General features: G+C 43.1%; 1 protein-coding gene across 1 annotated transcript; it reads right to left on the bottom strand.

Annotated features, from left to right (window-relative positions):
* Positions 1-19,949: 19,949 nt before the first annotated feature.
* On the bottom strand, positions 19,950-131,035 carry SIDT2 (SID1 transmembrane family member 2). The gene is made up of 28 exons (XM_077456983.1): positions 130,913-131,035; positions 121,880-122,171; positions 101,419-101,540; positions 96,927-97,097; positions 96,797-96,836; positions 81,253-81,354; positions 71,111-71,194; positions 69,938-70,037; positions 66,301-66,366; positions 66,129-66,222; positions 62,731-62,789; positions 55,702-55,713; positions 54,541-54,591; positions 45,814-45,894; positions 43,680-43,798; positions 39,414-39,487; positions 36,929-36,995; positions 36,754-36,827; positions 33,685-33,808; positions 32,083-32,200; positions 31,834-31,970; positions 29,978-30,086; positions 29,792-29,868; positions 28,420-28,466; positions 27,339-27,444; positions 25,668-25,778; positions 22,410-22,523; positions 19,950-21,456 (listed from the first exon to the last, which is right to left on the bottom strand). The coding sequence occupies exons 2-28, from the start codon at positions 122,051-122,053 to the stop codon at positions 21,394-21,396; spliced, it is 2,496 nt and encodes an 831-aa protein (XP_077313109.1). The 5' UTR covers positions 122,054-122,171; positions 130,913-131,035; the 3' UTR covers positions 19,950-21,393.
* Positions 131,036-141,640: the final 10,605 nt, after the last annotated feature.

Below are 141,640 nucleotides of genomic sequence, written 5' to 3'. Positions count from 1 at the left end.
AGTGCAAAACAAACTGCACTCCTGTGACCCAGAGGAGAAGCCCAGCCAAACAAGCTCAGGATGGACTTCTCCTTTAAGTGCTTTTAAGTGCTCCCACTCTACAAGACTCTGGTCCTGCCACACCTAGAGTATGCTGTCCAGTTCTGGGCACCGGTCCTCAGGAAGGATGTATTGGAAATGGAGCGAGTACAAAGAAGAGCAACTGAGCTAATAAAGGATCTGGAGGATATTAGTTATGAGGAAAGGTTGCAAGCACTGAACTTATTCTCTCTGGAGAAGAGGCGCTTCAGAGGGGATATGATTTCAATATACAAATACCGTACTGGTGACCCCACAATAGGGATAAAACTTTTTCACAGAAGGGAGTGTAACAAGACTCGTGGCCACTCATTAAAATTAGAAGAAAAGAGGTTTAACCTTAAACTATGTAGAGAGTTCTTTACTGTAAGAGCGGCCAGGATGTGGAATTCCCTTCCACAGGCAATGGTCTCAGCGGGGGGCATTGATAGTTTCAAGAAACTATTAGATAAGCACCTGAACAACCGCAACATACAGGCATATAAAATGTAAAACTGACATATAATTACACATAGGTTTGACTTGTCTTTTTTCAACCTCACCTACTATGTAAAATATTACTCTTAGGCCCCTTTCACAGGGACGCCTCCACTTGCTCATCGGGGGATCGCTCCACTGATCCACACTGAGAAGGCAGATGCTCACTGTGCAGAGTGGAGACAGGCACAGTCCTGCTCTCCCCTATGGGAAAATCAGGTGAAAAACTGACCGCCTGTGCGTTTTCATCTGATCTGCCAGACGGATGGAAAATAGGATCACCATTCTTCTGGATTTGGTGGACAGGATCGGATCAGATAGCAGTGGGTGTCAGTGGACATGTGTCTCAGATTTTTTTCCGACAGATTTTGGCCCAAATTTGTCATGCATACACACGGTCTCAAAAAGTTGTCAGAAAATCCGATCGTTCAGAATAAGGTGATGTACAACGCATACGACGGGATTATAAAGAGGCTAGTAGCCAATAGCTTTTGTCTCCTAATTTAATCTGAGCATGCGTGGCACTTTGTCAGATTTTGTTGTCGGAAAATTTTAGATCCAGCTCTCAAACTTTGTGTGTTGGAAATTCTGACGGAAAAAGTCAGATGGAGCCCCACCCACGATCGGATTTTCTGCCAACATGATCCGATCGCACATTTTCCGTCAGAAAGTCCAACCGTGTGTACGGGGCATAATGTCCCGTACACACGAGCAGATTTTCCGTCGGTTTTTCTGACGGAATTCCGCTCAAGCTTTGCTTGCATACACACAGTCACACAATTTCTCTGAACTTTCGACCCTCAAGAACGCGGTGGCGTACAACACTATGACGGCCCGAGGAAATGAAGTTCAATGCTTCCAAGCATGCGTCATATTGTTTCCGAGCATGCATAGGAATTTTGCGTGTCGGAATTTGTACAGACGATCGGAATTTCCAACCAGAACTTTTTCTGACCGAAAAATAGAGAACCTGCTCTAAATCTTTTGCTGGCTGGAATTCTGCCAGCAAAAGTCCGATGGAGCTTACATATGGTCGGAATTTCTGACCAAAAGCTCACATCCCACTTTAGCTGGCAGAATTTCTGATCGTGTGTATGGAGCTTAAGGCTTTTTTTTTTTTTTGCACAGGCTTTAACCCATTCTGCAAATCCCAGCAGCCTGAATCCCCCGATTCCATTGGCTGAGATTGATGGCTGCACGCAAGTTGCTATTGCCCGCGGTGTGCAAATCCAGTTGCAAACCCCACAGGTATTCATTGGCTGCGTAAACAGTATCGAATACACAGCTATCTGCATGCAGCTGCCAATCCCAACTGCAGAAATCGCTAGACTCCTGCCGTTGAGGTTGGCAGCCTGGCTAATTTATAACTCACAGGAAATGGGGCTAGTTTGTCCTGCCACAAGTTTCAAAGACATTGATTGATTGGCCAATAGTGCAGCAATTGGCACCATTTTGGAAGCACAAGTATATTTGTTTTGAAAGAAGGCTTCCCATAATCCCTATACCTACAGCTCCAGGACACGGCTTGCTCCCCCCCAGCAGCCAAGTGTAAAGCCTCTACCATTTCATGGTTGGAGAGTAGTGTGCGTTAGGTAGGCAGATGTATACACTGCATGCTTGTTATAGAAAGAGAACGCTGTTACATGTACTCTCGTAGCCAGAAGAGGGAAGGAAGCAAGCTACAAACACTATAGTGCTAAACGTACCTCTCATTACTGTTTAGTGTTGAGAACCTGTTTCCTCAGAATACCATTGCTTTTCTAGTAATAGTGTGACGGTATATTTCCACATTTAAAACTCTTCTGAATTGTTTGGGTGACAAAAAATAATTTGCTGTTTAAATTTTAGTAACTTAATTCCGTTGCAAACCTAATCTACTAAAAAATATGTGAAAAAGGGAAAACTGCGGGCCTTTGAAGGTGTCAGAAAAAAGGATAGTATTTTTTAAGTGTAAAAAATATGTTTTATTAACCAGTTGCCAACCGGCGCACGCCGATATATGTTGGCGCAATGGCAGCGGTGGGCAAAAGGGCGTACCTGTACGTTTCCTTTAAGAGCAGGGGATAGCAGGCGCACGCATACAGCGCAACCGTTTCCGCAGGACTGGCGGACTCCATGTCCTCCGGTCTCTCGGCTATCATGTCACGGAGCCTCAGAACGGGGAAGTGCCTATGTAAACAAGGCAATTCCCCATTCTGACTTGTGTCATGACAGAGATCACCGCTCACGATTGCTGTCATGTGACTTGAAGCCCATTCCCCCACAATTAGAATCACTCCCTAGGACACACTTAAACCCTTCACTGCCAGTGTCATTTACAAAGTAATCAATGCATTTTTATAGCACGGATCGCTGTATAAATGACAATGGTCCCAAAATAGTGTAAATATTGTCCTATGTGTATGCCATAATGTCGCAGTCCCGATAAAATTCGCAGATCGCCGTCATTACTAATAAAAAAAAATTTTTTTTAAATGCCATAAAACTATCCCCTATTTTGTAGATGCTATAACTTTTGTGAAACCAATCAATATACGCTTATTGCAATTTTTTTAAATGTAAAATATGTAGAATACATATCGGCCTAAACTGAGGATTTTCTTTATATATTTTTGGGGGATATTTATTATAGCAAAAAGTAAAAAAATAATGCGTTTTTTTCTAAATTTTCACTTTTTTTGTTTATAGCGCAAAAAACAAAAAACGCAGAAGTGATAAAATACCACCAAAAGAAAGCACTATTTGTGGGGAAAAAAGGACATCATTTGTTTGGGTGCAAGGTCGCACAACCACACAATTGTCAGTTAAAGCCACGCAGTGCCGAATCGCAAAAAGTGCCCTGGTCAGGAAGGGGGTAAAATCTTCTGGGGCTGAAACAGTTAATAACAATAAAACATTAGCATTAAAAATCCCTTGTTGCATATCAAGTTAATTTCATATACAGGCACTATTGCTCTACGTTTCGCTTCTTCAGGAGATTGTAGAGTGCTGTATGGAATAATTACTATAAGATATAGTGGAAAAAGACAACAAAATAGGGAATAATTACTTAAAGTTTTTTTGTAAATTACAACTAATTACAAATTTGTTAAAATATAGGTGTACAAACACACTTGTTTTTATAGATTAAATATTATCAAAATTTTTTTTTACAATCAATCAATGTTATTGAAGCATAGATGGAGCTACAGAGTATGAAAAATGCAAATAAGATGCCGAGGCGTTCAGTTTTTGAATATGCCAATCAGATATCTCAATGCAGGGAACATGGTGACCACAAGGGGGCGATGTAAATGCAAACCTTTCTTGTAGAAAAGTACAGTGCATCACATTGCTTGGCTTTTTAGAAAAATTACATTTCTAAGGTTAATGTTTATTCCATTTCTCTAAATGCTTCCCCATATAACTTTTTTGGGATCCTCTTACATGTATTATAAAGAAGTATTTTCAATATGCCGCTCTGTATATTCTTTCACCAGGATTGTTTTATGCAGTTTTGCACTGAAGCATCAAGATGGACCGGTATATTGTTTTTTTATCTTTCCTATAACAATCTACTTATTTTTCTGAAAGTAACCCAGCAGAACAATCTCAATTTTTAGGACGAAACTGTGACCACACGGACGCCCCGGGCACCGGTTGTCCTTTCCCATTTGATCAAGTGTGAATTGGAGACCGGAGCCCGTTGGGTATAAGTCTATTGTTGCCCCTCTTTTAGTTTGAGCTAATCATCAGGCTGGGTTTGCCAGCTTTGTCTCCCTTCACCACAGGCTGCTGCGATTGCTATGCCGTTTGCCTTTTTCCTTCGATAGGCAAGTTGAATATGCTGCCTTATGGCTGTTCAGTCATTTCTCTGAATGATTACATTTTTAGTCCCTTCTTATGCACTATGGATAAACTTTCTAAAATAGCCTCTATCACTTGGATTGTTTTATAGACTAGCCTCTCTACTTATGAGGGATATTCGTACAAGGGAACCAAATTTTGAGGAATCTTAGGTGGAATATCCAAACCGGCTCGGACTCTATTCCATTAAGCCCACATTTGGAAATTTCTAATACCTTTTGCCTGAATGATATTTTCCTTTTTTGAATTTAAATAAGGCAACTCATTACTAACCTACTATTATTCTTTATCTCTTTTCCATAGTGTAAATTGGGTTTAATTATGGAGCAATATAGATATACAATTCTCTATGGGCAATGGGGATTTGTCCTGGTATATCTTTTATATATATATATATATATATATATATATATATATATATATTCTACATTTACAAATATGTCTATAGGATTTATTCAGTTTATATTTACATCGCCCCCCTGTGGTCACCATGTTCCCTGCATTGAGATATCTGCTTGGCATATTCAGAAACTGAACGCCTTGGCATCCTATTTCCTTTTTTCATACTTGGTAGGTCCATCTATGCTTCAATAACATTGTTTGATTGTAAAAATTATTTTTGATATTTAGTATATAAAAACAAGTGTATGTTTGTGCACCTATATTTTGACAAATGTGTAATTAGTTGTAATTTACAAAAAACCTAAAATATAGTCCAGAATCCATTTATAGGTTACAAACTTCGTTCACAATGACCAATGCATTCTAAACCTTTAGAAGTTCCCTTCATCTAGGTTTAACAATTTCTTAGAAATACTCCGGATAGATTAAAATCTTGATTCTGACATTATGCCCTCTACAAAACCTGCTCAGATGGTCATTCTAGAATCCATGACTTTCAGGTTTCATAACGGACATAGTGTGGTGCTACTTAACCTACTGCTCCTTACCATGGTGCTCCAAGGACCCTACCATGAACCCTATACACTCAGAAGGAAGGCACAATCAATTGTGACATCTAGTTCAAACCTGGGGTCCAGTGATCTATTATCCATAAACCTGTCAAAATGTCTTGCAAAAATCTGTTTCTAGTGCCACCATTTGTATAAAAAAAAGTGAGGCCTGTTTTAAACAAGTTTTTGCTATTTTTTGCCAAGGAACTGACAAATTCCTTGTAAAACTAGACACTGGTTTAACACATCTGACCGTCAGCATCATACTAACTGCTAGAAGAGGCTTTTCAGAGCCTTTGCCTTCACTCACTGCCAAGTGTTTTTTCATCTCTTTTTTTTCTGTTTCAATATGTTTATTGAAAATTTGAATAAACAGGAATAAACAAGAGACTACAATCTGCTCCTTGAGCGCCCTCACGGGGGCTACAAAGCATGAATACGAAACCAAAGGGCAAACCATCACATTATACTTATAATAAATACAAGAAAGGGAAGGAAAATGAGTAGGGGATGGTATCGAGACTGGCTCCAGTACTAAGCAACTTGTTCCCTTGTTTCCGGAGGGTGAGCCCTTTTCCCACTACCCCCATCCACGGGGGGGCAGCAGTATTTGTTAGCAATGGGAGAGATTACAAAGAAGAGTGAAGAGAGATAGGGAACAAAAGAAGGAAGGGTAAAGAGAAGAGAGGGAAGAAAGGAGGGGGGAAGCTCGGGCGTGGACACCTCGCCAAGAGAAGTTAGACCAAGCTCAGGCATGCAGCTTGGAGCACGGGGAACTCATAGGAGATCCACGGCTCCCAGATTTTTAGAAATTTAGCATGAGAATCATGGACAATACTGGACATACGTTCCTGAAGTAACATAGCAGTCATGCGGGTTTTAACCCCTTGAAAATCTACCCATTGGGACTTCCAGGCCTGGGCAATGGTCCGCTTGGCCGCTATAAATAGATAGGTAGCCAGCTTCTGTTGAGGGCCTCGCAAGCCAAGTACCGGGCAATGTAAGAGCTAACTTAGCATCCCTTCGGATCGTTAGGTGGAAGAGTGTCTGCAGCAAACCAAAAACCCTAGACCAGAACCCCACCAGCCTTGGGCAAGCCCACCATGTGTGCATAACATCACCTCGCTGTCCACAGTTGCGAAAGCATCTGTCAGTACTCCCAAGAAAAGCCCGAGCTGTGCGGGCAGGTACCCAATACCATCGGAACATTACTTTATATGCGGCTTCCAGAGTATTTGTGTTGAACGAGCATTTGGCGACCGTTTTCCAGGCCCTGTTCCAGTCCTCTGGGTCTACTGGGGCCTGGAGGTCCTTTTTTCCATTGAGTCATATAAGAGAGGGGTGCTGATGGCGGGCAACCATTCAGGGAGGCATAAATGGCCGAAATAAGGCCTGGGGACCCTGGGGCATATTGGCATGTATGTTCAAAAAAAGTTTTTTGGAAGGGGTAGGTGGACATACGGCGCAATGTTGCAATCCAGTGATTTAATTCGATAAAGTGATAATGCTCGTTAGCCGGCGCCCCTTGTGTTTCCCGAATACTCTCCCTGGAGGGGAATAAGCGTGAGGAAAGGAAATTTTGGACTCGTGGGTAGCCATGTGAAGGCCACCAGGAGAATGCATGGGGCTCCTCTAGACCCAGGGGGAAAAGAGGGTTATGAGTGATGGGGAGTAGGGGTAGAAAGGGGGACATCAGATTGCTGGAAAAGCGAACTGAGTCCCACACCTGCAGACCATGTAGCAGCATGGAGCTCAGGGAGGGAGGGCGCAGATTCCTGGGGAGCCAGAGGAGTGCCTGAAGTGCACAAGGGTCAACGCCAGGCACCTCCAGGAGCACCCACAGAGGAACATCCGTGGTTGCATGAAGCATAGTCAACGGGGAGATCTGGGCCGCTGTGTAGTATTTAGAGATATTGGGGACCCCCAAGCCTCCCTGGAGCCTATGGGTATAAAGGGTCGGTCTAGGTACCCTGGGGAGTTTGCGCGCCCATATAAATTGGAGGATCCTATTCTGCAGGAGTCGAAGGAAAAAAGTGGGTACCCGGACAGGCAAAGTACGAAAATAATAAAGGACTTTGGGAAGGATCGTCATCTTCGCCGCCGAGATCCTGCCTACCCATGAGAGAGTGTGGGGAATTGCCAGGCTTGCATAAAGGTGGACACCGTTCGCAACAGGGATAATAATTGGTCGAGAAAAGGGAAGAGTAAGATGGCGTTAATTTTACACCTAAATAGTCAATCAAGTGGGATGCCCAGCCGTAAAGGAAAATGGTCCTGGAGGCGCTGCACCAGTTCCAGAGGTAGGTTAACATTCAGCGCTGTGGTTTTGGAGGGGTTAATTTGAAGACCCGAGAAGGCTGAAAAATCGGTCTAGCACCAGTTGCAGGTTGGGCAGGGAGATGAGCAGGTTTGATAGAGTCAAAAGGGCATCGTCTGCAAAGAGGTTCACTTTGTATTGAGTGCCCGTGTAAGGGATTCCCGAGATATCACTATTGGCCCTGATCGCCCCTGCCAGAGGCTCCAATGCCAGGATAAACAGTGCCGGAGACAGGGGGCATCCCTGTCTAGTCCCCCGGTGTATCGGGAAAGGGTCAGAAAGGAAGCCCGCATATTTTACCGACGCCGACGGTGCAGAATAGAGGGCCTAGATCCATTGCAGAAAATGTGAACCAAATCCCCATTTGGTTAGAACAAAATAAAGGTAGTTAATCTCTTTTTTTAACAGAAGAATTTATTAGACAAATCAGCATTACATTGCGAGGTAAAGTAAGTCCGGTATTATACAGTTAAAGACAGGGTAAAACCACCTTCATCCGGCAGTCATTCTTAAATCTAATGATCCAGCAGTACAGACGTCATAAGTAGCTGTTGCACTCTGTCATAGATGCATGTCATCCTCAGTGAAACCTCACATTCATCATGCAGGTACCTGACATTCACGCAAGCCCACGGGGTGGGGGGGGGGGGGGGGGGCAGAGGAGGGGGGCCAGGGAGGTCAGGGTGGAAATGGACGGGAGAGAGAGGATATGATGGTCACCCAGAGGGGCGATTCCCAACCGTCTTGGTCCAAGTAAAAGTCAGGGGGAGGTGGGACCAAGGTCAGCAGCAGATGCGTCTATCCAGGAGAAACAAATTTTACCATGCTTCCCTGGGCATTGTCTACTTTCATAGGTCAGCTTATACAGCGGGAAGCACCATGTTTACCGATAGCCTCCACGAGGCAAGGGTAGGGGGTCTTCTAGATTCCATCTCAACAAAATCTCGCATCTGGCATAATACCGTGTTTTTTCATATTAAAGGAAAAACAAAAAACACTGCCCTATTCGTGTAGAGTTGGTGAGGAGAGGTTGGGGGGGGGGGAACGACGACTTCACAATGAGGTTGAAGGAGGTCCATTTTAAAACCTGGCCTCCTACCTTTCCATAACCACCTATTCATTTTTAACGAACGTCTGTCCATCTTGGTGCTCACTGTGACTCCTTTCTAGCCCCTGTTCTACTAGTTTACTTTTGGGCCGTTTTTTTAAGAACTGTAGATTGTCATTTTCAGTTTTCTTTGGCCAAATGTTGCGGCCTCTGATATTGTTAAATGCCTTCTTACCTAAAATATAGATACAAAAATAATTCTCCTTGCTGTCATACTACTCCTTTTGGGTTTTTTTGATGTAAAAGTTTACTTCAATTTTTTCTGACTTTTTTGTGAGAAAATTTGGATTTTTTTGTACTCACCGTAATTCACTGACCGACACAGCTCCTCTCTTAGCCATTGGGATGTCCCCAAGCAGTGACAAACAAGGGGTGGGAAAACAGCATAAAAATGTAATCCACCGTGGAAAGTGGGAACTAGTGAAACTTTACCCACAAAAAACAGTGCATGGAGAAATCCACCACAAAACCAGGGTACCCTCAACAGGAGCGACTACCCACAACCGCACAAAAAACTGTGGAATGTAATGCAACAGTGCATTAACTTAACGGTACTGCGTTTTATCGAAAAACTAGAAAAAAAAAAAAAAAAAAGGTAAAATATTGCATATTCAACTGCAAAACTTTGCAGCCAAAAACAGGCATCAGCCGATGCACTGACGTCTACCTTGTAGAACTTGGTAAACGTGTGGACAGACGAACAGGTTGCCGCCCTACACACCTGAGCGACAGATGCATGGTGTTGGAAGGCCTAAGACATTCCGATTGCCCTTGTGGAGTGGGCCATAACCAGAAAGAAGGGCACCTGCCCCTTTAAGGCGTAGGCTTGTACTAAAATCTGTCTGATCCACCTGAAAATGGCGGCTGATGAGACCGCCATGCCTTTATTGGGACCAGCTACCAAGACAAACAGCGACTCTGACTTCCGAAAGGGAGCAGTGGTAGACAAATACGAACCACGCCCAGAGCCTCCTTAGGGTGTTTTGGCCTAGGACAGAGAGATGGTAACACCATGTCCTCATTAATGTGAAAATCTGCGACCACCTTCGGTAGAAAGGACGGTTGCGAACGCAACACCACCTTATCCTATGGATAACCAGATAAGGCGACTTGCCAGACAAGGCCGCCAGTTCCAAAACCCTCGTGGCCGATGTGATGGCCACTAGGAAGACCACTTTCTGGGAAAGAGTCAACAAGGGAATCTCCCTGATATTTTCAAATGGCGGTTTTTGAAGCGCCGACAACCCCAGGTTCAAATCCCAAGGGGGTAACGGTGGAAGCACCGGAGGGACTACGTGTCGTACTCCCTGAACAAAAGGTACTCACTAAGGAGTGCGATGCCAGGGTCATTGAAAAAAAGACAGCTAAGGCTGATATTTGCCCTTTGATGGTGCTTAATGCCAATCTCTGGTCAACTCCTTGCTGGAGAAACAGCAGAATCCTGGCTATGGCAAGGGAGCACGGATGCGATCCTTTCTCCTCACACATGGAGATGTAGGCCTTCCAGGTACGATGGTATATCTTCCGAGAAGAAGATTTCCGTGCCCTCAACATAGTTGGAATCACCGAGTCCGACAGACCCTGGTTCCTCAACACCTGGCTCTCAATAGCTATGCCGTTAAAGCCAGCGATGGTAAAGCAGGATGGAGAATTGGACCTTAAAATAGGAGGTCCTCTCGCAACGGCAGACGCCACGTAGCGTCTGCCACCAGACGCACCAGGTCTGCCTACCAAGGACGCTGAGGCCAATCTGGGGCAACCAGTATTACTGGGATCCCCTCAGCTTCCACTCTGAGAATCAGACGTGGCAACAGTTTCAATGGAGGAAAAGCGTAGATCAGCTGGTACTCATCCCGCGGAGCCACCAGTGTGTCTGCCCATGGATCTCTTGTCCTGGACACGAATCTTGGCACCTTCAGATTGAGACGGGGGGCCAGTAGATCCACATCTGGCACAGTAACCTGAATACCTCATGATGCAATGCCCATTCTCCTGGGTCCAGCATCTTGCGACTCAGATAGTCCGCCTGTCAGTTCTCCACTCCGGGAATGTAAATGGCTGACAAAACCGGTACATGTCGCTCTGCCCACCAAAGTATGTGAGTGGCCTCCCGTGCCGAGGCTTGAGCTTCTTGTCCCCCCTTGGTGATTGACGTATGCCACTGCAGTGGCGTTGTCTGACTGGACCCTGATCGGACGTACTTGCAGTCTTATTGCCCATGTGGAGAGGCACAGCCTGATCACTCTCAGTTCGAGCAGATTGATCGGCAACTCGGATTCTTTCGTCGACCAGAGGCCCTGAGCCGACTGAACCCCCATTATTTCACCCCAGCCGAAAAGGCTGGTGTCCATTGTGATCACTGTCCACTTTAGAGGTAGGAACAACTTTCCAGCCTGAATCACCGGGAACCTCAGCCACCAGATCAGTGATTCTCTGACTGATTGGCTCACCTGAATCTGATGATCCAGGGACAACTGAGATTTGTCCCATTTAGACAAAATCTCCTTCTGCAGGACTCTGGCGTAGAACTGGGCAAATGGTACAGCCTCAAAGGAGGCCACCACGAGCCCCAGGACTCGCACGCAAAAGCGAAGCGACGACCACCTGCGGTTCATCAGCAGTCTTAATGCAGATCTGAGAGTCTGCAGTTTGTCTGAATGGAGAAAACTCTCACTTCCATGAAGTCTAGCAGCAAGCCTAGGTACTCCAAACGCTGAGTCTGAGTCGGTACAATCACTGAGTTCTTTAGGTTCAACAGCCACTCAAATTCTTGCAGAGTCTGCATGGTGATCGCTAAATCCTCCTAACTCTGAGGCAGAAGATGCTCTCAGGAGAAGATCGTCTAGATATCCCACGTTCGCGATCCCACGTTGCCGTAGCAACGTCAAAACCAGAGTCAAAACCTTGGTTAAGTAAAAACAAGGGTGAACAGCGGCGCTAGATATGGTGATAACATAAAATTATATAACAACTGGAATATAGGTATACATAAAATGTGTGTGAATAAGCACACATGATATTAAAACATTTGTTTAAAACATAATGTCCATAAATGATCCGAGATCTTGTATGATTAGCACCTGGAGGCAGCTCCCTTAGAGTGAAGCGATGAGCTCTGTGTAGAAATGGGAACAGAGGGGCGCCAGACTGAGTGCAGTATAAATCATATATTTAATAAAAACAAGTAGTAACTCACAGGTTAAATTAGATGAGTTCAGTATGCAGTGAAAATCGCCAGTCCTGGAGTCTCATAAATGTCTTCCCTTTGCAGCCTGGGGCACTGGTGTGATCTTACAGGGATCCAGAAAATGCTGGGAACCAGGAGGCAGGAAACAAGAAGCAGCTGGTCGTGACTTCACAGGAACAGGAAGTGTGATTATTCACAGTGGCAAGGAATGGTAATGCATTTCGAAGCTACAGCTTCTTCATCAGACCATGATTAGCTGGCAAACCTGGCAGTCTTATATTACAGAGGAAATAGAAACAGAGAGATCTGATGGGCTGGCCAGCCCGTCAATCAAATACACAGATTCAAAGAGGTAGATGGCTGGAGACCGAAGAGAATGTAAATATGAGTAAGAAGCTTGCTGATTAATAGTGGAAGATAAGTTTATAACGTTTGCAGAAATCGATCAATTCACTAATTGATTAAATACATAAATATAAAATGTATAAATATACCTCAAATTTAAAATGAATACATTTTTATAAGTAAATTAACTAAAAAATGAATTAAGAAAATTATTAGCAATTTGGAAATCAATTGATTATTATAAATTATAATGAATTAATAAAATGGTGAGAATGGAGGAAAGAGAGGACTCCATGCTAGGTATAATATTAAGTTTCTAAGTTATATCATGACCAAAACATCATGTACATGTTCACAACATGCAGTTGTAAACATGTACATGTGCAACAAACGCATGTATATACGTGAGTATATACAAACATCTTTCTGTCCCAATACTCTCTAGAGGGAACATACTATTGTATAAAAAAGGGGAAGGGGGAAGAGAAAAAAAAAAAAAAAAAAAAAAAGGGGGGGGGGAGGGGGTGGTAAAAACAAAAACAAAAAGGGGGGTGGTAAAAAAAAAAAAAAAAAAAAGCGGTGCCAAATTTGTGTCTGTTGCCCAAATGAGCTATTTAGTGGATAAAACTGGGTATCCATTCACCAGTAACCGGGCAACCCACTGAGGCATGACCAGGGGAAAATCACACCAGCACCTGATTAAATAACAGTGCTGATTTCGATCTCCTCGTTCATTCCTCTAGGCGACATAGTATCCAAAGTGAAAATCCAATACGTTTCCTGACGACACAGTCTTTTGAAACGTTCTGCTGGGGGAAATTTATCTGGAATTGATTCAAGGACCCAAACTTTTAGATCCTTGGATGATTGTTTATGATATTCTAGAAAGTGGCGGGGGACACTGTGTTTAGGGAGACCAGCATCGACAAATCTGCGATGTTCCCCAAATCTGGCTCTAAGGGCTCTGATTGTACGGCCCACATATAGCATGCCACAAGGGCAGGCTAGACAGTAAACCACAAACATGGAAGAACAGTTATGGAAGGTGTTGAATGTGTATGTCTTACCCTTATGAGCAAAGGATTTTTGACCATGTTCAATATGAGCACAAGTCAGGCACAGGGATTTTTTACACTGAAACATGCCCACCAGAGGAATGAGTGTTAGTTGAATGTTATTGGATATAGATTGGGCATATTTAATTTTGCTAGGAGCGATTTTCCCTTTTATATTTGGAGCCTTCCTATAGGCAAATTGTGGCACTGTAGGAATACTGGTTTTTAAGTGTGGGTCTTGCTGTAGTATAGACCAGTGTTTTTTGAAAACGCTCTCCATTTTCCAGTGTTTGTTGTGATATTGGGTTATGAATCTTGTTCCTACATTTTCTTGTGATCGCTGTTTTGATTTTGGAATGTCATTGGTATTGTAAACCATATGAGCCTGATTGATGAGGTCTGGGGGGTAGCCTTTCTCTATAAATTTCTGTTTGAGGTGAACACTTTGTGCATTATAGTCCTCCAACCTAGTGCAATTGTGCCGTAACCGGCAAAATTGACTTTTGGGGACATTTTTAACCCATCTCGGATGGTGACAACTGGTGAAATGTAAAAAAGAGTTCCCTGATGTGGGCTTGGTGTAACCTTTAGCTATAATTGTGGACTCTTGGTGACTGAGTTCCAGGTCCAAAAAACAAAGAGAAGTGGCATTTATTTCTGAGGTAAAGGAAAGACCAAAATTGTTAGAGTTGCAGTGTGATAGAAATTCCTGTACAGTATGAGGAGGACCATCCCAGATGATAATAATGTCATCGATGTAGCGCCCATAGAAGACCAGGTGCGCTGCGAATGGGTTATGTGCCCATATGTACCTGGTCTCCCATAGGCCCATCGTGAGATTTGCATAACTGGGGGCAAAATTTGCCCCCATAGCAGTCCCAGTATTCTGAAGGTAATAATCATCCTCAAAGTTGAAGTAATTATGTTCCAGGCAGAATCTGGTCGCTTTCAGAATAAACTGTGACTGTCTGGAATTGATGTCACTGTCCTCGGATAAAAAATGCAAAACCGCCTGTAGTCCAACCTCATGCGGGATCGAGGTGTACAATGAACACACATCCAACGATACCCACAGATATGTTGGTTCCCAAGTATATGGTTGTAATAACTCTAGGAGATGGGTACCATCCCGGATATACGAGGGGAGAGCTTGGGCCAGAGGTTGGAGGAATTGATCGATGTAGAGAGAATAACTGGTGGTAATACTCTCCATGGATGCCACAATGGGACGTCCAGGAGGATTCTCAAGGTTCTTGTGTACCTTTGGAAGATGGTAGAAGTACGGTACATTGTAATATTCTCTATGGAAGAAAGAGGCTTCAGCTTTAGAAAGGACACCCTCAGATGAAGCTATGGTAATCAAATTCTTGGATTCCTTGATGAAATCTGGTAAAGGGTCTGTTTTTAGTTTTGTATATGTGCTACGATCAGAAAGTAGGCGGTGTGATTCATCAAGATAGGTGGCTCGGTCTTGAATGACTATACCACCGCCTTTGTCTGCCATTTTGATAATTATTTGTTCGTTCTTACTTAAGTTGTTTATAGCTAGACGTTCTTGAGAGGTGAGATTGGCTTTATTATGTATGGATTTGGATTGTTTACATATTTCCAGAAGTTCTGAATATACCACCTGATAAAATGATTCTATGTAGGGGCCTTTGTTATGTGTGGGGTTAAAGATAGACTTTGGTTTAAAAGAGGTATGTTTAATAGGTGGAGAATGGGCTAGTTGTTGGAATTCAAGAATTTGCTCCATATTATCACAATCCTCCCATAGTTCCATCAAATCGCTCATGGCTGGTATTTCTATGGAGGTATCGAAAATGGTGTCAGGCACTGGGATGGTGTTGACATTGGCTACTATGGTATCTTTGTGTTTGTTGGCCTGTAGACTGAAATGTCTCTTGAGAGTAATATTTCGGATGAATTTGTTCAAATCTTTGAAAATGGTAAATGGATTAAGTGGAATAGTAGGGGCGAAATTTAGACCTCGTTGTAATAATGACAGTTCATCATCAGTAAATGTAATGGAAGACAAATTGAAGATCTTTACAGTCTCCGCATTTTTTCTGGGTGTGGTGTGTTTAGATCTGCCCCCTCTCCTGCCTCGTCGTCGTCGTGTTTTCTTTTGTTGGGGCTGGATCGGGGGGTTAGGCATAAAAAAGATGATTTATTGAGAGCACTAGGAGAACCAGGTGGGTGGCCAATGTTTCCAGCCACATCATGTATAGGATCACTATCTCTGGCTGGTGCCAAGGGCGTAATTGAAAGATCACAAGTAGGGACAGTGTTATCAGTCATACCTAATGCAATTGGTGCATCATGGATAATGGTGACGGGATCAATGGATGATGAAATGGTAGGGGTGGTGTCCTCTGTCACTATAATAGCAGTGGTTAGTGTACCTGAGGCAGATGTAGTATTGGACAAATCTCTATTGGTGGTATCTGTACGACTCAGACTGATGTCTGCCGTGGGATGTACAGATGTTGGCCTGTGGGTCTCAGATTTATTATTGGAGGAAGATACTGTTCTGTGGTTTTGAGAAGATGGAAAGGGACTTGGGGTTTTAGATTTGGAAAATCTAGAAGTAGCAGTCTGGTGGTTGGATTTGGAGGGAATGAGATTCGAATGATTATGGATGTGAGAAGTAGGAGTCAGGGACATGAGTGGTGGCACATTATTCAAACTGTTTTTCTTTTTCCAATTGAAAACTCTGTTCGAGTTATAATCATCTATATCTCTACGGAATTTTCCTAGTTTCGATTTTAGAAGGAAATCCTCTTTCCTTTTTGTATGTTGTTTCAAAATTCTTGACCATTCTCTAGGGGCAGAGGGGGTTAAAGAGGACAAAACCTTGGTAAAGACTCATGGGCTGATGTCAGACCAAAAAGGGAGAAACACAAACTGGTAGTGGGCTTCCCCGACTGTAAATCGCAGAAACTTCTGCTGCCACAGGCATATGGGTATGTGCAAGTACGCATCCTGGATGTCCAAGGGCGCCTGGGAGTACCCTTGATGGAGTGCAGCATCTACATGATAGAGGGCTTTTGGGTCCAAGATTGGATGTACCCCTTCCTTCTTGGAAACTACAAACATATTTGAGTAGAATCCTTGGAAACGTTCCGATTCCAGAACTGGTACAACCACCCTGCGACTCAGCAGATCCCTTACTGCCCCCAAGAGGGTCTCCCGGTGAGCCAGGGAGATGGGTATCCTGGAAGGGAAGAATCTGGCGACCAAGAGAGCAATTCTATCTTGTAGCCTGAGGAAATCAGGTCGCAGGTCCATTGGTCGAAAACCAATGGGGGGACCACCGGGCTGCAAACTCCCGAAGGTGACCCCCCACCCGAGACATGGGTGGGGACAAACCTTCATGCGGTAGCACTTATACTCGCAGGCTTGTGGTTCCAAGGACATTTTTGTCTGTCCGTGGTCGTCCTGTTGGGCTGGGGACGTTATACCGAAGCTCCAGGCGGACGGAAAAGCAGTTAGTGAATGGAAAAAAAAAAAAAAAGGAGGGCCCTGGCCTACAGCGTGGCTCCTTAGCCTTCCTGGCTTGTGGGAGTAATACACTGTTACAACTGGTGGCAGGCTTACTAATGCCATCCAAAGAGCCGTTCACCAAGGAAGAGAAGATCCATCTGGGCTTTTTTTTAGATGCCTGGTCAACAGACCAGCAATTCAGCCATCAGGTGCCTCAGCACCACAGCTGACACTGAAGCCCTAGATACAGAGGGAGGTAACCAGGGGCGCGTCACAAAACGTACTTAAGGCCTTGCACTAGTTGGTCTGCCAGTTTCACGCAGACAGGAAAAGCCTGACGCTCTCACAATTCGCGGTGCAAACGTTTTGCCCACTCAGTCAGTGTCTGCGACACAAGTGCAGATGCCAGTACTGGTCGCACAGAGGACCCCACAACCGTTAACAAGGAACGAGCCACTGCCTCGGCCTTCCTGTCCGATCCTTAACTGCAGGAGTTCCCACTACCGGGATCCTGGATGCATATTTAACCTGGATACTGGAGGTCCACGACCGGAGGAGTCGACCACTTTGTGAGAAGGCTTTCCTCAAAAGGGGTAAGGCACCACCCTGTGTCTGGGGACCAAAAAGGTCTGTTGCGTGCAACCCCATTCCCTGTAAGTGAACTTGTCAAATAAGTCAGATACGGGAACACCATAGGTGAACATGCTGGCTTGCGGGACCCAAAAGGGACAGATACCTCAGCAGGGGGACCTGCTGGCTCCTGAATCTTCAGGGTATCACGCACAGCTGTGATAAGTTCTCCAACAAGCGCTTTTTTGTGCCCGGACAGAGACTCATCCTTACTGTCCGAACGGTCCTGGTCAGCGTCATCTGACAAGACAGAGCAGGGGTCACCAGCCTCATCAGGGCCCGAGTCTGTGCCATAGCTCTCCCCAGAGGAACGGGGGGAACAGGGGCCACCTTATTGCATCCATCTTCCCACGCACCGCCTCCATCTAGCAATGAACGAGTTGAGGACCGCCATCAGGGTGTCCATGGGCACTGCGCAGTCTGCAGGTGACCCAGTTGCCATTGCCTGGACTTTGGGGGAATAAACACTAGTTTGAGTCATGCTGACACTATTCTGTCTGCCACCTGAAGGGGACTTAGGACAGTGACAGTCCCACCCTGCAAGAAATGTAAATACTTGAACTGACCTGGTATCAGCTTCTTGCATGCTCTTGTGCAAGAGGACTAGAGCGTGGGAGACGGAGGCAGAGCAAGGAGCCAATCAGTTATAGTGCTGACAAGAATCATGATAGGAAGAGAAAGCAAGATAGACAAGTTCATCACTGTGTTGCTTTTAATGTGCAATAGGCAACAGACTGGGGTGTTTAACCTCTTCAGGACCAGCCTATACATATATGGCTGATCCACTCCTCTATTGTTCCAGAGGGACATTCTGGTACATCACAGGGAACTGATCTCCTATGCATGTCTACACGTGCAGAGTCCTGTGGTTGTGCAGTTATTGGACACAGCAGCTCACAGACAAAAGCTAAATGGGAGTGGCTCTGTACCACGTGATCCCTGTAACCAATCAAATCACAAAATATAAGAATAGGTTGCAACTAGTAGCATGTGTCCTGGCCAGTGATCAGGAAGCACTCACAAATCAATCAGCATGTGAGAGGAAAGAAAGCCTCCTGACCACCAGCCATTGCCAGTACAATACAGTACCAGCAGTATTTAAAAAATAAATAAACAACCCCCCACCTCTGTCATTCACCCCACTTGTGTATATGTCTGCTAAATTCTGTCTCTGATCCTATGACCTGACTATTAACCTCTCACCCACCTTATCCTGAACATCTAAACATTTAACCCTTTGACCCCTCCAACTGTATGTATTCTCTACAGATTCCCCTATGTTTGACTTGCAAATTTAAAGTACATAGTGCATCATGACAAGTGTCGTGTTTTACCTCCTTCAATACTGGCATGTTTCTTCATTGCAGCAAAAAAAAAAAAAAAAAAAAAAAATCAGGTCACTGTGGGGTGTCTACTTTGCAAAATTTAGTAATTTTATGCGTTTTCCTACTGTCCTGGCATTTTAATTTTCTATGGATTAAAAGGAAAGTAAGGGAATCTTTTTTAAAATTTTGCTTTTCTTTTCGCTCTATAGCAGTGGTCAACCCTGTCCTCAGGGCCCACTAACAGGCCAGGTTTGCAAGATAACAAATACATCACAGGTGATGACCACTGCTCTATATACCCTGTTTCCCCTAAAATAAGACCTAGTGTGATTGTCGGTGATAGCTGCAATAAAAGCCCTACCCTCCAAATAAGCCCTAGTTAAAGTCCTTGTAGGTCTTCTTTTCAGGGTAGGGCTTATTTTTGAGGAAACAGAGTAGGGCTAATTTGGGTGGTAGGGCTTATATTGCAGCCAACACCGACAATCACGCTAGGTCTTATTTTAGGGGAAACAGGGTAGTAAAAATTAAAAAAAAACTGTGGTTATTAAATACCATCAAAAAAAGCTCCATCTGTCCCAAAAAATTATATAAAACTCATTTGGATAGCGTTGGATGACCAAAGAATTGTCAACTAATCACAGTATTAACATTAAAAACAGCTTGGTAATAATGAAAGGGGTGACTTGTGTCGGTTGGTTATAGAAGCAAATCAGGACCATGAAAATGGTTGTGGGTTATCAGAGAATAAACTGAAAATATTTTAATCTTTTTGGTGTGGTTTTTAATGTCCTTCATAGAAAGTCTTTATCAATACTTTACCTCTTGCACACAAGAAATAAGAAAATATTCCTGATGTAAATGTTAGCAGCAAATGCTGTGCTGTTTCAAGTTCAGGGCTAGCAGGCCTTTCATTATTTGACATTTCCCAGGATGACAACGTAATTTAAGCTTTGTCTCCACAATGTAACCAACATCCCCGTCTGTGATGGTATCCATAATATACATTACACTATGCAAGTTCCTCCCTCCATATTAAGAAGAGATCCTCTTTTGTTTATATAAGAACCTAACCTAGGGCATCGTAATGTAAGTGCTTCTTTTTTTTGCAGGAGAGTAAAAAAAAAATACATTGTAAACAAATGTTAAAAAAAATTATTTTTTTTATTTTAAATTTGAGTTCAATAGGTGGTATTATACACAATTCAATCAATATGCCACAATTCTATCCAGCACTGCTATCCATTGACACCAAGCTGTACCTGTTTTATATAGGCAATACTATCCTTGTTGACCTTCCCCTGAACAACATAATTGAGCAGGTTAAGGAGGAGAGGCATGAAAGACACAAGGAGGGAGCAGTGCCCTGCTGAATGTCAGCACACCAGCCAACTGGCATCACTTACTGAACAACTGAAATTTAGGTTGTGGACGGAGATCTCTTTTATAGTTGACATATCTGTACTATATACCCTTGTATGTGTATACATATACAAATATATCACATACAAAACATCTTACTAAACCTTAAAATTTCAACTGTGCATAGGAGTTCACAAGTGATTTGGCTGGCTGTGTGCCCATTTGGAGAGGCATGCCTTCCAGCTAAAGCTGGCCCCACACCATAGATCTGGTCAGTTATGGAAGGGAAATTGGCCAATAACTGTGATGGTCTACCTGACGGAACATAAATGTATTGTTTAGGTAGACCTGCCACCATATAATTATGGTTCAGTATTGCTGATCCGGCAGACCAAATCTAAGGAAAAGGACTGGTGAAACCCTGTACTTAGAAGTAAGTAATGAAGATAACAGTATAGCTGCTTGTGGGTAGCATCAAAACCTGCTTGTGGATACCTTTCTAGTGCTCAAAATCCCCCCAACCTACTAATCCAGCACCTCAAACCAGGTACTTTCAGGTATGGGGCACTACTAGAACATAACCTCCATCTCCCACAATGCAGCTTTTGTGCCTGTTCAGCCAATTTCTTGGGGGTATGTTTAGCAATATACAAATACTGACTTTGAGGAAGTCAGATGTGGGGGTCTAGGAGCAGGCACTATGATCATCTATAAACCGCAGTTACTTTCAATACTTCATTTTAAGTAGAAAGCCACTTTAAGGCAGGCTTGATAATTAGGCAGTCATGATTGCAGCACAGTGCTGTTTTGCTTCCACTTTCATTCTATTGGTTTGCACGCAATTTAAATTGACACTGCTAACACACCATCTGCTTTAGCATTATTCAGACTAGTACCAATGCAGCAAACGACACATCAAATCAAGGAAGCTAGGCCCACAGTAAACTCAATTTGGCAACAGGAGAGTTGCAATGGCACCTTGTGGCCAATGAGGGTCATACAGTGCAGACAGGAATGGCCTGGAAGTCCTCTCATAAATGAAAGCAGCATTGGAGTTGCATTTCTCCTTCAGCCAGAAGCCTTCCTTCAAAAAAAAAAAAAAAAAAAGAAGAAGAAGAGGCGACTGAAGTCTTCTCCTGGTCTGTGGCACCCTGTGTGTTACATGGAGGTGACTGCTGAAAACCAGTGTTTTTCATGACTACTCTTGAAAGTCTTTCTGTGCACATTTCAGAACACATAAATTTTGTCTCTTTCCACATCATCCAGATCATCATCCAGATACAGCAGAACCTGTGAAGAGACATTGTAGTTGTTAAAATAAATAATTTATAAAACAGTTTATTACAAAAATCACAGACAAATACTATTATTACAAAAAACATTTTCACACTGAATACTTTAACTAAAAATGTGGGGTTCCAGTTATGTATATCACATTAAAGTCCACCCGTGCCCAGACAATGGGCATTAAACTATTTTCTTATACTTTAGGCCCCCTGCGCTGAGTGTTTAGCCTGTGTGCACCCAATCCCAGCATTTCAATGCACCCGGGGAGGTACAGGTGCAGAATCCAGCTGAAATATGCTGTGGCTGAACACTGTGTGGCACTTGTTTTTAGCACTGTATAGCTTCAGGGATGTATGCCTGGAATGCAAAAAGCCTTTACAGATAGTGGTGCTGGACACTGCACCTGTGCCGAAAGGGCCCATCAAGCAGTACATAGGCTTTGCAAAAAGCCATGCTGGACTTCCCTTGGTACTTTTAATGTGACGTTATTCATTCTCAAAAATCCTCAAAGATCCCAACAAAGACTCTAGTCAGGTTTCCAACAAAGATAGCCATACATGGATTGAAATTCGGCTGGTTCAGGATGGACTAGCAAATTTCCATGGATGAAATCCATGAAAAATGTATATGATGATGTAGAATTACGTGTCACAACTTTTAGGTTAAGTTTATATATTTTTGGACAATGAAGAAATTGCTACCTAACGCTCAACATTTTTTTGATTCATGATAAAATCGCCTGTGCAAAATCATGTTAAGCCTGAAAAAAAATGACCCGTTGCTGCGCCTTGACTGGAATAGAACAACACTGGGTTAACCCATAACTATCAAACCCCACCCCCACCACTCCTATAGTTCCCTCTATGTTGCCTGGCTTGACCTTATTCAGATATAAATATGTTTACTATGCCAACTACTAACTGCAGTTGACTATTCTGTAAGATAAGAAAACTCACAAGGAAGGAACCGAACATGGCAATGGAGGAGAGGAAATGCCAGATGTCATGGTCATCGAAGAATCCAAGCAATATGCACTCTCGGTTGTGCTCACGAGATTCAGCTGGGGTTTTCTGAACACAGAATAAACAGTTAATAAAAACGAAGCACTGCAGAGAATATATCTAAAGCAGAGATTTGTAGACTACCACTTGGCACATGAAACAAAGACCAAGTGGTCCATCAAGTCTTCACATTTCTCCTATTTATTATAGCTACTTTTAAACCACTCTCAATTTATGGAGTACTTCACATATATATTACGCATTCACATCAGTCCCTGCCCTCAGGGAGCTTGCAATCTAAGCTCCCCAACTCATATTCACACACACAAGGGACAATTAATCAACTAATCTACCAGCATGTCTTTGGAGTATGGGAAGAAACCAGAGTATCCAAAAGAAACCCACGCAGGCACAGAGAGAACATGCAAACTAAAAGGCAGGTAGTGTCGTGGCTGAGGTTCGAACCAGCGACCCTAGTACTGCTAGGCGGCACCACTTAGCCACCGACCACTGTGCTAATAAATGTTATTTATTTATCATACTAGTCTGAGTACAGAGATATTCTTGCCCCAAGTATGCTTACATTCACATACTGTTGACTGAGTTACTACCTCTGCTGGAGGTCTATACCAGTTACTTTTGCTGCAAAATAATACTTTCTAAGATTAGTTTAGATCTTTCCTCCTGCTAGTTTAAGTTCACGTCCCCGTGTTCCTAATCTTAACTTCATATTGAAAATACTGCTGCCCTGAACCTTATGCACACCCTTAAAGTATTTCAGGTTTCAATAATCTCTTCCCTCCAGACTGTACATATTAAGTTCCTGAATACTCTCCAGATATATTTTATCCCCAAGACTTTTCAACATTTTTATTGCTTGTCTTTAAACTTGTTCTATCTTATCAATATCTTTTTGTAAGTGAGGTATCCAGAACTGGACATAGTATTGGAAATAAAGTCTAATAAGAATCTGGACCTTCTTTCTTCTGCTGGTGATCCCTCCAGTAACACACTCCAGAATCTGATTTCCTCACTGCCAAAATGTTTGTTCATTTTAAATATTATAGAAATTGGAAAAAAATCAAATACTTTTTTACACATTTGTTTTTCCTCATTTGCTGCAGGTTACACTGGAAGAAAAACAAAAAGATTGGGGCATGGTTGAAAGCAAGACAGGTCAAGCTTTTTAAAGTATAACGTTACCTTTCGTAACATGTTACATTTCACCCATATTTAGGGTGTAACATGTTACAGATGTAGCTGCCTCTGCACTCTCCACCCGACCCCCTGTTTTGACAATGAGCGGGGATCTTCTTCCCCCGCTCACAATTTTTAAAAACGCTTTGCACCTGTCTGACCGCGTCATTCATTCACAGTGTTCTGGGAATGTGAAAACTACAAGTACCAACAGCCAGTGTGGCTGTCAGCTTGCAGTTCTCAATGAACAACCAGGTGCTGTTGAGTGCTCTAGGTAATTCATTGAGTCTTCCTGTCAGTGTGTAACTGCCTGCCTGTACGAGGTACGAGCAGACAGCTTACACAGACTGTCTGCAAGAGCCCTGCAGGCTCATGGTAAAAAAATAAATAAGTGCCCTTTTATTTTTCCCTGCACAATGATGTGCATTTATCTTTTTTTTTTTTTTGCAAAGGTGAACTTAGCCTTTAAGTTTTGAAAAGCACGTGACAGAGTTTAACCAACTGTCAGGCTTTTATTTCAGTTTTTTTCATCCTGAGAAAATCCTATTTGTCATTTTGACAATTGTTGCTGGAAGTTAAAGGAGATCTAACATTTTACAGCTGTCTCCAAAAAGGTGTATATGGGAAATCTTACAATAAGAACACGGTTGCCGGTAAGCAATTGTTTGAAGCAGCTGGGGAGATTTTCTCACTTCCTGTTGTGTCTCTGGACCAGGAATTCAAGGTAAAATCTCCCCAATAGGACACTGTTTTTAACTATTCCCCAAATATGATCTAACTAAGAGAACAAGATAGTGGATTAAATATGCTCTAGTTCCAGTGTTTAATATCTTCATAGGATTTAGATGCCCATGGAGAACTGCTGTGGACATTGATAGTGTACAGTATATATTGCACGGGTTAAAATTAATTGAGAAAATGCCCCATTAGGGTGCATTTACACTTGCAAATGCACCCTGCCTGCGATCATGAGAGAACCCCCTGCAGGGGGGGGTTCTGCTGTGATTGGCTGGGAGAGACAGCCCCATTGTAAGCAATGCGAAGCGGCCGGCTCCTGCATCTAATCATGCCCACTCACATGTAACCTCTCATGCTGTAATCACATACAAGTGATCAGCTCTGCATCCAGGGCCAATCACTCTCATGTGACCACTGCATAAGGGATTACATGCAAGTCAGTGTGATTAGGTGCAGGGGCAGACAGTCTTCCATTGCTTTCAATGGGTCTGCTTCTTGCAGCTGATTGTTCTCATGTATAATCGCAAGCGGGGTGCACTTGCATGTGTGAATGCACCCTTATGGCCCCTGGATAGAGGTAACAATCGTAGGAAATAAATACTTATCTATCATCAGCTCCACGTAGTGGCCAAGTTCAACTTTTAAAGAAACAGCAGAAATTTTAACATAGCTTCAGCTGCCTACATTACATCTTTGGATCAGCTGTGCATTTTCAAAAATCATGATAGACAGAATATGTATTCAGAAACGATCGGCTTATATTGCTTTACATTTACCATAACATTACATGCTGGGGGAGGGGAGAGGATTGAAAAAAGGTATTTCTATTGCAGTTATATATTAGTAAAATATGCTCTGTGTTTGGTGCCTAATTATCAGGGCAGATTCACACTACCCTCAAAGAAAAGTTCAGTTTTTCTGTGTGGGTAGGGACCGAAGGCTTGCATTTTTACAAAATTACGTTCTGTTCACTTCTATACATGGCAGCTCATAGAAAGGCAGGGTCACACAAAACAGTTGTGAAGCAGGGCGGAAAAATGCAGACATGTTGCAGTTTTCCATAACACTCTACCCTGCAGTGTAAAGTGCAAACGGGGCAGAGAAAACCATTGTTTTTCTTCTACAAAAAGAAACAAACGCAGCCCTATGGGTTGATGATTTTAGTACATATTCCACAGTTTGTTAATCCCTAACTGGAGCCTCCTTTGTATTTCTCACCTCTTTCTTATATGTTTTTTTTTTGAAACACCTTGAGTGCCTGATATATTCTATGCTTACCTGCCAAGTGCTGAGCCCCTGGAAGAAAAAGAACAGAGCGAATCCCCAAACCACAGATGTACACAGGATACAAAGCAGCGGGGCAGGAAGTATACACTCCCCACTGCGTAGCTAATAAAGTTTAGGAAAAAAGAAACAAAAAATAAATAAATTATTATACATAGAGAGATTACTACTCTGTTTTTTTTTTTTAAATATATACCTATAGGTGGTGTTATCAATTGTTATATAGTTATCCTGGTTGAAGAAAGATACAAGTCCACCCAGTTCAACCCAGTTTATTGTAGACTTTTTCATTACTGTTCTGAGATCCTGCAAATAACTATTTTCTAATGCTGGCTGGCTTTTGTGCACAAATGTGCCTCTGCCTGGTAGATGAGGTCATTAGTTCCTTATAATCTTTCAAGATGCTAAACTTATTGTTGTGTCTCCAGAGTCCAAATATAAGTAAGGCTTCATGCACACAGGACGTTTTTATAACCTCTCCTGAACGATTTAGCTTGACAGATAGTAACCCACATTTAAAAACATCAGTTTTTCTGCATTTACATGCTGCCTTTAGCCACATTTTTTTTTTTTTTTTTTTTTTTAAGCGCTTCTAAAAGCAAAAGGAAAACGCCTGTAAATGAATCGCGGCTAAACACGGGTTACCGCGTTTATCGATTGAAATGCCTCTAAACTCTAAACCCATTGTGTTGCATTCCTAAAAAAGCCTCTAAACTCAACTGCCTAGAAATGACTATAAACAACCCTGTGTACATGTACTCATAAGATAACAGAGGAGAGTTCAGCAGCAGTTGAAAAAAATGCCCAACTGCTCCTAAATGTCTTTACCAGCAGCAGCAGTGTACATAAGGCCTAAGAGTTCTGAAAACAAGATGGAATTTACATCGTTAGTTTTTTTTTTTTTTTTACTCTGCAGTGCTGTTAAAGTGGAAGTAAACCCTGATGGGTTTACAGCCTCTTTCATTCCCTGCAAAGGTAAAGCATAATGGACTACTATGCATCGCATAGTAGTCCATTATGTGTCACTTACCTGACACAGGAGCCAGCAAAGTCACCACTGTCCCCTGTAGTCCGGCGCATCCATCTTCTCGGTGGGTCTCGCTGCTCCGCCGCTGTCATTCGGCAAAGCCGCGATGACATCACTCCCACGCATGCGCACGGGAGCCGCCACTCGCGGCACATAGCCGTTGACCGCGGCGCGCTCAGTGCGCCGCTGTCTACGGCGCATGTGCCGTAGACAGCGGTGCCTGTCTTTTGGCAAATATCTCCTAAACCGTGTAGGTTTAGAAGATATTTCTTGGACCTACAGGTAAGCCTCAATCTAGGCTTACCTGTAGGTCAAAGTTGGTTGTACAACCACTTTAATCTTGCAGAAAACCACACATCTCTTTCACAGATTCATAGGTTTGATTAATTTGTCCTACGCAGACATGTAGATGGAATATATACTGGTAGCCAGCTACAGAGGATTTCTTATTGAAATCAAAAGTTGGAATATAAAGTTGCCATACAGACAGCGCCATAGATGCATATTCTGTGATTTATACACTATGAACCTAAGTAGGTAACTTTCCAAAATGTATTATGTACATAAATGTAACGCAATTAGCTCAAGGAACAGAGCACACACCATCATACAAACCATATCAGCATTCCATTTCTTACCTTCATAATAATGTAGAAGGCAAAATATAGTAACAAGTTACAAATTCCAATGGCGAGAAGATATGAGGCAAAATCATTTGGACGTACAATAAGGCCATATGCAGCCCTGCAGACAAAGCAAACACATATATTACCAGAAATAAGTACAGGCAGAGAGTAAAGTGCTGCAAAGACCCACAATACCCATGATGTATTAAAATAATAAAATGTTTAAAGCTGAACTACAGTCAACAGCAAAAACTTGCCATTAGAGTGTCCCCATTTGGTAAACTCTATTGGTCCTGCATTATACATAATGGCATCAAAGAGCGGCTCACATTCTGGGGTTAGAGTGAGTGGAAGGAAAGAAGATCGGCAGCTGCCATAGAAGAAATAAGGCAAGTATTCCTCGGCATTATCTCACCCCCACCTCACCCAATGACTCATTTTTAATGCTAACACAAGACTTACAACGATTTTCGTGGGAAAGATTATTTTAGGGTTGGTGGGTAGGGGCCTTCAATTAGGGCATCACTCTCACTGATGGGGGCACCATTACATAAAATCCCCCTATCAGTAAAATATAGTTTATTGATACAATTGGGTACCTTAGATGCAAGCCACAGGAATGTCACTCTTCGCTGATCTGACCTGGGATTCTTTAGAAAGTTAAGTCTGCACTTTTGCACATGCAGTTGCACTCATTTTCCCCAGAGCTTCATAAATGTGGTAAAGCTCTGATTTCCATCATCCAATCATGTGCAAGCAAAAATGCTGTTTTTATATTACTTTTTCCTTGCACCTGATTGGGTGTTCTTTACAAAGTAAAGCTTTATATTTGCTAAGGAAAATGTACTGGTCAGTGGGCAGGCAAGGGTTTTCTTTTATCTGTTTTACTAGTGTAAAATTGTATTTATATTATTTTACATTTAAAGAATGTGAAAAATAAAAAATTTTAGGCAAATGACTTTTACCACACGGATTGAACGGCAACAAGTACGAGGAACCAGACAAAAAAAAATCTAGTGGAAATGAAGACCGATCAAGCAATTGTAATTGTACTTCTAAACCATGCTAAATATTTACTATTGTGTTTACTTACAAAGACCAGTTTATGATGTTTCCCATGACAAGTAGCACCATGCGGTCCTAAAGAAGTTGGAAAAGTAGATCTTAATTACTCTGAGGGACACAAGTGGAGATAGGAAGCAAGTACAGGAGACATTAAATATTTTTTTCTGCATTGAAGCTGTGTAGAAAGTATCTCATGGCTGCTATGGTCATATGTGATCGTTTTATCACCAGTCATTAGGTTCAGATCCGTAAAGTGATTATAACTTTTTTTTTTGTTTTTTTTTGGAAGTGGGGAGGGGGGGTTTGATTAAAATAAAATAATCATACTTTCATACTTACCTGCTCTGTGCAAATATATCGCACTGAGTACTTCCTTACCTGCTCTTTCAGTTCCTCGCTGGAAATGTCTGCTCCTCTTTCCTGCGGGTGCCTCCTCAACAAGCTAGGTGCTAAGGGGGCACACATGTGGGCGCACATTTTGTCTGTGTCCATAGACAAACACAGCACTGGTAAGCCATGCCCCGTTAGATAGGTTTCTGCTGCTCTCACGGTCTCTTGTGAGACCAGGAAAAGAGGAGAATGGTTTTGCAGCTGGGACTCAATGACTTAGTCAGGTAAGTGTTTAGTGATGGGGGTGGGTGGATTAGGTAGTGGGGAGTTTTTTTTTTTTTTTTACCTTAATGAATATTACTCATTTAGGTAAAAAAAAAAAAAAAAAAAAAAAAAAAAGAACTGTTAAGAACCACTTTAAAGTCAAAATTATTGGTTAATATAAGCCAAACAAGATGATGCAAAAGGACAATGTACTTTAATTTATTTTTGATGTGTTCAGTTATATTCTGCCCTGTACCGATAAAGCACAATTCATTTCTATCCCACTTCTGAAAGCAGCTCAGCAATTTTATTGGACAGGGTAGGTCTTCCTCCTGAAATGATAGAAATTGAGCTCCTTGTAAACAAAGAGAAACTACCAAGCACTTCAGGTGCTTGCCGTGAGGTGCAAGTGCTTATCTATTGCTGCAAAGTTTTCATCCAAAAATTGGTGTCCGGTGACAGGGTTCCATTAAAAAGGTCAAACTATGCAGATGTGCACACTGAAAACAATTAGAACATAACTCAGTAGGGCTAATTTACTAAAACTGGAGCACGCAAAATCTGGTGCAGCTGTGCATGGTAGCCAATCAGTTTCTAAACTGCAGCTTGTTCAATTAAGCTTTGACCAAAAAAAACTGGACGCTGGTTGGTTTCTTTACACAGCGGCACTAGGATTTTACACTCAGCCTTGGTAAATCAACCTGTGTTACTACAGGACAAAACAATAACTATCACCCCAGGAAAAACAGAAATAAAACTGTACAATGGAAATGCATACCCTATCCTAAAATCATAGAAGCACTTACCACATACATTGGAGGGCTACACTGTCTGACACAATCTGTGTAGAGAACCTGAAGGATCCTGCGAACAATTCCAGAATCTGATGGGTTAAAAGGAGAGAGAACATAGAATTGATTAGAAAAGAGAGATAAAGTCACAGGGCGATGCAACTCTTCTTACTCTCATCCATCAAGTAGTCTGTTAATTACCTAGTCTCCAGCGACCCACATAATACAGCTGGGTACTCAGAACCAGAGTAAACACTATATGGATCACAGAAAATACAATCCAGAAAATGGTATTTCCTTTCCCAAATACCTAGTACAACAAGAGAGAGACAACAAAAACGTATAACTTACAAGAGATCACTAGGCAGTATTTGCATTTATATAAATTTAACTGGGAGGCCAAAAAAAGGGTAACTCCGTATATGCTGAAGTTTACAAAATATGCAGAATTTGTGTACAAAAAAGGTGCAGCTAGGTTAAGCTGGCCACAGATGGCTAGAATTGGAAAAACGTAGGAAAAGAATGTTCTAAAAAAACGTGTTCGCTTTTCCAATCATTAATGGGTCAAATCAAGGTTTGTTTTCAACTGCAGTGAGGAGAAAATATGGAGGAACAGGATGGAAATGTTTCCTCTAACAAATTAATTTCTTACATTGTATGTGGTTTTCATTCAGTAAAGTCCATTCATTCCAAAAGCAAATGTTAAAAGCCAACTACATTTTGTAAACTACATGTTCTATGGCCAGCTTTCAATGAGATGCCCAAACCCTGACTGTCAACATTTGTGGAGGTTCCCCAGGCCCCTCTTCTAATTTTAAAGAGACCAATCATTGCACGGTTTAATATATTACGAAGGCTGTGTAATAAACATGATACTCAAACAGCAATATTTTATTTGAAGTTGTGTGAAATCACTTAAGCTGAACTTTGGAAAAAATTTATTACCCTGGCAGTGTGGCTCTCTCCAAAAGTGCAAGGCTTAAATGTTCATTATGTGTGTCTAGGGAGAGCAGAGAAAGCAACTATACTTAGCTTTTTCCTTTCTTCTCCTCTCATCGATGCTCTGGTTTGTGGGCAGGCACTCAGGGTTGCAGGTTCTGCATTGCAAGTGATGGTGCTGGAGTGTCTGCGGCAAACAGAGTAGCTAAAAGAAGTGGCTTCAGAGTGAAGCTGGGAGGTAAGTATAGTTGCTTTTGTGTCCTCCATAGACAAAATGAACATTAAAACACTTATTGTGGGGAGATCCCATTATAAAGGGTAATTTTTATTTTTTGTGAGTTCAGTTTTAAGCAGAATATCAACCAAAGTGGGTGGTAGGCACCCCACAAGAAAGACAAATCCATAACTCTGACAACTGTGCCCTGAATAGATTCTTCCACTTGAAGACATCCCCTATAGTCCAGTTTGGTGACAACGTTAACATTTTGGGATGCCCATCAAATTTTGTCCCAGGAGCAGAGGCAAAAATAAATACCAATTTAGGGAATTCCCATTTGTTACATGTAATGTGCAAAAGGTGGAATGTATAATTATATACACACACACACACACACAAAACATACATACTTATTTTGTTTTCTATTGAATCTAAAAGATGTAACAATTTAGCAGCAAAATTAAGAAAGTAATTAAAATATTGGTATTCACCAAGGGGTTAATTAGGAACAGTTTTGTTCCTTTAACTGACATATGCAAATCAAGAAGTTACCCCTATGCCAGAGTATTTACAGTGTAGCATTACTTGTAGATCTTGTGTGCTGTTCTGCTAGTATCATTTTACATGGCAGCAGACTAATCTGATCCTGTAATAGCAAACAAGCCCTGGCTGTCAAAATGACAGCTGGTATTTGCCGGTAAACCCGGCCACTGAGGATGAGGACAAGGGCATACTGCACACAGCCAAAATTCTATACTAGGTTATACCAGCAAACACGAGGGACTATCTTTAAAATGACAAGAGTCCATTTAAAACAAATAAACATATATGATTGTGATTGATTTCATTTTAATGCTTTAAAACATTGTTTTAGGAAAATTAGACCATTCCATGTACATACCACACCAAGGACGGAGAAGAAAATTACAATGGCTAGGCAAGCATATGCACTATATGCACTGGCATTAATATCAGGATGCCTTTTCTGATACAACTTCAACATGCAGAGACCAGCAATCATATACATGAAGGAAGTATCTACAAAAGGAAGGAAAATTGTAAGAAGAATTAGGCAACAAAATGACCTGAACGGTCTTGGTGGGAAGACAAAAAAGGTCTGTATATTGGAGATGAAGGAATGAAGACAAACCAAATTGGAAGTTGGTATAGTTGGGGCACACGTGATAGCATGCACTGAGCAGTCCTTCCATCATCAGAGCAGTGCCCATGGCATAGAAAAGACCAAAGTGTTTGGGAATCCCACATTCCTGTGCACAAAAAAAAAAAAAAAAAAAAAAAAGACACAATGAGAACTCACTGTAGAAATAGATACAGTTCAGATGAAAATACTAGATCAGATCCTTTAAAGTGGAGCTCCAGGCTCCTTCAGAAAAAAAAAAATAAGTCAGCAGCTACAAATACTGTAGCTGCTGACTTTTAATATTAGGACACTTCCCTACCCAAAAATCTAGCGGTGTCTTCACCCGAGTCGATTTTTCAATAGTCTCAGGTGTCACCGCCGCCATCTCAGCTAAGGGAACCCGGCAGTGAAGCCTTGCAGCTGTGTAAATGGCCCAGCGGGGGGCAGAACTTCCAGCCAAGTTTGTCATGGGAAACTCAGGAGGCAGACAAGCAGAGCCACCCCTGAGGTGGAGCTCTGCTCTGCTTTAAAAGTACAACTTTGAGAACAATTAGAAATATTCAGCATTTCTGCATAAATGTTTCCAAATGTAATCTCTTCTTCTTCTAATGCAGGGATCCTCAAACTACGGCCCTACAGCTGTTGTGAAACTACACATCCCATGAGGCATTGTAAAACTCTGACATTCACAGACATGACTAGGCATGATGGGAATTGTAGTTCCTGAAAAACTGGAGGGCCATAGTTTGAAGACCCATGATCTAATGTATAATGAAGGCTCGTTTTATTATAAAACCGCATATACAACATGTGATGACATACTAATAACGAACAGTTCAAACTAATGATTTCTATCCAAAAGTATGTAAACCTCTGAATGTTCCCCCTAATTCAGACAGGGGCATACCCAAGGACAAACCTAAAACATGGTCGTGATGGGTTACTTAGGACAAAAATGCAGAAAAACACTTAAAAAGTGAAAACTGCCCCACTAACAGCTGTCCAAGGAGGGCTATCCTCTGGATTTGGGAATGTAGCCTCTCACTTTCCTTGGGGAAGAAAGCGAGAAGAAATTGTCTGGGTACAGCCATTAACATACTGTATAAAAAAGTCATTTTCAGTCTAAAGTCCCTTTCACCTTGGCAGACCAATCGGGTCTATATGTCAGTTTTTCAGGCAAACCCCCATCAGACCCTCCATGGTCTTCTATGAAGCAGTGGATGTAAATGGACATGTGTCTGTTTACACCCACCAACATCCAATCTGATAAAAACAGATGGATGGGGGATCTGTTCACCATATGTCTGGAGGATCTAAAGAAAGTCTGATTTAAAGGACAGGGGGTTACATCCGACCGCCCATAGAGGAAAGCAGGCTGTGCCCATGTCCATTCTATAGTGGAGCGGACATGGACCTGTCATGCGCCTGCTCAGGGGGATCAGCGGGCAGATTCCCTGCTGAGCAGGCGGATCTGCTGGAGGAGCCCGCCTGTGTGAAAGAGCCCTAAAACTAGAAAATAATTTTTCCTGACGTTACATTTTAAATGCTTCAAAAGACTGAAAATGTCAAAACTCTGTACTTTATTTCTTTTGCTACTTTAAAATAACTTACCTCCAGATGTCCCCTTGTGTACATGCGGTTGCGGTTATAACTTAACTCCCTCTGCAGCACAATGATTAGGAAAAGCAACCCCAGCATGATGTACCCTAGGTTGCTTAAAATGTTGTTAAACGCACTAAAAATAATAAAAGAATAACAATCAGTATAAGTAAAAACATTCAGGCATGAACTACTGAACGAAAGCTTCACTGATGTTGAATTTGATGGTAAAGCAGTGCAGTTATTTGTACATTTAGTATCTGCATGAAATTGCCCATCTTTTTACAATTATGCCAATTAAGAGACTAATGCTGGATCCTGCCTAGATATTAGAAAACACCACTTAGTACAATGATGTACAGTATATCCATTTAAAGGCAAAATGTAAATTTCAAATACAGTTTGTGGAAGTACCCAGACATGTCTTTATATTGACTTATTGCAAACTTCAGTACAGCAGATCTCAGATTTGGAGAAGTTTGAGCCATCTGATGCTTTATTTTACAGCACTTTCCTATCTAGCACTATAAACATGGTTACAGGACTGGGACAAATATGGATGACCCAAGTGTGCTGCTACTTCCACTGCTACACAGACATGGGCCGTGGCCTTCATTCATTTCTCAACTGCAGTGGAAGTGAAGGCCACTGACATGGCTGTGCTGGCATTTGCAGGAGTGCCAATCAAAAGGCTGACTGGTCAGGACTACAAATCCTGGAAAAGAGACACACGCCCTGATGAATAAGAGCCAGAGCTCTTGTTAAAAAGCAAGTGTACGACTTAGAGACATGATTTAATATGTGTAATGTGTGTGAAAAATGAGAGAATCATATACACAATAATATATAAAATGATATAGATATATAAAAGTATGTATAATTTTTTTTATATATTTTTTATATATATGATTCTCACATATTTTTCACACATATATTACACATTTTAAAATATGGTCTCTAAGTCGTACACTTGCTTTTTAACAATTACAGCATAGCTTTTAAATCATTATCTTCCCAGCTGACACCCCTAATTGCCGTTCAGAGTGGGTTAATTGTACCCCCTATATAAATGTGATGTGACTGTTGGAGGATCAGCTGATGAAGAACGTGTTCTAATTGGCCAGACAGCGTGTGGGCGGCTCCACAGTTTGACAGCCCTGGACTACTCCCACCTGACGTCTCGCGTGCCGGTCGGGACCCCCGTGAGTCCGGTCCTGGGCCCCGCAGACTCGATCGCCGCGGGCATACCCGTGATCATCTCACGGGGCGGCTGAACTGGGAGATGCCGTTGTAAAGAGCATCTCTCCGTTCTGCCTAGCAACAAGTGACGCTGATCTCTGCTCCATGTGATTGGAGCAGAGATCAGTGTTCACTAAAAGAAAGCCCAGCCCCCAACAGTTAGTAACATGCCCCTAGGAACACTTAACCCCTACACTGCCACCCACTGGTTAACCCCTTCACTGCCAGTGTAATTTACACAGGAATCACTGCATTTATATAGCAGTGATTGCTGTATAAATGACAATGGTCCCATAAATGTGTCAAAAATGTCCGATGTGTCCGCCATAATGTCGCAGTCACAATAAAAAAAAAAAAAAAAAATTGCTGATCGCCGCTATTACTAGTAAAAAAAATTTTTTAATAGAAATGCGATGAAACTATCCCCTATTTTGTAAACGCTATAACTTTTGCGCAAACCAATCAATAATCGCTTATTGCAATTTTTTTTACCAAAAATATGTAGAAGAATACGTATCGGCCTAAACTGAGGGGGAAAAAAATGTTTTTTTTATATATTTTTAGGGGATATTTATTATAACAAAAAGGTAAAAAATAATGCGTTTTTTTCAAAATTGTCGCTCTATTTTTGCTTATAGCGCAAAAAATAAAAACCGCAGGGGTGATCAAATACCACCAAAAGAAAGCTCTATTTGTGGGGGAAAAAAGGACATCAATTTTGTTTGGGAGCCAGGTCGCACAACCGCGCAATTGTCAGTTAAAATGATGCAGTGCTGAATCTCAAAAAGTGATCTGGTCTTAAGCCAGCAAAATGGTCCGGTCTGTAAGTTGTTAAAGGAAAACACTTTGGTGTGTAAATGAGGGAAGTATATATATATTTATATTTTTGTAGAGACCCTAGAGAATAAAATGGTGGTTGTTGCAATATTTTACATCACACTGTATTTGCGCAACAGTCGTTCAAATGCAATTTTTGGGGCAAAAAAATACACTTTAATTCATTAAAAGAAAACTAACCAGTAAAGTTAGCCCAATTTTTTTTTGTATAATGTGAAAAATTTGACACCGCGAAAATCGTGATCTTTTTATCCTAAAGAAAAAAATAGTGATTCTGATTTTGGCCAGAATCGTGCAGCTCTACGTCACATATACACATTAGTGTGTGTGTGTGTGTGTGTGTGTGTGTGTGTGTATAATATATATATATTTATTTATTTTTTAACTAGCCCGGAACACAGTTTACTGAAAAATGGAAGTTCTGTCATGTACCCCCCCTCCTCCCATCCTACTTCTGCTGGAATTGCCTAGGTGATCCCAGCAGACGTTCGCCCGCCTCCTTCCCTGTCTGCAGCCACCTGGGACACAGGTCCCAGGAAGTTGCAAAACCATTAAGAGAACATGGTGTGGCTCATGTACCTGCAGTGGGGGGAGCTAGCTGTGAAGCCGCAGGGAGTCACAGCCAGCTTCCCCCAGTCAACATGGTGGTGCCAGGGACCTGAAGAACAGCGAAGAACCAGCTAAGGGGGGGGGGGGGGCTTAGCACCGGATCCCTGGAATTGTAAGTGTCTCTTTAGTAAAAGCCAGCAGATGCAGTATTTGTAGCTGCTGACTTAAAAATTTTTTGCCAAAGTGACGGAGCCTCGTTAAACAATACCAAATCTGACATTGCTGCAAACCTCTAAATATATAAAATTTACACATTCACAAATGTGGATTAAATGGAGCTTCTGAAATGGAACCAGAAATATTTCAGATGGCCTAGTCTCGAGTCTGTTGTGACCTGCTGGCTGATTTTAGTAATGGGCAGATACATGGTTAGATACACCTTCCAGTGATACATACCTAAGAGATCCAAGGGGATGAGCACACCTGAAATTATAATAGCAAATGTCTTGATTCCCAGTTACATTCACCACCTGCAAAAATAATGCAACCCAGTCTTAATGAATGCAACATTTTTTTTTTTTTTTTTAGTATTTTCTAAAATAATCGAAGTGCATTTCTTTAATGCTCTCACCGTTTGGTAAGTTATAACAAGCTGAATGACAGGTAGGGCGTAAAACACCGCTATTGTGGAGATATTCCTGTACAGAAAATAAAAGGTTGAGAAAGCAGGAAAACAAACTAAAGTCATGGAAAACAATACAGGGAGAGAAATTGTTGTACATAGTGCCCCAGGTCTTTTTTAAGACACTTTACTGTATAACTCTGTCAGCACAGGGCCACTTGTATGTACTACATACATGCCAAATGAAGGCTACATACAGTATGCTTACCTTTCGAGCAGATCGCAAAAAGCCGCCACTTCTCTGCTCACCAAGATGCTGAACATCCAGATATGTGAATTGCTGCTCCCCCCGCCAAATGCTCTGGATTTTTTATCCACAAGCTATTACACACTACAGTGCACGGTGGGAGGAACCACAGTTAACGATTGGTGCAGCAGGTATTTGACTAGTTCGGCCAAACACTTGCAGAGGGCTGTGAGCAGCAAAGTGGTGTCTTTTCAAGAAACAAGCTGCCAGAAAAGGTAAGTGTATGCAAGAATACAGGCAAACAACAATCTTCACCAGCACACCCTAGTATTATCATAGTCAACTTGTCCTTTTTAAAGCACAAGGAAACACTGGACTGTGGGGTTCACATGCATGTTAAAATCAGCATTTTCTTGCTAGAACACACAAACATTTTCTAAAAGCAGAGGCCCCGGGGAATAACATGGTGGCTACTGCAATTTTTACTCCACACAATATTTGTAAAGCCGCTTATCAGCACAAATATTCAGGGGGGGGGGGGGCCTCTCCGTAACCTGGATCACTTTTACAGGAAAGCCACTGGATTTCCAAAAACAATACAAGGACTGTGGCTGCAGCTGCCGTGATCCACTGCCAAAGGCCCCCAGAAACTCCTTCACAACATTTACTATTCTGAGAAAGTTCAACACCAATCCACACTTGTATCATGCACTGTATCATTGGAGGCAAGAGGGGGTGTCATATGTTCAAACATACCCAGGAGGTCCCAACAGTAGCATCCACAGGTACATGTTCTGATTCAGCAAAAGCTGTATGAAGTTCACACCAAGCAGGTGTAGAGTTTAAATACAGGTCCACCATACATAAATCTCATTACTCATAAGGTTTTCTCCTTTTGGGGAGTGTCATTGACTTATATTCGTCATGAAAATCTTTGTGAAACACAGAGAGAGGAAGGTAGGCAAATGGAACACATCAAATCGTACAGTAAGTACCATTGTTGGTTAACACATTCCTTCCTACATAAAAGGTTTTAAAGGTCACTTCATATGAAGTAGAAGTATGGCCTCCCATTTAAAAAAATAAAAATAATGTTTTGCAGCACAGTTTATTCTTCGTCTTCCTGAAAAGTTCCACAAATATCTTTTTATCCTGCCAGTGAATTCCACTTAACACAGTTTACTTGATAGGGTGGCAGTGTGCTGCCCGCTACTGACTTTATAGCAGAGTTGCCACTCTCATGTAGGCTGCACCTGTTCGCACTACAGCGGGATAAAAAAAAAAAAAAAAAATGGAGGCTTGACATCAACATTGCCACTGTTGATTCACAAGCCTGTAGCTTGTCAATCAGCACCTGGCCATAACTTGTCATGCACACGATTTCCTCAATAAACACTGTCTCTGTTGCCGAGACCCTCCCACCAGTGGCGGCCCTTCCATTAGGGGCGCACGGGCACCCCCCCATCCATGCATCCGGCCACCTGACCTACATACAGGAAGCCGGATTATGGATTCCAATGGGGGGGGGGGGGAGATATGTTTTTTTGAAGCACGTGATTAGAGTCAGAGGCTTAAATAGGCTTCAAAAAAAGGGTGGGCGCAGTGCCCTGATCCCACCCAGTTGTGTGACAATAGCGAATGAATATTTGCTATTTTCACACTAAATCTTCAATCAGGAAACGGAAGGAGGAGGAGGAGGAGAGGAGACACAGCGGAAGCTGTCGTGCTGGAGATGAGGACACCCGAGTCACTGCCCGCAGCCTGCCACTCAGATCGGGTCCGCCGTGCTGGAGAAGAGGACACCGGACAGGGGGAAGTGCCACCGCCGGGGGGGGGTAGTTGTTTGCTGCCCTCCCCCCAAAAAAAAAAAAAAAACACAACAGCTGCCACTGCCTCCCACTGAAGATGCAGTGTCTGGGAGGGAGGCGTATGTGAGTGACAAATGACGGAGGATTTTGCTCAATAATGAAAGGGAAGTTTTGTTTACTTTAGGAGTCTTGTAAATCCTATAGTAACTGGATTGGAACTTAATCAGACTCTCATAAAGAAGCCTATGGATGCACTTTAAGAAAATGCAGCTGAAGGTAAGGCTTAGCTGGATACTTTTTTGATATATTTAAAGAGAATATATATATATATATATATATATATATATATATATATATATATATATATATATATATATATATATATATATATATATATATATATATATTTTTTTTTTACAGAAATATTGGTATTTCTCACCAGAAATATATTTGGTACTTTTTCCGCATCACGCGTTTGTCTTTTCTTGCCAGGTCAGAAACGCAAAGAAACTTCTAAAACGAATACAACGAAAAATACAATCATATGTTTAGCACATTTAGAATTTTTACACTTTTAAATAAAACAACAAAATTAGGTAATGATGAAACACTGCATATGAATAAATAAGGTTTACATACACTTTAATGTAATAACACATACTGCAGGATGACAATATTGTATAGTATCTTAACAAACTTCTCATATTTAGTCAATTTTGTTCTGTTAAACATACAAATTAAAACACAGTTCTATCCCTTTGAAAAGTGCAAAAACAAATAAAAAAACTGTTGACTTATGTACTAGTGTTATTAAAGTGGTAGTAAACTTGATTTTTGCTTTTATACGGGCCCCTGAAACTCTCATAATGCACTGCATCCTAGTACATTATGTCAGATTTCAAACCTATAACTGGTCTATACAGCAAGAAGCACTGGAAGGGCAACGCACATCAAACAAAACCAGAGAAATTTCCAAGCTCAACTTACCAGCCAGATGATTTGACCTCTTAACAGTATGCATTAAAAACAGGGGTTTAGTCTGCACACATTATGTCAGACTTACCTGTCAAAGGGAGCTCTCCAGCACTGCGCTGTCCGTGTGGGGGCCCTTACATCTTCACCCCTTCACAGTAGTCACATTGCTATGGCACACAACGGGTGCAGCAATGTACTCTGAGCTGCACATGTATGGCTCAGTGTACATTACCGTTGATAAGAAGGTGAAAGCATTTGTGGCAGAAGAGAAGGGTCCCTTCTGCCATAAAAACCCTGTCTGTCAGCATTTGTTTTAAGTTTAAAACTGCTCTAATCCTGCTTTTGCTATCCCCATGAATTACAGAACATCTTCCCTATATTGTGGAGAAGAGGAAGGTGCTCTGTAGTTCTGTCCAAGGATAACAATGCTGCTCCTCCATAGATAAAGTGCAGTGAGGGAGATTAGTAGCCCTAGGACCAAAAGTGTGGTTTTTGCTGGATCACCAGGTGAAAATTAAAGGCAAAGTTTAGGCGAAGTTTAGCCAAAGCTTGTTTTTGCTGTACTTCTCCTATGGATTACAGGAGTGCAGTTAGTTTTGCACTCCTGTGATCTGTTTTCAGCAGAGAGTGGGCTGAAGTCCGCTCTTTGCTGATATCGCTGCTGTCAGTCCAGGCACTGCATCATCACAACCACAGGATCCGCCAGGTGCTTGGACTGACACCCGGCTCAGCAAGCTGCTGAGAGGTGGAGCTGGCCGCCCCCCTCCACAGCCCAGCGCTCCAATGAGCGAGAAGGAAGCAAAGCAGAGAGATGGGACTGACAGTCTGCAGCTCTCTGCTCACGAAGCTCTGAAAACCGAGCGATCATTGGTGTTCGATTGCTCGGTTCTCAGTGCAGAGGTGCCGGGAGACCAATGTTGCATCCACTGAAGTAATTAAGATAAAAAAAAAAAAAAAAAAAAAAAAAAAAAAAAGCACCCTTTACATCTCTTAACCACTTTCAGACCGGACCATTTTGCTGGTAAATGACCAGAGGTCTTTTTACACTTTGGCACTGCGCTGCTTTAACTGGTAATTGCGCGGTCATGCAATGTTGTACCCAAACAAAATTTGCGTCCTTTTCTTCCCACAAATAGAGCTTTCTTTTGATGGTATTTGATTGCCTCTGCGATTTTTATTTTTTGCGATATAAACGTAAAAAGACCGCAAATTTTGAAAAAAAATGATATTTTCTAATTTTTGTTATTAGAAAAATCCAATAAACTCAATTTTAGTCATACATTTAGGCCAAAATGTATTCAGCCACATGTCTTTGGTAAAAAAAAAGTCAATAATTGTATATTTATTGGTTTGCGCAAAAGTTGTCACATCTACAAACTAAGGTACGTTTTCTGGAATTTACGCAGCTTTTAGTTTACGACTGCCTATCTCATTTCTTGAGGTGCTAAAATGGCAGGGCAGTACAAAACCCCCCCAAATGACCCCATTTTGGAAAGTAGACCCCCTAAGGAAATTGATAAGAGGCATGTTGAGCCCATTGAATATTTTATTTTTTTGCCTCAAGCGATTGAATAATGACAAAAAAAAAATATTTTTTTTTTTTTACACAAAGTTGTCACTAAATGATATATTGCTCATGCATGCCATGGGCATATGTGAAATGACACCCCAAAATAAATTCTGCTGCTTCTCCTGAGTACGGGGATACCACATATGTGGGACTTTTTGGGAGCCTAGCCGCGTACGGGGCCCCGAAAACCAAGCACCGCCTTCAGGCTTTCTAAGGGCGTAAATTTTTGAGTTCACTTCTCACTACCTATTACAGTTTTGAAGGCCATAAAATGCCAAGATGGCACAAAACCCCCACAAATGACCCCATTTTAGAAAGTAGACACCCCAAGCTATTTGCTGAGAGGCATGTTGAGTCCATGGAATATTTTATATTTTGCCACAAGTTGCGGGAAAATTACAAACTTTTTTTTTTTTTCACAAAGTTGTCACTAAATGATATATTGCTCACGCATGCCATGGGCATATGTGAAATGACACCCCAAAATAAATTCTGCTGCTTCTCCTGAGTACGGGGATACCACATATGTGGGACTTTTTGGGAGCCTAGCCGCGTACGGGGCCCCGAAAACCAAGCACCGCCTTCAGGCTTTCTAAGGGTGTTACAGTTTTGAAGGCCATAAAATGCCAAGATAGCACAAACCCCCCCCAAATGACCCCATTTTGGAAAGTAGACACCCCTAAATTTAGGGGTACACTAGTGAGACTAGGTAATAAATGGCGGGTGCCCTGAAACTATAAAAAAATAACTAACCAACCAGCGTCACCTGTAACAGTTATATGGTGATCACTGGTGAAAGGGTTAACTAGGGGGCAATCAGGGGGCTTTATGCGGTAGTATATGGGGGTCCCTGGCGCTATAAAAAGCTGCGGCGAACCTAAATACCTACCTGCCTAACTAGCGTCACCTGTGACACTAATACAGCGATCAGAAAAACGATCGCTTATTAGGCTGGGTTCACACTGGAGCGATGCGGGAACGCCACGAATGCGCGGCGGGTTCCCGCATCGCATGCCTCCCGGCGGCAGTTCACACTGCCCTATGCGAACTGCTGGGAGTGTCAGTGAAATGTTACTGACACCCCCAGATCAGTTCGCATATCGCAGTGCGATCTGCAAACTCGGATCGCATGGTGTGAACACCCATGCGATCCGATTCTGCTGCGGGCCAAAAAAAGGGTCCCGTGCGAATTTGCGGCGGGTGCGGCGAATGGCTGAACTCGAATCGCACAGAGATCGGATGTGACTTGCACTGCAGTGCGGTGCGAATCACATTCGTTCTCATAAACCGCTGCAATGTGAACCCAGCCTTAGTGACACTGGCGACGGGGGGTGATCACGGGGTTAAACCTTTATTGGGGGGGGTTAGGGGGGTACATTAGAACTAAAGGGGGCTAACTAACTGCCCTAACAGTTATTACAGTCACAAATGACACCAATGCAAAAAAAAAAAAAAAAAAATGACATTGGTGTCACTGTGACTGGGGGGCAGGGGTAATTGGGGGGGGTGATCGGGGGGTAAAGGGGGGGTGTGAGTGTGCCTGGCATGTTCTACTGTGTGTGTAGAGTGTTGGTGCAACTCACCGATCCGCTCTCCTCCGTGTCGGAACGAAAAATACCGACACGGAGGAGAGAATACATCACTTCCTCTCCTGTGTTTACATTACAGGAGAGGAAGTGATGTCACGGGGGATTCCTATTCGTCGGGAGCGATCGCGAGGGGGTGGCCATGAATGAATGGCCGCCCCCTCATCCCGGATCGCTCTCGAAGGAATGCCGACCGCCGCAGGCACCGGGGGGGGGCCCGATCGGGCCCCCCACCCGCGGGCAGGCAGGGACTTATATATACGCCCATATGCCTGCCCGTGCCATTCTGCCGACGTATATCGTCGTGCGGCGGTCGGCAAGTGGTTAAGGAAATAAGTCTGAATCCTAGGACTAGTAAGCTGCAATCTTAGCAAGTTTTTACGCCATTATTAATATTGCGGAGTGAACCTTCGGGCCAAAATAATATTACAATACAGGAGTTATATAGCGACAACAGTTTGCACAGCGCTTTACAACATGAGGGCAGACAGTACAATTACAATACAATTCAATACAGGAGGAATCTGAGGGCCCTGCTTGATAAAGCTTACACTCCAAGTACTGGTTAGTTCACCTTTGTCCTGATAACATTCTTATCAGATTCTATGTCAGTCAGCGTGTCATAATCATCCTCTTCTACAGAGCTCAGAGACTCCAACCTTGGACGGGACACAAGATTTTCAAGAGATTTTTCTGTAAAAAATAAATAACCATAGAATAAAAAAAAAAATGACTGTGCATTATTATACTGTGATGTCACTATATTCTGGAAATACCTGCATTTATATATGAAATTAAAGGAAAAGACACTTTACCCAATTTAATTGTACTTTGTTTGTATTATTATATATATATATATATATATATATATATATATATATATATATATATATATATATATACACACACATACATCTAATCTCCATCTATATCTAGCTATAGATAGATCTACAGTGCCTTGCGAAAGTATTCGGCCCCCTTGAACTTTTCAACCTTTTGCCACATTTCAGGCTTCAAGCAAAGATATAAAATGGTGATTCTTCACAAAAATTACAAACAAGTGGGACACAATTGTGAAGTGGAACGAAATCTATTGGATAATTTAAACTTTTTTAGCAAATAAAAAAACTGAAAAGTGGTGCGTGCAAAATTATTCGGCCCCTTTACTTTCAGTGCAGCAAACTCACTCCAGAAGTTCAGCGAGGATCTCTGAATGATCCAATGTTGTCCTAAATGACTGATGGTGATAAATAGAATCCACCTGTGTGTAATCAAGTCTCTGTATAAATGCACCTGCTCTGTGATAGTCTCAGGGTTCTGTTGAAAGCGCAGAGAGCATCATGAAGACCAAGGAACACACCAGGCAGGTCCGTAATACTGTTGTGGAGAAGTTTAAAGCCGGATTTGGATACAAAAAGATTTCCCAAGCTTTAAACATCCCAAGGAGCACTGTGCAAGCGATCATTTTGAAATGGGAGTATCAGACTACTGCAAATCTATCAAGACCTGGCCGTCCCTCTAAACTTTCAGCTCAGACAAGGAGAAGACTGATCAGAGATGCAGCCAAGAGGCCCATGATCACTCTGGATGAACTGCAGAGAACTACAGCTGAGGTGGGAGAGTCTGTCCGTAGGACAACAATCAGTTGTACACTGCACAAATCTGGCCTTTATGGAAGAGTGGCAAGAAGAAAGCCATTTCTCAAAGATATCCATAAAAAGTCTCGTCTAAAGTTTGCCACAAGCCACCTGGGAGACACACCAAACATGTGGAAGAAGGTGCTCTGGTCAGATGAAACCAAAACGATATGTTTGGCGTAAAAGCAACACAGCTCATCACCCTCAACACACCATCCCCACTGTCAAACATGGTGGTGGCAGCATCATGGTTTGGGCCTGCTTTTCTTCAGCAGGGACAGGGAAGATGGTTAAAATTGAGGGGAAGATGGATGCAGCCAAATACAGGACCATTCTGGATGAAAACCTGTTGGAGTCTGCAAAAGACCTGAAACAGGGACGGAGATTTATCTTCCAACAAGACAATGATCCCAAACATACAGCAAAATCTACAAAGGAATGGTTCACAAATAAACGTATCCAGGGGTTAGAATGGCCAAGTCAAAGTCCAGACCTGAATCCAATCGAGAATCTGTGGAAAGAGCTGAAAACTGCTGTTCACAAACGCTCTCCATCCAACCTCACTGAGCTCGAGCAGTTTTGCAAGGAAGAATGGGCAAGAATTTCAGTCTCTCGATGTGCAAAACTGATAGAGACATACCCCAAGCGACTTGCAGCTGTAATCGCAGCAAAAGGTGGCTCTACAAAGTATTAACGCAAGGGGGCCGAATAATTTTGTACGCCCCACTTTTCATTTTTTTATCAGTTAAAGTTTCAAAAATCCAATAGATTTCGTTCCACTTCACAATTGTGTCTCACTTGTTGGTGATTCTTCACAAAAAATAAAAATTTGATATCTTTATGTTTGAAGCCTGAAATGTGGCAAAAGGTGGAAAAGTTCAAGGGGGCCGAATACTTTCGCAATGCACTGTATGTATAGCGATAGAGATATAGATATAGATATAGATATACACATATACACACGTATATGTAATCCCCAAAGTAACCAATCAGGTATTAATCTTGGACAAAGCTACCAAAATGACTTTAACCAAGGTGTGAAGAGTTACTGTCAGTTTTCATTGGAGTTACCTGTATAACTGTATGAAGCCTCTGCTGAAGATACCAGACTGTCTGTACAATCTTCTGGACTGCCCACTAAGCTGTTATCTGCTGCAGAAGAAAAAAATATGTTTATACAGAACAGTATAAAAGTTTGGATATCATTTACTGTAGTCCATTTATGGTAGGAATACTGTAGTTGTTCCTAAGAACCCATTTGAAAATGTTCTCAATATGGGAGAAATGTTACTGGCTGCTATGCACAAGATTCTAGTTTTCAGTCCCAGTATTTGTTAATCTGTGTAATTATAGGCACCGTATGGTATACTGCTTTATATTATGTTGTACGTTTTTTTATTCCTTACTTGTAGTCCCTTGGAGCCAACTAGTGTCCTTTTTTGTTACTGTGATTTTTTTTTCTCCCTCTTGCTTGTCTGTCCCTTTCCCCATTGGTTCTAAGTGAATTCACCCCATTGTCTCCATCTACCATTTTTGAACCTGGGGACCGGGACAAATGTTCTTATATGTTTAAGGTTTCCTCAACTTGTGTCGCTCCTTTTTCCTCTCTTTTTTGTTTTCTCTCTTCTTCCGTCTCCTTTTCTCCCTCACTGCCTTTTCTGGTTCCACTTTCTCTACCGAGAGCTGCTGATCGATGAGACGCCTGGATTGACTACCTCCTCCTCTATTCCCTCCCCTACTAAATGTCCTATGGTGACCATTTGCCTGATTAATTTAGCATCTTTTAATTGCAGGAGGTTTAATGTGCTGGAGAAGCGGAGCCAAATTCTTTAACACTTTCATAAAATGCGCTCTAATATTCTATCACTACAGGAAATACATTTTCGCACAGGCTCCATACCTGCCTTGCATAATAGAGATTATCAAAATTGGTTTCACAGTACTAACCCTCATGCCAATTCTAAAGGGGGTTCCATTGCTTTCCATGAATCTTTCAACCCTGAGGTCCTAGGCTCCCTTATTGACATAGCTGGTCGCTTCATCTTTCTCAAACTGAAACTAAATCGTTTTCTTTACAGTGGCCAACATTTACATCCCCAACATGGATCAGGCTCAGTTCCTCTCTTCCGTTCTCACTGGACTATCCTCCTTTGGGGGCCCCAGTTTTATCATCGGTGGAGATCTAAACATCGCCCTTTCCTCGTCTGCAGATACATCCTTGGGTAAGTCCTTTCGCTTCACTGACACTTCAAATCCTTACTGCACTCCTCACATTTAGTTGATGTTTGGCATATTCAGCAATCCACAGAGGGATTACAGCCACTATTCCGCAGCACACAACTCCTATAGCCGACTTGACCACTTTTTGATCTCACAATCCCTGCTAGATACACCCCTGCAAGCTTCCATAGGCCATCTCCTCTGGTCCGATCACACCCCAGTCTATCTGACCCTGGCATACCCCCCCCCCCCCCCCCAATAGCCCGTAGGGGCACACACTGGAGGCTCAATGATAACTTGCAACGGGATTCTGTCTGTGTAGCCAAAATCGCCAAAACTATTCGGAATTTCATGTCCGATCATTCCTCAGACACTACCTCCCACCTTAACCGTTTGCCGACAGCCTCACGTCGATATACGTCGGCAGAAGGGCTCGTACAGGCAGAATCATGTACCTGTACATTTCCCTTTAAGAGGCAGCCAGCGGGCGCGCACAGGGCAAGCTCCGTGAGTCACGTCCCAAAGAATCGATCACCGCGGGGATACCTGCAATCTCCTCACGTGGAGGAAGAATGGGGAGATGCTAATGTAACAAGCATCTCCCCGTTCTGCCTAGTGACAGTGTCACTGATCTCTGCTCCCTGTGATCGGAGCAGAGATCAGTGATGTGTTGTGTCATACACAGCCACGCTCCCCCACAGTTAGAAAGATGCCCCTAGGGCACACTTAACCCCTACACTGCCACCTAGTGGTTAACCCCTTCACTGCCATTTACACAGGAATCAGTGCATTTGTATAGCAAAGATTGCTGTATAATTGACAATGGTCCCAAAAACGTGTCAAAATGCCCAATGTGTCCGCCATAATGTCGCAGTCACAATAAAAATCGCTGATCGCCGCCATTTAAAAAAATTAAATATTAATAAAAATGCCATAAAACTATCCCCTATTTTGTAAACACTATAACTTTTGCGCAAACCAATCAATAATTGCTGATTGCGATTTTTTTTTACCAAAAATATGTAGAAGAATATGTATCGGCCTAAACTGAGGAAAAAAATATTTTTTTTAGATATTTTTGGGGGATATTATAGCAAAAAGTAAAAAATGTGTTTTTTTTTTTCAAAATTGTCGCTCTTTTTGTTTATAGCGCAAAAAATAAAAACCGCAGAAAGCTCTATTTGTGGGAAAAAAAGGATGTCAATTTTTTTTGGGAGCCACATCGCACTGTCATTTGGCACAAGCGACGCAGTGCCGAATCGCAAAAAGTGCTCTGGTCAGGAAGGGGGTAAATTCTTCCGGGGCTGAAGTGGTTAATCAATGGGAAGCTCTAAAATGTGTGGTACAGGGCATGCTCATACAGCACGGTTCCCGCCTTAAAAGGATTGGAGCTAATGATATTTGTCGTCTCCTATCCACTATTGCAGAACTTGAACCAGAACTTGAACCACTCCACAAACGAGATTTAAACCCTGTAATTTTCGTTCATCTAATGCCCATCGAGACCTACTTCAACTCTTATGCCCCGTACACATGATCAAATTTTCCGCCAACAAATGTTGGATGTGAGCTTGTTGGCGGAAAGTCCGACCGTGTGTATGCTCCATTGAACATTTGTTGTCGGACTTTCCGCCAACAAATGTTGGCTAACAGGTTCTCAAATTTTCCGCCAACAAATGTTTGTTGTCGGACTTTTCCGATCATGTGTACACAAGTCCGTCGGGCAAATGTCCACACATGCTCGGAATCGAATACGAGCTAGAGATCCAACTAATGGAGAGATCATATACATCTTGTACGTCACTACGTTCGTAATTTGTGGCTAACATTTGTGTGACCGTGTGTATGCAAGACAAGTTGGAGCCAACATCCTTTTAAAAAAATAAAAATAAAAATAAAAACACGGTTTTCTTGTCGGAAAGTCCGATTAAGTGTAAGGGGCATTAGACTCGCATTCCCTAATTGCATGCAACAGGGCACGCAATCATTATTCCCTAGCTAACAAATGTGGCGCCTCATGGACCCTCCACCCTAGACCTCCTCAATACTCCATTCTGTTTATCACCCAATCCAACCAAGACTAGACATTTAATACAAAAGGCATTTTCCTCCTCCTTTAGACAATATTATTCCCAACTCTACAACCTAACTCCTAAAGCTCCCAACACCTCTACACTCTCCTCTAGCGACAATATGCAAAACTATACTCTGGAAATGGCTTTGCCCACTATCGACTCCTTGGAGATTGACAGGCCCTTGGTGGTGTCAGAATTTCTGGGTGACATCAAGGACCCGAAGATGGGCAAATGCCCTGGACCAGATGGGCACACCCCTCGTTTCTATAAAACGTTTGCCCCCCTGTTGGCACCACTCGTGACTAAAGACTTCAATGCCATAGACAACTTCCACCTGTCTTCTAACTAGGGGCTATTATCTGCGAATGTCTCTATTATACTGAAGCCAGGCAAAGATCCTTTCCAATGTAGCAGCTATTGGCCAATATCTTTGCTCAACATAGACCTTAAACTGTTCGCAAAGGTATTAGCTAAATGCTCATCTCCACTTCGACCAGGGGTGATTCATAAAGATGAGGTGGGATTTGTTCCCAGCCATGAGGCAAGGGACAATACCACCAAAACAATTCACGTTATCTCATTTATCCAGCGCCAAAATCTAAATGAATCTCCTATTCTTTGATACCGAAAAGGCATTCGATGTGGTCAATTGGAGATTTCTACGACTCTCAGTAAAGCAATTAGGCCTAGGCACAACTTTTATCTCCAGGGTGATGACCATGTACTCCCAACCTTCTGCCTTTGTACTAGTATATAGCACTTCCTCAGAATCATTTTACATTTCAAATGGTACATGGCAGGGCTGCCCCCTCTCCCCTCTCTCGTTTGTCATTGAACACCTGGCTTGTGCCATTAGTCAGAACGCCTCTATCCAGGGTATCCAAACCCCCTCCTCCCATCACAAGCTGTCTCTATATGCCGACGATCTCCTGGTCTACCTACAACACCCCCATACCTCCCTACCATCACTTTTCCTGGAATTCCGTCGTTTTAGCTTCTTTGGTAATTTCAAACTCAATATATCCAAAACGGAGGCCCTCAATATCTCCCTCTCTACCTCTACGATGTCCTCACCGTGCACAAACTTCTCTTTCCAATGGCAAAAAAAAGGCATATACTACCTAGGGATCACTATTTCCTCCAATCTCTCCAATTAATTTTCATTGAATTATATTCCCCTACTTTCCCGCATACGGAAAGACTTAGAAGAGTGGGGAGAATCCCCTTTGCCCTGGTTCTGGCAAATGAATGCTCTTATGATGAACACCCTACCCAAACTACTAAATCTTTTTCAAACAATCCCCATCATGGTACCCAAGTTCGTTTGTTTGTTTCTCTACGCTCCCTCACTATCCGGTTGATGTGGAAACGTGGGTTACCTGGGGTGAAGTACAAACTACTCACCCTTCTGAAGCTACATGGTGGGGCGGGTCTCCCGGACTATGAGATTTACTATAAAGCCACCCACATGGCGCCCATTATAGCGTGGTTTCCCCATCCTTTCCTGAAAGCTTCCATCATAGTAGAGCAGGATTTAGCCCCCATAGACCTTCAGGCTCTTCTATGGGGATACAAAAACGACCTTATCCACCTCCTCACAGCTGACACTTCCCACCCTTAGACTCTGCAATAAACAGGGGTTTGTGCTCCATTCTGTCCTCCGACCCCTCCCCACTGACCTCTGTTTGACAACCCCGCTTTCCCCAGGGCACGGAAGCAACGATATTGGGGTCATTCAAACGCGCCGAGTGGCCACAAGCACCAATCTTCACTTATGCACAAAACACTTATATTCTTCCTCTCAAATATACCACTCCTTGGAGCACAGCCTTTTATATTCCTCTCTGAAACACCCAAACATCTTCTTTCATCCCCATTTGGTCTCCTACAAGCCCTTACACATGATGACTTAACATCCTACACCAGAATGTGGTCTGCAGACTTGGGAAAGGACATCTCCAGAGTGAAGTGGTAAACATTTCATTTTACCCACAAGTCAACGATATCCTGCTATTCCCAAGAAAAGAATTACAAGATTTTGTCTTGAAGGTACAGGGACCCATCCACATTACACAAAATTCACAACCTCCTGTTGGCACTGTAACTCCATTACAGGTACTCATCTACATGTCTGGTGGGAATGTGAGAGGATCCGCCCCTCTGGACCCAGGTATTTGAATGTTACAATAACATTTATGAAGAAAATCAATCTCCTACCCCAATGATCGCCCTCCTCTTGATACTCCCTGGGTCTATAACGTCGCAGAAAAGGAATCTCCTCTGTTTTTTTTATGTCTTTTTGGAAAACAACCACCACTCCTTCCTTGTCACGATGGGTCTCGACCATGAATGATACTATGAGAATGGAGGAGATGTTGTATTTAGACAACGATACCTTTGATAAGTACAAGGTGTTGTGGTCCATTTGGCTCCGCTTCAGATATCCTCATGACTGTGCTCTCGACCCCGTCAGGGTCACCCTAATATGCAGCCTAACCACAGGGAGGGTTGAGGTGTCTACCCATTGGTTTCCCACCCACTGTACTCTATCTACCCCTCTCTATACAGGTGTCTCCCCAGCAGCTCTCTCTCTCCTCTATGATCTTTTTTTCCCCTTCTTTACTTCCTTCTCTCACTCTAGCTACGTCCTTACTTGGGTCATTTCCCCCTTTTATCTGATTTGGTTTACCCTTATTATTTTCTAATTATTCCTCCATATAGTGTTATTATGAACAAGGAGGTTCTCCAGCCATAACTACACCTCGCAACAGACGAAAGTTGGCAACTCTTACAATGCATTGTTGGTTAGTGGGAGTCAAGCTATGTTTACTAGCGGTTGTCACTAAGTTGTAACTTTTATTTTGTTCCTTGTGATATTTGTGAAATTGACCACAAACACATTTTCAACCCTAAGGGTCCTTTCACACGGGGCGGATCAGTTCTGATCCGCCCCGTGGATATCCGTTTGCTCAGCGGGGATCACTCCGCCGATCCCCGCTGAGCAGGGAGATGACAGCTCCGTCTCTGCACACTGCGCAGGGACGGACCTGTCACAGCGCCGCTCTCCCCTATGGGAGATCGGATGACGACGGACCGCAGTGCCCGTCGTCACCCGATCCGATCCGCAGACGGATGGAAAAATAGCTTTTTCCTCCGTCACACTTTTTCGGATCGGAGCGGGTCGGATGTCAGCGGACATGTCACCGCTGACATCCGACGCTCCATAGACCTCTATGGAGCACCCGTTCAGGTCCGCCTGAAAAACTGACAGGCGGGCCTGAACGGGACGTTAGTGTGAAAGAGGCCTAAATCAGTGTAAGGCCTCTTGCACACTGCAGCCTGAAAAAGCTCAGCACAACATCTACAATGCAGCCCATTGTTTACAATTTGCCTGTACACATAGGCGAGTAAACAAGCACTGTGTATTCTTCAGTAAAAAATCTGTGTTCCCAAATCTGTATTTTATGCTGGTGCACTCAAATCTGCACATATGAGCATAACTATGAACGGATTTTCCCAAGGAAGGTATTGTACGCACATATACGTGCAAGACAGACACCTGAAATTATGTCCAAAAAAGCAGATCAAAGATCAGTACCGTGTGCAAAGAGGCCTAACTGCACTTAAGGCCGGTGAAAAAAAAATAAAAAAATCAGAGAGGACTCAGCTGCTCCGAAAGCCCAATTTTCTCACTCTGCCGCTGCTCCCTCGATGAGGAGTAAAAATTCTGCAGCATGTCAGACATGGGGAAACAATGTCACAGGAGCCGGTAATTTGTCTCTTCAGCAATATTGTTGTAGGCGAGTTGCCTCCAGTTACATGATTTCAATGTCACATAGGTTTTTTTTAAGGAACAACTTAAAACTTTGTTTAAATTAGATATTACGCAGTTAAATATAGTTACATAGTAGGCAAGGTGGATAAAAGACAAAGTCCATCAAGTCCAACCTATGTGTGTGATTTTATGTCAGCATTACATTGTATATCCCTAGTTTTTTGAAACTATCGATGCTCCCCGCTGAGACCACCGCCTGTGGAAGGGAATTCCACATCCTTACCACTCTTACAGTAAAGAACCCTCTACGCAGTTGAAGGTTAAACCTCTTCTCTTCTAATTTCAGTGAATGCCTGCGTGTCTTTTTAAATTCCCGTTTGCGGAAAAGTTTTACTCCCTATTGTGTGGTCCCCAGTACGGTATTTGTACATTGAAATCATATCCCCTCTCAAGCGTCTCTTCTCCAGAGAGAATAAGTTCAGCGCTCATAAACTTTCATCATAACTAAGGTCCCCCAGTCCCTTTTTTTTTTTTAAAGCTTTGTTGCCCTTCTCTGGACTCTCTCCAGTTCTAGCACATCCTTCCTGAGGACTGGTGCCCAGAACTGGACAGCATACTCCAGAAGCGGCTGGACCCGAGTCTTGTAGAGTGGGAGAATTATTGTTGTATATATCTGGAGTTAATCCCCTTTTTAATACATGCCAATATTCTGTTTACTTTGCTTGCAGCAGCTTGGCATTGCATGCCACTGCCAAGCCTATAATATATTGTACATTCCAGGTCCTATGTATATATACAGTGCATTCCTGGTGCAGCAAAACTAATTGTGTGCAAAGTATTAAAGCAGCGCTAAACCCATCGATTTAACAGGCACGCCAGGATTTCCAAGTGTCCCATTTGCTTCTGCCTTCAACCAAACTGCCAAACAATCAAATGGCTGGTGTCACAACTGATCACACGTGCATCACCATGGCAGTTGCAGATCAAACAGAGGCTAAAATGGCAGCTTCCTTGGCTGAAAATAGGAGGGTTTCGTTTTGCTTTAAGCTGGCCATTCACTGATCGAAATTCAGTGTATCTAATACAGATCAGCCAAATTTTGATCAGTGTGTGGTCTCTCCTGCTCAACAAAAGTCTATTTTATCAGTCAAAAGCAAAGGTTGTAAACATTTCCAACAATCAATGGCTGCCGCCAGTGATCAGTGTGTTCTGCAAAAAGCAGGTGCCGCTGTCACAATACAGCATCAGTGTTTCTGCAGTAGGGATTTGTCCATCTACCATTGCAGAGGTCAAAGATAACCCCTGCTGAGTTAGTCTTTTCAATCAGCATGAAACATGGACTTTGCTGATTGCAGAGATATAGGTCTGATTCAGTAGCAGTCACTGTACAACAGTGCTCAAACTAGGGATGACAGGCATGGACAGTCAAATACAAATCTTCTGGCAGGTAATACACGTCATATATATATATATATATATATATATATATATATATATATATATATATATAGATAGATATAGACACACACACACACACACACACACACACACACACACACTTCACCTGTAAATTGAGCTATTTGCATGAAAATCGGCTGTAAACAGCTTAAATACATATACACAAACAATTAATCATTTGTAATTCTGTTACAGCAATTATTGTTATTGACTACTCAGCACGTAAAGAATCCAAAGAATTCATCATTAATACATCTGGTAAACACTTACCCAGTGAGCCATAACTGCAGCCATCATATTTTTGTGCTATAGCTGATTTTCCTGAAAGAACAGACAATGCAATGAAAGTAAGAAGACACAGACACTTCCTGAGGTATAAAACACTACACACCAGCACAATGTATAACTCATAAAGGTTGTGGTCTGTGAATAACACTACAATTTGTTAGCGCTCATGACACTGAATAGAATTTGTGAGAAAGCACCCACCATGACGGAACATCCATGGTTCACATGACATTTCATGTGGGTACTAGAAAATGCTTTACCATTCCAATATTTATCATTTGTGAAGGTTGGTAATAAAGCTCAGTTTCTTACAGAAGAAGAAAACTCAAAGCTGATAAAAAGTTAGTTATTCTGATACACAGTTCACAACCTCCTTCATGAAATCATCATAAGCAGTACATCACCACATCGACCTGACTGAAATCTTCATCATTATTTTTCCACAAATACTTTTCTGTACATATGCTATATGTCTACTCATAAGCCTTTTTCTTAGTTTTGGATGATGTGAGGGAAGGGTCACAGCCCTTGTCAGGTTTTTATTTGGGCCTCTGTTATAGACACTTCCCTTCACTTCCTGTCCTACCGACATTGGTTTACCAGACAGGAGGTCCGGGTACATGCACGCAGCCATCTATGGCCATACAGTGTCAAATAGTTTTTTTTCTTTGCAGATGTACAGCCACCCCATAGACATGAATGGCTGTAAATGGTTGTATGCAGGTTTATGTGAGTACTTGGGTAAACCCATGCATGTGTACAGGCATAAAACTAAAAGCAGACAGCCTGTATACATGCACGGATTACACAAGTACACCCACATACAGCGTTGTAGAGCCATTTATGCCACTCTATTCCAGACTAGAAAAAAAAAAAAAAGACTGGCTTGAGATATACTTTAAAATGTTTGCATAATCACGTCAAATGACTAGAAATGGATGAAGATGTCAGTACAAGGTCACTTTAAGGATTTGTAAAAAAAAATAAAAATTCCATTTGAGAATGAAATCTTGTTAGTGAATGGTTATGTGACAAGAAAGAAGCCACTCTATAATGCAGGGTTTATAGACCCAAGGGTTTCTCAGTCATACTTGAGGGCATCCAGTGCTCCCCTTCAATATTAGTTCTCCCCACAAATCTTACCGAGCAGTGAGGCTGCAAATGGTGAACATCGAAAGCAGAAAAAAAATAAAGGAATAATGACTGGTTAAATCACAATACATATATGGGAAGATGAACATAATTTACTAAGCAAGTCAAACGAGTGAACAACTGCTGCATGCAATCTACACGTCCGTTACATTTTTTTTCTTGCTTGCATTTCTGATTTTCAAAACAGTGCCATTTACCTAAAGACCCGTTCAACAAGTGAGTAAATAATACTATCCAGTAACACTACAAAGGTTTTAAAGTCAGAAATTTCACTCAGTGTGGGATTTCAAAATAAACAATCATACTCACCTAGGTAGATGCAGCAGTCGTCTCCCGCCACCTCGAAGACTGAGAACTGAGAGATCAAAGATGGCTGATCGCTCAGTTCTCAGCCGTCACTGAGCAGTGAGTGGTGACCATCAGTCACTGGCTCTCCTAGCTCTGCCCCTCCAGCACTCACTGGAGCCCTGGGCTGTGGAGGGGGTGGGAGCAGCTGGCTCAGGCTGAGCGGCTGCTGAAAAACTGAGCCAGTGGCTGCTCAGGCATCTAGGTGGATCCCAACATTCAAGTCGGGATTCCTCTAGAGTCTGAACCAGGAGAGACCTGTTAGCAGATAGCGAACTTAGCCCATTGTCAGCTGGATCTGGATCACAGGAATGCGGTACCAAGTACATTCCTGTGACCCACAGGAGAAGTAGAGTCAAAAGCTTGGGCCCTACTCCTCTTCTAAGGAAGAATTCTGGGCAAACATACCTGGCAGATGCCCCTGGAAGCTGGACAGGGATACTTATGTGATCTCTACTTGCTTCCAGGTTCCATGCTGAGCAACTGGCACAATGCAGGAGGTCAGCCACTTGGCAAGGGCACCATTCAAAGAGTATACTTTGCAACCTCTGAATTAAAATAAAGTGTTCTCTAAATAGACAAGGTGGAGAGAGAGGCGTCACAGAGCTTGCCTCTCCACTTGTACCAATCAGAAAACACTTTGCATGCATTTAGAAAACACCAAGCTTCTCTGGATAGCACCTGTGTTGGGAAGCCGACCTGATGTGTTCACAATGCATCAGTCTGGCCTCTCTGCACGGTACCCTGGAAGTGGAGATCGCTGAGCCTTCTTCATTGCCAATCATAGACCAAATTCAAATTCAGGTTTTATTTAGACTGAGTAAATCCTAAGTTCTGGCATTTTTGGTTAATACATCGAGGACACATAGGAAGGAGGACCCTCACCTTGCCAAATCCAAATTGTAATAGAAAATAAGAGAAGCTACCAAAAGCTTCTCAAACTACAGACTTTGTAGGCACAGCATGAGGCAGTTTGCGTATAAAAAAATTAACAAATTTTATTGGCTATACATTAAATACAATAATCATAAAAAAGGGAAAGTTAAAAAAAGCACCCTCCATCTGAGCAAAGAGTAAAAACAGATACCCAATCCTATGTAATCATGGTGTACAGTAGGTAAAATTAACGTCCACCAATGAAGTAGAGGTTCAATATATTCACAAAGATCTGTCAATATGTTACGCTATACTTAGACATCAAATCATCGGGGACACTGAGCCATTAAAAAAACAACTCCCTCCAAGGCATAACCCCCCCGCCCCCCGTGTTAGGCAAGGCTTTAACCACAAAGGAAAAGGGCAGGATCTGTGTCCTGTGATGTACTCCAATAAAACTGTATGTTTTGTGGTGGACTAACTTTTTCTGCGCTGGACACACAAGACCCAGCATAGCAAACCAGCATTGGTATTGGAAGTGACAGTAACCATTACCAAGGAGGAAGAAATAAATGTTTTATACGACAGAGGACATACGAATGCATATAGCTTTTTTGACTCAGTAATTAAAAGATCCGCATGCTCTGGTAAAATTTTACTCTGTGGTGGCAGCAAACCTGGGTGATTCACAGTCTGGATTGAAGTCTTCACCATACACTTTGTTTCTTCACTATTTTTGATGGACTTGGGACTTTGATGCTTTCATCGGTTGAATTTTTCCACATAATTTAATTCATTTTATTATATATTGAATTTGATTTTGGAAACACTACACCATTTGACTTTTGTTTTATTAGATAATTTTTTTCATCACTTTTTAGCATGGCAAAATTTGGTTTATTTATGATTTACAATTTTTCAAATTGTTTTTTGTCAGCACGATACTTGTTTTCAACTTCAGGTAACACATGATAGCACAAACTACATCCAAAGTACCAAGAGCCTGGTCTCCTGGTGTCTGCAGCTTAGGACAGAAAGACATAATGTCCTGGTTGGGATGGAACCAAGAATCCACCTTAAGTAAAAATGTTGGCTGGGATCATAGAATCACCTTGTCACAGCTGTAGCAACAGCAAAAAGGAAAGAGTAGCCAACTATAAAACTTTGCAAGTAGAAGTGGATGTGGACTTCCCTTCCACAGGCGGTGGTCTCAGTGGGGGGCATCGATAGTTATAAAAAACTATTAGATACGCACCTGAATGACCACAACATACATGGATATACAAGGTAATACTGACTTAATTACACACATAGGTTGGACTTGATGGACTTGTGTCTTGTTCCCAACCTCACCTACTATGTAACTATGAAATAATGGCAACCAGAAAAACGAACCTTCTGAGTCAAAAAGGACAAAAAAAAAATCCTTGATGGGTTCAAGTAATAACAATAACTTGAACGGTGATATTAATGGGGGATTTTAACTACCCAGAAATTGACAGGAGTAATGGCACTGCTGGGACAGTTAAAGGGCAAAAATTTATAAACCTATTACAGAACAATTTTATGGTCCAGTTTATTGAGGCCCCAACTAGGAATGATGCTCTGTTGGACCTGGTAATCGCAAACCATGCAGAGCGTATTACTAATGTTCAGATAAAGGAATACCTGGGTAGCAGTGACCATAACATGATTTCATTTGATGTTAGCGGTAAGCAAAAATCACATACGGGAAAGATAAAAACACTTAATTTCAAGAGAGCAAATTTTCCAAGGATGAGGGCTGCTCTCCAGGACTGGGAGAGAATATTGGCATCAACGGGCACAGAACAGAAATGGGAATTCTTCAAAAAGACTCTTTGTGAGCTCACTGCAAAGTACAATCCCATGGGCAATAAGTTTAAAAGGCTAAAAATAAAACCTATATGGCTCACGGCCAAAGTTAAAAAAAGCTATAAACAATAAGAAAAGAGCTTTTAAAAAATATAAAAATTAAGGAACACTAGTGTCATTTATATATTACACAGACTATAACAGAATATGTTAAAAGGAAATCAAGGATGCAAGAATTCAAAACGAAAGACAGTTTGCAAAAGATAGTAGGACAAACCCCAAAAATTCTTCAAATATATTAATAGTAAAAAGGGTCAAGTCTGAGCATGTAGGCCCTTTGCAAAAATAATCTGGAGTGGGTGACTGGGGACAAAGAGAAGGCTAATTTATTAAATACTTTCTTCTATGTATACAAAGGAGCATGGGGGAGCTCATGTCCATAATGGGGGTGGTAGTGACACAGTACCAAATTCACAATGGCTCAAAAGTGATATGGTCCAGAAATATTTAGACAGAATAAAGGTGGATAAAGCACCTGGACCTGATGGCACCCACCCACGGATCCTAAAAGAATAGAGCTCTGTAATTTCAAAGCCATTGTATCCAATTTTTAGTGACTCATTAAATGACAGGAATAGTACCACTGGATTGGCGCAGGGCCAATGTGGTACCTATATTTAAAAAGGGAACAAAGTATTTACCAAGTAACTATAGACCCGTTAGTTTAACTTCTATAGTTGGGAAGATACTGGGGGGATTAATAAAAGACCACATGGACGAGTTCTTGCAGGAAAAAAAAATATTTTAAGCAACAGACAGCATGGATTCATGAAAGACAGAAGTTGTCAGACAAACCTGATTTCTTTTTACGAGGAGGTAAGTAAAACCTTGGACAGAGGGGTGGCGGTGGACGTGGTATACTTGGATTTTGGAAAAGCGTTCAATACAGTTCCGCACACACGGCTCATGTGTAAGGTTAAGTCTACAGGTTTGTAAATGGATAGAAAACTGGCTAAGAGACAGAATTCAGAGAGTAATGATTAATGAGTCTTACTCTGAATGGTCTAAGGTTTTCAGTGGTGTACCCCAAGGTTCAGTGCTGGGACCCTTACTTTTTAATATCTTTATAAATGATATTGGGTATGGGATCAAATGTAACATTTCTCTCTTTGCAGATGACGCCAAGCTATGCAGTGGAATAACGTCCTTACAGGATGTCTCCAATTTACAAGCTGACCTCAATACTCTGTCTAATTGGGCGACTATGTGGCAAATGAGGTTTAATGTTGATAAATGTAAAGTTATGCACTTGGGGGCTAAGAATATGCATGCATCATACATACTGGGGGGAGTACAACTGAGGGGATCCATAGTGGAGAAGGATCTGGGGGTTTTGGTAGATCATAAGCTCAATAATGGCATGCAATGCCAAGCTGTGGTTTCCAAAGCGAGCAAAGTCCTTTCTTGTATTGAGAGAGGTATGGACTCCAGAGAGAAAGTTATAATTTTCCTCCTGTTCAAATCATTATTTAGACCTCATCTGGAATATGTAGTTCAGTTTTGGGCACCAGTTCTCAAAAAGGAACTGAAGAAAGTGCAGGGAAGGGCATCCAAACTCATAAGAGGCATGGAGGAGCTCAGCTATGAGGAAAGATTAGAGAAACTGAATTTAATCACTTTTGATAAGAGGAGATTAAGAGGGGGGGTATGATCAACATGTATAAATATATAAGGGGTCCATATAGTCAACTTGGTGTTGAGTTATTCCCTTTACAATCAACACAGAGGACAAGGGGGCACTCTTTACGTCTAGAGGAAAAGAGATTTCATCTCCAAATACGGAAAGGTTTCTTCATCGTAAGTGCTGTGAAAATGTGGAATAGACTCCCTGCAGAAGTGGTTCTGGCCAGCTCAGTAGATTGCTTTAAAAGAGGCCTGAATTATTTCCTAAATGTACATAATATACTAAATGTACATAACTGGGTACTAACATTTATAGGTAAAGTCGATCCAGGGAAAATCAGATTGCCTCTCGGGGGGATCGGGAAGGAATTTTTTCCCCTGCTGTAGCAAATTGGATCATGCTCTGGTGAGGTTTTTCGCCTTCCTCTGGATCAACTGTGGGTATAGAATTGGGTATATGGGATTGTATGATTTTTTTTTTGTGTGGTTGAACTGGATGGACTTTTGTCTTTTTTCAAAATGACTAACTACGTAACTATGTAGTACAGAAAGTACCACGTTGAGGTCCTACGTAAAAAAATATGCATGACATCTTGCAAAAAGGCACGCACCAAGTCTATCAATCTCTAAAAAGAACCATCAAGACCGAAATCTGACCCTTGACCATAATCAACACCAATCCCAGATCAACTTCTGGTTGAAGAAAAGCCAGGATACAACCCATGACATACTTGGGAGAATCAAATTCCCTACCTGCACATCAAGCAATATAGGACTTCCAAGTTCTTTAGCAGATTTTCCTTGAAGCCACCTTCTGAGCCTTCAGTAGAGTAGGAATGGCTGAATCAGACTCCCCTCTCTCATGACCCTGGCTTCAACAGCCATGCTGTTAATGCCAGCGACTGTAAAGAAGGATGGAATAACCGGTATTCCTTTCCTGAAAAGCAGATTGGGTAGAAGCTGAGGCAGTGGTCAATGGCTTCAGAAAGTCCACCTGGGTCCTTAGAGCAAGAAATTGTCTGGAGTAAGCATCACTATTGCCTGATGTATCCAGTCTGGCCTAAATTCTCCAATCTCTGGGTTGGGGATAAGCATGACTCTGGTCTTCAGCAGAGACGCAGATTGCTCCCTCAGAGGTCAGTCATCCAGTTACCCTATACAGGGATAACCTGGGTATGCAGGTGCGACAGAACTGGAGCCAGGACCCTGGCGAACACTCTGGGAGCTGTGAACAGGCTGAATGGGAGGGCCACAAACAATGTGGTGATCCTCCAGTGCAAATGGCAGAAACGTTTGGCGAGGTGGAAATATTTGTAAGTGCAGGTAGGAACCCTTCATATTTAATGATTTCAGGAAACATCCCTCCTGGAGAGAAGCCACCAGTGACTGCAACAATCCCATCTGGTGTATTCCCTGCCCAGTTATTTATGTGCACATCCCACAACCCAGTATCCTACTTATAACATTTATTTTATGGTAAAAACGTTCACTCATTAAAGCAGTATTAAACCCCAAACCAAAAATGTAATATCACAGCTTACCCATTTATAGATATGGTGGCACCCAGTGAACTGGCCAGTAACACACCTCCTGTATTAGAACACCCCCAACTCTGGATGAATGAGCACAGCAGACAGAAGCATTTTCAGTGTGGGTGGGGGGGGGGGGAGTTAGCTATACTAGCAGATTTAAATACACTAACAAATTGAAGCCAGACTCTAGTGAAGACTTTAAAAGCCGTTCCAGCAGTTTTTCCTTTTCCAATAAAGGTTAAATGAATAAATAAAAGCCGATTGTCAATGTTAAGTAGTTTGTCTCAACACCCTAAACTGACAATCTGCAAGAGTACTTTATCTTTTTAAAAACAACAGATTTACTGGCTGGATCACGAGATGAAAATAAAAGAAAAAAAAAAGCCAAAAAGCCATTAAAAAACACAGTCACCACATATAAGAGCTGATAAGCTGTAAGTTTACTATTGGGTTTAATACTGCTTTGGGGAGGGGGGGCAGTCTCGCAGTGCGGAAGATCAGATGATCAGTTAAGGATAACTGCTTTTCACTGTCCCCTAGGCATAAAACAAACAGCTAAACCCCCGCAGTACAGCCGCAGCTACACTGAAAGGGAGAACATTTTAGTTTTCCAGAGTTCCACTTTAAGGATCCAGCACCTACCAAAAACTCAGAAACCAGTTTCAAGCAGATTTTCCCTATTACTGTATATCTTTAAATGTTCTTCTATTTTTGTCAAACTATAACTGCTTCTTCCCCTGAGCATAATTACCTGTTTCATCATTCAGAGCACCCACAGAATGCAGCAAGCCTGCTTCTTTCTTGTTTCTTCTAGATACAAAAACAGATTGTGAGAAATTCAGTAACTTCCCTTTGGGATTATTATTATTATTCAGAATCTAAAAATTCATATAGCAAATAGCAACACAGTTTCTCTGTATCCTGAATATATACTGTATATTGGAAGCCATTAGGTGGGGGGCGAGTTAGGTCAAACTTTTCACAAATGGGGGTACTATTCCTTATAATTCATGAGTATTATCTGATTGTAAGTACCGCATTTCTTTATTAGTTTGTCACATAGATCCTAGAAGTTCATATATAATATATATATTATATATATATATATATATATATATATATATAGATATATACACACACATACACATACATATACATATATACATATACACATATACACACATACACACAGCAACTTTATTTGATAAGAATGCTAATGCAAAAATCTGCACCAATAAGTGACATGAAATGACCTTATCCTGAAGAAAAGTTAGGTTGCATTGTGCACTTCACAATGAAAACTTAATAAAAACACAGCTAGTAATGTTTCTCAAAGCAGTCAAATATAAAAATGTGACATCTATTTAGTTGCTAAAAAATTGTAACAAAATGTATCCCCGGCTCTCATTTATAAATGAGCTTTGTGATCTCCTTGTGATTGACTATACAAAATGCATCAAAGGTGTATTTTTCTGGGATATATAAATCAGCCTGGGGCCTATGAAGCTGTATGTCACTACATTAAATAGCAATGGTTGCCAAGAGCAGCAGCTTTTGCAAATGTCTGCACATATTCCACTTATGACTAGCCATCCACCAAACAAACAAAGTAAAACAGATATTGCTCTGCAATCAGGTTAAACACGGTCAAGTTTTGATGAACAAATCTTAGCCAAAGACCTATGTATGAACACATATGCAATCTGTTATCTTTGCAAAGCAACAGCAAGTTTGGAAAACATACTCAGATCCGAACAATATTATGATTGTTATTGCCTATAATAGACAGTACTGTATGGAACAAGGGCCAAACATTTTTGGACACATCGAAAAATAACGAAAGCTCTGTTACTTAAACTGGATTGCGCTCGTAAAATGAGATGGCAATAAAAAAATGAAAAAAATGAATAAAAATGTATTGTAATCCCAATGCCACACAGTGCAGTGCATTGGGAAAAATTCTGCAGGCTGCATGATTTGGGAGCTTACATAACTCGCAAAACAAGCCTACTGAATTCGATTTTTCCAAAATGTATAACCACATTACTTGCCATGCCCGTTATGGTGAGAGTCAATCCTAAAGCGAATTCCAAAATGTGTTTCAAGTAGATGCCAAAGCCGGCTATTCAGGGCTTGGCAAGAAAACTACAGAGTAAACAAATGCGTCTGCATTTAAAAAGGACAACCGCCATATTAAGAGAATAGAAGTTTTACCTGTTTGTATTTTGCCTTCCCTGGTTCCTACTTTTTCCCCCTTTTTCAACATACTACTGTTTTCACTACAGATCAGATTTTAGACCTAATTATTTTTCCACTGCAACTCTGTGCTTCTCTACATATTGCAGTCAGATCATGGCTGGTTGAAGGGGCTGGAAGGGTGATGTATATATCTACTGAAAACATCACAGCACCCTATCTCAGTACTCCACTGCCCTGATGCAAGCAGTGGGCTGGCTTTCGGGAAGAGTTATGCAGGTATCAAAATTCCTTGATGGGTGGGTGTCACCCTGGAGTAGCGGACATTGCTAGGCAGGTAACATTTGCATGCAGACCACCCTAGGTAACACCTACACATGCTGAGACTCAATGATTGAGGCTGGGTTCACACCTCTGACACATGCGGCTTGCAGCAGGGGTCCAGTGCATCCCTGATCTCCATTTCAGGAATGAATTTTGGCTGAATTTGTGCCTGAATTCAGCCCTGAATCTGAGCCAAAGACGCACAGGGCCACTGCGCAAGCCACTCCACAGCTGCAATGGAGATATGTGAACTGGCTCCATGGAGAGCCGGTCACAATCTCCTGTTATGTGAATTGGATGTGAGGAAAACTGCATCCAATTTGCATAGGTGTGAACCCAGCCTAAAAGAACTGAAATCCAATCAATGAAAAGGGAGTGGCCAGTAAGCCTAAAAAAAGATTTAGATGATATCCTCCAGCCAGGAATGAGGTGAGCTCTATCTGACTTGCTGCAGCTTTTAATGTAGTGAAGTGAGAGTAAGCAGTTGCAGTACAGCTGGCGAACCTGTACGAATTTGCAAGACTGAAGGAAAGGCTGGAGTTCACCTTTAACTCATTGAATAGTCCAACAGGTTTTGAAAAATATTTGTCAAAGGGTTAGTTGACCTTTATAGGAGAAAAAAAGTGAACAGCAGACCCCCCACAAACCCCAGACCCACTGTACTTACTTCCTCACCTCCTGAACAGTCAGGGCTCCCACAGCCTGTCCAACAGTCTGGGGATTTTAAATGACCACTTTTCCCTTTCTTCTCCATTAGAGCTTTCAGGACAGATCAGATGAATTCTAAATGGGGAGCGCCATCCATGTGACAGTGCTGACCAATCAATCAGAATCCATCTGAACCATCCTGGAATCAGGGACAGAGAAAAGGGAGAACAGTGGGGATTTCAAAACCCTAGGCCACTGAATCAGCTGTGGGAGCCCTGTCAGCTCAGGATCACCGGAGGCAAATACAGCGGGGGTCGAGAGGGTGTCTAGGGTTAGTTCACACTCAAATTTTTTTTTTTTTTAAAACTAACCCTTTAAAAAATGTTAAAGTTAAAGTTGAACTCCAGTACAGTAAAGGTGGGGGTGGTGGAATCAAGCGTTAGTTCACATGTAAGGTTTTTTTTATATCGTAACAAGCCCTTCAGAGTTTTTGACTATGTGGGTGCTTACTGAAGCTTTTGGGTGGTTGCGTCTGTATATTACAATCAACAATCGCAGGAATTATATAACTAAAAAGAAAGGGCATAAATCAGCACATCATGCGGATTGTGCCAAAGCAGAATAATTTGTCCCATGTTTAAATATTTACTTGTCCAAATGAAAGTCAAATCTTTTAACCGATATACAGAATTACTTCTAAATGTTCACAATATTCACGGCTTATTGTCTGGCGCCCAAAAATCTCCTTGTCCTTTCTAAGATTCTGTGTCCTAGGCATACTAGGATTTACGGATGAGCCCTGACTAGCTCCGACTCATCATGTAGAGTTTACGCTAAAAATTCTTGCCATACCATGAGGCAACAAGGAAAGAATTTTTCACAGATGGCATACTGTTAATATCAGCTTCTACTTTCCTATTGGGAAATATATTATTGAGAAAAACATTTATCAGCCATTTCTTTCTGTCGTTCGAAGCTTACCTCCATTGCTCCAAGCAATATATGAGTAGTGCAAATATGTAGAAAGACAAGAAAACACCTAAACAGAACAGCATCCCACCAACATAAGTAGTCCCTGAGAGAGAAAAAACACAATGTAAGCATGATGAAATGGACATATAACAAAATCCCCCATACTGTCCAATCTACATACTGCTAATGGCAGGGCTGACCAAGACTTCCAGCATCTTCTGGCGGTCTCCATGCTTTATAGGGGTATCTGAAAAAAAACAAGCATAATCATTAAGACTTCAGATGCATCTGCCATGAAAAACAATCCCACCTCCCCTCTGTGTAGCAGGGACATAGTTACATAGTTAGTAAGGTTGAATAGACACCAGTCCCTCCAGTTCAACCTGAGTGTCTACAATTGTCCCTATCCCTGTACATTGCACACTCACATCGGTCCCTACCCTCAAGGAGCCCACAATGCAAGGTCCCCATTCATATACTAGGGCCAATTTGGGACAGAAGCAAATTAACCTACCTGCATGTCTTTGGAGTGTGGGCGGAAACCGGAGTACCCAGAGGAAGCCCACGCAGGCACAGGGAGAACATGCAAACTCCAGGCAGGTAGTGCCGTGGTTGGGATTCAAACCAGTGACCCTTTTTACTGCTAGGTGAGATTGCCAACCACTACACCACTGTGCCACCCAACATCTGGTATTACACACTGCCCGCACCGATCCTCATAATACCCCCATGAGCATATATGCAAATTTGCCCGTTTCTGAAAGTTGATTCTAGCACATAATTGGGCAAACCCCTACCTACCATGTGACAGAGTTCGGCCCCTATAACCTGCTAGTTGAAGACCAGGCGCTGCAAAATAAAAGATTGAGGAGAATCCTTTTCTATATTCAGAACGACTGGATTTTTCTATGAAGAGGTGGACAGAAGCAAGGTAATGAATCAAGGTGAGAGCCTACTGTATGTACACTAGGTACATTTTAAAAGCACTTTTCATAAAAAAAAAAAAAAACTTTCAATAGTATTCACGAATTTGGCCTCTTAAAGAGCTTACCGCCATTTCAAATTGCTACAGATATATTTTGGTGGGCAGAACAGAATCTACTTTCTCTGACAGCATCCTATCTCCCAGGGATGGAGAATTCTCTAGCAGGTGGCCCGAGTCGTCACTTTCTAGACCACAATGAGTGGTCCTTCAACAGCAGATATCTTCAGGAGATTTTTTTCAACGTGGGGGACACCAGACATATGTCTGATGGCCACAGCATCCAACAGACAACTTTTGAGGTTCTTTTCCCAATACTACACTTCACAGGCAGTGGGACAGCATGCATGTCTTTCCCCTTACATCCCTAATTATGAAGGCAATACTAAAGATTCACTGCAAGAGGGTGGATGCGATTGCAGTCATTGCCTTTTGGCCCAATTGACCATGGTTCCCACCGCTGAGGCAAAAGGATAACAGCACCTTACTTTCTTTAACAAGGGATCTCCTCCTACAGGACAGCAAACGTCCATCCCAATTTGAGTTGCCTTAATTTGATGATATGGAGGTTAAAATATGTGCAGGTTTTCCAATTTAGATATTGCAGAGGAGGTCCAAACTACCCTGCTCAGGGGTAGGAAGTGGTCTACTAATGCTACCTATTATCAGGTTTGGTAGAAATTCTTTGAAGTTGCTGACCTTAAGTGCTTTTGACACCTTGAGGCCTTCACAAAATAATATTTTGGAATTTCTGCAGTCTGCCTTGGATAAGGGACTAACTAACAATACCATCAAGGTACAAGTTTTTGCGCTTTCTGTTCCGACTGATAATCACTGGGTGGCTCGCTTTTGGAGGGCAGATTTGAAGTTTAAACCTCCTCTGAGGTCAACTTTTCTGAAGCGAGACTTGTCATTGGTTCCATGTGCATTAATGCAGGAGCCTTTTGGACAGACAAGACTATTTTATAGAGATCTTTGATGTTGAAGACTGTGCTGTTGACAGCAGTGACATTGGCCAGACGGGTGTCAGAGACCCAGACTTTGTCATCGAAGCCTCCTTGTTCTTCCAGGACAAAGTGGTCCTTTACCCGACTCCAGCATTTTTTTTTTCAAAAGGTTTCAACCACTTTTCATTTGAACAGGGAGGTGGCTCTCCCATCCCTTAGCCAAGCCATGGAGTTTCCAGACCAGGAGGATTGGACCAGAGTGGACTACTTGCTTGCGCAGAACAGAAGAAATCAGAAAAGTGGAAAACTTGTTCATCCTACCGGATGGTCCAAGGAAAGGTCAAGCTGCCTTTCCTAGAATCATCTAATTTTGGATAGTGCAAGAGATCAAGCAGGCTTACAAGACTATGGGTCTTCCTCCTACGGTAGAACTTGCGGTTCATTCTACAAGGCCAACAGCAGCTTTGTGGGCAAGTTACACCAAGGTCCTGGCAGAACTGGTGTGCATGGCAGCAAGGTGCAGGTCCCCCAACACTTTTATTGACCATTACCAGCTAGACATGACCTATGGTCTTTCAAATTCTTTGGGTGCTTCAGTTCTCTATGTAGCTTAGTCGATGGGGCATGTTTAATTATAGAAAAAATTGCAGCACATATTCTCTTTCTTTTTTTTATATCTGCTAGCTACTTTCCATTAGTAGGTTGACATGATATGATCCAGGAATACAGAAAACTTTCCTTTCCTAGATGCTCATCATGTCAGCCTGGTGTTCTGACAGGGTCCAGGAACGCGGGGCCAGTGGGAAGCATATGCATTTTATCTCTTTTCAGAGGGGTTGTCCTGTGGGGTCGTGGGGCAGGGCCGACCCATTAGTAGGCTGACATGATGAGAATCAAGGAAAGGAAAATTACGATAAGTATGCAAACAATTTTCCAAAATGTAGCCTCAGCCTCAGATTGCTATGTTCTGACAGAGGGATGGGAACTTCCCATTCTGGTTCCAGAGCAAAAAGCAAATCAGGCAGAGTAGTGCTCATATTTTCACATGAAGCTTTGTATTCTATGAGTGAAAACAAAGCTTCCAATGCTTGCCTGACATGGGCTGATGAGGTCAGGAACTCCACCTAAGTCAGAGGAAGCATTGTATTCATTCATAGAATACAAAGCTCCCTGTGAATAGCTGAGCAGCCAACATGATTTTGGCCCAGGAGCGGGACAGGAAGTTCCCAAAATGCTGCAGGAACACAGCACAGTATACTGTATGTAGATGAGGCTACATAAACTTTATACAGTACACTCAGCCAAATGTTAGTGAAGTAAATAGTTAATTTGGACCAGCTAGGTCCAAATGAACCATTTAAAGTTAAATGAAACCTGGAGATTAGCTTTAACAAATCATTTAAAAAATCATTATGCAGGACTTCAGTATATAAAGCAAAGTATAATAGTATTAAAGTAGAACTCCAGGTAGATCTAAAAAGACACAAATCAATGCACATTTTAAATGCAGCTAGTATAAGTACCACAATTTTACTTGCTAAAAGCCACATGCAATCCTCTATACAGTGGTCCTCAGACTGGAAGAGGAAGAGGCAGAACTGGGACCAATGGGGTGCACTGCATGCAAATCTCCTGAAACAGAATGTGTTAATAGGAGGAGAAGCAGCCAGTAAGCAGGCTAGAAGTGGAGAAATTATACAACTATATACAGTCTATGTAGAACTGCCTGTGCTGTACCACAGAGCTGTTCAATTCTCAAGACTGGATGGATGAAAACAAATACTTTTACATGTAAACAAGCTCTGCTATAAGTATTTCAACTGTTATTCGGCTGTTTTTCTGGAGCTTAGATTGAAGAGAAAAAATGAGTGCTTGAGACAGAAAGATACCTGGATTTAAGGGATAATAAGGCAGGCCTCCACCACAGGCTTCATCCTCTGTTTTTACCACAACGACAACATAGAAACCACCTTGGTTAAAATCCTTTTTCTGAAAGGCAATGAGAGAACATTAAGGCTTGAGCTTTTAAAAATGGGAGAAACAAAGCAGCAGCCTACAGCATACTGATAAAATGTATCACAGCACATACACACACCAGGGAAATCCACACAAATATCAAGTATAGCCATATCAGATACATTCATCATTTACATTAAAGTGATGCCATGTCAAATTTAATGACCATAAACATCAGCTTATAATATCATGTCATGTTCCATACATTGATAGGGAAGATTACTAAAAATCAACAGTTTAAACAAAAACAAAAAAAAAAAAATATTTGACAGAAGTTTTAGATAACTATACCTTAAAGCGTAACTCCTTTTGTTGGGGGGGGGGGGGGGGGACATTCCCCCTGTGTGATCTGTGTACATTGCAAGGATTATAACAACCTTTGTTGCAGATTCCTACCTTTTGTTATTCTGAAGAAATCCCTGTGTGTTTGTCTGTGCCTGTGTGCAAAGTAGGTCTAATGGGAGTGGTTTCATAATTATCAGTCAGCTATGGCAGCTGCAGAGCACTAATGAGCAAAGCTGCTGGGCCTGCATCCCTTTAGATGTGATTTGCTATTGGAAATATCTCACCAAAAATGATATTTTTGTTGCAGGGGATGCCTGAAATCTGACTTGTATCTTAGGCAGACTTCTGGGAAAACTGGTGAGTCAATCAGAAAAGCAGGAAATTATGTTTCTGGGGAGTGGATAGTATGCATTCTGTGTACAGAACAACTCCAGGTAGCCATATTGCATTTATAGAAAATTACAGCAGCTGCAGATTGAAAAGGAAAAGTAATATTTTAATTATTTAATTTAATTATTAATAAATTAATAACATTCAATTACAATATGACTTGAATCACAATTGTACACGCTATAATATATAATATTTTTTCCCCCCACAAAAGTGGAGTTACCCTTTAAGCGTCTAGGTATATAGAAAAACAGATAAAGGATTAAATAGCTTACATATTGTTTAAATGTTTGTTTAAAGAAAAAACACTGACATTCAAACTTGTATAAATAGAGAAGACAGTATGGAATTAAAACTCGAAGCTCAGTCACCTGCACTGTGATGGCACCTTTTTTGGTCATCGTCTGATACATGCCAGTGAAAGCCACATTATTATCAAGGTCATATACTGGACACTGCAATACAAAAGCAACAACGTTTGCAAATTAAAAAAAAAAGAAGCTATTAACGTTAGGATGTCCCCAAAAATGCACCAAAATATGGTATAGATGGATAGAGTAACAGGCCACCCTGGGAGAGGATGGATTTCAAGACAAGCAGGGTACAGTGTTGGGCCTGATAATTTTGCAGCCGCAGGATGAGGGCCATATTAGCTTTTACTCAGATAATGGAGAAGGAGTGGTGGTCAAAGGGTCACCACGGGAACTGCAATCTGGATTAGGGATGGTATTCAGAAGAAATAAATGATGCACCTGTTTCTGTAAAAGTTTTTTGATAGGTCTACAAGTTGTTGCCATAAATGTACAAACAATGATAAAATTATACAAAATGAATACGATGATTTCCAATTCAAATCTGGACCTGGAACTTTATGCTGAGTTGTATGCATGCGCTGTATAGCTGGCTTGCTAGTGTTGCAGCAAGAAATATACTATTCAGCTGCTCTACTGTTTGCCAATGATTATGTGTATGGCAAAGAAAAACCATTTAAAAAAATAAAAAATAAATAAAGCTATTACCGGTAAACTTTGAACTAAAACACCAACTGCAAACAATAACATCTAAAGTAGAATTCCAGAATTGAAGAAATATCCTTTACGGACCTGCTGGACATAGAGCACCTGGAGTTGGAGTTGAAAACCTTCCAGGCATTGGAATAAATGACTCTGCTAACACTCTTTCTGCTAGATAGGAGGGTAGCAACCAACCTATCCAAAAATCCCTTCTTCCTTTAAAAGCTGCTCTTCAGAAGCTAAGCCATGAGTTTTAGCTTGCTACCGCCTGGTGACAGAGGACCTTGTATCAGTAGGTCCTGTCTCAACAGAAGGTGCCAATACGGTCCGAATTGCATTTGGAGGAGGGATGAAAACCAAGCTCTCTTGGACCAAAAGGGAGCAAATGAGGATTACCGTCGTATCCTTTCTGGATTTTCCTTATGACCTGAGGGATAAGCTGAAAGGGGGGGGGGGGGTTGAAAGAGGTGAAACTTCAAACCGTGTGCCACAGCATCTAACCCCTGGGATGGCTCGGTTCTGTTCAGGAAGATGATAAAGACATATTGAAGATTTCTGGGTTCAATCATCACTCTGTTTCGGCTTCTGCTGAGGAATTCCGCTATCTTGTTTAGAGACCCCCTTAGATGGACCGCAGACAAGGATAGAATATGGAGCTCATCTTAGAATACTTCCTGCTAGGGACTGAAGAACTCTGCTTCTGGTGCCCCCCTGTCTATATAATGCAGTGGTGTTGTCTGACAGGACCTGTAAGGCCGCGTACACACGCGCGGACTGTTTGCCCAACCTTGTTCGTCAAACAGTTTCGGCAAACAGTCCGCTCAAAATTTGCATGAGCGGACTTGCCCACACACGAGCGGACTGTTTCAGCAAACTGTTTGCCAAACAGTTCGCTCAACTTTTGAAATGAACGGACTCGCCCACGTAAGGAGGAGGCAAATCCGCCCATTTCGAGCGCGTGTACAGGTAGGCGGGGCCCGCGAAGGAGACGTCGCGGGCTCCGCCGCCTGGAATGGGCTTAAAGGGGAACCCCAACGCCGAAAAAAATCGGCGTGGGGGTTCCCCCAAAGTCCACACCAGACCCTTGTCCGAGCACGCTACCCGGCCGGCCAGGAAAGGGGGGCGAGCGAGCGCGCCCCCCCTCCTGAGCCGTACCAGGCCGCGTGCCCTCAACATGGGGGGGTGCCTTGGGGAAGGGGGGGCCGCGCGGCCCCCCCACCCCAAAGCACCTTGTCCCCATGTTGATGAGGACAAGGGCCTCTTCCCGACAACCCTGGCCGTTGGTTGTCGGGGTCTGCGGGCGGGGGGCTTATCGGAATCCGGGAGTCCCCTTTAAGAAGGGGGCCCCCGGATACCGGCCCCCCACCCTATGTGAATGAGTATGGGGTACAATGTACCCCTACCCATTCACCTGTGAAATAAAGTACAAAAAAAAAACACAACACACGGAAAAAATATTTTATTGCACAGCTCCGGGGGTCTTCCGTCTTCGGGGGTCTTCTCGCCGGACTCCTCCGCTATCTGTGTGTAGCTCTTTTACTAGCGGAGGAGTCCGGCTTTCTTCCTCCCCGCCGCCGGCCTCTTCTCCCGACTTCGGGGGTCTTGTCCCCCTCTTCGGTTCTTCTGCCGGGCCACCGCGCCTTCTTGTAGCTCTTTTGCAGGCGGTGGCCCGGTCTTCTGTCGCCGCTGCCTTCCGTTCTTCTGTCGCCGCCTTCGGTTCTTCTGCCGGGCCACCGCGCCTTCTTGTAGCTCTTTTACAGGCGGTGGCCCGGTCTTCTGTCGCCGCTGTCGTCGCCGCCGCCGCCGCCGCCGCCTTCCGTTCTTGTTCTTCTTCTTGTTCTTCTTCTTCTTCTCCTGGAGATGTTGACTCGACGAGCTCTCCGGCCGGAATGCCAGAGCCGCGCTGTGCGGTCACTTATATAGTGACAATGGGGCGGTGTCACATGGTATATGTCACATGGGTTGGTCACATGGGTTGATGTCACATGGGGACTATGACATCGTAAGGGGGCGGGGTCACCATGTGACCAACCCATGTGACATATACCATGTGACACCGCCCCATTGTCACTATATAAGTGACCGCACAGCGCGGCTCTGGCATTCCGGCCGGAGAGCTCGTCGAGTCAACATCTCCAGGAGAAGAAGAAGAAGAACAAGAACAAGAACGGAAGGCGGCGGCGGCGACGACAGCGGCGACAGAAGACCGGGCCACCGCCTGTAAAAGAGCTACAAGAAGGCGCGGTGGCCCGGCAGAAGAACCGAAGGCGGCGACAGAAGAACGGAAGGCAGCGGCGACAGAAGACCGGGCCACCGCCTGCAAAAGAGCTACAAGAAGGCGCGGTGGCCCGGCAGAAGAACCGAAGAGGGGGACAAGACCCCCGAAGTCGGGAGAAGAGGCCGGCGGCGGGGAGGAAGAAAGCCGGACTCCTCCGCTAGTAAAAGAGCTACACACAGATAGCGGAGGAGTCCGGCGAGAAGACCCCCGAAGACGGAAGACCCCCGGAGCTGTGCAATAAAATATTTTTTCCGTGTGTTGTGTTTTTTTTTGTACTTTATTTCACAGGTGAATGGGTAGGGGTACATTGTACCCCATACTCATTCACATAGGGTGGGGGGCCGGTATCCGGGGGCCCCCTTCTTAAAGGGGACTCCCGGATTCCGATAAGCCCCCCGCCCGCAGACCCCGACAACCAACGGCCAGGGTTGTCGGGAAGAGGCCCTTGTCCTCATCAACATGGGGACAAGGTGCTTTGGGGTGGGGGGGCCGCGCGGCCCCCCCTTCCCCAAGGCACCCCCCCATGTTGAGGGCACGTGGCCTGGTACGGCTCAGGAGGGGGGGCGCGCTCGCTCGCCCCCCTTTCCTGGCCGGCCGGGTAGCGTGCTCGGACAAGGGTCTGGTGTGGACTTTGGGGGAACCCCCACGCCGATTTTTTTCGGCGTTGGGGTTCCCCTTTAAGCCCATTCCAGGCGGCGGAGCCCGCGACGTCTCCCTCGCGGGCCCCGCCTACCTGTACACGCGCTCGAAATGGGCGGACTTTCCGAGCGGGAACAGTCCGCTCATTTCGAAAGTACAGCGGACAGGCCCACACACGGGCGGACTGTTCGCTCAAACACAGTTTCAGCGGACAGTTTTTCGGAATTTCCGAAAGACTTTGTCCGTCCAACTGTCCGCTGAAACTGTCCGCTGAAAGCCCACACACGAGCGGACTGTCCGCCCAAACACTGTTCAGCGGACAAGGTTGGGCGAACAGTCCGCCCGTGTGTACGCGGCCTAAGTGAAATCCTTGAACTTCTCCGGCAAATGCCAGCAAGGCCATTTCTATTGCTTTTAGTCTCCTCCAATTTGAGGATCTTACTGCTTCTCTTGTCGACCATGAGCCCCGAGCCCAGCGAGAGCTCATGTGAGGCCCCCTGCCCACCCCCCCTCCCCAACCCCAGGAGCTGGAATCCATTGTTAACCTTACTTGGACCGAGAAGGACCATAACAGACCTGCTAAAAACCTTGTCTGGTTCTCCTTTTCACCAGGGTGGGGACCTTCATTAGCGAGTCCAGCGAATCTTGCTGGTGATCCCAGACCTTTAACAAGAAGCTTTGTAGGGGTCTGAAATGAAGTCTTGCCCACTGGATTGCAGGTATGGAAGAGGTCAAGGTTCCAATGCTGACATGATCTTCTTGATGGACAGGAACTGACTGGACTGCAACAACTACTTCCACCAGCTTTTTCTCCTTTTCTTTGGGAAGAAAACTCTTTTGCTCCACCGAGTTGTTTCGGTAACCCAAGAAGAACGCCTCCTGCTAGGGGGACTACATTGGACTCCTTGAGGTTTAAGATCCATCCTATGGACTCTAGGTGAGCAAGAGCTCTGACCAAGTTCTGCTGAAGCATTCTCTGGTCTGAGTGAAAAACAGCAGATCGTCCAGATAAGAAATCACAGAGCTTCCTTCTAGATGAAAAGGTGCCAATGCTTCTGCCATTACCTTCGTGAAAACTCTTGGGGCCAATGACAGACCAAATGGGAGTGCTCTGAACTGCAGGTGTAACACCTTCTTCCCTACCTTCAATGCCAACCTCAGATATTTTTGGGACCTGGCGGCAATTGGTATGGAGAGGCAGGCATTCTGTATTTCTATTGATGCCATGTAACACCCTTGGTACAGGAGGTTTTTGACTGAGAAGATGGAATTCATCCGAAATCTTCTGTACTCTACCGAGTGATTTAGCACCTTGAGATTTAGGATGAGATGGAACTTTCCTGAGGGTTTCTGAATGAGGAACACATGCGAGTAGAAACCCTGGAAGAACTCCCTTGTAGGGAACGGAACAATGACTCTCTGATCTCAGTTAATGAATTAGGGATTTCATGGGGAGAGCCTTGGCTGGATCCCTTGGGGCTCACCAAAAATCTTATTGGAGGTTCTTCCGTGAATTCGATCACATACCCCTGGGAGAGCATGTTTACAATAAACTGGTTTGGTGTAATGCCTCTCCTCTGCGAAAAACTCCTGGAGTCTTCCTCCGACTGGGAGGAAGGAGTCACAGCGACTTTCCGTAAGTCACAGGAGATTGAAGAGCATTCCACTCCTACCTTTGGGCTTTTGGAAAGACCATGGCTTCCTTTTACCTTCCTGCTGCCCTTTCTGAGGCCGAAAAAAAAAACACATGCCTGCACCTTCTTTTTCTTAAACGAGAAAGGACTGGATGGGGACTTTAGGATTTTAAAGGCACCAGTAATAAATTTGAAAGGAGTTTCTTTCTAAACAATCAATATTGGTTTTATATAAATTTATTCAAAAAATAGAAAATCATACAGATAGAAAGATTAAAAAAGACTGTTAGACATAGGAAAAGGATCTATACACATAGGACAACTGCATCAGTGTACATATCAAGGTGCAAATATTACAAAGATTCCATATCTATACAGGGGAACTAATCACCCACAGTAGAACCAAGATAGGTCAGTAGATATTATGATGAAAAACTGAGAGGTCTCATCACTCTGCCTGCAGTCACATGTGCAGCATGGTGGATATTCCACACTGATACATATAGAAGATGCCATCTATGCAGCTCTATTCCACTGCATGGCAACAGGATACTAGGTGAGCGGGGACATCAGCATTTTTCCTCCCCACTTTCCCCGTATGGACTAGACTGTTTTACTAGAACTGCTTTATTCATACGAACTAATCATTGCAGTACACTGCCAGCATCTATGCGTGTGCCTTTAGCGCCACCTACGGATGGTTTTGGGTATATAAATAATTTTAATCACGCCCCAGAAGAAGCGTTGTCCGTAAGAACGCGAAACATGTCGGGCATTTCCCTTGGATCCTGCATCAGTTTTTCATAATATCTACTGACCTATCTTGGTTCTACTGTGGGTGATTAGTTCCCCTGTATAGATATGGAATCTTTGTAATATTTGCACCTTGATATGTACACTGATGCAGTTGTCCTATGTGTATAGATCCTTTTCCTATGTCTAACAGTCTTTTTAATCTTTCTATCTGTATGATTTTCTATTTTTTTAATACATTTATATAAAACCAATATTGATTGTTTAGAAAGAAACTCCTTTCAAATTTATTACTGGTGCCTTTAAAATCCTAAAGTCCCCATCCAGTCCTTTCTCGTTATAGCTACTTACTAAGGATGATGGCACCATGTTGACCTGGTTATATCCGAGATATCCTCCAATTAGCCACTTTAGTGTTTGTGATATCTCGCATTCCTTTTTTCTTTGTTTCACCTTCTTTTTCTTGACTGGAAACAAATTTCTTCTTATGGGCTGTGCGGTCAAGAATGGATTCTAGTTCTGAACCAAAACGGCAAATCCCTTGCAAAAGGGGATGCTACACAGCCTGTTTTTTTTATGCTGCATCTCGGGGTCAGGATTTTAGCCAGAAGGCCCTCCTAGCAGAGTTTGTTAACGCTGTGGACCTAGCAGACATACGCATGGTCTCTGCTGAAGCATCCGCAATGTATGACACTGTTGCAGATAAGGTTGTAAAGAAGTCCAAAATCTCCTGTTTCGCGGAATCCACAGTAATATGGGATTTCATCTGGATAATCCAGTGCTCTAAATTTCTAGCAACACATGTTGTTGCCATTGCCGGCTTTAAATTGATCATAACCGATTGCCAGGCTCTTTTAAGGAGTAGGGCCATCCTCTTATCCATGGGCTCCTTTAGCGTGCCCATATCTTCAAAAGTAAGGTCAGTTGACTTTGAAATCTGCGAGGAAGCGGAACCAAGTTTTGGGACCTTGTTCCTGATGGAGTCAGGATTTTCCTCAAATGGGAATCTTCTTTTGTGGGCCCGAGAAAAGAATGGCTTCCTTTCTGGCTTCAGCCATTCTTTCTTAATCATGTCTGTGATGATTGAATGGACCGGAAAAGTGCGGCCTTTGGGGTCTCCTAGACCTGCGTACATGCGGTTTGTGCAGAGAGAGTGCCTTCTCCTCCTCTATCCCCAAGGTAGCGTGGATTACTTTCAGGAGTCCCCCTCTTCCAGGGACATCTTGTACTTAGAGGTGGCTTCTGCCTGATTTTCCTCTTCCTCAGAATCTGTCCCCTCTTGAGCAGGTCCTTGAAAAGTATCCTGGGAGGCTGGACCTCCCACCTGTATCAGAGCAGCCCCATGAGACTCCAATAACGGCTGCGGAGCCTTGGGTTCCCCTGAGGATCCTGGCTCTTCTCTCAGGTTTGAGCTCATACTTAATGGTTGTAACCAGATCGCCACAAATGGATGGAGACTCCTCCCTCACTAAATCCAAGATACAATCAGCACAAAGAGGCTTTGTTCAGGATTCGCTTAACCAGGTAGAACTACCTCCCAGGTGTGGGGGGGGGGGGGGGGGATAACCCATAGGAGAAAAGGCCACAGTAAGAAAGGAATACTGTCCCTTACTTTAGCCTTGCTTGTGCCTTGGCTTCCCCCTTAGCTGCTGCACTTTCCTCCATTGCAGAGCGCACTGCTGTCACGTGGCTGAAGAAAAGCTGATTCCTGGATTTAAAACCGCCACTGTGCTGACTGGGAACCAGAAGCTTAAAAAGGCACCAGGTGACCCTGCCCTCTACCCCTGCACTTTGCGGCCAGAATTGACGTCATATGCCCGACCTGGAAGTGCTGCCTCCTTCTGTGCACTACACAGGCAGTACTCCCTGGCCACCAGAACAATGGTGGCTGCCCAGCCCTACACCACTGCTGTCCCACGATGCGAGCGGCAAGAGGGGGCCTCCGCAAACCACCCATTTGCAAAGAAAACTGGGCAGCACTCCCAGGGAGTACAGCCTCTCCCCAAGCACATAAGGGGGAGAGGGAGCCCATGGGACCATCAAGCAAGTGGGAGGATCACATCTCCTGCAGATTAAGAAAAAAAAAAGGACAAGTGAGAACCTTTCGTCTCCCAGGATAGCCCCGATTGATCATGGCTCCCACCAGAGGTGTTCCTCTGGCTGGAGGAAACAATCAAAAAAATAAAAAACCTGAAGGAAACTGCGTGGAGGCCTCCTATTAAAGCTTTGGATGAGGAGGTGTTTCTGGTTGTGGGAGGAGCCATGATCCCTCTCGGGTGCAGTCCTGAAGGACATTTTTGGAAAAAACACATTGGTGTGAATGGAGCCTAAAAGAAACCTCTTATAATAACAAAATACTAAATGTAACCAGTCTTCTTTGTGTTTGTCACTCTCCAGTGCCTCATGCAAGGTTCAGACCCATGCATGTGTGCGGCTGTGGAAATTGCAGCGATTCCCGCAATGAAAATACGCTGCTCTTAGGAGATGTGCAGGGCTGCCCCACGCATCTTAACACACATCGCGTTTGCCGGAACCGAAGGAAATTGCATGGTCAAAAAGACCATACTATTTCCCAATGGGCGCTTTTTGAAAAGATGAATGCAACTTTCCTTTATGGAAACGCAGGCACGGCAGACCATTCATTTGTATGGTTTGGCGTGAACCGTGTGCAATTCCTTTACCACCACTTCCCCCAATATGCTAAAAAGTCACCAGCAACTACTGTCAGTAACTACACACTCTAATGGTAATGTCTCCTAACTCCTGCACTGCTTAAGAGCACATTAGTCAAAGTGTATACAAACTCAAATAATTAACTTCTCTTTGCTCACCTTTGGTCTGTTAAATACCCCCCGCGCGACTCAGATGTTATTGTGGACTGCAGAATTATTTAAGTGGAATTCCAGGCTATAACTATTAAATCTAAAATCTGCTCCCAACCCCATTTTAAAGCCAGCGATACATGGATCGAAATTCGGCTGGTTCAGCAGCAACCGGGTGAATTTTGATCCATGTTTGAGCCAGCTGGTTGTACACAAGTCGATCTATTGGTGTACAACCAGTCTGTTTTTTTTGTTTTTTCCCCCCAAAAGATCAGTGCCCCCAGCTATAGCTGGCAACACTGATCAGCATACAACAGCCCAGCAGGAGTGATTCCCCCATACACATCGAATGAGTGGATGGGAGATTTGGTTTCATTTCTTTTTAATTCAACATGGTTAAAAGGGAAGAAAAAAAAAAAATGAATTGTGTATTCGCCTGCCTAACACCTATCCTACCCTGTAGAAGGAAGATGCATATACTTCTCTATTTTCTGGGGTGCTCTAGACAAGTCAGGTGATCGGCTCCGAGCAGGGGCTTCAGGGGAGAGGAGGGACAGCTGACATAAAATCTTCCCTAATTCACAGGCTTCACTGGCAGCAGCAGAAATCAAAGGCTCCTGCTGCTTTCAGTCAAATCCTGTGAAGAGGGAGCAGGGGGCATGGCTGAGTAGCGCTATGTGCGTCTGTCTATGGACACACACACACAGTCCGACTTGGGAGCATGCACAGGAAGAAGATGCAGAGAGAGCCAAGAAGAAAACACTAAAGAAATGGAAAGGGGGCACTCTGTGTAAAATTGCTGCAAAGATTAAGTATAAACCTCTTCTTTATTTCAGGAAAAAAATGCCTTTAGAGACACTTTAAGAGGCATATAATCCCCTACAAGGCTCAGATCTTCTAAGAATTAGAAAAGTGTAGAAATTATAAAAGGAATTGGACTGTCAATAAGTTAAAGTAAATAACAATTAAACCTAAAAATAGGGGTTAAATATAAAGTTTGCTCAATTATTATTTAACATAGCATACTCAGTTGTGACAAGTTCTCTTTGCAAGAGACTAATGGCAACAGAAATACATAGACTGCCTATGGATTCTATACTTCCTGATTCACTAATCCCGGGCAAGTTTTAAAGCAATTAAAGTCAACACTGCTAATCAGTATACTTATTCTGGCCTAGTGACTTGAAAAGTATTGAATCATAGGATTAGCGTGGCAGTCAGGCATCAAGCCTTTTTAAAAAGTGGTTAACAAGTGCAGCCCTACATATTTCTTTTGTGACAAATTGTTCGGGGTCATATTGCTCCAAAGACACCTTTCTTTTTAAATGAATGATTTAATATGCTCTCAAACAACTTGTTGTCGTATGTACCCACCAAAATATCTTGAACAGAGATGACAGAACAGGGGAAGGCAGTCGGAGAAGAAACCTTTACAATCACAGAGTCCACATCCACAGGAAACACGTATTTAAAATACTGCAAAGAAACCAAAGTAAAAGGGGTGAGGAACAGAAAAAGACATGTCTAATAATAATAATAATAATAATAGTAATAATAATAAAAACAAAAGTTTCATAAATTATAAGACCTTTTACTTCATGAAAACCTGAAAGCTCTCATAATGTACACTATGTTCCATATTTATTTTGAAGGGGAACAAACCCATTTCTTCTAGTTCAAGAGCCTCAATAGCCTATGTATTCCAGCTCTGTGTAATATAGCATATCTATATAATTACATGTTTCTGTATTGCAGAAATGTAATCATAAACCTCACTACACTGCTATTCAAAAACGATGAATCACCTTTATTTACAGGTTAAGCTGACTATGGTGAGAGATGCTACAAACTTGCAACCATCAAGACCAGGCATCTACATTGATATCAAATTAAAGCTTTAAACAAATCAATAAAGTAAATTATTAAAGAAAAAAAAATGGGTTTTGGGACTTGGAATGAGGCTAGCACCAAAGGGATGCCTGCCTTCATCACTATCAATAATATGTAAAAGTCAACAGTGTTGATTCTTAAAATAAGTAAAGTAATATTACTATTGTTTTTGATTTGGAGGTTAAAAAAATGAAACCATCTCTGTTTTGAGTTGATTTTATTTGCTACTTAACATGCAACACACACCACAGGATTCCCACAGCCCTGTGGCTTAGCTAAAGAGACTTCACAACAAAACTGCTTGTTTTAAAGGAAGAATTTGTCTTAACAAAATGTCAGACTGGGCTGTTCAAGAAGGGTCAATGACAACCAACAGGCTTCTCTCATCAGAGCCTTTAAAAAGAAGGAACCCAAGGTTTCCTATGCTGGCGCAAAAGCATAATATTTGCTAGAGTAGAGACACCAGGGGTGCCGCAAAGACAAAACAACTGTATGCTTTACAAAAGATAGGGTTCCTCTTAGCCCTTGTACACACAGTCGGACATTCTGACAACCAAATCCGTTGGATTTTGTCCAAAACTGTTGCATACACACGGTCGGACAAAGTGGTCGCAAAATCCGATTGTACATAATGTGATGACGTTATTTCGTTACGACGGGACTACGTTCAGGCTAGTAGCCAATAGCTTTGGTCTAGGAATTTGATCTGAGCATGCGTGGCACTTTGTTCGTCGGAGTAGGCTACACATGATCGGAGTATGTCCGATCGGAGCATTTTGTCAGAAAATTTTACGGACAAGTTGAAAAACTTGGTCCGTCGGATACTCCGACGGAAACAGTCCGATGGAGACCACACACAGTTGGATTATCGAACAAAAACGGTCTGATAGGACACATTCCGTCGGAATCTCCGACCGTGTGTACAAGGGCTAACACATTCCATCATTAAACTGTAGGAAGAAAATACCTACATGTATGATCACATACCTTGCCAAACACCATAGGAGCCCCACAGAGCTCTCGAACACAAAACAGAAATTTCAGGAACTGAAGGCAATCCATCACACTTCATTAATGGCTCGGAAGGATGTCAACTATATCTCAACTTGCTGTTGGTCAAACACTATAGTGATTGACCAACAGCAAGTGTCAAGTGAAGGCAGGGCGTTTGAGGTCTTTATTTTCATATTTGAGTATTCAGGGCTTTGGGATACCCAGGGAAATCTACAAAGTATGGAGCATACATATAGGCATTTTCAAGTGCTTATTTTAAAAGGTCTGTCTGTAGTATAGCAGAATTACAGTATACAGCAGGTGAAATTATTGACCATATCATCATTTTAGTAAATATATTTCTAAAAAGGTGCTGTTGACCTGAATTTTTCATCACATGTTGGCAACAACCCATGCAATCCATACAAACAAACCAATATAAATAAGTTCAGAAATTAGGTTATGTGTAAAATGGAATGACGCGGGGAAAAATATATTCAACGCACTAACTGAAATCTATTTAAAGAGAATTTACTGATGAGTTTACTTCCTCTTTGATTCCCTGCAAAGGTAAAGCATAATGGACTACTATGGACTACTATGCACACAGGAGCCAGCGAAGTCGCCGCTGTCCCCTGTAGTCCGGAGCATCCATCTTCTCGGTGGGTCTCGCTGCTCCGCCGCTGTCATTCGGCAAAGCCGAGATGATGTCACTCCCACACATGCGCACGGGAGCAGCCACTCGCGGCATATCGCCATTGACAGCGGCGCGCTCAGTGCGCCTGCGCATAGACACCGTGTAGGTTTAGGAGATATTTCTTGGACCTACAGGTAAGCCTTAATCTAGGCTTACCTGTAGGTCAAAGTTGGTTGTAAGGGTATACAACCACTTTAATACTTTGTTCAAAATCCTTTGCTGGTAATGACAGCTTCAAATGCCTCCTGTATGGAGAAACTAGTTGCATGCATTGCTCAGGTGTGATTTTCGCCCATTCTTCCACACAAACAGACTTCAAATCTTGAAGGTTCTGGGGACGTCTTCTGTGAACTCTGATCTTTGCTTCTTTCCATAGATTTTCTATTGGGTTCAAGTTAGGTGATTGGCTGGGCTATTCTGGCAGCTTTATTTTCTTTCTTTAAAACCAATTGAGTTTCCTCGGCTTTGTGTTTGGGATTGTGGTCTTGCTGAAAAAGTCCACCCTCATTTAATCTTCACCATCCTGGTAGATGGCAGCAGATTTTTATCAAGAATGTCTTGGTACATTTTTTCCATTTATCCTTCCTTCAATGACATGAAGTTTGCCAGTACCGTATGCTTAAGAACAGCCCCACACCATAATGTTCCCACCTTCAAACTTTACTGTTGGTATGGGGGTGTTTTTGGGGCTGATGTGCAGTGCCATTTGACCTCCAAACCGTGTGTATTATGGCATCCAAAGAGTTCCATTTTGGTCTCATCTGACCAGAATATATTTTCCTAGTATTTCAGAGGCTTGTCTAAATGTTGTGCAGCAAACTTTAAACTGAGCTTCAACATGCTTGTTCTTCAGCAATGGAGTCTTATGTGGTGAGCACGCATACAGGCCTTGGCGGGTGCGTGCATTACTTATTGTTTTCTTTAAATCAATCGTACCTGCTAATTCCACGTCTTTCTGAAGCTCTCCATAACCATACTTGGCTCTTGGACAACTCTTCTGATGATGCTTTTCACTCCTCTGTCAGAAATCTTGCGAGAAGCACCTGGTCATAGCCAGTTTATGGTGAAATTATGTTCTTTCCACTTCCGGGTTATGGCCCATACAGTGCTCAGGGGGAACATTCAGAAGTTTAAAAATCCTTATGTAACCAATGCCATCAGTATGGTTTGCAACAATAAAGTTGCAAAGGTCTTGAGAGAGCTCTTTGTTTTTAACCACCATGGGATGTTTCTTGTGTGAAACCTTGGTAATCAAACACCTTTTTCATAGGCCATCAGTTGGGAGTTTACCAGCTAATATTAATTTGTACTGACAAGGAGCAGGATTGCTTTTAATTACTGATAGATTTCAGTTGGTGTCTTGGCTTTCCATGCCTTTTTGCACCTCCCTTTCTTCACGTGTTCAATATTTTTTTCCCTGCATCATTCTATTTTATTAAACATAACTTCATTTATGAGCCTACAGAAAAATTGTGATGTGTTCAATACTTCATTTACCCGCTGTATGTGAAGAAAGATCTCCTGGAGTTGTTATTAAAGAGGATTGTCTCTTAGTGAATTTTGATGAGTACATGCACTATAACATGGGGCACTTAACATTTCAACATTTTTGTTCTAAAGGGATATAGGTTTCATTACAGCACCAAGGTATTCATATTTGAATACATGGCAGCTTAGAGCCAAAATCTTTGGTATGCATGTCATTGAGAAACCAATCTAACTTTTTAATTTAATGCTGCCAATGCATTGTTTTAAATGGTGCCTGTTCACATCAATGCAGTGCAGCACAATTTTAGAAAAAAAGGCTCCTGTGCTACTTTGATGCGATTCTAGCATGATTCTGGCCCCATAGAACATGCAAACCACATCCAAGTAGCATCACATAATCACACTAAAGCCCAATACACACTATTAGATTTTCTGCAAATTTTTGTCTTCAGATTTACCAAAATAATGTAGTGCAAGGGGCCTGCCTAATTGCATACAAATTTAAACTCTTACGGTTTGACCTCATATTATATTGTTTTGGTAAATCTGAAGACAAAAATCTGCATAAAATCGAATAGTGTGTATGGAGCTTTAGAGTTTTAATTTGTATGCAATCAGGCAGGCCCTTCCACTACATGCTATGGTAAATCTAAAGGAAATCGGACAACAAAAGTTGTCTAGTGTATATGGGGTCTAAAAGTAGGATCAAAGTCTGATTGCAGCATTGTGATGCTAGCCGCTGTGTATGTAAACATGTCTGTTTTATGAAATATATTGTCAAATTCAAATTTTAGCTGTTGTCAGGCTATGGACTTGCAAATATTTATACATATTTTACAAGCAGTAAATTTAAATTTAAAACAACCCTTCACTTACCTCTGTAACTGCAGGCACTATGGAGCAATTTATCCTCAAAATTCATAACAGGAACACTAAAGTCCCTCAAGTCATTCTCTTAGCAGCCCAACTCCCCTCCCACAGTAACTGCTATGTTTTTACATTAGAGATTAGAATGCTGGAAAGCTACTGATTGCATGGAAGGGTAGCATGGTGAGATGACCTACTGACATAATGACTTGGAGAAGACTTCTGTAGTGTTTCTGCTGTGAACATTGAGGACAAATGACTCCACAGTGTCTGCAACTAAACAAGTCAGAATCTTAACAGCTTTCAAAGTACTGCCAGGATTTCCCTTCTAACCTGTCCCATTTCTTGGAATTTTTGGACATTGCACTGCAAACTATTATTCTGATTTCACCCAACTTGTTTCTGTATTTTACCCAGTTATGCCTGTGCTGCTAAGAAACAGTACATTCATTTATTCTTCTTTTCAACTATCCCTCATCTCCCATGTGGCCACTAGAACGAAATGGGCATACAGACAACAACAGAAACCTGACAGAAGTTCTAACAGTCACCACACACGTTAACCAACTGTACAATGTTTGTACAATTAACTTTTTTTATGTGATTTATCAAAATTATGTAATACGAAGACTTACTGTACCAATTTTATCCAATCAATCTGTATCCAATCAGATAAGTCCTTGCATTTTATAGGTGGCAGATTGCACAAATAGATTGTAACGTGTATGGTGATCTGAAAGGGGAACTATCTTTTTATGTTTTTAACGTCTCTGGGGAACATGCATACAGCATTTGGTCCTGTTCTGATCAGTGTCTCCATTGTCCCCTAAAAACATCTTTATATGTTGGCTGCTCCATCCTCTTTTGAAGCGCCCCAATTATGGGCATCTTGTGGGGTGGGAGGAGGCACAGTCAGCACGGAGTACCGCACCCCTAGCTGCTTGTTCGTTCAGAATAGTAAAAGATCAGTTTGGCTCTTCGTAAGGTATGTGCCAGTGTGTGTACAAGCCTGCAGATACATTATACATTTTTTACTATTATGAAAGAACAAGCAGCGCTGCTCACTCAATAATAGAAGTGAAGGATCACTCAGAGCTGTGGCTCTCTGTGTGTCTATCATGGCTGCTTGTACTTGTGTATAACATAACATGACCATGTTGATCGCTCATTCATACAAAAAGAAAGCTCACACGGCCCTGCAGTGCTGTGTCATTCATGCAGCAGTCAGGAGAGCACTGTTTGCATGGATGAGAAAGCTAGATGGAATAATAATTTGGTACAGAGGTATAGATGAGGAATTCCTTTAAACTGATGTTGCAGGCCAGACTCCCACCACCCTTGTGTCTATGGAACCAGGTTCTGAAAAACAGCCGATTCCAGCAAAAAATAAAAATAAACACAACACACAGATCTAACAATATGTAGTCACCTAATAGAATTACATTGTAAGCCTCAGTAGAGAACGATTTATCCTGCCTATAAGAGCATTGTTGACTTCTGCAAAGCCCAGTCTCTACACCGACATGTTTAGGAAAACATTAAAGTTGAAGCGACACTAAACTATATCCAATCTACAGTATACCGATCAACTTTAATTTTCAATGTTAAATGTCCAGTTATATTATGTACATTCAGGCCTTTTTTAAAGCATGCTATTGAGCCAGCAAAAAGAAGCTCTTGTGGGAGTCTATTAAACATTTTCACAGCTCTTACTGTGAAGAAGCCTTTCCGTATTTGGAGATGAAATCTCTTTTCCTCTAGACATAAAGAGCCCACCTTGTCCTCTGTGATGACCTCAGTAACTCAACACCAAGTTCACTATATGAACCACTTACGTATTTGTACATGTTGATCATAGCCCCCTTATTTTCCTCTTCTCAAGAGAGAATAAAGTCAGTTCCTCTAATCTTTCCTCATAGCTGAGCTCCTTACATCTTATCAGTTTGGTTGCCCTTCTCTGCACTTTTTCCAGTTCCCCCGATATACTTTTTGGGAATGGATGCCCAAAATTGTACTGCATATTCCAGATGAGGTCATAATAATAATAAATTCGTACAGGAGCAAAATTACCTCTCTCTCTCTGGAGTCTTTTTGACTTGAACCTACAGGTAAGACTATAAGGCGTACCTGTAGCTACTGTGAATATCTCCTAAACAGTTTAGGAGATATTCAGAGTGCATGAAGCAGATGACATCATCGGCGCATGCGCTCTGAAGGTCTGGCTTACTGTTGTGGAGCTTCAGAGCCTGTGCCGTAAATGGCAGGTCCTGCGCGCATGCACAGGAGTGACATCATAGCAGCTCCAGAGCCCGCAAACCCGGAAGAAACCATGGGGGAAGATGTCCGCTGTCTCAGGTGGTGTGTGGGAGTAGCTGGGGAGCTTTGTTCTGAGGCAAGTATTTCATAATGAGCTAGTATGCGATGCATACTAGCTCATTATGCCTTTGTCTTACAGTTATTTTTTCTCACAAAAGTTTACAACCTCTTTAATACAAAAAAGGACTTTGCTTGCTTTGAAAACCGCAGCCTGACATTGCATGCTGTTATTAAAGTGGTTGTAAACCTAGTTACACTACTTGTACCTACAGGTAAGCCATGAGGCTTACCTGTGGGTACTGTAAATATCTCCTAAACCTGCATGGTTTAGGAGACATTTACCATATACGCTTGCGCCAACGTCATTGGTGCATGTACACTGAATAAACGGGCCACCGTGACTTTCATTTTTTTATATGACCAAAAAAAAAAAAAAAAAAAACTTAACTAAAGCTGGCCATACATAATATGGGAGGTCACACCTAAACACTTTCAATTTGTATGCAGTCAGGAGGGCCCTTGCTCTACATCAGGAATCTACAAAATACGCCCTCCAGCCGTTGTGGAACTACACGTCCCATGAGGCATTGTAAAAAAAATAAATAAATAAATAAATAAATAAATAAATAAAATATCGGACATTCACAGGCATGACTAGGCACGATGGAAATTGAAGTTCCTGGAGGGCCATATTTTGGAGACCCCTGCTCTACATGGTTGAAGGTAAATCTAAAGGAAATTGAACAAGAACATTTTATAACGTATGGCTAGCTCAAAGGCCTACTTAAAAAAAAAAAAAAAAAAAAAAAAAAAAAAAAACCACTATGCAACATTGACTATTTAATTGCCCTGTAATCTATCTTTCATTAAATAATTTCTTACTGCGTTTTTCTGCCTCCTTTTAAAGTCCCGCACCCAAACCTCTACTTTTCCCCTCACTTCTGTTTGTGTGGAATAAGCAGCATGTTCTTTGCAGTCATCTGCATATCCCTATGCACAATACACATCCTTAGCCTATCCTGTGAGTCAGTAAGAGAGGGTGGCCAAGCCTACCTCCCGGGGGCGTGACCGGATGTCAGGGTGAGAGGTTGCGGCGGGCTCAGACCTACCGCTCGCTCCAGAGACTAATGCTGCCAAGGTAGTTTGGAGGAGGAGGAGGGAAGGAGAAGCCGAGCGTTGAGGAGCCGAAACGAGGGGACGCTGTGAAGCTGTGACACCACGAAAGCGAGAGTAACGGTACACTCGGTTGACCGAACGGCGTAACAGTGGAGACATGTGGAGGTCGCCATAGGAAGCTCTCCCATAGAGGAACACCGATCCCCACGTAAGAAACCCTGTGAGAGAGGGAATCCAAGCGAAGGGAGGGATTGAGCGACACCCCCCCCCGGTGGAAGAGACGTAAGACCCGAAGGTATGACTAGGAAAAGGGGGGTGGAGGAGGCGACCACACATAATGGATCACAAATACTACGTAGTTCCAAAGATAAGGCTGGCCACTCGACCGGGCTGACAGGCGTTGCTGCTGCTGCCGCCGCTTCTAAACTGGAGCGATATGCTCATACGCCTAATCAGACCCCAAACCAAACACCTAAAAAGAACGTGCAAGTCGGAGAGGGGCGGCTGCAGAGTACTGCAGCCGTGCAAACGGTCGGAAGGAAAAGCCAGGGCTTGACGTCCGAAATAGAGCCGACAAGTTTAAATAAAGCAATATGTATGGCAGTCCGGTCGGACACTACGGGTGTAATGGGTGGAATATCGGAAGCACAAGCGTCCGTGAGCAATCTCTCCTTGGAGAGGGGGACTGGACGGGACACTGAGATAAGTACAGAAGGAGAAATTTGGGCAAAAGGTAAAGAACCATCACTAAAAGAAATTCTTTCTGCGGTGAATACATGTAAATTATCATTGGATGATGTATCAGACCAATTAAAGCAGATAAGAGAAGACGGGATAAATCTTAAAAATGAAGTACAGAAAACTGCGGCCCGTATATCAGATATGGAGGAGAGAGTCAGCCAGGTGGAGGATGATGTACTCCCGCTGAAACAGGAGATGCAGATGATGAAGGGCCAGTTAAATTTGTGTATGGCTAAAATGGATAATATGGAAAATATTATACGCAGGAAAAATATCAGAGTTTTAGGTGTCCCGGAGAAAAGTGAAGGCAATAATCTTGCTGAATTTATGGAAATATGGATAAAGGATAAAGTAGGGAGTGAGAAGCTATCAAGATTTTTTGCAATCGAAAGGGCGTACAGAATTCCGTTTAGGATGGTGGAAGGAAGAAGTCATCCTAGACCCATAATCATCCAATTGCTGTCCTATAGAGATAAAGTTGTTATCCTTCAAAGAGCAAGAGAACTGCGTAACCTTTAATATAATGGGGTAAAGATTTCATTGTACCCGGATTTTTCCCCAGAGCTGCAAGGACAGAGAGCCAAGTTTATAGAGTGCAAAAAGAAATTGCAGAGTCTTAAAGTGAACTATGCATTGCTTTATCCGGCAAAGTTGAGGGTATCAGCATTTGGGGAAAACATATTCTTTAATAGTCCAGAAGAAGTTAAGTCGTGGTTGGAGGAAAATAAATGTCCGCTGCAACAGAGGGGAATGCTGTAATATGAAAATAGAAAGAAAATGGACATTTTTCTTATTTTTTATTTTTTTTTCCTTTTTCTGGACTAAGAGGGAATGCCCCCATATTGCTCTGTTTGTCTCCCTCCCTCTCTTCTTCCCCCCTTCCCCTCCCTTTTTTTTTTTTTTTTCTCGGCAGTAATGTGGACTATTTTTTGTTATAGAAATAAGAGTTATGGGAGTGGGTGGGTAGGGCGAGTAGGTGGGGAGGATATATCACCCTGGGAGGTAAAAACGGTCATGTTGGAAGCCCCTTAGAAGGGCCCCAAGTGGGGCATGGGAGGGTGGGGGAGGGGAAAGAAAAAAGGGATGGGGAGTATGAATGGATGAATGATAGCGAGAGAAAGGAGGTTGAAAGGATAGGAAAGGATATAGGTAGGCATGGCAAAGGATTATTAATTGCACAAAAAAAAAATATATTTAAGTATAAAGTTGATGGGTGAAATTGCATTGAATATGGTGGTCAGGGAAAAAGGGCACAAGAAAATGAAATTAAGAGAGGCACAAGGAAATAATATTGTTCAATTTATATAAAATGTGTGTAAAATGTGTACAAGAAATACGGTAAATTTGAGATACAAAATATGTGTGGGATTAAAATTTTGGAGCACAGGGAAAAAAGAAAAAAGTAAGGGGGAGATCACGTGTGAAAACACAGAAAAAGCACGTAGAATGGAGAATAAAAGTATGATATTGCGATTTAGGTTTTAAATATGGGAGTAAGCAGTAAGGTAGGGAACTTCACTAAAAAGGTTAAAATTTGTTCTTGGAATATACGGGGGGTGAAGGAACAGCTGAAGAGACGTGCGTTATTTTCCATGGGGAATATGGGTAATTATGGGATGCTCTGTTTGCAGGAGACCCACCTGGACCGTGATACAATAAGTGTGCTAAGACACAGAAAATATAGGATACAATATCATTCTACATACACTTCCTACTCAAGGGGAGTGAGTGTCTTAATAGATCCTGGGTCGGGCCTAACCTGCAGGCAGAGCATCGTAGATGTTAAAGGGAGATAGGTGTTCCTTTTTTGTGGTATAGAAGATAGAGTATGTGTGATTGCAACTGTGTATATCCCACCACCATTTAATGCAGAAATATTATATGAACTGCTGAAGTTTATAAAGGATAAGCCTGGAATCCCAGTCATAATAGCAGGGGACTTCAATATGATAATGGATCAAAAAATAGATAGGTTCCCACAGAAGGTCGGTAGTAGGGAGGGACCTAATGGGTTGTTATTTCAATTCTGTGAAGAAACGGGTTTTGTGGATATATGGAGAAAGTGGAACCCCTTAAAAAAACTGTATTCTTGTCACTCTAAGACGTACTCTACCTTGTCCAGGATCGATATGGTGCTGTGTAATGAAGAGGCGCTGGGGATGGTGGAGAAAGTGGAGTACGAGCCAAGGGGAATTTCGGACCATTCACCGGTAATGTTTTTAATGACAACAGGGAGAGGATGTAGTAGAAGGGAATGGAAGATAAACCCATTTTGGTTAGAACTAATGGATAACATGGAGAGGGTAAAAGAAAATCTAAAAGAATTTTTGAGCATAAATGTGGGATCTACGTCCCTGGGAATAATGTGGGATACCTTGAAAGCCTTCTTAAGGGGGGAACTAATAAAAAAGATATCACAGATTAAGAAGAATGGGGTAGCAAAGGAAATAGAAGCAAAAGAAAGGGTAAGGAGGTCAGAAGAGAGGTATATAAGGGCCCCCTCAGAAGAAAGTTCCAAGGAATGGGAGAAAAATCAGGTAGAATATAAAAGACTTATATGGGAGAAAGAAGAGAAGAAAAGGCAGTTCCAGAGGCAGTCCTTCTTTGGCGAAGGGGAACAAGTGGGGAGGGTATTGTCAATGATTGCTAAATCAAACAGTTCGTCCCCAATAATACTGGCGATATTGGATAGGGAGGGAGGTATGAGGAAGTCAACACCTGAAATAGTGGAAGAGTTTAGAAAATATTATGAGGAACTATATAAAGTTTCAAACTCTGAAGTAGAGGGGGAGATGCAGGAATTTTTTGGGAAAATAACATTACCCAGGCTGTCGGAGGAAGATAGGGAGGGTTTGGAAGCACCATTGACCCTGGAGGAGCTGCAAAAAGTAACAGCAGAAATGACAAATCAGAAAGCACCAGGTCCGGATGGACTGCCGATAGAGATTTATAAAAAATTTGGGGAGATACTTTTACCGGCTCTCCTACAGGTGTTCAATGGTGCTTTTGAAGCGGGACAGCTGCCGCAATCAATGATGGAGGCCACAGTGGTGGTCCTAGCAAAAGAAGGGAAAAACCAATTGGAGACCGCATCATATAGACCCATATCGTTATTGTGTTCAGATGTTAAAATTTTGGCAAAAGTACTTGCAACAAGGGTAAAAAACATAATACCAAAACTAATACATCAGGACCAAACTGGGTTTATCCCAGGGCGGTCCACAAATATGAATGTGAGACGCACCTATTTAAACATTCAGATTCCTTCAGAAAACAAAGGGAATAGAGCAGTTATGTCCTTAGATGCAAAAAAAGCCTTCGATAGTGTGGAGTGGCATTATTTGAGGAGGGTGTTGGCGGAATTTCAATTTGGTCCGGGGTTTATGCAATGGATAAGAGTACTGTATACAGGCCCTAGGGCGAAAGTGAGAATAAATGGGGAATGTTCAGAGGGGTTCCATTTGGAGAGGGGGACAAGACAGGGGTGCCCTTTGTCGCCCCTGCTTTTCGCCCTCTCGATGGAGCCTCTGGCTATAGCCTTGAGAGAGGCGAAGGATATCCGGGGGTTTAAAAGAGGGAACGAAGAGGAAAAGGTTGCCTTGTATGCAGACGATGTATTGCTGTTATTAGGGGACACGGGGCCCTCATTGGTGGCGGCAATGACCCTGATAAAAGAGTTCGGGTATTTCTCTGGACTTGAAATTAACTGGGAAAAATCTGCCCTCCTACCAGTGGATCCCCTCGATACCCCACTGCCAGTACAGGTATCCCAAATAGAAATAGTTAAACAAATGAAGTACTTGGGAGTGAATATGACGGCAGACCCAAGGCAGTATATAGCAGGGAATTTAGTTCCACTTATGTCAAAATTAAAACGTAAAATTAGAGTATGGAAGAACCTCCCCTTGTCAGTAGCCGGTAGGTGCAAGTTAATTAAGATGGTGTGGATGCCTCAAATATTATATGTTATACAAAACTCACCGGTTTGGATTCCAAAATATTGGTTTAAAAAAATGGAAAGTTTGTTTAGAGAGGTGATATGGAAGAACAGTGTGGCAAGAATTAGCTTACAAGCACTACAGAGACCAAGGGAAATGGGTGGGATGGCACTACCTAATATGAGATACTACTTTCTGGCTGCCCAATTACAGTATATGAGGGGAGGTAACCTGGTGGCAGTGACAGGAAGGGGGGGTGGACCCCTGGGGAGGGATACTCCACATAATACGGTCGCGGAAGCCGTGGAAGCCGACTCATTTAGGACCAGTTGCCCCACAGTCCAACTGATGGTAAAGTGTTGGGAGGAGGTAAAAGTAATATTGGGGTACAGAGGATATACAGAATTCTCACCAATATGGGAAAATAAAAACTTAGAGGAAATTAAGAAAATGGGGAGATTAGTAGAATGGGATCGGAGGGGCATACACTTCTTAGTACAACTATATAAGGACGGGAGACTGAAAACATTTCAGGAATTAAGGGATGAATATGGGTTACCGGCTTATTACCTCCTTAATTATATACAAATTAAACATGCGTTAGAGGCACAATTTAGAAACAGGAAGTTGGAATGGAGTAAGATGCCTGCACTCAGGAGAATCATAAGCTATAATATATCGAAAGGAGGTATTTCTGAGATCTATAGGTATCTAAAGGGAACAGAACAAGAAGGGGTAATAGAGGAGGAAAAAAAGGCAAAATGGGAAAGAGAGGTGGGCCCAATATCGGTAGAACAGTGGGAAAAGGTTCTGGCATTGGGGGCGAAAGTTTCCTTATCTCCATCAAATAGTATATCTCAAATGTATTTAATCCATAGGGTATATTATACTCCTCTTAAATTGTTTAGATTTGGGAGTAGACAGGATGCAGAATGCCAAAGGTGTGGGGACCGAAGAGGAGATTTAATACATATGATTTGGCGATGCCCAAGATTACATAGATATTGGGTAGGAATAATAGGAAAAATTAATAAAGTGTTTGGGTTATCATTGGAAGTAGAAGCCAAAATCTGTATAATGGGATTGATAGAAGAAGAGGAGGTACGAAGGGATATCCACACAGCGGTCATTAGATGCCTTTTTCAGGGGAGGAAACTAATTGCGTTTAAATGGCAGAGGAGGGAAGCGCCTACAGTAAAGGAATGGATGGAAAGGGTGAAAGATAACATAAAAAAGGAGGAATACATATATAGGAAAAGAGGTAATTATGGGAAGTTTGTTAAAATATGGGGAAAGTGGGGTGAGCAATGAGAAAGGGCGAGTAAGTTGCAAGAGTGATGGATGAAGGAGGGAATGAATGAGAGGTGGGGAGGGGGATGGGAGAAGGGAATGAGCAATTTGTTTAAGTTTGATGTTATTTAAAATTTTCTTTTGTATAAATTGTGAATGGAATATTATTGGCGGAGGGAATGGGAGGGGGTTGATAGGGGGAGGGAGGATGGGAGGGGGGGATAAGGGAAATTTGTCTGTAAGGGGAATTATTGTATGTGATTACTTTGTGGTAATATTTGTAAATTTGAATATAAAGCAAATAAAATAAAAAAGTTTAAAGATTAAAAAAAAAAAAAAAAAAAAAAAGAGAGGGTGGCTACATTCCTACAGTGGGACCATGGAGAACGAACGTAGCCACGCTCTAACACAAAGTTTAGACTACAGCAGCTAAAAAATTAAAAAAAGAAGAGGAGATGGAGGAAGTTGAGAACAATAGAAGGTACTTTTTGAGTTAACAATACATACGTGAACAGGATTTTTTTTATTTATATACCAGAGTTTAGTATCACTTTATTATGAAACCTAAACTTAAGAACATCAGATACAGTAGGGAAAGGTTTAAACCCCTGTCAGTGTATTTTTTGCTATAGGTCTCCTGTTGGGTAGATGGCCTTTAATTTCCTGTCCCAGAAACCCAACAGGATGCAAGCAGATTCTCTACAAAGTTAGAGGAATTCACCCCTAAGCCCTTATACACGGTGGGACATTCCGACGGAAAATGTCCAATCGGACAGTGTTATCGGATAATCCGACTGTGTGTGGGCTTCATCTGACTTTTTCCGTCAGAATATCCAACGGACAAAGTTTTAGAGCTGGGCTATAAAAACTTTCCGACAACATGATCCGATCGGACTTTGTCCGATCATGTGTAGAGAATTCCGATCGGACAAAGTGCCACGCATGCTCAGATCAAATTCCTAGACCAAAGCTATTGGCTACTAGCCTAAACGTAGTCCTGTCGTAATGAAATAACGTCATCACGTTACGTACGATCGGATTTTCCAACAACTTTGTCCAACCGTGTGTATGCAACACAAGTTTCGGACAAAATCCGACAGATTTTGTTGTCGGAATGTCCGACCGTGTGTACAAGGGCTAAGATAGCTGTAACTAACAGGGTGTCCCCAGAAAACCCCTCTTCTGCTGTTCCAATGACAACTCAAAAATGTTGGATTTCTATATTGAAATTTCTATACTGGGATAATATCTGAGTGAATCCCACAGAAATAAAGACACTTTCCATGTTTGAACATAGCTCCTGGGTAGAACCTGAACCAGTGTGTTCACATTCTTCAAATTTCCTCTAATTTATGCCGATCATCACCATCAACGAAATAGAGCAAAGTGTGGGAAACGTTAATCGTGTAACTGACAAATATTTGCCTTTTAGACTATGTACCTTTTCCACTGTGTAAAGACGACCATTAGTTAAAGTTCAATATTAACACACAGAACACCAACATATCCACAACTGCAAACACATAACTCTTGTCTGGAGCAGATACACAACATATACATTGCCACCTTTTACACATTATACCTGAGGCTGAGCAGGAGTTGCATTAAAAACTGAAACCGTTCTTTTGTCCTACAAAACAAAGATCCCATGAATTTCACTCTGACGGAGACATGATATCATTATACACACATACAGAAACACTATAGATTGCTTCTCACGCAGTACAAAATTCTCCACATGTGTGACACGTAGAAGGTACGTGGTACTTTTTCTCCGAGAGGGTGGAAACACCACATAGAAGGACTCCGTCTCTGACTCTGCCCTGGTTGGTGGTTGGCACAATGTGCGTCCAACATCTCGGTATTGATAATTACGCTGAAATCTGAGAAAATACATACCGAGATAGCATTATATATATGAATATGGGGGAGAGAGAGAGAAGAGAGAGAGAGAGAGAGAGAGAGAGAGAGAGAGAGAGAGAGAGAGAGAGAGAGAGAGAGAGAGGGAGAGAGGGAGAGAGGGAGAGAGGGAGAGAGGGAGAGAGGGAGAGAGAGAGAGAGAGAGAGAGAGAGAGAGAGAGAGAGAGAGAGAGAGAGAGAGAGGGAGAGAGGGAGAGAGGGAGAGAGGGAGGAGAGGGAGAGAGGGAGAGAGGGAGAGAGGGAGGAGAGGGAGAGAGAGAGAGAGGGAGAGAGGGAGAGAGAGAGAGAGAGAGAGAGAGAGAGAGAGAGAGAGAGAGAGAGAGAGAGAGAGAGAGAGAGAGAGAGAGAGAGAGAGAGAGAGAGAGAGAGAGAGAGAGAGAGAGAGAGAGAGAGAGAGAGAGATTTTATATCTCTCTAGAGATTGAGATAAACATGGGCATGCGCAGGGCCCCCCCCCCCGAATCATCAAGAAGGTGTTGCAGTTGCCAGCTGCAGTGTCCGCCACCAACTGTTTCTGAGTCAGCCAGCTGCTCTCTGTCCTGACACATCTGATGTCCCTCCCTCACCCCCTGCACAATTATCAGATAAGGTGGCTGCTCTTCAACGATCATTAGCCTGCCTGTGTACTTGTTGTGTAGATCCAACCAGCGTGGGCGCCAAGCAACAGAAGAACCACAGGTAAGAGCAGTTAGGAGCATTTATATATTTCTGGAAAGTTGGACAGCTATTACTGGAAAGATATGTCTGTGTATGTTAAGAGATAATTCATCATCTTCACTTTGTATAGGCGGTTTTCATCAAGATCAAAATATGGCCACAACAGATGTACATTCTCTAGGCTATATGTATATGGGCATGGACTGGGGGTACGTCTGGCCTCAGTAACTTCCAATACAAAGTGAAGCTAAATTATCTCTCTTATATAACACATATCTTTCCACTGGAAAGATATACGTGTTATATGAGAGATAATTCAGCGTCACTTTGTATTGGAAATTACTCGAACCAGGCATAGCATGCCCATATAAATATAACCTAGAGAATGTACATATTTTTACATTGCATGGCTGACCTTAAAATGATGAGCCCCTGAAAAAAGTTCTGTGGACGATCCAAAGTGCCCTTTAAATTGCACTTGGAAGTGCAGTCGCTGAAAATCTAAGGGGTAAATCTGAAATGAGGGGAAGCTCTGCAGATTATAAAATTATGTGCAAGCTTAAATGCTGTTTTTTATTTTCCTTGCATGTCCCCCTCAGATCTACAGCGATTTTACTTCCAAGTGCACTTTCAGTGCAATTTCTAGTGCACTTTGCACTTGTAGTGCAAAGTGGATTTGCCTTTAGTAAATAACCCCCTAAGAATCAAAAGGCAACCTTTAGACGTGCAGCTGTTACTTTTGCACATCTGGAAAGCGATCCGTGGTGGATGGCTTTTCAGAAGCCTTTGACAGGCTTTGGGGGATGCAATAGGTCCCTTCCTCACCCTGTAAATTCTGCACCAATGAGCTGCAGCCACATGCATTGCACATGGTTATAGCTCAACCCTATTCCCCTAATGGGTTGCATTCTGCAGCAGTACTGGCCATAGAATGTTAATGGCTGCCTTTGAAGCCTAAGTGGTCTGTGGGGGGGTGGAAAAAATCCAGAATTTTTACCCCCAACTGCAAATCTAAATGAGTCATTAAGCCTCCCAAAAATTGATCGAAATTCATCTGGTTCAGCAGGGATCTGATGAATTTTGATCCATGTGTGGGCACTATGGTTGGACAGAAGTTGATCTACCACTGTACTACCACCTTGCTTGAAAATTTCTGCTCAAATCAGCACCCCACGCTCATAGCATATAGCATGCATTCTGATGGTGGGGAAGTCTCCCTACTGTCAGAATACATATCCACCTGGAATGTGTAGATGGGGAGAGGGAGGGGGGTAAATCGAGTCACTTTTTTTGTTAAACCAGCTTGTTTAATGAAAAAAAAAAAAAAAAAAAAAATTTTAAAAAGACCGACCAAGTTTCAGCTTTAGCGTTGTGCTGAATTTGGAGCTCCACTTGGTTCGACAATAGTCTATTTAAATTCATCTTAGCTAGGTGCAAAAAATTATAATCAGAACAGTGACAAGAGCCATGGCTGCCTGAAAGTAATACAGATTCCTCCATCCACAATGTTTAGAGTGGATGGAAGAACAAAATTATATTTCTGTCTCTACCGGGCTGATTGGCTAAAATTCAGGCCATATATGGCCACCCTATCTCTCTGGAGAGGTCTTCTGCCCATCTTTAGTAGGCAGTTAGCAATCAGACTTAAACTAAGATTCCAAACAAAGTGAGCGCTTGGAGGACCTCTTGCCAGATAGACTACTGCATTTCACATATGGGGTTCAGAAAGTAGGGGCCGATGTGCAATATACAGGGATAGGGTCAATTGTAGACACTCAGGTTGAACTGGATGGACTGGTGTCTTTATTCAACCTTAGTAACTATGTAACCATTAGGCTATAGCTTGTGTAAACCCCTAAAACAAGTTTTTTTAAATTGGAGCTGGGACAGTACATATAAAAAAAATATATACACATGTGTAAAACTACCAATCCAGACACCATATGCAGGAGGTGTCCAGTATAATGCAATTAGTCACTGTACCGACATCCACTATACACCGCAGCACCAGCAGATCCCACTGCCAATCCAAAGGCCGAGTAAGCATTGCATAGCGGATGTCGTCTGTACAATGATTAACTGCATTATACTGGACACCTCCTGCATATGGTGTCTGGATTGGTAGTTTTACACATGTATATATATTTTTTTTATATATACTATCCCATCGCCAATTTTAATAAACTTGTTGCTATAGCCTAATGGTTCATTTTGAACCCATATGTGAAATATAGTATCATTATATCTGGCAAGAGGTCCTCTGAGCGCTCACTTTGTTTTTTGGTGCCACTCCTGGTGTTTCTTCCTACGGAGCTGCTGGATGGATCCAAGCACATTATGACCATTTCTGCAAACAAATATCCTGTTGTGGTTTTAGCTTTGAAACAGTTTTTTGCGATTCAGTTAGTAATTAGTAGGGACTTGTGGGTATCCAATTACTTAAGTGACCTGTTTTTCAAGATGCTGGGATATGTCAAACTGGCATGAAGTATGCTATGCCAATCAACAGGCCAAAAATATTTTTTAGGTTGAAACTAGCTATTGAAACCAATAAATCATTTAAGTGGGCCTGCTCTCCCATACTAAACTGCCCACGCTAAATAAATGTATTTAAAGAAACTAGTAAATGCACCAATAGGAAAATACTTATTTTTGTATTTGCTTACTCCTTTACCACAGGTATGTCATGTCACAGTTTGGTGCCTGACTTCTACTTCCGTGTTCTATTCTAGTCCACCAATGGATTTTGAGACAGATCTGGCACATACAAGATCCAGGAAGGTTTGTTACTGAACAAAAACATTCTGCCTTAGATCACGTATGACACATAGATCATACAAGATCTAGGGTTGCTTGTTACTGAACAACATCACATGCACAAAATCAGACTAGATCACCAGGAAGGCACTGGTGAGGTAGCCTTTCACTGGTACTAGTGATGTAGCTGTCTGTGAGGTCTAGGCTAAACCACCAGTGTCTGCTCAAAACTAAGTGCTAGGGGAAATAAAAAAAATTAAAAAATTGAAAGAAATTGCTCAAAAAATTAAGTCATAATGTTTCTGCGTGTGGATGCAGAGGTGCATACACCATGCATTTTTGGTGGCTGAAAGGTCCACCTAATTTTGTCCACATCCTCCAGGCCAGGGGTAGGCAGCCTCGGCACTCCAGCTGTGGTGAAACTACAATTTCCATCATGCCTCTGCCTCTAGGAGTCATGCCTGTGATTGTCAGGGTCTTGTAATGTCTCATGGGACTTGTAGTTGCGCCACAGCTGGAGGGCCGAGGTTGCCTGCCCCTGCTCTAGGCAATTATCTGAGATTCATTCAAGTGTGTGCACACTACATGGGTGGCTGAAGGTTCACATTACTGCAGAAGATAGTCCAACTCAGGAGTGAGCAATAAAGGGCGACCACTCTGCAGTAGAACTGGGAAATCGTTGTCACCCTAGGAAAGGAACTGCATGTGGCCTTGCTGGCAAGATCATCAGGCATGATTGTATTGAAACCAGGGGATAGAAAAATATTACAGATTTTGACCGAAGACAATGTACAATTTAGTCCTTTAGGTTTACTTGAAATCATTTAAAATGTGTGCGTTTAGTTAAAGGAAATAAAAATCTTTACTTACAGTCCCCTGAGGGTAAGAGGTACTTGGAAAGACACAACTGCCTCCTTCTGCCGGACGCCAAAAAGCAATGGTGTTCCCTTCTGATCCGACAGCACTTTAACAGACACTCTGACCCCTTCAGTCTAAGCAAGAATAAAGAAAATGCATGGCAGGATTATAAAAAGGAAATAAAAAATAAAAAATTAACAAAAATCTTTAAAGGGGTTGCAAAGCTTAGTTTTTTTATTTTCTAAATAGGTTCCTTTAAGCTAGTGCATTGTTGGTTCACTTACCTTTTCCTTCGTTTTCCCTTCTAAATGTTTTTTTTCTTCGTCTGAATTTCTCACTTCCTGTTTCTCCTCAGTAAACTTCTCACCATCATCTGAGCGGTGTTTAGTCAGCCAGAAGAGCTTACTGAGGTGGAACAGGAAGTGAGAAATTCAAACAAGGGAAACATTTTTTAGAAGGGAAATCAAAGGAAAAAGGTAAAAGTGAACCAACAATGCACTAGCGTAAAGGAACCTATTTAGAATATATAAAACAAACCTTTACAACATATTTAATGTAGAACAATAGGCACAACTTTTTAGAGCAAGGGAGGGTTATAACCCATCAGATTTTTTTTAACCATCTGTGTTCCATTCCCTTAACTTCCCATCTCATAGCCAAACAGGAAGCGAGAAGGAAAACTCTGCAAATTAAGGGGATTCCTTGGGGACCCCCAGGTCACCAGAACTATTGGAATATTTCCCCTCTATTACTTTTCTGGGGGCAACCCGAAATGTGGGATTTTACTTTACCTTCAATGATAATGGTAAGCAGGACAAAGAAAGGATAAATCTCCCTATCGGGGGCACACACAAAAACTGCTAATGGTGTGCTAATCTGTTGGAATCGAACATGAATCAATTTGGAACAAGGATAGGTGGGGACTTTGGGATTTTAAAAGGCACCAGATAGATTCAAAAAATGTGAAAGATAGGGTTTAATTTTTTTTATATAAATTTATTCAAATATAGAAAAGACATACAAGATAGAATGATTAAAAAGATTTTTTGACACAGGAAATATATCCACACATATAGGGATCTACCTCAGCATTCACATCACAGATCAAGTGGTATAATTCAAAATCTATGCAAGATCCATACATGGGATCTCGTCAACAAACATAGATAAATGTGTATAAATGCTATAGTGATGAGCTGATGTAGCGTCCACAAAACTTGCCCGACATGTTTCGCATTGTTAGGAAAAACGCTTCTTCTGGGGCGTGAATAAAAAACACTCCCAAAACTTTCTGTAGATGTCGCTGATGGTACACAATAAAGATAGTATTTCAATATAATGTAGTAGTTTTTTCCATATAAGTAAAACGCGCTGGAAAAGTATAGCCAGTACTAGCCAGAAAGGTAGGAGGTATGCTGATGTCATTTTTATTTTGTGCAGTGGATACAAAGACATTTCAGACTGCACGTGTGTATGGCGGATGCCTCACGCCAATACACACACTAGACTTGACTTGTGCAGCTTTATCCACTGCCCAAGTATAGATCTTGCATAGATGTTGAATTATACCACTTGATCTGTGATGTGAATGCTGAGGTAGATCCCTATATGTGTGGATATATTTCCTGTGTCAAAAAATCTTTTTAATCATTCTATCTTGTATGTATTTTCTATATTTGAATAAATTTATATAAAAAAATATTAAACCCTATCTTTTACATTTTTTGAATCTATCTGGTGCCTTTAAAATCCCAAAGTCCCCACCTATCCTTGTTCCAAATTTTATTCATTAAGGATGATGGCACCTCCCTATATGGATACATTTGAGATATCCACTGTTCAGCCACAAAGTGCTTTCTGATATCTCTTATTTTCATATTCCCGAACATGAATCAATGTTATACGTATAAAGTTCTACACATCTGTTTGTACAACCGAACTCAGCCATATTGATATTTGCAGTCCCACATGTTTAAAGGTATAGAGGAATGTGGCACCAAACAGAATCTGCATAGCAGAATGAGTTCTATTCAGCCCACCTGGTGTGCACGGAGCTTCAAAGACATTTAGGACAATGACGGCGCCCGTCTGTCTGTAAGGACAAAAAGATAACTAATGAGCGGGAAGGGCGTCCAAGATCGAATCACAAGATGTGAACCCAGTCGGAGCAGTTACAATTCATGGGCAAACACTGCCCCCCAGAGGCCAATTATGGCAGGATTGTCAGAGGTAGTTAGCCTGGGGGAGGAGACGCCCCAGAGACGCTGATTGGTCCACAGGCAAAGGAGGGTGGGCAATGGGGTGTGGTGTGGCTGAGGTGTGTATCAAAAAGGGGTTCATCAATGGGAGCTGCCTCTCATTCCATCAGGAGGTCCAGTCACGAGGGTCTGATAAGTATAATGCTTGTATGCTATATACTCTTGTGACTTCTATTGATACCTTATGCAAGCTTTCTTATTTCCTTGGGAAATAAAAGAGATTTGATTGATCCTAGACCGTGTATTTTGTTTCATAGCTAATTGTTATAGTATTGTGATATTAACGATAGCATGTGCTCAGAGTATAGATAGACTAACTAATCTAAAGGGACTAGACAAAGTAATACATAACTGATGATAATAATAGGTTGTATTTATCAGTTACTTCATAATCCCCCTCTACTCTTTCAAAAAAATTAAAATAAAGAAGAAGTTTTGCCTTTAATCTTTAAAATAGAAAAAAAGGTCACAGAGGCTCTAACCCATCAGCGGTCACCTTTCATGATGTCAGAAAGCGTTCAGAGACTGCAAACATCAGTTGTTGGAGACTGGGGACATGCGTCAGGAGACAATCATAGAATGGACATTTGACCATCTCCTGTCTGCAGTCTCCGTAATATGCATTATTGGGCTATAAGCACATGGGCAGTTTGGCCTGTGTGTCAAACGAATCCTGGCATTTTCAGGTGCCCAGGTTGCAACTTCCAGTTCTGTTGTCAGCAGCCTGTTCAGATCTATGACTAGCTAAAATATGCAGTAGCTGGACAAAAAATTCCTGCGTACTGGCATATATCCCTGAATACATACGTCCCTAAATGCAAGTACCACGTGGTACAGTGTCTAGCCGCCACATATTTCAGGGTATCATCAATTGACAGGCGCAAGCTCTGGGATTCAACACGGGCCAAACCTCCACGTGTACATAAGGCTTTATTACAATCGAAGAAAAAAAAAACCCAGCACAGAAATAAGTAACTAGAAGCCAGTTAGAGAGCAGGTGAGGTTGAAAAAAGTCCATCAAGTCCAACCTATGTGTGTGCTTATTATTGTATGTCCTTGTATGTTGTGGTCATTCAGGTGCTTATCTAATAGTTTTTTGAAACTATCGATGCTCCCCACTGAGACCACCGCCTGTGGAAGGGAATTCCTCATCCTTGCTGCTCTTACAGTAAAGAAACCTCTACGTAGATTAAGGTTAAAACCCTTTTCTTCTAATTTTAATGAGTGGCCACGTGTCTTGTTAAACTCCCTTCCACGCAAAAAGTTTTATCCCTATTGTGGGGTCACCAGTATGGTATTTGTATATTGAAATCATATCCCCTCTTAAGTGTCTCTTCTCCAGAGAGAATAAGTTCAGTGCTCGCAACCTTTCCTCATAACTAATATCCTCCGGACCCTTTATTAGCTTTGTTGCACTTCTTTGTACTTGCTCCATTTCCAGTACATCCTTCCTGAGGACTGGTGCCCAGAACTGGACAGCATACTCCAGGTGTGGCCAGACCAGAGTCTTGTAGAGCGGGAGAATTATCGTTTTAGCTATGGAGATGATCCCCTTTTTAATGCATGCCAATATTCTGTTTGCTTTGTTAGCAGCAGCTTGGCATTGCATGCCATTGCTGAGCCTATCATCTACTAGGACCCCCAGGGTCCCGCAGAATCTTCATTGGCTTGAGTAAAAAATCAAAAAGCACAGGCTACTGTCTGCAGGGGCCCCAAGGGCCACACAATAAGAGCCAAAGCACTGAACAAGGCCGCTGGGCTCTATTCCATCCCCACTCTATCCGGAATGGTAGGAAAAGTTTGGCTGGAGTGGGGCTTTTATTGCAACATACCAGAAAGCAGGCAAATGAATATATTACCCTGAATCTGTCACACATACTAGTCCCACTCTCCTATCCGGGGGGGTCTGGTTTATGGAGAAAACATCCCTTTTCTTTTTTGTTCACATCAGGTAAATAAGCCACAATGAATGGCTGATATTCCAGAGTTCACTGTAGTGACGAATTTCACAATAAACCTTTACTGACATTTTCCAGTGTTGAAATAATATATATGTCTTGACTAACAGGAAGAAAAAACCAACACCTCTAACTGGGGAAACCCCATGAACCTCTCCATTGTTAGACACATACAATAACCGGTATGACAACTGTCAGTCTGAATCAGGCGACCTGCATATTGTAACACTGCTCCAAGCGGTATTAAAGCCAAAACTAAAAAACGTAATGCATTGCAACTTACCAATTTCATGTTGTGGCTGCATTTGTTTTCTCCCTTTTTTTTTCCCCCAGACCTTTTTTGCCCTCTGTTTTCACCTGGTGATCTGGCCAGTAACACATGATCCTGTATTAGAGTGCCTCCAATCTCCATGAAGGAGCACAGGAGGCACATTTGGACAGCAGAATGGTCAGTCTGGGGGAAGGCGGCTCTAAACTAAAAACGTAAGCTAAAACACTTCATAATTAGTTATAGCAAACAGTTTTTTCCCCCTTAAATACATGTGGATCATTGTAAGCACCCATGTCAGTGGTAAATGGTTTGTCCCAACTAGGGATGAGCTCCGGCGTGTTCGCCTGGTTCACGTGCAGAGCCCGCCAGAAAGTCGGCAGGGCGCTGCGCTATTTACAGGCAGTGAGACATTGCCGATCTCTGCAGCCGCGCATCGGGGCAATGTCTCACTGCTTGCGTATAGTGCAGCACCGTGCCGACTTCCTGGTGGGCTCTGCACGTGTTCCATGCAAACACGCCGGAGCTCATCCTTAGTCCCAACCTTCTTAACTGCTATATCTGCAGGGCCGCTTGTTCTGTTGAAAAACAACAAAGACTTACTGGCCAGATCACAAGGTGAAAATAAAAGAAAACACCTATAAAAATGACTACAGCCATCACTAAGAATTGGTAATTGGTTGCAATATTTAAAAAATTAAAATAAAAAATTTCCTTTAAAAATATTCCTCAATAGCCACAACAGATAAGAATCTATTTTGTGTGCACCAAATGCCAAAGCAAATCCAGATATTAACTTGTAGTAGCAGTGACATCATCACTGTGCTGTACAAAACCTGTGCAGAGAGCAGAGTCGTGGGAGTGGCCCAGCAGTTTCACAGCCCCCTAACCAGCAGCCCCCAAACCCGAGGGGGAGGCGGACCTATAGAAATGGGGCGTGGCCATCCGATGACATCACCCAAAGAGCCCGGTCATTGTCACAAGGGATGACTCATTGAGTGCTAAGGACGCAGCGCCCAGCTTCCCGGCCCCCTCCTTAGCAACCAGCTATATACAGTGCGTTTTACAGTGTAAATGCAAAATGCAAATTCTAAATGAAAACTGCATGCAAAAATGCATTAAAAAAACCTGCCGTTTTAAAAACGCAAGATGCACCGAAAAACATGCCTGAAAAACACATCAACTGCAGCCGCATAGATGTGAACCTAGAACAAATGGGATAAAATCTTAGGGGACAAAAAACACTGAAAAATGGGTGTGCTTTAAGAGCATATTAAAATAAGGGTATTAGCCAGTGCATCCCAATGGGAAATAAATTTAAAATAGCTAATAAAAGTCCTGGGTGGCTTAACTCCAACCTAAGAACATATCAAAAAGCAAAAGGAGAAGGCCTTCAAAAAATACAAGGCTGAGGGTTAATCATCTGCATTCCAACTTTACAAAAGAAAGCAACAAGAAATGTAAGGGTACAATTGGGGCTTCTAAGATAGAACATGAAGGGCACATAGCGGAGGAAGAAGAAGAGGAAGAAGAGGAAGAGGAAGAGGAAGATCCCAAGAAATTATTTAAAGCGGAGTTCCAACTACAATATAAATATATTTTACAAGCATTTACAAAAAGGTGTTTTAACACTCACGTCTTCCGTTTTATTTCTCCCCCGATGTCCGGTTTCATCTGTTTAACTTTGATCTTGGTGTTCTCTCCTTGTTCTCATTTTGCTTGTGGAGCCCACAAGCATCCTGTTCCGGGATACGGTGCTGCTGCTGGACCAGCATGCACCACCCCGTTCTCACGCATGCGCAGTAATGTGCAGTAGTAGCGCTGTAAAGTATACAGGTTGCCATAACAAAGGGCGGCACAGTGGTGTAGTGGTTAGCACTCTCGCCTAGCAGTAAGAAGGGTCGCTGGTTTGAATCCCACCCACGACTCTACCTGCCTGGAGTTTGCATGTTCTCCCTGTGCCTGCGTGGGTTTCCGCCGGGTACTCCGGTTTCCTCCCACAAACCAAAGACATGCAGGTAGGTTAATTGGCTTCTGTCCAAAATTGGCCCTAGTATATGAATGGGGACCTTGGATTGTGGGCTCCTTGAGGGTAGGGACCAATGTGAGTGTGCAATGTACAGGGATAGGGACAATTGTAGACACTCAGGTTGAACTGGATGGACTGGTGTCTTTATTCAACCCTACTAACTATGAAACTATGAAAGGGCGGCAGCGGCGGAAGTGGCTGCGCCGTTGTTATGGCAACCTAGCCCTCGGCGCAGCCCACTGACTCCTAGGAAATGATGACACACATCTCCCAAGAGCAGTAATGAGCGGAGGTGCCGAAGGAGGCGATGTCAGGAGCTGAGGTGATGAAGGAGGCAGATTTAGAGGGACCAGATAGCAACAGGCATAAAAAAGTAGAAAAAAAAATAAATAAATATATATATTAATAATAATTTCTTCAAAAAAAAAAATCCAGTGGAACTCCACTTTAAGTATATAAATAGTAAGAAAGGGGAAGTCAGATCATATTGGCCCCACCAAGAATGATGAAAGGAATCTGGTTACTAAGGATGGAGAGAGAGCGAAGGTATTGAATTTATTCTTTTCCTCAGTCTTCACGAGGGAATCGGGGGGCTTCAGTAACCAAAACTGCAATGTTTATCCTCATGACACATCACAAGAAGCACCTGCATGGATAACCCCGGATAAAATTAGAAATAGACTTAAAGGTTTTTTTTTTTTTAACATTAATAAGTCACTGGGACCAGATGGCTTGCACCCAAGGGTCCTTAAGGAACTCAGGCAAATAATTGCCAGACAATTGTTCCTAATTTTTACTGACAGTCTACTGACTGGAATGGTCCCAGTTGATTTGAGAAAAGCCAATATAGCACCAATATTTAAAAAAGGGCCAAGATACATCCCTGGGAATTACAGACCAGTTAGCCTAATATCAATAGTATGCAAGCTCTTGAAGGGGATGATAAAGTACTAGATACAAGATTTTAGTAATGAAAAAAACTGTATTATTAGCAGTAATCAGCACGGATTAATGAAGAATCGTTCTTGCCAAACCAACCTACTAACCTTCTATGAGGAGGTGAGTTGCCATCTAGATAAAGGAAGGCCGGTAGACATGGTGTATCTGGATTTTGCAAAGGCATTTGACACAGTTCCCCATAAACATTTACTATACAAACTCAGTCTGTTGGCGTGGACCAAAGGGTGAGTACATGGATTGAAAACTGGCTACGGAGGCGAGTCCAGAGGGTGGTGATAAATGGGGAGTACCCGGAATGGTCTAGTGTAGAAAGCGGGGCCCCCCCAGTGTTCTGTCCTGGGACCATTAATACACGACCTGGAGGATGAGATAAAACAGCTTAATCTCGGTACTTGCAGATGATTTTAAGCCAAGAAGGGCAATCATTTCTCTGCAGGATGTGGAAACCTTGCATGAAGATCTGAACAAATTAATGTGGTGGGCAACTACATGGCAAATGAGGTTTCATGTAGAGAAATGTAATAGAAGGCATTCATATTTTTGCCATCCAAATGCAATCTACTCACTATGGGGAGAATCTCTGGGGGAATGTAGGATGGAAAAGGAACTGGGGGTCCTAGTAAATGGCAATGGCATACAATGTCAAGCTGCTGCAAGCAAAGCAAACATAATATTGGCATACATTAAAAAGGGGGGATTATCTCCTGAGATAAAATTATAATTCTCCCACTCTACAAGACTCTGGTCCAGCCTCACCTGGAGTATGCTGTCTAGTTCTGGGCACCAGTCCTCAGGAGGGATGTGCTGGAATTGGAGAGTCCAGAGGAGGGCAACAAAGCTAATAAAAAGGTACTGGAGGACCTTAGTTTATGAGGAAAGGTTGTGAGCACTGAACTTATTCTCTCTGGAGAAGACACGCTTGAGAGGGGATATGATTTCAATGTACAAATACCGTACTGGTGATACCACAATAGGGATGAACCTATTCCGCGAAAGGGAATATAAAAAGACTCGGTCGTTCACTAAAATTAGAAGAGAAGCGGTTCAAACTTAATCTGCATAGAGGGTTCTTTACTGCAAGAGCGATAAGGATGTGGCATTCCCTTCCACAGGCGGTGGTTTCAGCGAGGGAACATCGATAATTTCAAAAAACTATTAGATAGGCACCTGAATGACCATAACATACAGGGATATACAATGTAATACTAACAAGCACACACACAGTTTGGACTTTTTTTTCAACCTCACGATGTAACTCTATATAACCCGCTACAGGCTGCCTGCAGGAAACTAGAGGAGGGGGGCGGAGACCAGACCAGTCACCCTGCACAAGTAGAGGAGCAGCAATGAGCGGTTTTTATATGAGTAAGCTCCTGCACAGAGGTAACATTTTCACACTGGATTATTGCACAAATCTATAAAAAGTACACAAACTACACCAAGATTCCAGGAACACCACACATGAATTTTGCTTTCAGGCAATATATTTGCTTATCCCGCGGTTGAGCTTTAATACCACATTAAGATCATACCTGGACATCAGCTTTAACAAACACAGTTCTGTTACTTAGGTCCCTTGCACACAGGGCCATCTAGCGGTCTTCTGCATTAGGTGCATTTGTCCTAGAAGCCACAAGGCCCCAAACATGGGTACCACTCGGTACAGAGCTCCGCTCCATCCAGCCATAGACTGACAGGCTAAAGGCAGTAGGGCTGGATGCTGCTTTTCTATGACAGAAGATGGCAGCACCCATGACTGCCAGGAATGCTGAAAGCACAGTACCATAGGGGATTCACTTGCCAGGCAAGTCTTCGATAATGTGCCGATATGCTGTGCATACTAGCATACCATCGCTAAAAGCTCCTGATGGCCATTTAAAAAAAATATATAAAAATTGTGGATGTTTAATTTCGCTTTCTGTGCATACAGCTAACAAAATTGAATATTTTGTGTTATTGGTCCTTTAAGATAACCTATGCCACGTCATAAAAATGATTTCACCTTTACTAGAATTTCAAGGATAACAACACAAATAAAGCCAACAATGAAACCACCAGCAACAATGTAAAACAGTGGCAAAGCTGGCAAGTAGATTTATGACCCAATATAGCATGTACTATAACCCTAGGGTCATTTTGTTGGAAGGAGGAAGTTTAATTACAATGCAAAAACAAACACGTCTTCAGATATGGCCTGATTAAATTAAATCTAAACCCAAAGAACAAAAATGTAATATAACTGAGCTTACTGGTCCTAGAATGTGGTGGCTGCATTCAGAACACAACATATTCTGCAAGTACAGAAAATACCTGCTGATCCTGCCAGAAATATCATGTCTTTGTCACATCCTCCTGAACTGAAATCTCAAAATATTTCAGCCTTCCCATCTACCTTCTGTGAACTATACAACCTGTCTACCTATATAAAGGGAGATGAAAAAGGGAAGGGGTTTGTAGTCCAATTGAGGAGAGTAGTCTAGGGTGACAATGCTGTTTCTCAGTGCAATGGGGAACAGGAAGGATGTTATTTTCAGGATTACCAGGTGAAAATAAAAAAGGGAAAAGCAGAAAAAATTTACGTAGCCACTACATCTAAGGATTGGTAAACTGAGTCAAATTGCATTTTTGTTTTGGATTTAGATACACTGCAACAAGTGTATGAACAGTATACTATAGATGGTCAGAGAAGTTGTACAGTAAAACCTTGGATTGAGAGCGTTTTGCAAGATAAGCAAAAAATTTTAAAATATATTTTGACTTGATATACAAGCGATGTCTTGATATAAGAATAGCGTCATGTCACAACCGAGTATAAAGAGGGAAGAGAGACGCCTTTAAGTGTAGCAATATGGTTGTATTTAATGAAGGTGCAACATTTAGAAACTCACATGGTTGATGATTAAAAGAGGCACATCTAAGTATGCAGGCATCCGGGGTAAATATGTCCACATATACCATCCTCCTCACTGCCATTGATGTTGTCCTTCCACGCTGCACTCCACTAGTGGTTCAAGCCTCACTTTCAGATCGCTCTACTGCAGGGTAGTCTTCCCATTTACGACTGCAGACTGACAGCGGTGAGAGCCAGCAGTGCGGGGGATGGTCTATGTGGACAGCCTTACCCCGGATGCCTGCATACTTAGATGTGCCTCTTAATAAACAACTCTCATAGTTGATGAATGTACCTTCATTAAATGTAACCATATTGCTACACTTAGAGGCGCTCTCTTCTCTTTAATACTCTGTAGCTCCTGTTGGCTTTTGCTTCTAATCCCCTTGTGGAGGCTGCCATTTGTGGATGGACGTTTTATGGTTACACAACCTGGTCACATTGCTAGAATCTTTTTATATGGACTATAAACTGAAGGACCTATGAATAAATGGTTGTGAAACTAAATCATTTGAGTTCATATTATTTCTTATGGGGAAATTCGCTTTGATATAAGAGTGTTTTGGATTACAGGCATGTTTCTGGGACAAATTATGCTCGCAATTCAAGGTTTAACTGTATAGATCAAACTCACAAAATGATCTTAACATACTTCAGGGGTCTACAAACTTTATAAAAACAAAGGAACTGTCCTTCACACTTTACAAGGGCTGAACTGTGGCCATTGGACATGTCCCGGGATCAATGGGAATAAACGATGCTCCATTTTCAGTGTCGGTGAGAGGAATTGTGGCTCATCGTTGAGGTCATTGGGAAAAATTGTGCCCCATCATTGGGAGGAAATGTGTTAGAGGATGAATTGGTGTTAGGGGATGAAATATTGCTCCAAGGACCAGATAAAAGCCAACAAAGGGCCGTATCTGGCTCCCGGGCCACAATTTGGAGATCAGCGATATAAATGAGTATACCTACGATCCGTGTGTGTATATCCCACACTGCATGCAAATCAGACTGTTCTTGCAATCTGCAGCGGGTGTTCGTGAAATCTCAACAACACCCCAAATGCAGGTCACAAACACACGGAACCGGCTGCAGTGAGGTTCCAAAACTGGTGCATGTACGACTTTGGGCTTAAGTCGCACTGCATCGCATGAGAATTGAATAGGTGCAGTTCTTGTGCGATTCACATGTAGTTCATAGTGTAAACTGGAGCCAACCGATGATGAATACCAGCCACAGACATTTATACAAATGAAAAGAGGAATACAATGTTACCACTTGTGATGTGTGTGTAATGCTTCACAGTGTCCTGTTTGCTTTAGAATTAATTGCTTTGCGCCGGCCAGAAAAGAGAGACCGCCCCAAACGTCATCACTGCGAGGATTAGAGCTGCGGCTGTGATAGTGAACCGATCATTTGGCCTCCCCTTCAGTGTATTGCAGTGACAAAACACAGCCAAGTACAAATCTATAAGTGTCCACACAGGTATCAATATGATTATTTGATGATGGAACTGAATAGGAATCACGAACCGCAGACCCTCCATTCCGTCAATTTAGTGAGGTTTGATTGATTGACACTGGCAGGATTATTTCTGATAGATCAAATGAATGTCTGTGTGCGCGTCACACAAATGACTGATTCTGATACATCATGTTTTAATTTGGTACTGCATGTGTTGCATCGTTTGATATTTTAATCAATGAACCATTTTGTGTAAGTGTAAGGCAATTTTCTTGCCCTGAGTTATAGTTTAAAGTATAGTTAAAGGCATTTTTTAATTTTGTATAAAATGAACATCGTTGGGGAGATTCACCCTCTCTACCTGTCATGTTTACCTTTAATACCGATCGCAAAAGTGAAAAAAATCCCAAATTTTAAGTTGACACCAGAACAACAGAGGGAACGTCTTCCAACGGGGACACTAGGTTAAGGTGACCAGACATCCCCAGTTTCCGGGGACCATTCTGCTCCCGCCCGCATGTTCTTCTGTCTTGGCCAGCTGCCTGCCTATCTCCTTGCTTTCCCCAGCAGAGTGATCTTCCTCCGCTTAGCTATGCTCCCCACCCAGTAGTAGCCGGGGCCCGGAGAGTGAGACTTGAGAGCCTGTAAGGCTGGCGGTGGTGGCGACAGGCAGAGAGAGGCAGCTAAGCTCAGCTGACATTGTCCAGCAGCAGAACCAGAGGGGAAGCAGATCCAATTGTGGGGCTGCCAGTACTTTAAAGGCTTCAACACAGGTGTGCTTTGGGTTGTCTGTGAATAGACTACATTGCACTGTGTCCGTCTCTTTGGCATAATTAAATGGTATAACTCACAGATTTGTGCACAGTTTCTGTGCACAAGTCTGTATGTTGAAACGCGTCAACTGTTTTTAATCTTGACCTTTATGTAGCAATTAAAGATTATCATGAGATTCTGGAGTTGCCGGCTACATCTTTCTTGGAGCTGTGTTTTCAATGGCTGGAGGCCATTTGAGCCAGAGTACCAAGTGAAGGATTCCACCTCCGATTTAGGAGGTGTGTTACCTGTTGTGAGCACTGTCTTTGTCCTTTGCTTTCCTAGTTATTATTGGTCATATGTGGAGACTTCAGTGATGCGGAGTGAGATTTAAAGGAGAAAGGTACACCTGACACCTCAAGCACAGAAAGACATAGCTGATACCGCAGACACAGATCTGGGGATTGCTGCACAGTGGCAGATACTGTGAAAGCCAGATACCCCTGTGTGGAGAGTGCAATACCTATAGGGGTCTATAAGGATCACGGATTTGAAGAGCACCTGTAACTTTTTTTTTTTTTATTATCTCGAATAATTAATGGATTATATATAAATCACAGTATATATTATTTTATACATAAGGATCACCAAGGCAGTTTTGAAGAGCACCTGTCACTTTAGTTTTGTGATTTGATGAATGGACTACATGTGATCACAGCACATCCATCCATCCATGTTTGCATATGTGTGTTGTCAGCACTTGTACACACCAGTGTATGCACCAAGCACGTGACATTTTAAACACGTTTAGCAATTTGATGTTCTTTATTTTCATAAATTACATTGGTAGTAGAATATAGGGACACACAAATTGTTGAACAGGGATGTGCAATTATTGCACCCTAGAACAGCGCCACACCTACCTCTCTCAAACACTTTCATTTACATTCACCCTAGGTGGTTGTACCAGTAGGGGCAGCAGTTAATTTTCTTTACTTATTGCCATAAGCGCAGGACCACCCATATATTTTACATTATTGGTCACAAGTTAACAAAATCAGCACCCAGCAGCCATGTTATGTGACACACTGTGACAGAGCCAGCCAGAGCCATGATAGAGTGCCTGCTACCTGTGTGTTATCATAATGCTTATCTTAACCAGTTGCCAACCGGCCCATACCAGATTTACTGCTACAGGTTGGTCCTGCTGTGCAGGATCATGTATATATTGTAGACATGTCACTGGAGAAGTGATCGAGGGGGTGTACATCTCACCTAGGTTGCTACACAGTGTGAGATGGTAAATCCAGGATGGATCAGTTTCTCAGCAGCGATATGCTGCTGAGTTGTTATTTAATTTTGCCGGGCCTGGGTTTATATGGAATGGCAGGTAGGTTTGGTAGAGGGACCTGTCATTCCACATCCCCCGATCCAGTTCTGGGTTTGGGATCAGGTGAGCTTTGATCCTAATTAGCCTGGGAAGCTAAAGGCTCTGCAGGGTCTGCAGGTGATTGCTCTCAGCCAGGGAATGAACAATCTGTGTGTTGAAGGAAGCTGCAAGCACAGCCACTGCTGGAGCTAAAACTCACCCTGCGACATCCAGGCGAAAGACGCTGTGTTTGTAAGTGTCAGATAGGTGAGCAGAACCTGTTAGTAAGCGCCCAGCCGGGCTAGGACTTTTATTTTTGTTGTACTTAGAAAGCACGGTGTTGCTGTATATTTTGTTTGCTGGACTGTTTGTACCACGAATAAACGCCAAGATCTGCTTTATAAATTCCAAGTCTGCTGTGAACTGTGTCCAAACACACCCTACCCCGGGAAGATCCCTTACAATTGGTGGAGGTAGCGGGCAACACGGTTGCTAGGGGCAACGGTGTGGACAGACTTGGCTACAGCTGCTTATGTCTTGGGTGAAAGCTGCAACTACACTCCAAGAACAGTCCAGCGACATGGAGGAGATGCTGAAGCAGTTTATGCAAGTGAGTTTGCAACAACAGCAACGACATGAACAGTCCATGGCTGCACAACAACAACTTATCGAGCACCTGATAGCAATTCGAGAGGCGCCTGTGGTTGCTAATCCACCCACAGTGATGGGAGCCGCTCCAGAGATTTTTTTTGGGAGAAGGACTGTGCAGAAAGCGCTGCAAAAGATGACTGCTGAGGACGATGTTGAGGCCTATCTAACAGTATTTGAGCGCCTGGCTGAGCGAGAGAAGTTACCAGCCGCTGAGTGGGCAGAGGTAATTGCGCCCTATTTAACAGGTGAACCCCAAAAGGCCTACTATGACCTCAGTGAGCAAGAGGTTAAGGACTATACTCGGCTAAAAGAGGAGATACTTGCCCGACTAGGAGTTACTACTGCAGTCCGTGCCCGGAGGGTACGCAACTGGAGCTACAGTCTGGACAAATCAGCGAGGTCCCAGATGTATGACCTAATCCATTTGGCAAGAAAGTGGTTGGAGCCAGACACTTCTACTCCTGCACAAATCCTAGAGAAGATCGTGATGGATCGCTACCTCCGAGCGCTTCCTACTGACCTGCAACGCTGGGTGGGACAAGGTGATCCTAAGAATGCAAACGAACTTGTCAACCTTGTGGAGAGGTTCCAGGCGACTGAGGACTACCTCCGTGATGTTCCTGCAGCATCTTCACCTCCCCGGAGCGCCAGATCTGTGCCGTCAGCTGGTAAGAGACTTCCATCTATTGGGGGAGTGTGGAGGGGTGCTGATAGAGGGAAAAGGGCTCAAATGGTGTCTCAGGGACAAAAGACTGGTGATGGTCCCGGGTGGCTAAGGGGCTCTGAAAAGGACTCCTTGCCAAAGAGACCAGGCCCTATCCAGTGTTGGAGATGCCATGAGGCGGGACACGTGTCGGCCCATTGCCCTCTTACCTCTGAACCCATGGAATGTGACGCTAGCCGGCGTCAGTCGCTATTTGCGGAACCATCTTGTGCTGCAGTTCCTGGACTAGAGACTGAACCGCAAATCTGCAACATCACAATCAATGACTTTCCTGTTAAAGCGTTAATGGACTCAGGAAGCCTTGTAACCTTGGTGCATGCTAGCCTGGTGACTGGGGACTTAGAGTCTAAAAAGCATATGAGCGTTGTGTGTATACATGGTGATACAAAAGTGTACCCTATAGTGCTGGCTAAAGTTGGGACTGAACAAGGCACAGTACAATATGAAGTGGGTGTGGTTAAAAACCTCATGCATAATGTAATATTGGGGCGCGATTTTCCTTTATTCTGGGCTCTCTGGGAAAAAAGAAAAATCCCCAAAAGGAGTGAGGATACCTCTAAGGTGGTTGCCTTGTCCACTGTGAATGATAAAAGTATGCAGGATGAAAATGATTGTTTTCCTTTACAGGTCCTGGCTGGGGAGGAGGAGGCTCCTCCCACTGAGCAAAATATACTAGACTTAGAGGTGTCTAGGGATAATTTTGGGGCTGCACAATTACAGGACCCCACTCTCAAAAATGCGAGAGAGCAGGTTGCTGTAATGAATGGGGTACCTCAGGAACCAGATGCTGAAAAAAGGTTTCCACATTTTTCGGTGACTAATGATCTTTTCTATAGAGTCAATAAGATTAAGGATGAGATTGTGGAACAGCTTCTGGTACCTAAGCCGTACCGGCGTCAGGTGCTTGACATGGCACATAACCATGTTCTTGGGGGACACTTGGGGACTGACAAAACGCGAGAGAGGGTTCTCCAGAGGTTTTTTTGGCCGGCCATATATGATGACATTAAAAAATACTGTGAGTCGTGCCCCACATGTCAGGTTAGTGCCCCAGTGTCACATTTTCGCAGTCCTTTGGTTTCGCTCCCTATTATAGAGGTGCCTTTTGAGCGTATTGCCATGGATTTAGTGGGTCCCATTGTAAAGTCAGCTAGAGGACACCAGTATATTTTGGTAGTCCTGGATTATGCGACCCGCTATCCTGAGGCTGTACCCTTAAGAAACACTGCATCTAAAACAATTGCACGTGAGTTGTTTTATATGTTCTCTAGGACTGGGATCCCCAAAGAAATCCTAACTGACCAAGGTACGCCATTTATGTCGAAAGTAATGAAGGAATTATGCAGACTATTTAAAATCTCACACATCCGTACCTCTGTGTACCACCCCCAGACGGACGGATTGGTGGAGAGATTTAATAAAACTTTGAAACATATGTTGAAGAAAGTGGTGGCAAAAGATGGTCGTGACTGGGATCATTTATTACCCTACCTCATGTTTGCTATTAGGGAGGTGCCCCAAGCGTCCACAGGGTTCTCACCATTCGAGTTGGTCTATGGTCATCACCCTAGGGGTCTACTAGACATTGCAAAAGAGACATGGGAGAATGAGTCCACCCCATACAAGAGTGTTATTGAGCATGTAGCACAAATGCAGGACCGTATAGCCACTGTAATGCCCCTGGTAAGGGAACACCTCCAGAGGGCTCAAGAGGCCCAAAGTAGAATTTACAACCGGTCCGCAAGAATCAGGACATTCAACCCAGGCGATAGGGTCCTTATACTAGTCCCCACTGTTGAGAGTAAATTCTTGGCGAAGTGGCAAGGTCCCTATGAAATTGTTGAAAAGGTCAGTGAGGTGAACTACAAGGTGCACCAACCAGGTAGAAGGAAGCCTTTCCAAGTTTATCACATAAACTTGATCAAGCCCTGGAAAGACAGGGAATCCTTGGTGGCGACAAATACTGTTAATAATTTGTCACCACCAATCCCTCCAGTCAAGGTAGGTGATACTCTATCAGTGTCACAGAAACAGGAGGCTCAGGAATTTTTACAGAAAAACAAAAACAAGTTCTCTGACCTCCCAGGGCGTACACACCTCATCCATCATCACATTGAAACTGAGCCTAGAAGCAGAGTAAACCTTAAGCCCTATAGGATACCCGAGGCACGTAGGGAAGCCGTATCTGCCGAGGTAAAACGTATGCTTGCTCTGGGGGTAATTGAGGTGTCACAGAGTGAATGGTCCAGCCCAATTGTGCTAATCCCAAAGCCCAATGGAACTTGGAGGTTCTGTAACGATTTCAGAAAGTTGAATGAGATCTCCAAGTTCGATGCGTATCCTATGCCCAGGGTAGATGAGTTGATTGAGAAGTTGGGTAACGCCAGGTACATAACCACCCTCGATCTCACAAAGGGCTACTGGCAGATTCCACTTTCTGGTGAGGCTAAAGAGAAAACTGCATTCTCCACCCCTGATGGGCTATTCCAGTATGTAGTGATGCCATTCGGGTTACATGGAGCGCCTGCAACTTTCCAGAGGTTGATGGACTTGATTCTGCGACCACATCGTGATTACTCAGCTGCCTACCTCGATGATGTGGTCATTTTTAGCCCTGATTGGGAAAGTCACCTCTGTAAGGTACAGGCCGTGTTGGATGCCATAAGTGATGCGGGGTTGACCATAAATGCCGAGAAGTGTGCTCTAGCCCTAGAAGAGGCCAAATATCTAGGCTACATTATTGGGAGAGGGTTGATTAAGCCACAGCTAAATAAAATTGAGGCAATACAGAATTGGCCTAGACCCCTGACAAGGAAACAGGTTAGAGCTTTCCTGGGTATTACGGGGTATTACCGTAGATTTGTGCCGAACTTTGCCTCAGTTGCTGCTCCACTAACTGACTTGACAAAGGGCGGAAAGACAGCAATGGTCACGTGGACCCCAGAGGCCGAGAAGGCTTTCCAAAGCCTTAAGTCTGCCTTGTGCCAACCACCTGTGTTAGTTACCCCCGATTTCAGGCGAGAATTTCTGGTCCAGACAGATGCCTCTAACACAGGCTTAGGTGCAGTACTCTCACAAGTAGTGAATGGTGAGGAGCATCCAGTGACGTACTTGAGTAGAAAACTAACCCCGGCCGAGAAAAATTATGCCATTGTGGAGCGAGAATGTTTGGCAGTAAAGTGGGCCCTAGAATCGTTAAAGTATTACTTGCTAGGCAGGAAATTCAAGTTGGTGACAGACCATGCCCCCCTAACATGGATGAAGTTAAACAAGGAGAGAAATGCAAGAGTGACTAGATGGTTTCTCTCCCTACAAAACTTTAATTTCACTGTGGAACACAGGCCAGGGAAATTACAGGCAAATGCTGACGCATTGTCAAGGGTAAGTTGTCTGTGGGGACAAAAGGCTCAGCCCTCCGGTCTGAAAAAGAGGGGGGGGATATGTAGACATGTCACTGGAGAAGTGATCGAGGGGGTGTACATCTCACCTAGGTTGCTACACAGTGTGAGATGGTAAATCCAGGATGGATCAGTTTCTCAGCAGCGATATGCTGCTGAGTTGTTATTTAATTTTGCCGGGCCTGGGTTTATATGGAATGGCAGGTAGGTTTGGTAGAGGGACCTGTCATTCCACATCCCCCGATCCAGTTCTGGGTTTGGGATCAGGTGAGCTTTGATCCTAATTAGCCTGGGAAGCTAAAGGCTCTGCAGGGTCTGCAGGTGATTGCTCTCAGCCAGGGAATGAACAATCTGTGTGTTGAAGGAAGCTGCAAGCACAGCCACTGCTGGAGCTAAAACTCACCCTGCGACATCCAGGCGAAAGACGCTGTGTTTGTAAGTGTCAGATAGGTGAGCAGAACCTGTTAGTAAGCGCCCAGCCGGGCTAGGACTTTTATTTTTGTTGTACTTAGAAAGCACGGTGTTGCTGTATATTTTGTTTGCTGGACTGTTTGTACCACGAATAAACGCCAAGATCTGCTTTATAAATTCCAAGTCTGCTGTGAACTGTGTCCAAACACACCCTACCCCGGGAAGATCCCTTACAATATACACACGTAATTCTGCTTTTCTGGGTATAGAAGCCAATCAGTGGGTCCGGCGGACTTGATGTCCACTTGTACTCGCCGATCATTCTGTACAAAGACAGAACTCCAGTCTGCCTATGTAAACAAGGCAGTTTGCCGTTCTGTCAGTATGGAAGACATTAATCCTCTGTTCCTGCAAAGCAAGGACAAGTATCTATGCCTTCCCTTAGTAAAAGCACCTCCCCCGCAGTGGGAAAATACTTGTTAGGCGCATTTAACCCTTTAATTGCCCTAGATGTTTAACCCCTTCCCAGCCAGTGTCATTAGTACAGTGATGGTACATATTTTTAGCACTGATCACTGTATTAGTGTCACTGGTTCCCACAAAGTGCCAAAAGTGTCAATATCACAGTCCCACTATAAGTCGTCGATTGCTGCCATTACTAGTAAAATAACATTATATCCCTGGATTTCATTTTAAAAATCTGGTCACCTTACACTAGGTCTGTTGACCCTAGTGACAATGAGGGAGTCCCTCACTTTAGAGGGATCTGCCTGTCACATCCTGATGTGGCTATGAGACAAAAAGTGAAGGAAAACCTCCCCAATGGGACACGGTTGGCAAAAAAAATGCCAAAAAACAGATGGTGGTTAGAACCCTCCTTTAATCTATCCAAAATAACAAAAAAATAAAAGTTTTGCCTTTTTTGTACTCCAAATTATCCTTTTGATTTATGTCCAATATGGTAAGTTCGGACACTACACAACTGTACAGATTATATGGTCAGATTGTAACATGTGTGACCAGCTTTAAACTGAACTCTATTGAAACAGCATTCTCTAGCAGTAATTTACTGCATTTTGTTAGCCATTAATTGCAGCATGAGGGTAAAAAAATATATATATATATATATTTATAAGCCGTACCTTTTATATAACTGAATTTATTTTGCGGTGCAAGATTTTGAGAATACTCAGTTCATCGCCCCATTCCTAACAAAGAGAACTGACTATTCACAAAGACCTGCAAACAAAATATATTTGGTCAGATCTTATAATCTAATTACCACGTTCAATCCTTTGCATCACACTACCCATAAGGTATATCTATAGAGTATATCTTACCTTGTTTCTTAGCATTGTATGGTTGAAGGCATATATACTTTGTACATCATTGTTCACAGAGTCATTATATTCCTTATTAAATTCAGCGGTTGTCTGTTGGATTATTTTGGCCGACGCTTCATCCACCACCTCGGCAGACCACAGTAACAGCAGCCATATTCCCAGGGTGAACATCTCCAGCGAGGAGTGCAGAGATCCTGCTGTTCTGTGGACCTTCCAGCATCAGCAGTTCATGCCACACCTTATGTAATCAAAGACTGCATGCCTGAGTCACCACCAGATAGCTGTTTACCTATGAAGACATGAAAAGAGAACATTAAACATCAAGATATTAGTGCTTCGGGCATGGTTATTGATCATGTATTGGCTGCGGGCGCACACCTACTGGGATCCATCCTCCCCACAGTATCCAGGTACAAACCAAGCAGCTGCACTTCCACTGTTCATATCCAACAAGATCTATTGCAAGTAGTACAAACTCACCAGATCGGTCAATGTTGTAGAGAAGAGAGGATGCTCTAGCAGCACCCACCTGGCTTTGATATATTGATCCCCAGCACCTGTCAGCCAAACCGGTGAGCTGGGAGGAATGTATCTGCTACTTTGTTTTTTTTTGTTTTGTTTTTTTATAGAAGAACAGTTCTTTGATTTTTTTCTGCAAGTTTTTTTTAAATAAACATTGCTTGATTTTAATTAAAACAGAGAGCACTAGGTCTTTACTTTTCTCTTTCTGAGCTGATTTACTGGGCATTTCCTAGTGTTGGCTATCCTGAAGAAGAAAGTTATATCCTTTACTAGAGCCAATCCCAGCTGTTTAATGAAACTCTGCTTTTGACCTTTTATGATTTTTAGGTCCAACGCAGATGGTAAGCACGTATCCACAAGAGTGGGTTGGTAACAGTGTGATCATCTCACCTACCGTATATCACTGTTCTAGAGCTGCACGTTTCTGGATAAAATTAGTATCACGATTTTTTTTTACTTAAAATAAAGATCACGATTCTCGTCATAACATCATCCACATTATACAAAAAAAAATAAAAAATTGGCTAACTTTAGTTTTCTTTAATTCATTAACCACTTCTGGACCACTGAATGCCGATGTACATCCTCACTTTGAGGACAGATATCGTTGTTATAGCAGCAGCTAGCTGCCACAATCCAGTATCGCCGTGTTAGGCCAGTGGTCCGGTACAAGATAAAAGTGGTCTCTGCGGCGCATTCGCCACAAGATCACTTTTATCGGCGGTAGGAGAGGGGCCCCCGCCACGATCCAGTGCCCTCTGCTGCTTACCATAGCCGTCAGCAGGGCTGGAGGCAAACGGATCCTTCCCCTGGCTGTGCATGGAGATGAGTGAGAGGAAGATGGCCCCCATCAGTCTCCATGACACTGCAGGGCAGAAGCAACGTCAAAATGTCACTTCCGCCCATAACTCTTAAAAGGGCCATTTATTTATTTTTTTAAATGACAACATTTTTAAATTGCATTTTAGTGTAAATATAAGATCTGAGGTCTTGTTGACCCCAGATCTCATGCTTTTTTTTCTATTACAAGGGATGTTTACATATTTTTTTTTTTTTTTTTTTTTTTAACAGCGTAAAGATAAAATTAAAAAAATATATGTTTTAAACGTGCCCCGTTCCACCAAGCTCACGCAGAAACTAACAAATACGTAAGTAGCACCCACATATGAAAATGGTGTTCAAACCACACATGTGCATTATCGCCACGATCGGTAGAGTAAGAGCAATAATTCTAGTCCTAGACCTCCTCTGTAAACGTGCAACCTGCAAAAAAAATTTAAATGTCGCCTGTGCAGATTTTTAAGGGTAAAAGTTTGTCCCCATTCCAGGAGCGGGCGCAATTTTGAAGCATGACATGTTGGGTATCAATTTACTCAGAGTAACATTATCTTTCACAATATAAAATTGGGCTAACTTTACTGTTGTCTTACTTTGTGCGCTTGCAAGACCCCTGCGCAAATATGGTGTGACAAAGTATTGCAATGACCCCCATTTTATTCTCTAGGGTGTTAGGAAAAAAATGTATACCGGTAACTGTTTTTAACTTGTAAACACCACATCTAAAAAAATAAAAAAATAAATAAAAAAAGAGACCCGGTCCTTAAGTGGTTGAAGTGTATTTTTTTTTCCCCAAAAAATTGCTTTTGAAAGATAACTGCGCAAATACAGGAGGATATAAAATATTGCAACAACGGCCATTTTATTTTCTAGGGTCTCTCCTAAAAATATATATATATATGTTTGGGGGTTCCAAGTAATTTAGCAGCAACAAAAATACATATTTTTACTTGTAAGCAACAAGTGTCAGAAAAAGGCTAACGTTTAACTCCTCTTTCGTGGGGAAAAAAATAGCAAATAAAGAAAAAATGATATCGCGCATATGATTACACACGCTAATCATTTTGTAATAGAATGTTATTAAAAATGACCTTTCTTTTTCAATCTGCAGCCAATGTGATTTTCTGAGAATACATTGCAATCCCCACAAACGTCATTTCCTGCTTGTGTGATTGGCTCACCAATTTTCCCAGAAGTCTGCCTAAGATATAAGTTAGATTTCAGGCATCCCCTGCAACATTTTTTTGAGAGATACTTTCAATAGGAAAACATCTAATGCCCCGTACACACGATCCGAAAATCGTACGGAAAATACCGCTTTCGAAGCGATCGTACGATAATCGGATCGTTAGTACAGAGCTTTCGAGAGCCGATTAGGACAGTACATCCGATATTATTCTATCGGACATGCACGGAAATTTTTTTCGTACGATGCCAGATCGTACGATTTTCGTTTAATCAGTACAGCTATCGTTCGAAAATGCAATACAAATGCATTACAACACATGACATCACTTCCGAATTTTTTTTCTGTCGTGCGGGAATTTTCGTGACTTTAGTAAACTCATCAGATTCGATCTGAGATTAGCATGCAATAAAAAACGGACGATCATTCGTCCGATAATCTCATCGTGTGTATGGGGCATAAGGATGCAGGCCCAGCAGATTTCCTCATTAGTGCCCTGTTGCTCCACACCTGACAGTTAATTATGAAACCCACTCCCATTAGACCTGCTAATCACAGAGGCACAGACAAACACACAGGATTTCTTCAAAACAAAAAGGTAGGATTGGAATCTGCAACAAAGTTTGTTATAATCCTTGCAATGTACACAGATCACCCAGAGGGGAATGTTTTTTTCTCAACAAAAGTGGAGTTACACTTTAAAGCTACTTTCACACTGAGGCGCTTTACAGGCGTTTTAGAGCTAAAAAAAAGTGCCTGTAAAGCGCACTCTCCTGTCACGCCATAGGTTGCGAGCACTGAACTTATTCTATCTGCCGAAGAGGCGCTTGAGTGGGGATATGATTTCTATTTACAAATACCGTACTGGTGACCCCACAATAGGGATAAAACTTTTTTGCAGAATGGAGTTTAACAAGACTCGTGGACACTAAAATTAGAAGAAAAGATGTTTAACCTTAAACTACATAGAGGGTTCTTTACTGTAAAAGCGGCAAGGATGTGGAATTCCCTTCCACAGGCGGTGGTCTCAGCGGGGAGCATCGATAGTTTCAAGAAACTATTAGATAAAACCTGATAGGGGACAAGGGTCTCTTCCCGACAACCCTGGTCATTGGTTGTCGGGGTCTATAACAAGTGACAAAGGGGCCCCCCAGATCCTGGCCTGCACCATGTGAATGGATATCGGGTACAATCGTAACCCTACCCATTCACCAAAAAAAGTAGTGTAGTGTGACAAAACACAATAGACAGTTTTTGAAAAGTCCTTAATTAAAAATATCTTCTTCTCCGCTTCGTCCTCCTCCGGGCATCTCTCGCTTCTTCCTCCTGTCTTCTCCTCCGGTGTCTTCTTTCTCCTGTCTTCTTCCTCCGCCGATGCTCCTGCCAACGACTCTCCTCCGATGATCTGTCCACACCGATGTCAAGCATTTCTTAATTAACTATGGGGTGTGGCCATCAGATGAAGTCATCCAGAGGCCCCACCCCCTCACGACATCATAGACCCATCATGCCCCGGGCGGTGAAGTCACAGGGTGGCAGGGCCGCCTGATGACATCTAATGGCTACGCCCCATAGTTATCTAAGAAATGCTTGACATCGGCGCAGACAGATCAGCAGGGTGCAGCATCAGAGGAGGGTCATCAGCGGGAGCGGCAGTGGAGGAAGAAGAACACCGGACAAAGAAAACAGAAGAAAGAAAAAGCAGGAGAAGCCTGGAGGAGGAAGAAGACATTTTTAATAAAGAACTTGTCAAAAACTGTGTAAACTGTGTAATATGACAATACACTACACAGTGCTACACTGCTTTTTTTTTTGTGAATGGGTAGGGGGTACGATGTACCCGCTACCCATTCACATGGGGGGGGCGCGATCTGGGCCCCCCCCTCCCCTTGTCCCCATCAATGCTTTGGGGCCATTTTTGTTTTTTTTAATTTGTCATTGGAGTTCCCCTCCGAATCCATACTAGACCCGGGGGGGGGGGGGGGGGGGGGACATACAATCGGAATATCTGATGAAATGATTCCGTCTGACTTTTTCGGCATTAGTCTTATTTTAGCAGTTTGGGGTATTAGATTTTTTTAACACTCATTTCAGTACTCACATTTTTTGTATTTGTTTTAGGAGCGGATTAGACTAATTTCAGGAGCTTAGTGTCTCAATCTCCTTTCACACAGGCTTATCTATTTGATGGACTCCACTTGCTCACCGAGGAATCGATCTGCTGATCCCCACCGAGCAAGCAGATGACAAGTCCATCTTCGCTCACTGTGCTGAGACAGACCAGTCAGATTTCTGCTCTCCTCTATGGGAAGATCAGATGAAAACAAACCACCTGTCCATTTTCATCCGATCTGCCAGACGGATGGAAAATAGGGATCAGGTCCGCCTGAAAAACTGACAGGTGGACCCGATTGGAAAGTCTGTGTGAAAGGGCCCTTAGCCCTTGTTCTAGTAGCCAATTAATCTTATTTCAGCAGCTTGATTTTTACTTTACTTTTTTTTTGCAAATATTCTTTTTGATGCAATTTTATATATCTACTTCCTTTATTTGATGTTTTACTACATATATAATTTGTATCCTTGTAACATTTATAATTTAACTGCGACAACTGAAATTCATGTGAGAAGTCTGATGCCATTATGTGATGTACAAGAATTTGTGGTATATACTCATATGCATACTTTAGACATAATTTTTCAGCATTATGACTCTATTTTATGTTTATTCTTCTAGACCTGATGAAGGGGGCATTGGCTGTTTTTATGTGACCTTTTAAAAAAAAAAAACACAACAATAAAATGATCTTGGACTCTTTATTTATTTCCCCCAGAGCCTGCAAAGTATTGCATCCATGATCAATGGATGGTCAGACTCCTACAGACACTTTTTTTTTTTTTTTTTTTTTTTTTTTAAAACACACCCAAAAACTCCGCCAGGTGCAAAAAAAAGTGCACACACAAAGAATGACACAAAATGTGCAACGGGTGTACTATAGTCCTCCCTGAAAGGACCTTACCCTGATTCCCCCGGGCATTAGGCTCCAGGCGGGGACCGAGGTACTCATTATGGCCCATCTGGCCGAAACCAGACAGATCCCGTTCTCTGGAGGGTCTGCTAAAACAGACTCAACTAAGTACTTGGTGGGGCTCCCCCGAAGGGAGACCCCATGAGAGAGGGCCATGTCCACCCCCTCCCAAGACTTTCAGGGTAGGCCCAAGGACCCAAACCCTATCAGTCACACAAAACAGTGTACACAAGCAACAAAAAAATACAAAAAAGTGACAACACAAGGTAAACAAATAAAAGAAAGTGGGGAAGAAGGAAGTAGAGGTAAGTGAAAGTGACCATTGTGCAAGACACTGGCCAGCCCTTCAGCCAGGAATAAAAAATTCCTCTGGTCCTAGCCAAAAGGCCCGGCCCAAGAAGCAGGTGTGAAAAAAGTGTGTATGGTGCAGTGACCAAGGTGCCCCCAAAACTCAAAGTGTTCTCTCCCTCACAGTGAGAATTATGGCACCCCTGGACTGCCACTTCAGGGGTACATGCACCACGGGCTTTTATCCAACCCTGGCCCACAGCCAGACAGGTGTAGCCCAACCAGGAAGGCATCAGAACACAGAGCTTATGGGGAGAACCCCTTGGCATAGGACTCCACCATCGCTCCCACCTAATTACATTCAGGAAGTACTGGCCAATTCCCCTCAATAAAATCAAAAAAGGGCAGGCTTTTCTCACCGAAAGACTGAAAAGGACAGGAACCACACAAATCTAGGCTAGAAGGCCAGGGACCCGACCCTTCGGCTAGACCTGATGTTTCTCTGTCCATATCAGGAGGCAACCCTTTTGGCTTTCTCTAAAGGTGGTCTAGTAACGTCCCTCAGTTACGTCGAGCAGTACGCCATCGGTCCGCCCTGATACTAACTGTCCAGGTTACCATCACGCCAAATGGATATGCATAACCGCTGTCACCCCTAATCCACCGCTGCGGATCAGGGATGGTTAGCACAGTGCCACCACTTGGCAACTGATACTACACTTTATCTTAGCCAAAAGGCCGAGAAGCAAGAGGCTCCTACAGACACGTCCTCCAGCTTTGAAATACAAAGGCGCTCATCGGTGCCCTCACAGTTCATTAAGAACTACAAGCCATCCGCTATGGTGGTAGAGAGGACTTGTCATTTTCTCACTTGCAAATTGCTGGGGAGAGCACCTTCCGCCCATGGGGGTAGGAGTTGGAGCATGTTACACCCTAAATATGGATAGAACATGTCACATGATCCATAAGGTGAACTATAAACCTATCACCCACAGCATAAATGTCTGTCAATGTAACAGTAATATTTACATTTGTAGATGTGTTACAGGATTAGACCATTGGAAGCAGTTTCTGCCAACCCTGTAAAGTGGAGTTTCAGCCTGCATATAAAAAATAAAAAAAATCAGCAGCTACAAATACTGGAGCTGCTGACTTTTAAGATAAGGACACTGGTATCCCACCACCCCTAGCTGATTTGTTTATTGGCTAGGGGTGCAAGTGCTGGCATCCTTACTAAGGGGATAAAGAAGTGAAGCCTTGCGGCTTCACGGCCTGTTTACTACTGCGCAAGTCGCACTGCATTTTCTGAATGGCCAAAAGAGGGGGGGGGGGACAAAAGCCAAAAATATAGATCAATAGATTGCTGCACAAAGATCTAGAAGTGGGAATGGGTACCTGGTTTTGACAGGTATCCGCTCACCCCCAAAAAGTGCCAAATGTGGCAGGAGGCTACAGGTGGCTCTTGTACTCCAATAGAAAACATCTTCGCTGTACAGATATTAAAGTGGTTGTAAACCCTTACAAACCACTTGGACCTACAGGTAAGCCTAGATTAAGGCTTACCTGTAGGTCCAAGAAATATCTCCTAAACCTACACGGTTTAGGAGATATTTACAAAAAGACAGGCACCGCTGTCTATGGCACAGGTGCACTGAGCAGGCCACAGATCATGGCGATATGCCGCTCGTGTCTGCTCCCGTGCGCATGCGCGGGAGTGACATCATCGCGGCTCCAGCGAATCACAGCGCCGGAGCAGCGAGACCCGGAAGTCACTCGGGGACACATGGCAGCGGTGAAGATGAAGAAGGAGGACCGCTTCGGGGGCTTCGTTCTCAGGTAAGTTATTCATAAGTTATTCATAAGGAGCTAGTATGGCTGAAATTGCATTGCATTTGGACTAAACTTGCACAGGACCCTTTTTTTGGTCTGCACCAGAATCAGATCTCATGGGTGTTCACACCTAAGCGATCCGATTCATGTCCAAACTGTCAGTTCGCAGTGTGATACGCAATCTGAAATGGGGGTGTCATTAACAATGTATTGACACTCCCCGCAGTTTGCATATAGCAGTGTGAGTTGGATGCGATGTGGGAACCTGCAGTGGATTCACAGGGTTCCTGCATTGCACAAGTGTGAACGGAGCCTTAACTCCTGGAATCCATCTGCTCTTAGATCAGGCATTCCATCAGAATCGGCGACCCATCAGATTAGGTAACAGAAGTGATGTTCCGTCAGCTGCGCATGCGTTCCACCACAACCAGGTTTGCTCATCCGACAGAACACCTTCAGAAGAAGGCAGCGGACATCTTACTACACCCAGCTTGAATGTCACAGTAATTTTAAATTAGTAATAACTTTAGATTGACATCTGTGATGCTGCTTGGATGTTTAATTTTAAAAGCCTAAAGGATTAGTGCTGAGCAGTGCGGGGTGTACCAAGATGGCCACCGCCATCTTCCTACTGCCGGCGTCCAGCTTCTTTCAAAATAAAAAAAATAAAAATTATAAAATAGTAACATCCAACCAGCATCAAAGATGTCAAAATACTATATTTATTTATATCCGCTCACTTTACTGCTAAAAATGACTGTCATTCAAGACTAGGCTGGGTGTAGTAAGATGTCCGCTACCAGTTGTTCTGTCAGATGAGTGAACCTGGTAGCAGTGGCACACAATCACAGCTGATGGAACGTCACTTCTGTTACCTAATCTGACGGGTTGCTGATTCCGACACGCAGGCAGGAGGGTGTTTAGCTGAGAAAGTCCCTCTTGAAGACACAGCACATTGTTTTAGCCAGAAACCAGAAAATAACTGAAGAAATGCAAACCACAGAAATATGATCTGTCTTCCTAGTGATTTACTAATGCTGGCAGCACAAGGGTGATAGAGAGTTTCCATCTCTATCATTAGCTGTGTGGCCCATTGAAGAAATCCATAAAGCAGTGTGTGAGCCCCTCCCCCCAACTGGCACAAAGCCTGGTACAGGGAGCCCAGAAGCTGCAAACACGGACATCACCAGAGATCTGTGTCCACAGGAATCATACCAGCAGGTGTGTACAGCTCCATCACACACAGCCTGACACCACTACATGACTGTCCCCCGGTGACCCCGCCATGTGTGTGTGATGATGATTATTAGCATTCCGTGTACTCAGGTCCAGATCACTTACCTCTCCCCTCTCCTCATCCTCCTCCCCCCTCCGCCGCCGCTACCTGCCCGCCGCCCCCAGTACTGCCTCTGTACAGCTGGAAGACCACAGCAATGATGGGCGGGGCCTCCTCTGACATCTTAGGCGGAGCGGCACGCTATTGGATGGGTGGATGGTGGATGCAGCCGGAAGGGGAGGGGAAGACTCTGTTTGGACATTTCAGAAGGCGAAGTGACGAAATGTTTACAGGAACGTCACGTGTCCGGGCATTGTTTACTATCAGAGACGTCGGTGATCAGGATGTCACCAGCACCCACTGACAGGCACAGATGGTACCTACCGGTCACTAAATACAGCACTGGTTACATGGGTAGTATGGGCAGGATGGTGTCAGTAGTGCTTAGGATTTTTCCTTTTTTTTTTTTTACATTTTTTAGAATTTTTTTTCTCATATTCTCAAAATGCTTTTTGGGGGACAGTGGTGTCAGTAGAGCAATCCACAGTGTCATGGGGGGGCAGAGGAAGACATGGGGGGCAGGTGGGCTGAGAAGGATACGGGGACAGGGGGGACAGAGGAGGATACGGGGGACGGAGAAGGACTGGGGGGACAGAGGAGGATACAGGGACAGGGGGGACGGAGGAGGATACGGGGGACGGAGGAGGACTGGGGGGCAGAGGAGGATACGGGGACTGGGGGGGCAGAGGAGGATACAGGGACGGAGGAGGATACAGGGACAGGGGGGGCAGAGGAGGACTGGGGGGACGGAGGAGGATACGGGAACAGGGGGGACGGAGGAGGACTGGGGGGGACAGAGGAGGATACGGGGGACTGGGGGGAGGACACGGGACAGGCAAGGGTGATCGGTGCAGTGGGTGGGGTGCTTTCATGGGGCCCCATACAACCTACCTGATGCGGCCCTGCCCCTAACCCCACATACCTGCCTAAAATAATGCAGCTTTGTCTTCAAGGAGGACAAAAGGGATCTCTAGTGAGAGATGGGGGGTCCTGGTGCTTAGTGGAGAGAGATGGGGTCCTGGTGCTTAGAGGAGAGAGATGGGGGGTCCTGGTGTTCAGTGGGGGGAGATGGGGGTCCTTGTGCTTAGTGGGGAGAGATGGGGGGTCCTGGTGCTTAGTGGGGAGAGATGGAGGGTCCTGGTGCTCAGTGGGGGGGAGATAGGGGGGTCCTGATGCTCAATGGGGGAGAGATGGGGGTCCTGGTGCTTAGTGGGGAGAGATGGGGGCCCGGTACTTAGTGGGGAGAGATGGGGATCCTGGTGCTCAGTGGTGGAGAGAAGGGGGGTCCTGGTGCTTAGTGGGGAGAGAAGGGGGGTCCTGGTGCTTAGTGGGGAGAGAAGGGGGGTCCTGGTGCTCAGTGGGGAGAGTTGGGGGGTCCTGGTGCTTAGTGGGGAGAGTTGGGGGTCCTGGTGCTTAGTAGGGAGAGATGGGGGTCCTGGTGCTTAGTGGGGAGAGATGGGGGGCCCCGGTGCTTAGTGGGGAGAGCTGGGGGGTCCTGGTGCTCAGTGGGGAGAGATGGGGGGGTCCCGGTGCAGTGAACATTCTGCACACATGGATGATACATCCTGGGTTGTCAGGGATGATAACCTCTACTGGGTGTACACACTACATCCACTCTGCTTACATCATATGGTGTACACACTATATCCACTCTACCCCCATCATATGGTGTACACACTACATCCACTCTACTCCTATCATATGGTGTATACACTACATCTACTCTACCCCCATCATATGGTGTACACACTACATCCACTCTACCCCCATCATATGGTGTACACACTACATCCACTCTACTACCATCATATGGTGTATACACTACACCCACTCTACTCCCATCATATGGTATACACACTACACCCACTCTACTCCCATCATATGGTATACACACTACACCCACTCTACTCCCATCATATGGTGTACACACTACATCCACTCTACCCCCATCATATGGTGTACACACTACACCCACTCTACTCCCATCATATGGTATACACACTACACCCACTCTACTCCCATCATATGGTGTGCACACTACACCCACTCTACTCCCATCATATGGTGTACACACTACATCCACTCTACTCCCATCATATGGTGTACACGCTACATCCACTCTACTCCCATCATATGGTGTGCACACTACACCCACTCTACTCCCATCATGTGGTGTGCACACTACACCCACTCTACTCCCATCATATGGTGTACACACTACATCCACTCTACCCCCATCATATGGTGTACACACTACACCCACTCTACTCCCATCATATGGTATACACACTACACCCACTCTACTCCCATCATATGGTGTGCACACTACACCCACTCTACTCCCATCATATGGTGTACACACTACATCCACTCTACTACCATCATATGGTGTACACACTACATCCACTCTACTCCCATCATATGGTGTGCACACTACACCCACTCTACTCCCATCATGTGGTGTGCACACTACACCCACTCTACTCCCATCATATGGTGTACACACTACATCCACTCTACTCCCATCATATGGTGTACACACTACATCCACTCTACTCCCATCATATGATGTACATACTAAAGCCACTGTGCTTTCGCCAATTACAACTTTGCTGTATATGGAGACAAAAAAACGACATTGCTTTTTTTTTTTTTTATCAATGTCATGTTTAACCACATGAGCTGTGGAAGGTCTTACCCCCTTCATGACCAGGGCATCTTTTGCTATTCAGCACTGTGCTACTTCACAGGCAATTGCTCTGTCATGCAACACTGTACCCAAATGACATTTTTATAATTTTATTTTTTAATATATAAACAAAAAAAATATATTTTTGAAAAGATATTTCCTATTTACTGTTATAAATCATGTCCAATAAAATCCAGTTTCTTCATAAATTTAGGTCAAAATGTATCTTGATACATGTTTTTGGCAAAAAACTAAATTTTTGGGGATACTATTATATTGGGAACACTCGTATAATTCTGGCGGTGAAATAACCGGCTAAGCTCTCCGGAGGTCGGGGTGTGGGACGCTGAGTTCAATAGTTTGTTGTTCCGCTTGGCTCCCTTCTTCTTAGCGGAGTGCATAGTGCTTTAAAAGGTACTTAAACAGTCGGGGTGGTCGAGAGGCGACCGGGCGCTCCAGGAAAGCTTGCTCCTACTCAGCCATAGCTAGTCTCCGTCTCCATTGGGAATGCTGAGCCCTCGGCCGTGGTGGGAGGCCGGAACGGCCGCGGAGCTCGATCCCGGGCGGCGGCCACAGGAAACACCGGGGATCCGTAGGCTTTACTAGGCCGCGGCCTCCCCGAGCACCCCAGAGTCCAGGGAACGCCACCGGAGGTATCCTGGCAGGAGGGGGAGTGATGGGGGGAGACCGATGAAGGCCCCTTACCTCTCCAGAAGACAGGGCCAAGGATTTTCCGTGAGGCCTCGGGAAAAAAAAGATGGCGGCGGCCGAAGGATCACAGCGCGGCGAATCCCCTGAGTCCACGCAGCAATGAGCGCCGCAATATCCGTCCGGGACACTGCAGCGGGTCTCAGCAAGCTGGCTGAGGTAGCTTAAGCCGATGTTGTGCAACAGATCATGTGGATGGCGACGGATAGCTCCGCAAGCAGCAGGAGCATTCAATCAAACATCCGTCGCCATTCGCGTCAGGCCACGCCCCTCCCACTCGTATAATTTGGATTTTGATCAAGATGCTGATCCATGCAGACACAATACTATAATGGTGGTGATTAGCGACTTCTAGTGGTGCTGTTCTAGCGTGGAGTGCAATTTAGCGCTAACTAACACGGGCTGGGAGGGTCGCTAACTGACATCGCTAGTGACACTAACACAGTGATCAGTGATAATTCTGTACACTGTAATAGTGACACTGGCTGGGAAGGGGTAAATATCAAGGCGAAATCAATGGGTTAACTGTGTACCTAACAAGTGTAATGTATGTAATGTGTGCTGCTTTTACCTACAGATCTATCCTGATTTTTCTCCCTGAAACCAGAGTTGATTTCAAGAAGAAAAACAGACACATCACTATCTGTGTACAGAGTTCTTTGTGTTTGTCAATACAGTACTCAGTGCTGTAATTGGCCACAGTCAATCAGCAGGTTTCAGCCAAATTCATTTGCTGAAATCTGCTGACAAACTCGTGCTGTGTCCAATCGCAGAATAGGTAAGCAGGGGGCACACGCATGCCCACCGTCAAACCAGGAAGTACATTAAGAAGTACGGTTATGTCATGGTTCCTGTTCGCAGTATATCTACTGGGAGCAGGTCAGCAAGAGGTTAAAGCAGGAATAAATCCTCCTATGGAAGCTGCTATCTTGGCCTCTGTTTGATCTTCAAATGCCATGATGCTGTACATGTGATCAGTTATGACACCAGCCATTTGCCATCCAATGTTAAATGGATGGGTTTAGTTCCACTTGAACTACTTCATTTTTGAGGCCAGGTGGTAGTCCCAATTTTTTATGTCACGCAATATTAACACAACTGTTTATGAAATGCAAAATTTCAGTAAAAAATACACTAAAGTTAATTTTAGGGCACAAATGCAACCACTTTCGACATGAGACTAGCATGCAACAAAAAAACGGATGAACAGACGTCCAAAAATCTGATCGTGTAAACGAGCCTTTACTCGCCCCGCCCTTAAACACACCATCATAAATTATCTTATGAAATGACACTGTTAAATGTTTTATACAGAATTAAGTTCCAAAAATAAATATTAGCAACTTTAACAATATTAACATTAAGCATATCAGTGCACCATAGCAATGCACCAGACCCTAGTACAGTGTAAAAAAACCCCAAGAAAATAGAAGAAAAAAAGCATCTGGAATGCATCCAGAAACGCATAAAAATGCACCGAAACTGATCTGGAGTGTGTTCAGATGCAGTCCAGTGCGTTTTTAATCTGCAGCAAATACGCATGCACAGCCTTTTTTTCCATGGATTCCTAGAATTAAAATTAATGAATTGCTGAGCGGAGCAGGAGGTGTGGTTAAAATCCACTGCACGTGTGAGGTGGGAGTGGCCTGACTTGTAATGAAGTCGGTATTTACATAGTACATGTGCTGCAGGTGAAGGCTGAGGCTCTGGAATAAGAAGCAGACACGGAACACTGACAATTATTCTTCCTGTCATTATCCTGTAAGGTTCCAGTACAAAGATCCATAAGATAACCTGTCACTTCTTCCCCCAATATTAACCCCACCCACAAAATGTCTTCCACTACTAGGCATGCATTGAACAGATGCACATTGCTGACAGCTGACACACCCAATCACCGCCCCCTAACCCTGCTCTTCCAACCAATTTTGGTTGGACACACTGAGACTATTTACATACAGATCACCACACAGCCAATAGCAGCACAGCCATGCTCACCTTGTTCCACTGAGACAGGATGACGTCTGCGCAAACACCTCCGACATGGTGCATGGAAGGGCACGGACTAGTTGGCCTGTGGCCAATTACTAACGCTTGGAGGGGAGGGGGTGGAAGTTTGTCTGGATGGCACTCCACTTGTCTCTACTGTGCGTAATACCGTGCACGCACCCAGATGGTAAAAGGAAAGTTTGAGAGTGTCAGGGCTGGGATCAGCCCTATTTTCTCAAAGCTGGCCGCTCAGCTGTCGGTTAATTGCCAGCTCCTATCTCTCCACAGTGACTCACCTGTTGATGATATCCTGCTCATCAGTCCTGACTACTTAAGCCATCTAGCCCAGATGATCTCTACCTTTGCCTTGGTTACATCTCTAGAGACGCTCCCCTGTGTTCCTGTTAAAGACTTGCTTGGCTGACATTCCTTCTGGATCCAGATCCTGCTTGCTGCTCTACACTTATCTCTGGCTACCTGACGTTTTGGCTTGTCTGACTTTCCATTTTGGTTCCTGAACTCTGGCTACGTTTACTTAGTTTACCTTTTTTTATTATTATTAAACAAGTGTGATATAACTGTACTTCTGTCTCAGTCTGATTCATGGTTTCTGAAAGTAGGCGAAGGCCATGAATTCAGAAGAAGCTGTGAATCCACTTGTTGGTAATATTTATTCCAGATTGGATGAGCAGGATCACCGCATGGATCAGTTTGCCATGGCTCACCTGGAATCTCCCACTGTGGCTGCTCCAGTACAACCTGTGTTGCAGGCCGCCCCTGCTGCTGCTCCAGTAACTGTGCAGACATCTGCCTCGTGTATTGCCTCTATAAGAGGTATGTCTGGTTCCGCTCTGCTTTCTCAGCGATTTGGGGGTGATCCGGTTCAATGCAGAGAGATTCTCAACCAGGTTGATAAATAATTTGAGATGCTGCCCCAGGCATTTCCCACAGACAGAAGCAAAGCAGGTTTCATGATATCTTTGCTTTTTTTTATTTTTTTTATTTTATTTTTTTCAAAAGTTTTTATTGAGATATAAAGACTGAGTATTGACAATTTGTAAGAACATTTTACAGAATATTATAAGTAAGTAAGGTAACATAGCATTCTAGGGGTTGAAAAGGAGAATACCAGAATGGGATCTCTAAAGGAGATGTCCTTAGCACATAGTTATCAACAGAAGGTGTTATCTGGAGGGATCTGTAAGCCGTGACTACAATAAAACCCCTAGGTTGGCAAGAAGGAACAAATGAAAACAATAACAGGAGGGGGGGGGGATAGGGTGCAATAGCGGGGAGGGAGGTGGAGTAGGAAGAAAGAGCTCATCCATGTAGTAGAAGCAGAGCAGTAAAGTAGATGGGGGGGGGGGGTACCATGTTCAAGGTAGTGGCAGTTGAGGGTGGGTGTGTTCACACTGTTGATAAAGGTAAATGGAGTTAATGAGTTGAGAGAATTTGTGGTGGAGATTGCGACCAGTTGAAGCTAGAGTTCACTGGTTGTGAATTTTTTTTAAGGTGGGGAACGCATCCCCTGAAGATGAAAGAGGAGTTCCGAAATAGGAGAATGTGTATTGATTGAAGATGGCTAGTTCTTCTGGAGGGAGTGCTGAGAGCATGAAGGTTTGCCACTTGGAATAGAAAAGAGTGCTGGATTTTTCCTATTTGAAGTCCGTGTTGAGACGATCTTTAAATAGTAGGAGAAGGAGCTCTCGTTTGAGGTGAGCGTCATTCAGAGGGAGCGACGAAGTCCAGTGATTCAATATGGTTCTCTGTGCAATAAGCAGACAGATCAACGACCGTTTTTTGTGGGAGGTGGCTTTGTTGGGGTTTCCAATGGTGTTGGTCGTGTTGGTAGTAGTTTGGGACCATGGCAGCAGTTGGCAATCCCAGTGGCCAAAGATGAGGAGCAGTGGGTCCTTAGGCAACTTTAGTAGGGTTACTTCAAAAATGTATGATAGGACCTGATCCCAGAAGGTAGATATGAATGGACATGACCAGAAGCGATGAGTAAGGGATGGCTTTGTTTGGTGGCAGAAGGGGCAAGAGGTCTTGCTCTGATCTGATTTGGAGTATAAGAAAGGTATGTGGGCTCTATGTGCGATCTTTAGTTGAGTTTCTCTCCATATTTCATTGGGAGTTAATTGTTGCACTTTACTGAGGCCTTTTAGAATTTTTTTTTCCCACCAGGTCTGGATCAGTTGGCCACTGATGAGGAGGTCGGGGGGGGGGGGGGGGGCGGCTTTTAGAAGAGGTTTATATATGTCTGAGATTTTGTAAGAGTTGTCTAGGAGCATTTGGTCCGTGATGTTTGGTTTAAAAATCTCTTGCAGCCCTCCTTGCATGCTACCTTTAAGAATGCGATGCATTGATTATAGTGTAAGACATGGGTTTGAGGAAGTGAGAAGGATTTAGCTATGTTCGAGAAGGGTAGAGGACATCCTGTTTCCTTTTTGCACATAGTAGAAAATGTTGTAAGGCCTTTGTCCTGCCAAACGATAAAAGGTTTATGTTCCATTCCAGGGGGGAAACTAGAGTTCCCCTGGATTGGTAGGTGGATAGACATAAATGGAGACAGCTTGAGGATTTTCCTGACTTCTCTCCATGCTATAGCTGTGTCTCGCAGCAGTAGATTGTGTTGGTACGGAGGGGGGAGTGATTTTCATTTGCAATGGAGAAGGGCCACTAATGAGTAGGGTAGTGCCATTTTGGCTTCCAAGGAATAATTGGAATAGTGGTAGGATTGTGATATCCAGTCCAAGCTAGTTCGTAATAGACATGTTAAATTATAAATCCTAACATTTGGAAGACTAATTCCCCCATCGCGTCTGGAAAGATGTAATTTCTTCAAGGCTATACGTGGTTTTTTGTTTTGCCATAGATATTTTGAAATGGTTGAATTTAGAAGTTTGATATCTTTGTGTTGCATGAGTTGAGGAATAGTTTGCATTGGGTATAGCAAAACTGACCATTTTTACTAGATGGCATCTTCCCAGGAGCGAGAGAGGCAGATCCATCCAGTTGACCAACTCTTGAGATATGTGGTGATCGGCGGGGGGTAGTTTAGGTGATTTAAAAAGATGGGTAGTTTTCCTATCTTGATTCCTAAGTAAGTGATGTGGGAGATGGCTACGGAGAAGATAGAGTGATAGGTACTCTCTCCACCCCATCCTGGGCCCATGGGAAGGATTTCGCTCTTGTCGTAATTAATTCGAAGGCCTGAGCACGACCTAAATTAGTTGAATATCTTTTTGATCGAGTACATGTCAGAGGAGGGATTGGCTGTGAAAATAAGGACATCGTCCGCAAAGAGAGAAGTGCGTAGGTCATGTGAGCTGACTTTAATGCCGTGGAGGGGAGCGGATTGGGCTAAATATCTGGAAAGAGGTTCTAGTGCAATATTGATTAGGAGCGGGGATAGTGGGCAACCTTGCCGCGTATCCTTGTGGAGTCGGAAATTTTCTGAGAGTAGGCCTGCTGAAACCAGTCTAGTCGAGGGGGCCATATACATGGTGTTAATGAGATGGCAGAAGGGGCCTGTGAATCCCATTTTTGACATGGCCATGGAGAGCCATTCAAAGCTGACATTGTTGAAGGCGTTCTCTGCATCTAAAGTAATGATGGCAAAGTCTCCGTTGGGGTTATGTTTGGCATGTTCTAGGGCCAACATGACTTTACGTATGTTTAGGGTCGCGGTTCTGCCTTTTACAAAGCCTGATTGGGCGGAGTGTATCTGTGAGGGGATGATAGTGGCGAGTCTAGTGGCTATGATCTTAGGATTTTTACATCCAGGTTTAGCAGTGAGATTGGTCTATAAGATCCTGGGTTTTGGGGGTCTTTACCTTTTTTGGAAAGTAGTTTGATAATGGCCTGATTTCCCGTTTGTAGGTACAAACCACTGGACCATATGCCGTTGTAAACCTTGTGGGGAATGGGTTCTGTGATGTTTTGTAGAATTCGCTAGTGAATCCGTCTGGGCCGGGGGCTTTGGAGGGGGTTAGGTTGCGGATGGTGGTAGAGATTTCAGAAAGGGAGATAGGAGCATTAAGGGCTTCTAATTGTAGTGGAGAGACTTTGGGCATGTCTACCTTTTCTAGGAAGGATTGAGCTATTTGTCTATGGGGTCAGGAGCGTATAATGCTTGGTAGTATTGAAGCATGGTGTTGTTTATTGTTTGTGGGGTGGAATGTACGGTTCCTTTGGCGTCTCGTAAGGAGGTAATATGGGTCGGTCGGAACGGTCCCTTACAAAGTCTGGCTAGCAATTTGCCTGCTTTATTTCCAAATTTGTAGAGAGTGGCATCTAAGTGTGCCTTTTTGGTTAATTCAAGGGTGTCTGCCCATGTGTTGAATGCTCTCTTGGCTGCCTGTCATTCATCTCTACTGTCAGGAGAGTCTTTGGAGGTCAAGGAGCTTTTTGCACGATGTAACCGTGTGCTGGCTGACTTGTATTTGGTTAAAGTGTTCTTTTTGTAAGAGGTGGCATAGGAGATGATCGGTCCCCTGGGGTATGCTTTGCCAGTATCCCAAAAGAGATTCGGGTCAGCGATGTGGGTGCGTTAGCTGTGGAGTATTCTGACCAAGCTTTTTCTATGTATTGCTGAAAGTCAGTGTTATTATTATTAATATTGTGAAGTCATTGCTAGATTAGGGGATGTGGTTCTGTTCTCAAAGTAGGAGTGTGGTAGAGAATAGTGTGAAGTTGTACATGGGCCCCGGGTGTGAAGAAAGAAGGAGGGGAGGAGGTTGGGAGGGGGACCTGAAAATAAAACAAAACAACCGTTGTGGGAACTTCTCTTTTTTTTCCGCATGGAATCACTGAGTAGGTCAGCTCCCAATACAGGACCCGGTTAGTGTTGCATAAGAGAAGCACGTTTTTAGAAACAGAGTGTGCGTGGGTGCCTCAGGTCGTGTATGGGGGAAGACAAGATTTCAAGGGAAGATACGCAGTGAGACCAGGAGGAGAGGCTGAGCGCGATAAAGGCATTTTATCTAGATAGAGTAATAATGGCTTAGGAACATAACTTGTAACATAGCAACAGAGATACAGTCATCTAGAGAAAAATAAAAAATGGTGATTTACAAATAAGTAGGGTGAGAGAAGAATGGAAAGTGTCATCTCTGCGAAATTTGGTAGGAAGATAGAGCCAGACCTGAGGTGTTGCATTGCATGCGCCCTTGAGGGGTGAGTGTCAGAGTCACGATATGCGACTTTTTCTCAGCGAGGGGTGGCCCGGTGATAGTCCGGGGCGAGTGTCTGAAGCATTTGGGTGAGTCCTTTCATGGGCTCCTTTGATGGTGTTTGGATGTGGGTCTGCACGTAGAGATCGTAGAAAGGATTCCGCTTCCAAGGG

Source organism: Lithobates pipiens, unplaced genomic scaffold (assembly GCF_037356315.1).
Source record: "Lithobates pipiens isolate NorthernLeopardFrog02 unplaced genomic scaffold, aLitPip1_a1.2 Scaffold_27, whole genome shotgun sequence".
NCBI classification, from domain to species: Eukaryota; Metazoa; Chordata; class Amphibia; order Anura; family Ranidae; genus Lithobates; species Lithobates pipiens.
This window is presented reverse-complemented; position numbering and strand designations above follow the sequence as displayed.

Bases quoted from the DNA above. Each gene is read 5' to 3' on its own strand.
- SIDT2 (XM_077456983.1), bottom strand. From the start codon at position 122,053: ATGTTCACCCTGGGAATATGGCTGCTGTTACTGTGGTCTGCCGAGGTG. The intron at 71,195-81,252 runs GTGGGTACATAC...TTTGTATTGCAG, and splicing joins TCTCTGTTCAAGATATTTTG to TGTCCAGTATATGACCTTGA. The intron at 39,488-43,679 runs GTGAACTAACCA...TATTCGTTTTAG, and splicing joins AGAATGTTATCAGGACAAAG to AAGTTTCTTTGCGTTTCTGA.